The 143,401-nt window shown below is 45.9% G+C and overlaps 4 protein-coding genes and 1 pseudogene across 10 annotated transcripts; 2 read left to right on the top strand and 3 right to left on the bottom strand.

The window, feature by feature from the left end:
- Positions 1 to 17,777: 17,777 nt before the first annotated feature.
- Positions 17,778 to 32,801, bottom strand: THNSL2 (threonine synthase like 2). 6 transcript variants are annotated; one of them, XM_087863657.1, is made up of 9 exons: positions 32,649 to 32,801; positions 30,740 to 30,974; positions 29,197 to 29,511; positions 28,738 to 28,890; positions 25,592 to 25,822; positions 22,615 to 22,763; positions 22,386 to 22,511; positions 19,830 to 19,981; positions 17,778 to 19,403 (listed from the first exon to the last, which is right to left on the bottom strand). In XM_087863657.1, the coding sequence occupies exons 2-9, from the start codon at positions 30,960 to 30,962 to the stop codon at positions 19,193 to 19,195; spliced, it is 1,560 nt and encodes a 519-aa protein (XP_087719783.1). In that variant the 5' UTR covers positions 30,963 to 30,974; positions 32,649 to 32,801; the 3' UTR covers positions 17,778 to 19,192. The 6 variants fall into 6 exon arrangements, with proteins under 6 accessions (XP_087719783.1, XP_087719780.1, XP_087719779.1 ...); XM_087863654.1 differs by lacking the exon at positions 32,649 to 32,801 and adding an exon at positions 32,175 to 32,570; XM_087863653.1 differs by lacking the exon at positions 32,649 to 32,801 and adding an exon at positions 31,922 to 32,164.
- A 28,319-nt stretch (positions 32,802 to 61,120) lies between these two features.
- Positions 61,121 to 66,657, top strand: FABP1 (fatty acid binding protein 1). The gene is made up of 4 exons (XM_045808885.2): positions 61,121 to 61,329; positions 62,940 to 63,112; positions 64,549 to 64,641; positions 66,536 to 66,657. The coding sequence occupies exons 1-4, from the start codon at positions 61,263 to 61,265 to the stop codon at positions 66,584 to 66,586; spliced, it is 384 nt and encodes a 127-aa protein (XP_045664841.1). The 5' UTR covers positions 61,121 to 61,262; the 3' UTR covers positions 66,587 to 66,657.
- SMYD1 (SET and MYND domain containing 1) lies at positions 66,495 to 114,507 on the bottom strand. 2 transcript variants are annotated; one of them, XM_045808883.2, is made up of 10 exons: positions 114,246 to 114,507; positions 98,790 to 98,966; positions 94,641 to 94,854; positions 93,586 to 93,716; positions 91,513 to 91,551; positions 89,315 to 89,504; positions 82,774 to 82,866; positions 80,552 to 80,715; positions 79,347 to 79,515; positions 66,495 to 78,105 (listed from the first exon to the last, which is right to left on the bottom strand). In XM_045808883.2, exons 1-10 carry the CDS (start codon positions 114,380 to 114,382, stop codon positions 77,950 to 77,952), a joined length of 1,470 nt encoding a protein of 489 aa, XP_045664839.1. In that variant the 5' UTR covers positions 114,383 to 114,507; the 3' UTR covers positions 66,495 to 77,949. The 2 variants fall into 2 exon arrangements, with proteins under 2 accessions (XP_045664839.1, XP_045664840.1); XM_045808884.2 differs by lacking the exon at positions 91,513 to 91,551.
- A 7,560-nt stretch (positions 114,508 to 122,067) lies between these two features.
- On the top strand, positions 122,068 to 138,386 carry LOC123799713 (lysine-rich coiled-coil protein 1). The gene is made up of 3 exons (XM_045808881.2): positions 122,068 to 122,289; positions 133,556 to 133,668; positions 137,000 to 138,386. The coding sequence occupies exon 3, from the start codon at positions 137,022 to 137,024 to the stop codon at positions 137,790 to 137,792; it is 771 nt and encodes a 256-aa protein (XP_045664837.1). The 5' UTR covers positions 122,068 to 122,289; positions 133,556 to 133,668; positions 137,000 to 137,021; the 3' UTR covers positions 137,793 to 138,386.
- On the bottom strand, positions 134,215 to 134,682 carry LOC123799673 (ribosomal protein uL24-like pseudogene; annotated as a pseudogene).
- Positions 138,387 to 143,401: the final 5,015 nt, after the last annotated feature.

Here is a 143,401-nt window from a genome sequence, read left to right as displayed (position 1 = left end):
ATTTGCGGATGTTTCCCTTGCAAAACCACATCAAAGCAGGGAAGCCCACCATGGACTTGGCCGGAAACCAAAGCTCCGCTGGCCAATCTGGGGAAGCGGCAAGTTCCATCAGGCAGAAAACCATTTTATCTTCTGGGCCCAGATTCCTCACTTAGAGCTGACGGAGGCGGAGCATCCCCCGAGCAGCAAAGCTCTCCCTAAGCCCCCAGCTGTCTCGGGGAGCCCCCCCGACTTGGGGAGCCCTGCCCTGTGGGGGCCTGATCGGGGCAGGAGATGAGCCTCTGAGCAAACGCCACAGATGGCCGCTGAGTGCCTACCAGGTGCAGAGCAGACGGTGAATGTGACTTTGGGAAGCAGCCCCATCCTTTTCAGGTACTGCAAAATGAAAGTGCGTATTCGTCTTCCAGAAAGGCATCACCAAACATGTGTTGATTTTGAGGGAAGAGAACCCAGAGGAGCCATCCTGTTAGATGCTAAGAGTGTGTTCTGCAGGGCGTTGCAGGAAACACACAGTAAAAATGCCCCGGGGCCCTCCTGCCCGCCCCCCACCCCCACCGCTCTCCAGGAGATGCCAGCATGCGGAACACACAGAGAAACATAGCAAATCTCCCAGGGAGATGTCTAGATTAGATTCGAAGGAAGCACGGGATTTACAGGGTGCAGGTATGGGGGGGCGGGGGGGTGCCTACTGGGGAGCACATTTTCAGCAAGAAGCACTAAGGACACACTGCTGCATGGGCTCCCGTCTCTCCGGATGTAATTGTGTTCACACCCATCTCCACGCTACACTCTGAGCTCCCTGGGGGCTGGGCCCATGGCTTTCATCTTTCCATCTCAAGTGTCTAGCATTATAGAGGCACAGATAACACTTTGAGGAGATGAGTGGATGAATACAGAAATGAATGGCTTAGCCTCTGAGAGATGGAGATTAATCAATGATTTCTGAGCTGTGGAGGGCACACACTTTTACTTATTTTTAAGATTTTATTTACTTACTTGACAGAGAGAGAGTGCGAGCAAGCACGAGTGGAAGGGGGGAAAGCAGGATCCCCACTGAGCAAGGAACCTGATGCAATCCCAGCACCCTGTGATCCTGACCTGAGCCAAAGACAGACGCTTAACCGACTGAGCCACCCAGACACCCTGATGACACAATTTTATATGCATTTTAGGAATATCACAGTGACAACCTCGTGTAAGCTCTGGCAGTAGGATGAGTGTTTGAGGATTTTAGTTGGGTGTTTTAAATCTGAGAGGATAAGGCCAGTCACTTGAATCCTTTCTCACCCCCAATCTGACCTCTGGTCTTGTAAATAAAGAGCCCAGTGTAGGCTTGGTGCATGCAAGAACTGAAAGACCTTGAGCCCATCGGAGATCTGAGGTTTCAACTAAATGAGACAGTCACCTTCCCATTCACTGTGCCTTACGGGGACCTTGGACTTGATAAATATGCATTACATAGGAGTTGATTCATTAAAGGAAAAGAGTTGGGGACTTTCAGAACTACAGAGGTGTGGACACGTTTTAGTTCATCACCTTTGATCTCTCTTCCTATGTTGGAAGAATCCCCTACTTATAAATCTTGGTGAGAAGAGCCCACCTCACCCTAAGGACACAGAAACGCATGAAATTGCTTCCCCAGCTGTCTTAGAGCCAGAGCACTGTCATGGGACCAAAGCTAGCCAACCAGAAGCCTCCACCTGCCTTGGCTTTAGTGAGGTGCCAATGGCGCCTCAGCCACGAACTTCCCATACGGAAAATATCGCCCGGATGGACAGGAGATCACTGCAGATCTCAGGGATAATCCAGAGAACACTCAGCAGATCCGATGACTCTTCCCTGCTGCCAAAGGCCACACTTCCGCCGCAGCCCTGCCCCCTCCCCTAAGAGATGCCTCCTTAAAGGAAAAGCCTGAGCAGATCTGACTCAGGGCAGGGCCCTTGACTGACAAGTGAAGACTCCTTGATTCAGTGTTTCAGCCTCTAGACAATGCTTCAGGTCTAAGGCTGGAGGGTACTTGAAATTTCGCTCCTATACCAATTGTTCTGAATGTTCTGAGGAGGCAACCCTTTGAAGCTGTTTCAGACTAGACGGGTGGTTACAATCATAAGGTAGAGGCTAAAAATAGAGACCCTGGGATCAGACAAAACAGCATTTGGCTCTAAAACCCTCTAGCTGTGTGACTTTGGCACCTGGCGCACGGTGAGTCCAGTTAGTGGGGGCTATTATTATTATCATCACTACCCGGGGAGACTATTTGAGGACTCAGGGTTGGAGAGAAAGCGAGGAGACAGGCTGACTCCAAGAACCCCACCCAAGCACCTGGCTGAGGCACGGGCAGACAGTGGAGGGGGGTTAAACATGTTCGGCAGAGCCCTGAGGGGCGGAGGGAGACCCAATGGTAGAAGCTAGAAGATGGCGTGTTTGGCCTCGCTACCAGACTTTCTAATAATAATCTGAAGATGTGCCCAGGTCACTCGGTGTATGGTAAATAGTATGGGAAGTATTTAAGCCAGAGTTGGGAAAATATTTGGTGAGAGATTTCAAGGGGATTTAAAAAGATATTAGATTTGGTCAAACGTTTAAACAATGAAACTTCCCTTTTCTTTCCTTTTTTAAAGATTATATCTATCTATCTATATCTATATCTATCTATCTATATATAGAGAGCACAAGCAGGGGGAGGAGCAAAAGGAGAGGGAGAGAGACATACCAAGCTCAGTGCACGGGACCCTGTCTCAAGACCCCAAGATCACAACCTGAGCCGAAATCAAGAGTAGGACACTCAACTGACTGAGCCACCCAGGCGCCCCACTTTTCTTTTTAAATATTATTTTGGCTATTCTGGGTCCCTTGCAATTCTATATGAATTTTAGAATGAACTCGTTGATTTCTATAAAGAGGTCAACTGGAACTCTGATGGGATTGCATTGAATTTGTAGATAATTTGGGAAGTTTTCCCATCTTAACAATGTTAAGTCTTTTGATGCATGGACATAGAATGTTTTTCCAATTATACAGGTCTTCTTTAATTTCTTTCAGTAATGTTTTGTTGTTTTCAGAGTATAAGTTTGGCACTACTTTTGTTAAATTTATTCCTAAGTATTTTATTATTATTATTACTTAAGATTTTATTCTTTATTTATTTTAAAGATTTTTTTTAAACATTTATCTATGTGAGAGAAAGAGAGAGAGAGAGAGAGAGCATGAGCAGGGGGAGGGAGAAGCAGACTCCCTGCCGAGTAGGGAGTCCAATGGGACTCAATGCCAGGACTCCAAGATCATGACCTGAGCCAAAGGCAGATTCCAAACTGACTGAGCCACCCAAGCACCCCTGAAACTTCCTTTTTAAATGAATCTTTCTGTGAAAACCCAGTCAATGCTGAGGTTATCCAAAAGGCGTACTAAGCATGTGCTCAGAACGCCAGACAAATAGGAAGAGGGAGAGAGAAATGTTCCATTTGAATAAACGCAGCTCGAATTTTCCATCAGCAAAAATAGGGATGAGCCACTTTAACGTCAGTAAGTAGGGATGGGGCCTTCCAGGTCTTCTCAGTATTCAGGGCCTTTAAATCTTAATCTGGTCCTGTGCCCATTATAACAAACAGATCAAAGCAGAAGTGCTTTAGAGACAGCTGGAGCAAGAGCCAGGAGCCCCCTCCCCACCCAGGCCACTATAGGGACTCTGAGGACCTCTCCAGAGTCATGGACCCCATTCTGAAAAGTCCCAGACAGCCGTCCAGTCCTGGGATTAGGGCAAGCTCTTCCCGCCTTTACACCCTGACTTGAGTCAAGCCTTACTCGAGTTTCATTTACGATGGTGTTTAATTGTAATTTGCTTAGTGATTTTAACTTTTCCATTTTGCTTCATCTATTATCTTATTTAACTCTCACAACATTCCCTGAGGGGGCCTGAAGGATGTCTCTTTTATCTGCATTTTATTGGTAAGGAAACAGGCCTAGATCACACAAAGACCCGAGGTCTGAGCTGAGGAAGACATGTTGGTACCACAGTGGTGACTGATATGGTGTCTGGGCCGTCCATTTGCTCAGCTCCCTTGTCCCCCCTGAACCCACTTCAGCCCAATCCCCGATGTATCACTTTTATTTTATGAGAGATTTCTGCTGCCTCTCTCCCCAGCCTTGTGACTTGGGGCTCTAACAGTATCCAGCTCATGGCCTCATGGCCCCTTGACTCCCCTGGTCAAGGCTAAATTTCTACAAGGACCCACTAACATGTCAGGAGCTGTTTTTGCGATAATGGTACGTAGTTCTCTGCTGCGAATGCCTTGACCTTGTTGCAGAACCCTAAGTATTGTGCTGTTGCTCTCTTATCGGGGTGTGCAGAAGCCCCACCTGGCATCAGCCTCGGCCGCAGACATGTGTGACCCCATGCGATCCCCCAGGCTGTCCTAGCCAGCAGCAGGGATGCTTGTCCAATAGTCCAGACCCGCTGTAGAGCTGCTTTCGCTCTGGGCCCCACCCAGAGCTAGGAGCCTTCTCTAACACCTCATAAATGGATCACAGTGGGATTCCTAAGTATGGGATATGCAGCTTCCAAAACCCGAAGAAGTCTACCAAGTGTTACGTTTCTTTCTCAGTAGGAGTTTAAAGGTGCAATACATTGCCCTTACTTTGGAGGCTTAATCGGATCGTGGCTCAAACCACTGGACCCTTAAAAATTTTATCAATATAGTCTGTCCCTGAATCTGTTATGGTTTTTCTCTAGAATGCACGTCTATGGTACAAGTCTTTAATCATGGCATCCAGGACACTTGCTACTTTTTTGCACATTGGATCAAATTAGTGTGATTTTACCAACTTATCATGGAGACCAAGGTGCAGCCTGGGCTGTGGGATGTTAACAGGTGTTGCACCAGAAAAGCTCAAAGCTCTATTAGCCATATTTTTGCTCTAAATATATTTAAAATATCTACTTAAGAAAAACACTGGACACATTCTTACAGCTGCCGTTGATATTATTACAAGATAGTCTGCTTTTTTCAGTGATGTGCCATATTGAAAAATGGCAGGAAGCGTTACCTAATTACACACGTTTGACATTCAATATAGCTTCTATCAATGTGTGGTATTTAACAATTGACTCTTGTGTTGCGTGACGCTTCAGTGATCACGAACAGCCTCATTGCGTGTTCAGACATAGAAGACCCAATGTATTCGTGATGTGATTCAATGGTTTTTGTATCCTAAACGTCGCCTCTACCCCATATCATCTTCATGGATCCAGAAGAAGGAAGTTTCAAAGAAAAAGCAGAATCATGTGCTCCTAAGCTGGGTTTGAATCATAGAACCATACAATTAAGCCGCCTTCAAATGAAGAGAGTTTCTAAAAAAGTTGGGAGAGGAGCTGTTCAAAATGAATAAATTAATTGCCAACAATAAGGATAACTACAGTAAAACAAAACATAAACAATGTAAAATAGGAAGTTGATCTTTCTCCTTTGCTACATTGTACTAGTGACAGAAGCAGAATATGGAAATAGACCCATGTTGAACCTGATACGGAAGACCCTAACCAGCCCCCTTGCTCCGAATATGAAGTGAAAAGGTGGTTTTTAAATAATTCAGAAAGAATTCTTTCAATTGAAATAATTTTGAGGGGTTATGCCTTATAATAAAAACATATAAAATATATATTTAAAATCGTCATCTATTTAATTATTAACGAAATTAAGTTGGCTTAATGTATAGACTATGGCAATTCTGTTCTAAATTAAAAATATAATTTCCTGCTGTAATTTCTTGCTCTAATTAATCTGGAAGACCATGTTCTTTCGTCTGGTGTGATCCCAGCATGTGACTTTAATCACCTTGGTGTCCCTTCAATCCATTATACTTTTAAAAAGTATCTCATGATGGCCAAAGTTGGAGAAACATGGTCGCAAGAGCCACTAGATATGCGGAGAACCTTGGAGTCAGAGCACCTGGTTTTGAACCTCCTTTCTGCCATTTCCCACCAGTGAGCTTGGGCGAGTTTCTCAACTTCTTTTAGTCTCATTTTCTGGCTTTGGTACAAGAGCAGAACCCCAGTTTCTTGGGGGACAAGACAGTCACGCTAAATTAATGGTAGCCATTCATGTTTGCCAGATACATGCAGAGTCTGTGATAAGAAAGATGCTAACAAGAGGGGCTGTGGGGCCAGCAGCCTCGGCCTCCTCAGGAAAGGCTTGCTCTTTGTTCCCACTCTGGATTTTGCCTTCAATTCCCTGAAAGTTCCTGTTCTGTTTCCCCCAAACTGTCGGACGGTCCCATGACTTTGGTCCTATCTCGTTGAGCTGCAGGACAAACCAACTGTTGTCTCCTTCCTACATTTGTCTTCACCGACGCATCTGGAAACTGCCTGGCAAATGGCAACGTTTCTCCAGGAGCAGCTGCCTTGGGCTGGTTTTAGATTTTTGCCTTGGCAAGCTCCAGAAACCCTTTCTGTCTCTCTGTCTCTGTCTCTTTCTCTCTCTCTTGCGCGCACACACACACACACACACACACACCCTTCAGGACCTAAGGGCATACAACCCCCCCCCCCAGCTGTTGGAAGTTCTGCTGAGGGCAGCCCAGAGCCCTACTTAGGCAGAAATTGTCTCAGCTGAAGACACGTCACCCAAAGTCCCCCCTCCTGGGGTAAGCTCACATCCGGTGAGTGGTTGATATGAGAGACAAACATTGCCCACTCCTGCTTCTTTTCCTTCCCTTCCACAGGGAGGCTGCCCCAGAATTACCCTCCTGTGTCAGCACTCCGCCAGGCCACCCCTCCCCCAGCCAGGATGACCCTGCTCCCAGCCCCTTCCACGAGGCAGCTTTGCCAGCATCAGCTTTGGAAAGATTCTCGGGCCCAAATCTCCCTTTCCTGAACTTCAACAGTCAAAGCTCCTTCTTTGTTTTGTTTCTTTTGGGGGAAGGAAAGAGAGGGAGACTCCCAGAGGAGAAGAGGAAAAAGTAGAGAAGGGTGAGAATAGTAAATCCGCACACTGGTAAAGCCCAAGCCAGCCGGCAAAGGGATTTCGATCCACATTATTTTAAAGAAGAGGAGAAGGCACTCCTACCTTCAGGCACTGAAACGACAGGTGATCTTTGGTTTTTGTGGTTTTTTTTTTTTTTTGCTTTTCTATATTCTCAGGATTTGGTTTTTTTTTTTTTTCCGATGAGCAAATAATCAGGGAAAAAAAACAATAAAGCTATTTTGAAGAAGGAGGAGGAAGCCAGGACACAGGGCTGGAGGGCTTGATTCTTCTCTGTCTGCGTTCCCTCATTCCACCCGCCCCCGAAAGCAGAAAGCCGCGCAGTCCGAGGGCGGCTGTGGGCAGAGGAAGTGAGGCCGAGAAGCTCGGAGGCAGCTCAGAGCAGGGATTTCTGGTTGAGCAGATTCCCCCATTCTTTGCTTCCAGCCCCAAATCCCACGCTTACTCACTTCACAGCACCTACTTTTAACCTGCCAAATGCCACTAAATCTGCAAATTAAACCTCTGATTACAGAATTCCTTTTGATGTAAAAAAAATGTGGGGATTTTTAAAATGTAATTATTCATACACTAAGATTTTAATGGTGCTGCTTTTCTCCCTCTCTCGCCTTTTTTTTTTTTTTCCCAGGGCAGGGTGATTCCCCGGTGCGGGCCTGCCCAGGCAGCCCCGCGGGCCGCGCAGGAAGGCGCCTGCAGGAGCCGTCGGCCGCGCTCGGATGCTCTGCTCTGGGGAGGCTGCAAGGGGTCTGCGCGGCAGCTGTGCCCCTGGCCTCCACCCTGCAGCCTCCCCAGCTCGGCGACGAGATGACAAGCAGATGCAAGGCTGCAGCGTGAGTCCCGAATGGGGAGCCTGGGACCGAGGGCCTGAAGTCCTGGCTTCTGCGGCAGGCTCACCGTCCCCGAGGCTGGGGCTTGGGAAAGTGCTCGAATGGAACTCCCGCAGCCAGCCGGAGAGGCACGGAGGCCGGGGAAGTGGCCTGGCCTGCCCGCCTGGCTGCACGCTGTGCCTCACTCCCCGCCTGGCTGCAACCATCACCGCCATCCATTTCCAGAAAATGCCCATCCTCCCAAACAGAAACGCTCACCCCTGCAGCACTCCCTGCCCATTCCCCTCTCCCCTGACCTACCCCCCACCAGCCACCACTCTCTTTTCTGTCTGAATTTGCCTCTTTCAGCTACTTCACGGAAGTGGAATCGCATGATGGTTGTCCTTTGGGGTCTGGCTCTTTCACTCAGTATAATGTCCTCGGGGCTCATCCATGTGGGTCAGAATTTCCTTCCTTTTTAAGGCTGGATAATATTCCAATGTATGGCTTATCGCATTTTATTCATCCGTCCGTCTGTTGTGGGCACCTGGCGTGCTTCCGCCTTTTGGCTCGTGTGAATAATGCTCCTTGAATGCGGGTGTACAAGTATCTTTTCAATTCTCTCCTTTAAATTCTCTATTTTTAAAAAAATTTTGTTTATTTAAGAGAGAGAGATGGCAAGAGAGAGCACAAGCAAGGAGTGGGAGAGGGAGAAGCAGGCTCCCCCCTGAGCAGGGAGCCTGACATGGGGCTCCATCCCAGGACCCCGGGATCATGACCTGAGCCAAAGGCAGATGCTTAACCGACTGAGCCACCCAGACGCCCCTTTTCAATTCTTTAAAATGCATACCCAGAAGTGGAATTACTGGATCTTGTGGTACAGACTGATTATTTATTTATTTTTTAATAAAGATTTCACTTATTTATTTGTCAGAGAGTGAGAGAGAGCATGGGGAGAGAAGGGGTAGAGGAAGAGGGAGAAGCAGACTCCCCACCGAGCAAGGGGCCTGATGTGGGACTCAATCCCAGGACCCTGGAATCATGAGCCAAAAGCAGACGCTTAACCAACTGAATCACCCAGGTGTCCCCAGACTGATCTCTTAAACGTGAAAGTTAAACCATTTTGTCCCAAGCCTCCCTTAGAGTCCACAAGGATCTGCACGATGGGGTCCCTGCCAGGGCTCAGGGAGCTCATCTCATCCCACGGGATCCTTGCACCCCAGACACAGCCAGGGGATTCTCAATCACCCCAGCACACCCTACCTCCATGCCATCCCACTAGAATGTTCTTGAGTTTGGCTATCTAGTCCTCAATCCCGGGGTGGCAGCCCCTTCAGAGACCTTCCCTCCACCACCCCACCTACAGCTGGCCCTGCCCCTCCTCCCCTGCCTCCACCACATCTTCACCTTCTGCTGGCTTCCCTCCATGGCCACGTCTCAGTCTGGACTTACCTTGCTTCTTTATTTCTCCATTGCCTGCTCCTTGCCTGCCCCAACGTGAAATCTCTAGAGGAGCAGGTCATTCATCTGTCATATCCCTGCCCCTAAAGTGCCATGCCTGGCTCAGAGGGTCTGTCTTCTTGGCTTGAAGACAGCCATCTTCTCCCTGTGTCTTCACATCATCTTCCTTCTGTACATGCCTGTGTCTTCATCTCCTCTTTTAGAAAGACGCCAGCCATATTGGATTAAGGCCCACTCTAATGACCCCATTTTAATGTAATCACCTCTTTAAAGACCCTATTTCTAAACACAGTTACACTTGCTGGTACTGGGGCTTAGGACTTCAACATATGAGTATTTGGAGGAATACAATTCATTCCACCGTGGCTAATAGACCATTTGCTAAAACCTGTCACCCTTTGGCAAGATACTAGACTCACTCTTCTAGGAAGCTTTCATGAACTGTGCAACACAGAGCCAGCAACATCCCCCCTTCTCAGAACTACCACAGGAAATTACATACTGCTCCTACCATTTCACATCTGTGTGTGTGCACAGTGTGTGTTTGTGCGTGTGTGTGTGTGCGCGCACGCGTGCACAGGTCTCTGGCAAGTACTGGAGAGTGGAGCCTACCTTTTTCTTGAGGCTGCCTTCTCAATGGTACCAAGCACATAGTAGGGGCTTTCTCAGTACTCAATATTTGGCTGGCCGCTGGCCCCAACCCCAGACTGAGAATAATATATTTTATTCTGAGGAATCCCATCCCCTCCTTCTAAAGGACCAGTGCAGGTAAAAGACGCAGCCCAGTGGGGTATTGTCAGAGTCCGGGGTGTGCGGATCAGGCAGGAGCACAGAGAACATGGAGCCAACATCGCTATTCGTCCACAAGAACACTGCAGCGCCGAGAGGGGGCGAGGTATGTCTGGGGGGCCCAGCCAGATAGGGGCAGAAGCAGGAGCCAGAGTGGGGCCTCCTGACTCCCAGGCTACTGCTCTGTCCCCAGGACAGAATCGGACCCACACGCACAAACATAGCCAGCTTTGTTTTTACTTAGAAAAAGAAGGGGGGATATTCTGGTTCATTGAGAGTAACCACTGAAGTCAGAAAGATGATCAATTTTCAAAGAACAGTGTACACCAGAAGGGAAGATTCCAGAAACTATAATGCTGGTGCCCTCGCTGGTCCTGGCAAGGCTTCCATGTCACCGTCCTGAGCACCGGCCCCAGCAGCCTGTCTTCTGTGAGGTGTGTGACAATGGGGTTCCCTGCAAGTTGAGCTCTACATCAAATTTCTAATTTTAACATGCTTACTTACTCCATTTCTCTTCTTCCTCAAGCTGAGAGCAGAGTAAGGCCCCACCCCAGTTTGCTTATTTACCATGTTTGCACTATTTTACCATTTTATTTATTAACCACTTTTTCACTATCCCATCCTCGATATTGCCTCCAAAGTATTCTTTCTGGAGTGTAAATCACACCATCTCAGCCCCTTCTTCCAATCATTTAATCCTCCACCCTGCCCACCCACATCATCACCTCTAGGGATAAGCCATAGCTCCTTAGAATAGCTTGGAAGTCGTTCCTGATATGGCCCCTGCCTCCCTGTGCATACACACTCTATCACTAGGATACCTTTAGCTACAAGGCACAGAAAACTCACCTCCAATAAATTTAAATATAACCGCCCTTGTGATCTCCCCTCACTAGAAGTCCAGAGGCAGGAAGCTGCGGGCTGTTCAGTTCAGAGGTTTACAGCCTCACTGAGAGCCGAGGGCCTTGCCCTATCACTGCTATCCTCATGGGGGCAAGGTGGCTGCAGTGGCTCCGAGTGTCCCTGCCTCCCATTCCAATGTCAAGAGGCAGAACCAGTCCTGGATGAGCTTTCCCTTGCATCTCATGGGCCAAAGCTAAGTACAGGCCCTTTCTGAAACTGCCCTGGGCGATGGAGTACCGTGATTGGTTTTCACAAGCCTGGATTTCCCCAAGACCCGGGGCTCATCTCAACCTTTACTTTTCCTTTGAAGCCTCTCCTATCTCACTCAGGGCAGGGCTACTGGATGTCTCCTCCTCCGGTTATTCAACGAACATTGACTGAGCATCCAAGAGGTGCCAGGCATGGGGACACAGTCGTAGTGAGCAAAACCAGACACGGGGCTGCCCTCGTTTTGTCCCTATTTCTGTTACAGGACTTGACATATTTATTGTTTTGCAAAGTGTGTGCTATTAGGCACCTCCTGGTTTCCTCCTGTATGGAAGAGGGATAATACTGTCCATTCCAATGTGGCCAGAGTTGCAGAGAATACACACACCGAACCCCGGGACGCATCCTTTTGTAGCCGATGTAACTCTCTACGGATTTGCTTCCCCCAGATGAAGGGTACTTCTCTGGTGTGCGAACTCCTTTGACAGGCTGGAATAACACTTTCAAATGCATAAAATACAGGGCACAAGATAAGAAAGGAAACCAATTATATTGAGAGACCACTATTAAAATACTTAAAAAGACTTCTAATATAGAACCCTTGTATATGTTCCTTATTGATACTTAAGTAACATAATATAGTGTCAGATCTAATATCATTTCAAAGTGGGGATGAGTGTTAATAATATTTCTTGCTACCTACCACTGCAGGAACTTCCTGTGAGAATGTCTGACTTCCGGCTCTGGCAAGTCCCAGGGTCTGCTCCTGTGAATCTGTTGGTTGCCAATATTTACGATTTAAGGAAGCACTAACTTTTCAGTCACAGGTTAAGGAAAATACAGCTGTAGTTTTCTCCCATTCAGGTTCTCAAACCCCTCAAATTCTATCCAGGGACCCCTTGGGAGTTATTAGATCTCAAACTCAAAACCTGCCCCTGGAGCTGGGACGGGGATGGCCTATTTTCCCCAGGCCCTGAAAAGAGCATCCAGTAAGGCCTCAATACACGAGAGACTTAGGAAGCTTATATATATATACACACAGAAAATGAGAACATACGGAAAGGTGCAGCCTGGACCTTCTTTTCAGACCCCAGATTCCGGAAGGGCTTTAAACAAATTCTTTTCATTTACAGCAGGCCTGTGTATATCCGATTTCTTCCATAGTTCAGATTTCGAAGGATGGCTGCTTGCAACCTCAGGGAACCTACCCAAACAGCAATGACTAATCCCTAGGAGAACCCCCAGGACTCCTTTCCCTGCGCCAAGCCCAGAAGGGGAGGCTTGAGTGTGTTCACAGGAGGTAGAACAGTGCAAAGGGAGAGAGTCCCAGAGCTCTCAGCTGCCCAGCCTGACCAGCCCCGCAACCTTGGCTAAGCCAACTCTCCTCTCTGAGTTTTTGCGCTCATATGTAAAAAGTAAGGGTTGGGGGAGATGACATCCGTCCCATGGGGCTCTGGACATCCATTCTTGCTTTTTTTTTTTTTTTAAGGATTTTATTTATTTATTTTGAGAGAGAGAGAGAGTGCACAAGCAGGGGAGAGGGGGAGAGGGGAAGGGAGATGCAGACTCCCCGCTGAGCAGAAAGGCTGACTCTGGCTGGGCTCAATCCCTGGACCTTGGGGTCATGACCTGAGAAGAAGGCAGATGCTTAAGAGACTGAGCTACCCAGGGGCCCCCCATTCTTGCTTTCTAAAGAATTCTCAATCAATGGCGTGGTTTTGGTATCTGATTTTGTGTGCGTCCAGCCGCCTTAAAATTAAGTCTTACGCAGAATTCCGGTGTCTGCATTTGTGTTTGTATTTACAATCACAGGCAACAATACTGTCTGGATTGTCATGAGCCAGTAAGGAAGGGTTGACCATGTGACAAATACATGGCGAGCCAGGGGCCAAGCAAAGGCTATATGACATCACAACGTGCTGGGCTTGGGATGTTGTTTCCAGGTGGTTTGAAACGAAGAGGGTTGGAAGAACAAAGTTATTGCATCACAAAAAGAGGATAAATCCGCTAAACCGACAACGAAAATCCTGCGTGTGGACTTCAGGGCCCCAGTCCCTCTTGAGTGCCGCATGGGATGTACCACATACATTCAGGAGATTACTTTGAACTTGGATTTCGTTTGTAGATTTGTTCTCATTTAATTTGAATTTTTATTTCTGTTTATCTTTGTATGGGACTTATCAGTAGAAGGAGTTCACAGGTAGTTTTATGTTTGTACATGTTCGAGTAGCATTATTACAAAACAAAAACTACTTGAGACAACATTGGAAGCATCTGTGATTTTTTTTTTTTAAAGGAGGGAGGTGCCAGTATTAAATCTGAGAATGAACTAAAAAAAAAACCTCTGCCCCCACCCCGACCTTCAGGGTTTCTGATTCCTAGAGAACAAAGTCAGACCTGCAGGCCTGTAGAGGGTGGGGCTGGGGCTGGGGCTGGGCCTGGGGTCAGTCACCTTTGAAGGGAAAGGGCCTTGGGGTGTGTTCTGCTGCCCTCTGCTGGCCATGTGAATCCCTGGCGGTTCATCCTGGACTTGGAGAATTTGGAGGGATTTTTTTGCCCAGAGGTTGGGGGGGCGGGTAGGGGGGCAAAAGTGACCTTTAATTGCAGGAGCGTGCCACAGAGCTGGGCCCCGCCCCTTCGGATCCCTCAAGACCTAAACCATCTATTGTATCAGCAAACGCTGTCTGTGCTTCGAGATGAGGATTGGATAAGAGATGGTGAAATGAAGACAGTGATTCGGGCGACCCCAGGAGCTGAGGGGGAGGCGGGAGAGGGACACTCCGTGGGTCCCCCTAGCGGCCACACCAGGGGAAGGCTCTAGTGGTTTCATCCCAGCCTAAAGGACCCAGAGCCTTGCCTGGGTTCTTAGTTTTGTACCTGTTAAGGGACCTTTGTCTTGGTTACTTAGCTCCTGAGCATTAGTTCAGAGGGAAGGAAGTCCCTCCTCTTCTTACAAAAGATCTTTGCGATAACCAAACTATTGAGGAGGAGAAGGAAACAGTTCTGAACACAGGAGGACCACCTCCGCACCTAGAAGACCCCTGAACACCCAGCCCAGCCTTCTTCTCCGCCACCCCTCCCTCTCCTGCTGTCATCTTTCCTCTTCTGGGCCCTGCAGCCCTCCAGCCAGTTCTGTTCCCATCAGCCACTCCCTGAGGCCATACTCAGGAAGGCTAGGTTTGGGGGCTAGGTCTTGGTTGATGGGTATTGGACATCAGTCTTGCAGAAATGATTACGTATCCAAGGTGCAGTCCCCTAAACGAATCACTGCAACACTGGGGGGTCAGCGCTGTAACAGGAGCGGGAAGAGGGGGCCACAGGAGGGCTGCCGGGCTCCTGCATTGAGGAACCGGTCACTCACAGCCTTGGGGCCTGGGGGTGGTCACAAACTTTTATCCTTCTCTGTAGGTCAACCACAGCCCCATCTTTTCCTACTCTTTCTCTCTCCCTTGGAACCCAACACAGGGCCCAGCCGCTGGTGGGTTGAAGGGTGGATCTGGGGAGAAGTTTTCTTGAGCAGGACAGAGAAGTCATTAGCCTTCTTTCAGGAGTTGTGTTGCTCCTTGTGTTGCTCACCCTTTGTTCATTTGGTGACACAGAAAACTCAGCAAAGTCTCCCCAACTCCATCCGTCTGGGTCTTCCCAGCGGGGTCCACCAGGCAGAGCCTCCCTGCCAGCAGCTGAAAAACCCCTCAGAACTTCTGTCATCCACTCTCCTCCCAGGACAAGACCCACGCCACTCAGTAGACACTTGCTCCCAGCCTTCCCCAGTGAGGAACCCAGCTCCAAGTGGGAACCCAAGCCAGAGGCAAGCCTCCAGCAAACGTTCTGACTCCCTGCTCCCTCCCCAGAGCACCTGGCCCTCCTCTCAGATTCAGGCACCTCTCCATCTAACTTTCAGATGACTGCAGACTCTGATTTCGAGAGAACACAGAGACCATCTGGCCCAAAGTGCCTCTCCCGGGCCAGCGCGATGTTTAAGCTCACAGACCCTACACCCAGCCTCACACCTCTCCTCTACCACTCACTGGCTGGGGTGGCCTTCAGCAAGTGACTTAACCTCTCCAAACTTCATTTCCTCATCTTTAAAATGGAGATCCTAATAGTACTTTCTCATACAGTCCTCATGAGCATTAAAGGAGTCAATGTCTGGAAAGTGCTTCACAAAGGGCTCAGCCGGTCATTGGTCCTCGAGAGAGGGCATCATTCCATCACCATCGTCATGGCAAATTAGCGAGGCTCGTTAACGAGCTAACAGAGCCACTGCTGACCAATCCAGGCCCTTGGGCCCCCAAATGAGGCTCGCGGAGCCTGTTGCCAGGCACACGGGCTGGGCGAGCACAACTCCAGCCCTGCGCCCAGGGCTGTGCCAGCGCCGTGGGGCTGCAGACAAACCCGGTCCTCCGGGAAGAGGCAGTCTTGCAGGCAAGATAAGACTAATTCGCAAAGCAATTAGTAAAAAATACAAGATAGCTTAAAAGTACTAAATTGTTCCGCGCAGACTGTAATTGTGTTAATAAGAAGAACCATTTGTGTAGCATTTTAGCATTTACTTAGCACTTGAAAATACATTATCTCATGTAATCCTCAAAACAAAGCAGCCAGGTAAGGACTGGAATTAGCCGAGGAGCCAAGCAAAGGTGAAATGGCTTGTGATCACGCGGCCAGTAAGTGCTGGACTCCGGAAGGACGGCTTCAGCCCCTTCTAATTTCATCTGATGCCCGTGGGACGCGCACGTGTGTGTGTGTGTGTGTGTGTGTGTGTGTGTGGTATAGATGTATGTGTGTGTATTGGCACAGCCGGACTGTGTGAATGTTTACGGAGTGGGTGCTTCTTCAGATTTTCCCCTTAGGGTTGCCCTGCTCTTCCACTGGGCCCCCAAGATTCCCAGTGGCCGGGGTATTCTGTAGTTCATGTTTCGCATCGATTTGCGCTGTGTTCAGTGGCTTTTTTCTGGGTCCCTTCTTCCAGGTGTGGTGACCTCTCAGAGCTGGTTACGTCTCTGAACCACCTAGAGGGCGGGGATTTGGGGGACCCTCATGACCCCCAAGGCCCTCACAAATATGGCAGCAAAAGATAAGAACTAGGGGTGCCTGGGTGGCTCAGTCGTCAAGCGTCTGCCTTCAGCTCAGGGTGTGATCCCAGGGTCCTGGGATCGAGCCCCACATCAGGCTCCTCTGCGGGGGGCCTGCTTCTTCCTTTCCCACTCCCCCTGCTTGTGTTCCCTCTCTCGCTGGCTGTCTCTCTCTGTCAAATAAATAAATAAAATCTTAAAAAAAAAAAAAAAAGGAAATAGCTGCTCGGCCAGCCCGCAGTGGGTCCTGGGTGCTAGGGCCAGTGCCCATTAGATAGACCCGCAAAGCAGGTCTCCAGCAGGCCTCTCAGAGACGCAAAGCCATGCTCCCAAATCCATCCACGAAAGGGAGGGTGGAGGAGGGCCCAGGAGCCTGGCCACAGCCTGGGGAAGCCTGGAAAGCAGCGGACCGCAGACCAGCTACGGAGGACACGGTGTGCTGAAAACTGTACATTGAACTTGAAGCCACAGTACGTGGGTTCAAGTCCCAGCCTCTCTGCCCCTTTGTGGTGCCAGTTTCTTCATCTGCATTTTGCAGATGATAGCAATACATCTGTCACAGGGGCAGGATTCAATCTGTCACTTTGTAAAGCATTACCTGGCACAGAGCTGATACGATCAGGCCCACGTGATGACTTCCGTGGACCCTGGGTACTTTTGCTTTCATGGGCCTCTTCCTTCATAAAATGTGTAAACTTCTGTCGTACAGGAGTGCTGGTATAAAGACGAATAGAAGCCAAGCTGGATTATAGTCATTGTTTCTTTTGGTTTTAAAAGAAATGGAAACATTTTCATAGGCCTCTCAATGTATCGGGACTGCTAAGCATCTGACCTATAGTGCCTCGTGGAAAAACGGGCCCTGGGGCTCCATCCCCAGGATGTTCGCTAATGTAGGTATTACCGTGTCTCTGAAACTGCCCAGGGCTTTGGCCAGTAAGGGCCATCGTCATTCCGTTAGGAATGCTCTAACCATCCTGCTGTGGGCCCAGCATTCCTGCCCTTCCTTCTTTGTACTGAATGCCATGCTCCAATGTCAAATTTTCCTGTAGGAGGGCGCCCTCTGGCCTCTTCCTTCTCTCCCTGGGCATCACAGAGGTGTGGGGCTGGCAGGCCCTGCTGTGGGAATGGCGGGCAGAAATCAACCTGGGTGACCAGCTCCTTTAGACCTCAGGGCCCAGGAAGAGGGCTCTGGAGGCAGGATGCCTTCTCCACGCAGCCCTCAGAAAGGTAGCAACAGCGTCCCCTAGTGGCCCCCAAACTCCCTCCACGCTGTGCGGGCCTTACCTGCGTTCCAAAGCCCCTCCCGCCCCCCATCCAGAGCAAATGGCTTCTGTTCACCTTCACGTGTTTGTGTTGCTCTAAACCCACCCCCCTCAATTCATACGGGATTTGAACCCAGGAATATAACTAAGCCCGCAACTATCCGCGGTGTGTTCACATGTACCCGAAGCCAATGTTAAACTCTAGATTTGCTGTCTGTGGAAATGCAACGTGAGCCACAAAGGCGAGCCACGTATAGAACTTTAAAATCCCAGTAAAAGGAAAAGAAACAGATGGAATTAATTTCAATGATATATTTTATTTAACCCAATACATCCAAATATTGTCATTCCGACATGTGATCGATACACAATCATTACTGAGATATTTCAGATTTCTTTCATTTAACGTCTTTGAAATCCAGTATATATTTTTACTTACGGTGTATTTCCATTGGAACACTCAATTTTCATTGGAAATACTTATCTGTATTTAGACTTCATAAAATTTACAGATTCACATACCTGCATTTTCCCAACCATACTTAAAAGTTTTTTTAATGACTGAATCAAATAATAGTTTTGAAATTTAAATGTTAATTATTAAAATTTTTAAAAATTAAAAATTCAGTTCTTCAGTTGTACTGTTCAATTTCAAGAGCTCAGAGTCCCATGTGGCTAGCAGCTACTGAATTCGACAGTGCACAGCGAGATCATGGAAACAGTGGCAGCAATAAAGCACGCCCTTGTGGAAATAAAGTACACCTCATAACTGACAAATAAGAAGTTACTTATGAACTTAAACTCCCAGCCCCAGGGTTTCCCAAATTAGAGCGCACAGAAGACTTACTCAGGGAATTTGTAAGAACTGCAGTTGATGTCCACCCCATACCCAGAGATTCCCCTGTGAAGGTGGCCAGAAGAGTGCATTGTGAGGAGACCCAGGCCACGCTTCGAGAACCATCACACGGTTATCGGGCAGTTGGGCAATCACAGGCATGAGCACCCCCGGTTCCCGCTGGTTACGGCACGCACCAGGCACTAAGCTCAGTTAGCACTGCCGAAGATGCGTCCACAAGACAAGGCACTGGCATACGGGGAGAAAAGATCAGTGTAGGTGTTTATTCTTAGTCCTTCCTCCCTATTTTAGCATATGGTTTGCGTAGTTCATATATAATTTAGTATACACATGTTGGGAGAACAAATTTTAAAAATGTTTTGATCAATAGGGGCAAACCCAAAAGGTTTCACCCCATTGAGTTAAACAGTGGTTCTTGTCTTCAAGAGGCTTTGAGATGGGGAGGTAATATCTAATGTGGAGAACCATAAAACAGGGTAGAGGGAATACACGCCTTAGGAAAGCTACCGTTGACGTTCTGCTGGAATCATGAGCCATTATTTCCATCTGGGCTGATGTGGGACAACTCGGCAGTAAACTATTTGCAGGAACCAAGACTCATCAAAGAAGGACAGTCTCCCAGAGGCAAAGGCAGGATGGAAGGCACGGAGAGGGGAAAGGGTGAGTCAATCTCAGAGAAAAGGACAGTGTGACTTCTCTGGGGCAGTGTGGTTATGGAGACACCTACGGAAAGGCAGGCATTTGGACTTAGTGATGTTGTGATACTGGCCCTGGGTTAATAGAACAGGGGACCCCGATACAAGAGCTACAGGGCAACTTGACTCAAGTCAGATCCAGCGTGGCTATTCTGGAACATTCAGGAATGACCCCTCTGTGGCCAGCTCAGGCCCTCAATGGTGTTCCGAAGCATCAGCGTCCAGTCGTCCCCCTTCCGCATCGGGGTGCAGCGCGTCTCCTTGAACTCCAGGGCTAGGATCTCCGCAGGGGTCTCTGGGGTCAGCCCGGCAGCCAGGACAGCTTCTGGGAACTTGGCTGCAGAGGCGGGGGCCAGACAGCACCGGGGAAGGCTGTGGGGTGGGGCAGGTGGAACAGGAGGGCAGGCGAGAGACCAGAGGGCCAGACATGGAAAGGAGAAGGTGAGGAGGGAGGAGGAGAAGGAATGGGGGTGGGCAGGGATAGGGTGGTGCACAGAGAAGAAAAGACAAGAGAGAAAGAGGCAGATGCTGGGTACCTTGAACTTATCTCGACAATGGCACTGCCAGGGAAACCGCTGCTCTTTGGGGGAGACCAGCGCCACCGCCACCCCTCAGTGGCTGCCCCAGATAGCTATCTCACACCCTCCTCCGGGACCACAGTTCTCAGGGCACAGCTCCACACAGCACCCGTCCTGCTCATGAAAGCCATTTGTGCAGATTCATATCTCCCCTGCTTGGGGAGGAGGAGGGCCCCCGAAAGCCAGAGTACCCGGTGACCCAGGCGTCCAGCGCCCGTACCTGGGCTGCTGCCTGTCCGTCTGCCGGTAATGGTAACTCACGGCCACGGCCGAGTGAGGGCACAGCAGGTACCGGTTCTCTTCCCAACAGCGCCCCATGGTCCGGGTGATGGCCTCATCCGACACCGACTCAGACGTCACTGCCCCTAGAAGCTGACAGGTCCCGGGGTCAGAGGGGTGGGAATCAGGGTCAGGGGAAACCCGGGGAAAGTGACCCAAAACTCACTACATAACATAGGCAGGCAACCCCAGAACTCAGATGGAATCTTCGCACTAAGTCGCTCAGCTTCAGCTCAAGAGAAAAATCTGGTTCCCCGTGTTTCCCAGTTTTAAGTCGATTCCCTCAGCCTGGGGGGAAGGATCCTCTGAGTTTCAGGTCAGTAAACTTCGTGAGGATTAGCTCATGAATCAGCAAGTTAGTGTAGAGACTTGTTCCACAAATGGACAAAACACAGAAGGTTAAGGGCTTTCAAACATTCCTGGTGCCTTGTCGTTGGTACACCTCTTTCCTGCGGGTGCAAGAACACCTTCCAGTGAGTTCCCACCCAGCCCGGATCACACGTCTTCCAGGAAGCCTCCTCCCAACCCGCAGACAGAGGAAGACTCCCTTCTCATTGCCCCCTCAGTGTGGACGGTTGATCTGATCATTTTCTGAAAATGTATTGCATGCTATTCGTGTGTCCATCACCCTGCACACCCTTCCTGCACCAGAGACCACAGCTACCTGTCCCGTTAGGGTTCACAGAAGACGGAGAATGTGTTTTCTCTAGCTTTGTATCTCCAGCACCTAGCACGTTCCTGGCTTCCCGGAGATACGTGGCATGAAGGAATGAAGGAGTGAGTGAGTGACGGCTGTTCCAGCAGATGGAAAGTCTGGCACAGGTACAGCCAGGGAGAGAATGAAGCAGGGCGGGGTCTGCTGTCTGTTCCTGGAGCACCTCATTTACGTGAGGAGAAGGAACGGGGTATCGAAACAAACCACTAACTGGATAAGTTGATGTTTGGTTATGATCTGAATGTTTGCCCCCCCCCAAATTCATATGTGAAAAACTTAATCCCAATGTGAGGGTGTCTGAAGGTGGGACTTTGGGGAGGTAACTAGGTCCTGAGGATGGCGCTCTCGTGAATGGAATTAGTGTCTTTATAAGAGGCCAGAGAGCTAGCAACCTGTCTTTCCACCATGTGGGGCTATGATGACACACCGACCGTCTGCCATTTGTATGGAAGTTGCTCCCACCAGAACCCAATGACGCCGGCACCCTGATCTCAGACTTCTGGCGTCCAGAACTGTGAGAGATCGATCTGTTGTTTATAAGTCCCCCAGTCTCTGGTACTTAGGTCGAGCAACCCCAACTAAGACAGGTTGCATCATGGGAAACATTGAGATTCCACTCCGGTCTGCACGGGTGGCTAAGCCCAGAGAACTGTATCCAGCTCTGGGAGCAACCCTGTAGGACAGTCATTGACTGGGCGAAATGAGGTCACATAAGAGACAGCTAAAGGAACCGGGACGACAGAGAAATAGGGATTCTCTTCAAATACGGGAATCACGACTCCCCAGTGAGCAGGCTGGAAGGAGGGGATTCCGGCTCAATACACAGAATTTCTCACGATGAGAGCTGGTGTGAGGTAGTGAGGTCCTGGTCAATGGCCATACAGTCTGGATGACTTGGTGGCACGCGGTAGAGAAAATTAAAGACAACGTTGGCCATATAAAATCCTTTTCCTTAATGTAAAATGAGTGGACCATCACCAGGTTGCATTAAAATAAAAGCAAACAGGGCACCCGGCTGGCTCGGACAGTTAAACGTCCAACTCCTGATTTCGGCTCAGGTCATAATCTCAGGGGCGTGAGATTAAGCCCTACCTCCATGCTGAGTGTGGAGATTCTCTCTCTCCCCCTGCTTCTGTTTTCCCCCACCCCCGGCCACTTGCACACATGCTCTCTCTCTCTCTCTCAAAAATAAATAAATAAATAAATAAATAAATAAATAAATAAATAAATAAAAGCAATCTTTCCTAACTGGGTTCCTACCACTCTGAAGAAATAAAATTTCTCCTTTTCCTTTTAAAAAAAAAAAGAAAACTCAAGAGGATAATGGTCTCTGTTCCTACTGGACAGGCAAAATGACTGCCAATTGTTGCTACTTGCTGAAAATCAACAACAATAAATAAAAATAATAATTGATAATGTTCTGGGCCCTATACTTCCAGGCAGTATACAAAGTGCTTCATTATTTGACTTCAGTCTTCAACAGTGACAGGCATTCTCATTAGTCCGACTTTACATATGAGGAAACTGAGGCACAGAGTTTAAGAAATGGACCCAAGTTTTCACGGCCGGCTTGGAGCCAAGCCCAGTCTGACTCTAAACCAATGCCCTCTATTGTGCCTCCTCATTCAATAAATTAATCCATAGAAAGTGACTGCAAAGGTGCCCGGCCTCATTGAGGTGCTCAAGAAACAGGTGCCCTCTTCCCTTAACCAGATTTCCAAACCCAAGTTGGGTTTCATGGCTGCCCCCTTTGCTTTCTCTGGTGCGTGAGTGGTGACTGACCTTGCTGTGCAGTTCCTTGGGTAGACTCGTGCTCTGGGTCCTTTCAAACTGCTCCATGAGGGCTCTCGTCCCCTGGCTGTCAGAGCCCGACAGCAGCCAGAAGATCCTTTCCATGTTGTAGGGCACCTGGGCAGGAAGGAGGGTGCCAGGGGCCACACTGATCTCAGCCCTTGTCCATCCCCACCCAGTCAACACCTGGGCCAGGCGCACACTTCCCCACAGGTCCCACCTGAATGTCCATAGCTGATGCCAAGGTTGGTTCGACGGCCTCGGACAGAGAGAAGTCTCCCCGCTGCACAGTCCTGTGGATGATGTCATTGCGGTTCACCGCCACCACCAGGCGGATGGGCAGGCCCATCTTCTGGGCAATGCACCCCGCTGAGGACAAGAGAGGAGACTAAAGCTTTCTCAGGCATGACGCCCAAAGTACAAGAAATAAAAGGAAATTTAGATAAACTGGACTTCATCAAAATTAAGAAACTTTTGTGCTTTTTGAAGATTTTGATTTGTGCTTCAAAGGACTCGATCAAGAAAACGAAAAGGCAGCTCACTGAATGGGAAAAAACATTTGCAGATCATACATCTGATAAAGGACTTGCATACGGAGTATGTCAATAACTCTTACAACTCAACAATAAAAATACGAACGGCCCAATTTAAAAATGGCCAAAAGACTTGGACAAACATTTCTCCAGAAGATAAACACATGGCCAGTGAGAACATAAAAGATATTCAACATCAGGAAAATAGAAACCAAAGTCATAGGGACCCACCATTGCACGTCCAGTAGGACGGCTAGAATCAAGGCGCTGGCGGGGCTGTGGAGAGATTGGGACCCTCATACATTGCTGAAGGGAATATAAAATGGTGCGGCTGTTCTGCAAAAGTCTGACAGTTCCTCAAAAAGTTAAGCACAGAGTTATCATGTGACCCAGAAATCCCACTCCTAGTACACTCAGGAGAAACGAAGATACAGGTCCACACAAAAACTTATACACCAACGTTTGCAGCAACATTGTTCATAATAGTCACAAAACTGAAGCGATCCAAATGTCTAATAACTGATGAATGGATAACGAAATGTGCTATATGCACCCAATGGAATATTATTCAGCCCGAGGAAGGAATGAAGTACCGATACAGGCTACGATATCCAGGAAACTTGAAAACATATTAAGTGAAAGAAGCCAGACACAAAAGGTCACATACTGTATGATTCTATTTATGTAAAATGTCCAGAATAGGCAAATCGATAGAGACAAAATAGATCAATGGTTGCCTAGAGCTGGGGAGATGAGGGAAGCGGGGCGTCACTGCTAAAGGGAACAGGGTTTCTTTCCTACGTGATAAGAATGTTCTGAATTGGCTGTGGGGGTGGCTGTACCAACCTGCACGTACACTAAGAACGATTCGGTTGTACCCTTCAAACGGGTGAATTGTATAGGATGTGAATCGTGTAACAATAAAGCTGTCTCACACACACACACACACACACAGAGAAAGAAGAGGAGGAGAGGTTACTGTCCCCTGATACTCTCCTCCACCCCCACGTCTCTCCCTCCTTCCCTCTCTCTCTCACATACACACCACCAGGAACACATGCTCGCTACCACTTGCAGAAGAGAAAATGAAGGTTCTGGAAGGTTGAAATGACCCACCCCAAGCCTGCTGAGTGGCACATGCACATGTGCTTGCCCCCCGCCCAACTCAGCCTCCTAGAAGCAGCACCTTCGGACACCCTGCCCCTCCTGGAGAGGCCCCTCGGGAGGGAGGACAGAGCAGTGCCCTGCACCCACCCACCCAGCAGTTTCTGTTTGCAGGGAACAAACAAGGAATTGCTCACCCTGGGGGAGGGGGAGTGCGAAAACGTAGTCACTTAGGGAGGTTTTACATACTTCCCCGAATGGTTCATCTCTGGTGGGTCGTTGAGAGGAGTTAAGGATCATCACACCACCCCAACGTCGCTCTGAATTTTGCAAAGCACTTTTCGCTCGATCCGCATGCTATCCGCGTACGGAGGATGCTCAGGGAGCCCAGGGGCTCCATTCACACAGCTAGCTCCTGATGGAGCAGAGAGCGACAGGAGCACTCTGCAAAACTTCGCGTTGTGCCAGCCACTGTGGAAGGGCACAACGGGGAGCGCAGTGGGCTCTGCCCCATGGGGGTGAAGACGGCTGAGCTATCCTTGCCTAACCGCTAGCCCCGTTCTTCCCATCCCCGTGGCAGTGGAGGAAGTCAGGAAGACTCCGGGCCGCTAAGATGCTTTCACAGTCTCGGTCTCACTGAAGCCATCCCTGGCGCCCATCAGAAGCAATGCCACCGACAGAACTATCAGAAACAGGCCGTTAGGAGGCAGCCTCGCAAGCTCCCGAGGACACAGACTCTGGGGCCAGCCTGCCGGTGTGCTCATCCTGGCTCTGTCCCTGACCGCTGTGTACGCAGCGGCAAGCTGGCTCCCTTCTCTGTGCCTCCACTTCCTCATTATTAAGTGGAGACAACAGTACCGTCCTCACAGGCGCGCGTGAGCGGTCAATAAGTTGATCCGTGAGAAGCACTTAGAGGGGTGCCTGACGAGTAGGAAGTGCTGGAAACATGTTTATTGTTATTATAGAAGATGATTTTAACGCCACGCAGCGGCATAGCTCTTCACCTGTACAAAGTTCACAGACGTGTGGGAAGGATCTTACTTACACTCAACAGTAGCCCGGAGAGATAGGATAAGCTATCCAAGATTGCTTTTATAGCCAAGCAGCTGGGTCGAAGGGACTGCCCTAGGGCCATTCAGCTGGGGCAGAACCCTAAGTCCAGACCTCTTTCCACCTCACACGGTCCCCGGGTAGTGATTCCAGTGGGAACATGTTGTTCCAGTTGTCCTCATAGTAGACAGCTGGCTGAGGCTGGGAGTAAAGTCCACCTCTCTGGAGGCAGGCACGGGCAGGCCAGCACAGCGGCTGAACCTTGACCACATCTCTCCACACGATCCTGAGTGGGGTTAGCCCATCCTTCTCTCCTGCAGCAAGAGCCCGGGATGTCGTACCAGGGAGGGAGGGGGAAGTTTGCTGGGGGCTTCTTCTGTGCGCTTGCCTGTCACCTTCAGAGCAAGGGCTCGAACTTTCTCCTCACAGTTGCAAGCCGAAGGCAGCTGGAAGGATGAGGACCACAGGCATTTTTCTGGAAAGCCCATTTCTGCCCAGGGGTCTCCTTACCTGCAAGGTTACCGGCAGCCCCTGTTGGCACAACCACCTCCACTGGGGGCAGGGGGTGCGTGTCTAAGGATGACGCACACTGGAAATAAGCAAAGAAGTGGTGGGCCATTTGCACGAGGACCCGGGACCAGTTGATTGAATTCAGACTCATCAGATTGTGCTTCTTGACAAAAGCCACGTCAGCAAACACGGCCTTGATTGGCTCATCAAGCTCATCGCTGTTGCCCTCCACTGTCAGGAGAGAGAGGGGAGGGCAGCTATCAGGAGCAGGAAGAACCCCCAGGGGTCGGCACTTGCCTGCAACAAGGTCCTCCCACACTGGGCCCATCCAGCCGGGACCTTCACTTGGCCTTGGTTTCTGCTCTCCCATGTCTTGGCCTGGCTTTCTAGACTCGAAATTAAGCAACTCAAGAGAAGACACCATGTCTCATATTCTTGTGGTCATACTTCCAACATTTCTGCCATTATACGAAATTAGACATCAATTGTCAACCTTCTGGGATGTTGGGAGAAGGACTCCTCTTTGTAGTCCATGCCTACCTGCCCCACTCTCCAGGAGCAAGGAGAGATGATTTTTGAGGCTATGAGGTGGCGAGAGGCTGACCCTTTCTTTACTCCACAGTCCTCTACTAGGGCTTGGGGGAAAGGGTCACTGTTCCCACATGTTCTGCCCTTCTCTCCGTTAGATCACAGAGAGACATTCTGCTCTCTGCTCCCACGTGGTAGGCAAGCTGGCAAGGACCTTTCCTCCTTGAGCTGGGTGTGGACACAGTTCAACTTACGGATGAATTAGGGGGTAAATTTATGGGTGAGTTGGCTTCTAGTCCAAGTTGCACCCCTCAATCCAGCCCAACTAGCAATCAAGCCAATATTGATCTCTTATCTGAAACCTGGGTCTATTTCTCCACCGGACCCAAACTTGAAGGAGAGGGCTAAGATTTGCCGCAGGGAGTGCCAGAGTCGGCCCAAGGTTCTTATTCATTCCGCCCTTCGTACTGTAGAGCGGCAATGAGGCCATGGGGCTGACCCTAGATCCCCACGCCCACGCGCTGTTTGCTGGGGCTCTAGGAAAAGGTTCACTGCTCTGCAGATGGAGCCACAGGAAGGAAATACGCCATGAGGGAAATGAGCCTTAGGACTGGGAAGGCAGAGCAGAGAACGCGAAGAACCTGGGTCTCCACTGAGGGCCTGCTGAGTCACTGAATCGACTAGTCACCTCCCACCTCTAGACTTCCAGTTATAGAAGCTGGAAAATATTCTTGTTCAAGCTGGTCGGAGTTAGATTTTCTGTTACTTCCAGCCAAAAATATCCCAAATAATGTATAAATAGCACTTGCTGGTTATTCTGTACTTACAAAGCACCAAGTATAAAATATATATGAAAATTAATGACTTTAAACAACACCAGTGTCCAACACACAACAATCCAGGTGGCCCATCCCTACTCCCTGAGCTCCCTGGTCTAAGGGAGAAGACATGTCCACTTTTAGCTCCGGAACAAACACACATCCTCCTAGAAACCAAATCAGAAGATTCTAGAAAGGAAAGGAAGGACCTGAATAGTGCTATTTAGAAACAAAAATTAATTTCTTTAAAGTCCGCTGTCTTATTTTCTTGAAGCTCAGAACAGGTACAAAACAGAAAAGCCCCTTGGGCTCCAGCAAGAAGACATTTATGACCTATTGGACTCATCGCCATCCACATGTCTACTACTCTTTTACTAATGGGTACCGTTCTCCACTCCGTGATCAGGAACCGAGCTTAAACACAAGCCCTTAGGTAAAAGCCTTCTAATATCTGGTATAAGGCGAGAAGGGAGTAGGTGGCAGAACGGAGGTCGAAATGTTATTCTCGGCTTCGATTCTAGGCAAAAACAGCCTTAGATTCATAACTAGCAATTTGAGTGCTTAGGGTATAATAGCGACCCTCGGGAGCCCAGATATCATACATCAAAATTTTGCCATCGGTGCGGGAAAACAGCCAAATATGGGCAACCACCAACATTAACCTGTAAGATTTTCCAACACCTGCATTAGCGAAACCCAGAACTTTTCACTGGAATGTGTAGGTGCTTATTAAAGAAAAGAGTAGAAGGAGCTTTTTGCTTGCTTTTGAACCAACGGATGAAGGATCTTCACGCTACTCCCATGGATAGTTTGTTTGCACTTTGTTTTTTGCTGTTTGCCCCTTGACAAAACTGGTGTTCTATGAAAACGTCCTCTATGGGATTATACCAGGAGGCCAGGCGAGTTGGAGGAGGAAAGCCTTCTGCCACTACATTTGCTCTCCTGCTAATGAGTGACCGAATCAAGCCAGGCCTCCCGGACCTTCCCAAGGCCACAGTGTGCAAGACCTCACCGAGACCCCTTACTCCTCATATCCCCACCCCCACTTTGGGGCTACCTGGGGTCTAGCTAGGTGTGAAGAGTGGATATAAGAGTGTACAGCTCCACTCAAGCTCTCTCTGCCCTTCTGGAGTCTCAATTTCTACAGAATAGATGCCCTGACATTAAAGGAGATTGTCGGGTTTTTTTTGCTTTTCTGCAAGTACAAAATGCCCAAATTCATGATGTGGCTCAGGAAGAGGTGTCTCCAGCAATGGGTACGACTGAGTAATTTCCTAGACCTGCTAACCAAATGCATGACTTAGTTGTTCATATACCATAAGGGAGGGCACGAGCTATTCACATGTAAGGACACAGTCTTTTAAAATAATTATTGAACAGGCTTCATGCGCTCTAAAGTTCAGTGTCCTGGAACAAAACCCGAGTCACTTGCCTCGGGCTATGGGTCTGGTGGCTGCCTGTATACAGGGCACCGGTAGGTTGAACCTGCACAGAGCTGGCATTCTTTGGGGGTGTGGTGTTCACCCGACACTTCAGGATGTGCACGGTCAGTATGGTTTATGCGCTTGTCACCTCCAAGAGCGTATGAAACTGTGTTGCCAGGAGCTTGCCCAGAGCTGAGTCAAGGCATGTACCGACCTCATGACTGATGAAGGAAGGGAGGGACAGAGAAAAAGCTGGAGGAAGGATGGTCAACTCATCAACTGGCCAGTTGTATTCCATTGTGGTCCAGCCCATCTCCCAAAATAGACGCGCTCAAGGCGGCCATGCTTCCCCTGGAGGCTCCACCCCAGCGCTCACCTCCAAACACGTGGACGTTCTCGCTCAGCACCGTGGTCATCTGGAGCTCCTGGATCTTCGTGCAGTGACCCTGGGGCAGCAGAACGATGATGTCCACGTTCTTTGCCCCTTGAACACTCTCAATGGCAGCACTCCCTGTGTCCCCAGACGTTCCTGGATGGGAAGAAAAAAGAACGCTCCCCTTTAGAACAAGGGAGATGGAAAAGGAAAGAAATGGTCCCTAAAGCATTGCTGTCACAGGAGGCAATGGCTACTTAAAATACCTACAGAGCTGGGACCTCGTGCTTAATCCGGGGTCCGTTAACCTCCTAGAGGCCCAGGGACAGAAATCAGGACATCTGTGAACATGGTACCACATACTCTCACATATTTTGTGTACTTAAAATATTATTCTGAGAAGGTTCCATAGCCTCCACCAGACTGTCAAAGGGGTCCGCGGCACAGGAAAAGGGGACGAACCCTGCTCTAGAAGAACCAGTAACACACACTCCTTGAGACATCCATGCGGAGCTTCCTGGGGGTAGATAGCAGCACGTGAGGGACCTACGGGGCTCGGGCCGTCGTGCCCACCACGCACACCTACAACCACAGTGACGTGCTTCTCCTTCTTCTCCAGGAAGTACTGCAGGAACTGTGCTGTGCAGCACAGGGACAGGTCCTTAAACGCGTACGTGGCCCCATGCCACAGCTCCAGCACGTTCAGCCCGTCCCTCAGCCTGGACAGATGGACCACCTCTCTGCAGCGGAATCTGCGGAAGGCTCGGTCGATCAGATCTGTGCGGGGAGAGGGGCGGGACAGTGGAGGAAGGCCGTTAGCTCTGTCTCAGCTTCTCTCTCCCTCTCTTTACGCTTTTGAATGCCAAGTTTCTATCTCCTGCTACCAGGTAAGAGACTACGGACAAAGGAGACTATGTATGAATAGAATTACTTAATCCTAGGAAAAAGTCTGAACAGACACGAACCACACTGTTCATAGATTCCTCAGTGTGATGCCCCCCAGAGAAGAGAAATAGCATAAAACTTCCATTTTTTACTTTCTAAACTTCATCATTTGGATTTCTGTGTGCGTGTGTGCCAGTAGAGAGGTTCACGTCCACAACTGAGCAACGAACAAGTCAATGTCTCATGTCTTCTAATGTTCCTTCCTAAAGACCAGACGGTGTTTGTTTTTGCTATGCTAAATTTCACACCTGTGATACCAGAATCTTGGGATGATTCACATATAATCCTACCTAAGGGAGGTCACCGTAGGTAGTGCTTCTCGAACTTTCATCGACAAACCAATCACCTGGGATCTTAAAATGCAGATTCTGGCTCAGTAGGCCTGAGGAAGGCTGAGAACTCTAATGAGTGCCCAGGCAATGCCAAGAGTGCCATCAGACCACATTCTTGAGCGGTCCTCTTCTTCCCAGCCCTAAACTCTCACCATCACATGGTGGATTAGTTCACATGTTTGGCCCATGGACCAGCAGCACTAGTGTTATCTAGATACTTAACAGGAATGCAGAGTCTCAGGCCCCACCCCAGACCTACTGAATCAGAATCTGCATTTTAACAGGATCCCCAGGGAGAATCCAGGGGCACGTTCCAGTTTGAGAGGACAATCTCCAAGTCCCTTCTGAAATTACCGTTCAAGGAAATAGAACAGCAATCTGAGGATCCAGGTGCTTTATATACAGGTAGGAAATACCCCAACATTCAAACATCTCGGGATGTTGGTGAAGTCTCTAGTCTTGAAGAGGTTTTTGAAAAATAAACTAAAGGAAAAAACATTCTCTGCAGATCACCGTGGCATTCATTTCACTGGAGATGGAAAGTGGAATGGTTGAACTCTTTGGGGATATTTCTATTTCTGGGATTCTAGAATCTGGGAAAAAACTCCAATGTTTGGGAAATAGGACTAGAAACCTCCTAGGGGTTAAGCAATGGATTTGCAGCTCTGTGGGGGACTGGACTGGCTGGGGAGTGAGGTGGGAGAGCAGGGAGCCTGGGGGATGCTTACCGTTTAAGACATCTCTTGGAATGAGCTCAGGACCAATGAAGAGAGTGCACAGCTCCTTCACCAGGCTGGGGTAGGAGAGCACACTCCACTGACGCAGGGTCTGTATGTGCAGCTGTGGGAGCTCCTCGGGCATGAAGAGACCTCCGTCGGGAGCATAGCCAGAGAAGAGGGCCCCCTCAAAGTCGACCCGTGGGGCCATCCCCCGAGTGCTGACGTACCACATGATCCTGGTGGCCTGCAGAGGGAAAGTCCCAGAGGCACCTGATCTCCAAGCTCAGGACCCCACAGTCTGGAGCATACAGAGCACCCTCAGCTAGCCCCTGGACCACCACTCATGGGGGTAAGCATCCCAGCCTGAGAGACTGGAGTCCTGTCGAGTCTCATGCCAGCTTCACCGAGGACTGGCCAAATCATGACCTTTCCAGTCAAAATGAGGCAAATTCACTGACTTTAGGAGAGGGGGTACCAAGTCATGCCAAGAAAGGAAAAAGTTTGGTCCTCACTGTCAAGGAATAAGGGAACTGGGAAAAGATCAGAGCAATAAGGCAGCCGCCATTTTGATAGGCCTCTTGGTAAGGAGAGGACCACCGCAGTTGGTTATACACCTTTTGAGAGATACCGGGGTCCACTACGGCTCAAAAAGTAACCACCTTCCATGCTTATACAGCATTGTTGCCTATAACCTAGTGGTTCCTCACTCCGGTAGTTTGTTGGAACCAACTTGGGAGCTTGTAAAAAAATCCTGCTCCCTGGGACCCTCCCTGGATCAATAAGATTAGAACCTCTATATGAGAGGCTCCGTGGGTGAAGCTATTGCACAGCCAGGGTTAAGAATACAGTAACCAACTTGCCCCACTTTGCCCAGGACCTTCTCAGTTTTAAAACTGGAAGTCCCATGTCCCAAGAAACCCCTCAGTGCCAGACAAACTAGAACGGTTTGGTCATCCTAGTTGAGAACCAGCGCCCTACCTCTCAGCCTAATCCTGGAATCATTTGAAGTTCTGGCAAGTTACTCTTAAGACTGTCTAGCCAAGGCTAACCGGCCCTGTGTGGAGTCAGGACTCTGACTGGGGTCCTGGGGAGGGGGAGTGTCCAAGGCCTGACTCTGGTCACAATGCCACATGGGTTAGGTTCCCAGGAAGCAGGTGCCAGGTCAGGGAGCTGAGCTTGAGCGCTGAATACCTTTCCCTGGCTCATGCAGGTGAAGCCAGGAGCTCTGGTTTTAAAGCCCCAAGGCCAGGAAACATTTCAGGAAGGGCCAGCAGGTAAAGAAATTTTCTGACAAAAGGTGGGGCAGGGCAGGAACCCGGACCCCAGGGGCTGAGACCCTGGCCACTGATCGCATGGAGACAGCGCCCCTCGGGGTGGAGGCCCCAGCAGGCTCAGTTAGGCCCCGGCCTCTCTGAGGTCACGGGGCACCAGTCCTCCGGCTCACCAGGCCCTGGGTCAGGAAAGGAGGTTTTGATCAGGCCTGCAGGATAAGGCAGCCTCTGAAAACACGGCGGACTTCTCAGGTTCCCGCTCTCCGGGTACTGCAGAAACCCTACGCAAGGTGCAAAGCCTCGACCCTCCCAGGTTCCTCCGGGTCCGGTCCGAGCAGAGCGCCGCGGCTGGAGGTTACAGAAGCCGCCGCGAGAACGACACAGCCACGCGGAAGTCAACCGCGAGTTCAAGTGCGCAGATAAACCGCTACCGATGACCCCCCCGGGGGGGCGGCGCCGCGATCGCCGGAAGCGGACGCGGGCAGGGGCCCTGCGGCCGGCCTGTGTGCTGGGAGCTCGGCCGCGGGGGCGCCGGCTCGCGTGCGGCGGTCGCCGCGGCGAGCGAGCGGCGCCCCCCTCCCCCCACCCCGCCCGGGGATCTGCTGGCCGGGGCCGAGGGGCTGCGCGGGCCGGGCGGGGGCGGTTACCGGGTCCGCGGCGCGGGCGGCTGCGGGGCGCGGCCCGGGGAGGCGGCCGGTGCGCGGCGGGGCCGGGCCGGGCGGTGCTCGCTGGCCTCGGCGGCAGGGTCGGGCTTCCGGGAGAGCGAGAAGGGCCGCGGGGGAGGGCAGCGGCGCGGGAAGAGCTGCAGGGGGGCGCCAGAGGGATGCCAGCTTGGCGTGTTTTTTAAGACACCTTGCTAATCACATTCAGTCTCTCAATCTTCCCGGCCGCCCTGGAGCCACAGTTCTTTGTAGAAAAACACTTTTATTAAATACAGATCTATTCTAGAGTAAAATCCCCCTTTTTTATTTATTTATTTGTTTATTTATTTATTTATTTATTTATTTATTTATTTATTTATTAGAAGCAAGACACACGCCCTCCGGGCATGGCCAATGGCGCTGGATTCCATTCATCCTCCTGGGTCCCAACTCACTTAGGAGGCAAAGTTTGAGGAGCTGGGCAGATGTCAGCTAAGGTTTAGTTCGCGCCTCTGTGCTGGGCCTGGTCCCTGTAGCAGGCCCAGCAGGGACTCATGGGGACAGAGGACGTGGATGACTGCCCTCCTCCTTTCTTCCTCCTGTTTATAACATTCCCCTAAACCTGTGGTCTCTGCTTATTTGTTACCTCTCTCCAGACTTCAGCCCACATGTGCTCGTTGGACATAGCCACACAAGTCCACAGAAACAGTCTGACTGGTCACTGTTAGGCTAACGGACTGTTGTTCGCGCAGTACGCACAGAGGCCAGGGAACCACTCCCAGAGAGGGATCCAGGCCAGGCAGGACCCCCAAAGGGTACCCATCCCTTGTCAGGTACACTTTATCACTCAAAGGCCAGGGAAGCCGAGGCACCTGGCACAAATTCCCTAAGACGCAGCCGTATATGTTACCATGCTCATGACCAACCAGGATGGAGGCTCAGAGCCCCACAAGGACGAAAGTACCTTCCACAGAGTTCTCCCGTCAGGCCCTTTGCCAGACTTACAGAGGCCTCAGGACTTCTTCATTGTTCTGTAAGCAGAAGGGAAGGCCAGAAGCTTTCTGTAAATCGTATGACTCCCTCAAAAAGGAGAGGACCAAAAGGCTTGGAGAAGAAGAGGTTTAATTTGTTAGTAATCCCTGCCCAGGACATTCAGCATGAGGCAGCTCTAGAAAATAAAAACTTGTGCGCGGCCTGTGAGGAGGACAGAACTCGGAGTGCCGAGCAGGAGCAGTAGGAACGTGGAGCTCCCGGAGACTTTTACACTGGATCAACATTAAGTTTTTATAAGATTAAAAATTGCTTTTATGTATTTATTTTGCTTTTTGACCTTTCGGGTTAGAGTGCTTAGCTGTCTGTGGCTTTGAAGCCAATGATCTTCAAAGCAGTGCCCCAGGGCCCTTGCACTGCTATTTCTTCCATATGTCCCTACAAAGACCTCTAAGGGAGGCTTCTACAAGACTGTGCACAGAGGATTTCCCATGGTCTCCATGCAGTGGGATGTAGGAGCTAGGGTTCAGAGCCCTCTGTAAAGATTAGAGAGCACCGAGGGTCCAGGCAGCTGGAGGAGCACGTGACCCTCCGGAAGCCCGCCAGACATTTGTGGAGGCCACAGGCCAGCGCTCAGGCTTTTTCTGGAGTTCTGGTGGGGCAAGGGAGCAAGGCAAAAGGGAGGAAAGAGGCCATTCAGAGACAGGACACGCCTGGTCTCTCTGAGCATTTTGATTTCCTAAACTGATAATCCATTGTTTCACTTAATGTGTGTGGTGGTTGTTTGGGGGAGATGGGATGGTATTTAAGCTCCTGTACTCTGAATCACCCTCATTACTCTGCGTGCCTGACTCTGTAACTAAGGGTTTCAAATAAATAGTCTACAATTATCAAGAAAAAACTGACCAGTATCATTCAACTATCTTTTTTCTTTTTTCAGAAACAGATAAGTTGATCCTTAAATTTCTATGGAAATGCAAAGGACTCAGATTAACCAAAACAATCTTGACAAGAAATTACAAAGAGGAAGACTTACACTTCCAGAGTTTAAAATCTCGTTCAAAGCTGTCATAGTCAGGACGGTAGTTCAGTGGTACTGACATCAGAATAGACATACAGACGCAGGGAATAGAATTGATCGTCCAGAAATAAACCCATGTACGTGTGGTCAATTGATTGTTAACAAGGGTGCCAAGACTCTTCAATGGGGAAAGAATAGTCCCTAAGCAAATGATGATGGGCTAACTGGACATCTACGTGCAAATGAGTGCATTCGGACCCCTACTTCATACCGTATGCAAAATTTACCTCAAAATGGACCAAAGATGTAAACATAAGAATGGCAACTATAAAACTCTTAGGAGAAAACAGTGGAAATCTTCATGACCTTGGATTAGGCAATGGTTTCTTAGATATGGCCCCAAAATAAAATGCAGCAAAAGGAAAAAGAGAGAAATTGGGCTTCATAAAATATTAAAGCTTTTGTGCACCAGAAGAAACTATTAAGCAAGTGAAAAGGCAATCTGTAGAATAGGAGAACATGGGGCGCCTGGGTAGCTCAGTTGGTTAAGTGTCCGACTCCTGGTTTCAGCTCAGGTCTTGAGCTCAGGGTTGTGGGATCCAGCCCCACCTGGGCTCAGTGTGGAGTCTCCTTGAGATTCTTTCCCTCTTCCTCTCTCTCCCCCTCTGCTCCTCTTCCCGCTCATGTATGCATGCATACTCTCTCTCTCTCAAATAAATAAATAAATAAAATCATTAAAAAAAAAGAATAGAACAGATTTGCAAATCATTAATCTGATAAGAGTCAAGTATCCAGAATCTATAAGAAGCCCCTAAAACTCAATAATAAAAAGACAATGTAATTTAAAAACGGGCAAAGGACTTAAATAGACATCTCTCCAAATGAGCTACGAATGGCCCGCAAGCTCATAAAAAGATACTCAACGTCATTAGTCATTAGGGAAATGCACATCAAAACCAGTATGAGATACCACTTCATGCCCGCTAGGATGGCCGGCATCAGAAAGATGGTGTTGGTGAAGATGTGGAATGATTGGAACCCTCATCTACACACCAAGACCCATCGCTGGTGGGAACATAAGCTGAAATAGCCACTTTGGAAAACAACTTGGGACTCCTCAGAATGTTAAAGAGTTTCCAGATGACCCAGTAATTCTATTCTTCAGTGCATGCCCAGGAGAATCGAAAACATACCTTCCTACAAAATCTTGAACACAAATGCTCATAGCAGCCTTATTCCTAATAGCGCCAAAATGGAAACAACCTGACTGTTCACCGAGTGATGAATGGATAACAAAAGGTGGTATGTCCATACAGTGGAATATTATTCGCTCACAAAAGAAATACTATGGCATGGATGAAACTTGGAAACGTTCTGCTAAGTGAAAGAAGCCAGACCTAAAAGTCCATGTCTTGTATGGTTCTCTTTATAGGAAATGTCCAGAACAGGCAAATCCACAGACAGAAAGGAGATTAGTGGCTGCAGATTACGGGCTGGAGATTAGTGGAGCTGGGTGAGACGGAAATAAGGAATAGCTGCTAATGAGGACAGGGTTTCTTAGGGGGATGGTGTAAGTGTTCTGGAATTAGACAGTGGTGGTGGGGGCACAAATTTATAATATACTAAAAATACTGAGTTGCACACTTGAAATTGTGAGTTTAATGCTCTATGAATTATGTCATAATAAAAAAAATTGCAAAAAAACATAAAAACCAATTGGCTAGGAGTCAGGGCACATTATCCAAAATAGCTGCTTAGAGAGAAAAGCTTGGAAGGCCGGAAGAGGCAGGCTGAGTCCTGAGAAGGGACACGTTACTCCCAGTGGGAGTACAGAACAGGAGGAGAGTGGTTTTGATTCAGACATGATCTAATTCATCAGTAAACAACTTTAGAAATCGTTCATAAAAACTCAGGAAAAGACAACCAAGCCTTTTCTAATGCTGGAAGTTTCTTCTGAGTTATTCATTGTGCATTCTTTGCTACAAATATGCATTCTAAATAAAATCTATGCATGCTAAATGAATTCTTCCATTGCTGAATTTATTTGGAAGAGCAGTCAATGGTGCATAAGCAATGCAGGTCAGAGATGCCTTTTAACATCCTCATATCTGGTTTTACTCCATGCATTTTGAGAAACCTACAAAATACATTGGGGAAGGGTACAAATAGTTCCATAGCTGATGTCACTTCAGGTGCTGCTCTGTGACCATCTGAGCTGAGTGCCCATTGACCACCAATGTTTGTCGTAAGGACTGGATGCTAGTTTCTCAGTCGTGTCTTTTTCCTTCCCGTGGTCTGTGCTAAGCGTTTCATGCTCCTCCTGCATGAAAGCATCTGTGCCAAGTTCAAAGGTACTTTTATTCATGCAAATAGGAAATCATGCCTACCCAGTGATCTCCACTGAAGCAGAATTAAGTAAAAGCCTAGACTCATGTTCCATTATCTCAAGACCATTGTCCAGACTGACCCCGTGTGCTCTATTTCCTCAGAGTGGTAATAATGGTAAAGGGCCCGGACAGTCCAGCAGCCATGGGCACTGTTGGCTGTCGGGATGTGAGGTCTTGTGCCAGCTCTGTGTGGACTTGGATACAACACGTCACTGGAGCAGGCTCTTGCTTTGCTCTGGGAGGGGACTTGGCTCCAGGCTGCCTGACAAGTGTTGCACCTGCCCTTTGCTCTTCCACTCTCTCAGCCAGGACTCACGTTTCCTAAGAATATTCACATATATCAGCCCACATATACTCCCAGTCACCACTTCATTTCCAATCTTCAGGAGCTGAGACCCAGCAAGATTGTGGCCCACTGAAGGGCATGCCATTAGAAAGCAATGCAGCTGGGATTCCCCCGTAGGTCTCCCAAGTCCACATGCGATTTTCTTCTCATCCCACCACAACTGTAAGTTGCTTGGAACTTGGAAAAGAGTTTTTCCATTAATGAGAAATTATGAAAACCTGGGGAAGCGCAGGCTTGCAAACATCCCAGGACAGACCTCTGCAAGATGCTTGACCAGGATCCATGCTCACCTACTCCTCTGATGTGGCAAGATATGCAGCTAGAAACTCACACGTGTCCTCAAACTTCTCTGCCTTGAGAAGTGGCCAAGTGGCCAAGTTCTGGCCAATGAGGTATACGCTAAAAATTCTGGGAAGGGTTCCAGGACAGCTTTTGTAAGGAATAGACTCAACTGGTGAGCGCACCTGGGACTTGTGTTAAGTCGGAAACCGTGAAGGGTCTGAGACGTTACCCTACTTGGAAGCTAATGTTAGCCGGCCCCACTTCACATGTATCCACTGACACGAGACATGAGGTTTCTGGATCAGACAGTTGACCACTATGGACAAAAGCAGCCAGCAGCATCTTAGCACAAGTTCCCCAAACCCCCAACCCCAGGGGAGGACATGGTGAGAACCAGATGTCACCTGCACATGCGGTGGGGTTGGCATAGAGGAACCCTGAAATTAAGAGTTTCATAGGCCACGGGCACATCTGCCCCTTGAGATGATTCATTGATCAAACCTCTGGGAAAGAGGGAAGACATGACTAGGTTTATTACCTTGGAATGCAAGAAACGTCTCCAGGATGTAGACGGAGAGAGCTTTAACTCTCCAAATCACTCTGGAGTTTTCTACTTTAGGGAAACACTATCTCCAGTTTCCAGGCCTTTGCTGGTCAAACATACCCTTTGTACAGAAAGCCTGGACAGGGCAAAACTATGAAATATCCATGGAAAATTTTCCCCCAACACCTCGAGACTCAGCAGCCACTTTGCACCATAGAGGACAGCCACAAACTAAGGATGGAGGGGCAGAAAGATAGCAGGTGCCTGAAGCCTTGGCGGCGTCCTTGAGCAGCTGACCCAGCCCTGGACTCAACTTGTTTAAACCTTGGCTTCTCAGGGTTTCTCTTGCTAGAAGCCAAACGACATCCTAACTGCTAATGTCGTCTATCACAAACTGATAGGATGAAAGAGAAGCCCAGAAAGAGGGGGTTGGGGGGGCAAGTGAGACAAAGAATCATTACAAAACTAGAGTATGGAAAGATGGCCGTTTCAACTTTGATACAACATGCTGTACACAGAACTCTTCATCCACCAGCTACCTTCCCTCGCTCCATGGATGGCCCCTTATAGGCTCAGTTGCTGAAAACTCCCAAGGAGGAATACTTCATGTTTCCTTTTCCCTTATCCCCCAGATCCAATCCATCAGCAGCCCCCAGGTTGTGCCCACAGAATCTACCTCCTTGGTCCACGTGCCGCTGTTTCCATCTCCTCCCCACCAGCCCCCTTGTGCCTCTACCCTTCCAACCCACCATCTCTTCTCGTGGCAGAAGGACCGGTCCCAGCACACCAGTCATCAAATCCTCAGTAGTTCTTGTCACTATTAGAATTTAGTTCTGAGCCCATGTGGCCCAGAGAATTCTCCAACCTCACCTTGAAACATGCCAACCTTCACCCACTGTGATGACTGAGCAGCACTCAACTTTTTTCCCTTTAAGAACAAGCCAATCGTTTTTATATCTCTAGGTATTGCCATTCCTTCTGACAAAATGCTGTTCCCAGTCTCTTCCATGACTGGCTTTTTCTCACACCTGAGGTATTTGCACTCATGTCCTCTTCTCAGAGAACCTTCCCTGACCACTCTCCCTTTCCTGTTTCTGTCAAACTATCCTTCTTATTTGTTTTATGGCACTTATCACATTCTGAAGTCCTCTTGCTTGTTGTGGTTCAACTTCCCGTCCACCTACCCACTGAAGTGTCATTTGCTTGGGAGCAGACCTTTGCCCCACTCACCACTGTGCCTACAGATCCTGGGCCCAGCACCACCCACTGAAGCTCTTAATAAGTGTGGGCTTGGGCAGGTGTGACAGCCATATCTGTTTTCTAGGAGTGAGAGAGTAGATGGCCTTTGAGCAACTCTCAGAGCTCACCCTTCCAAGCCGCCACCATATGGCCCCATTCCATTGTCTTTTTTTTTTTATGTTCAGTTAGCCAACATATGATACATCATTAGCTTTTGATGTAGTGTTCAATGATTCATCATTGCCTATAACACCCAGTGCTCATCACCACACGTGCCCTCCTTAATACCCTTCACCGTTCCATTGTGTTCATGGCATTTACTACATTACATTCTTGGGCTCATCAGCTGTTTTCTCCCCTCTCTATTGTAACAGGAAGCTCTCTGAGGACACAGACCTTATGGGCTGTGTCCACCACTCTCTTGCCGGCACCAAACAATTACTGGCCTCACTCAATGTGTGCTTACTGAACGAAGGAGTAAAATGTATAGAAAGCAAAGTTGGCTTGCTTAAGTTGTCAGCCACTTCAATGTCGCTGGGTTACTCATTTAGCAAAGGCCAGCCTGCCAAAGGTGGTTGGAGCCTGATAAGAAATTCCATGATTGGTGGGCAAGCTAACCATCCCTGGAACACAATGGTCAGCAAGGACGTTGTCAAGCTGCAGGATGAGAACATGTGCTTTGCAGATGAGTACACTGAGAACTAGAAAATCTGCATGGACTGAAGTGGTCTCAAGCATAGAAAAGGAACCCGCGGCAAGCTGCACAGCTTTCTTCTTCTGGGCGAGCCAAGCAACCATTTCCTGTGGCCTCAATCTGAGCGTAGACCCTATTCTAAGAATACTTACTCTCACCTATTGATAGTGTTAGGTCAGTGGTCCTTACACTCCAAGGGGTATAAATACCCCTGCTTCTCAAGCTTTAACACCCAAAAGCTTCCCCTGAGGATTTTTTAAAATGTGGATTCTAATTCCATAGATCTGGGATACAGTTGAGATTCTGCATTTTAACAATTTCCCAAGTGAGACCAATGTTGCTAGAAAGCTTGTTTAAAATGCAGATTCCTTGGGGCGCCTGGGTGGCACAGCGGTTAAGCGTCTGCCTTCGGCTCAGGGCGTGATCCCGGCGTTATGGGATCGAGCCCCACATCAGGCTCCTCCGCTATGAGCCTGCTTCTTCCTCTCCCACTGCCCCTGCTTGTGTTCCCTCTCTCGCTGGCTGTCTCTATCTCTGTCAAATAAATAAATAAAATCTTTAAAAAAAATAAAATAAAAATAAAATGCAGATTCCTGGGGTGCCTGGGTGGCTTAGTCATTAAGTGTCTGCCTTTGGCTCAGGGCGTGATCCCAGAGTCCTGGGATCGAGCCCTACATCAGGCTCCTCAGCTGGGAGCCAGCTTCTTCCTCTCCCAGTCCCCCTGCCTGTGTTCCCTCTCTCGCTGGCTGTCTGTCTTTCCATCAAATAAATAAAAAATAAAATCTTAAAAAAAATTAATAAAATAAAATGCAGATTCCTGGGCTCAATCTCCAAGCTCCGAATCCAGAAGGCCAGTAGGAGGGGCCCAGGAATGTGTTTTAACCAGCGGCCCAGGTGATTCTGATTCAAATGGTCTGCTGACACATTTAGAGACATTTTGCACTTGACCATTGTCGTCAAAAAACTCAAGAAGAGTGATGAGCTAACAAGCTGCCTTGAAGAAAGGTAGCAAATGGCAGCTGGAGAAATAGCAGAAGGGTTTGGGCTGTGGTAGAGAGGGGGCTCTTTACGGATACCCTCTCGTGGGTGGTGAGGAAGAGTGACACAATTAACACTTGCAATACAGTGTTCGCAGATGGCCCCTGTTCACACACCTGAAAATGTCGCGCCCAGAAGCTCAGGCCTGGGCTACTGAAATCTTAATACAGAGCAAGGCATCATTCATGACAATGGGCCTGGGTTCACAATTAGGAAGAAACAGCAATAGTCTCTTTTCACGGGCAGTGAGAAATGGGGAGTATTCGAGTCTAACTCCATCTCCTACACGCTCCCTTTTACTCTCTCTGCTCCAGCCACAATGGCAGCTCCTCTACCCAACAAACATAGCACCACCTCGGGTCTTTCCACTTGCTTTTCCCTCTGCCCAGCATGTTCTTTCCAGAGAGGCCTTCCCTCTTGATGCAGCCACGTTTCTGCTCTGTGGTCTCCTGCTTGGAAAGGGCTTCCATAATCCCTCGGTCTAAAGCAATGTTCGTTATCCCCCTACCTTGATTTATTCTTCTGCATAAACTTATCACCACCAGACACTGTAAAGGACCATTGTTTCTCTTCACCATGATGGAATCTCCCAGAAGAGCTGGGACCTGCTCTGTTCCATTCTCCTGATTAATCCCCAGTGCTTTGAACAGTGCCTGTCATGTGATCCATGCTCAGTAAAATATTTGCTTAAGGAGAAAGGAAGCCATGACCGCAGTGATGGAGATGACTGCCCCTCTCTGCACCCTGATACCTTTCCTTCCTCCCGGTGCCTCCAGGCCCCAAGGTTCTTACCACCACCCTGCCATGGATAAGAAAAAGCACTTAACTCTCCTTAATGACTAATGCTACCCTGAGTGTGATTACATACGGTTTTCAACAAATTTGGAAGAGACCAAATAGGGTAAGGTCAGCATGGAATTTATTACTTCAGGTGAATAGAAAACTACAGGTGAGCTTCAAGTCGGCACAGGTATTGGACAGGTATTTGGACGGCATGGGTCTGGGTCACAGGGAACAAGCCCGAGATAACATAGGACGGGGATCATGGGAAGTTAAGAAAATACGAATCAGGCAGGGGCTAGCTGCCGATTAAGCCCAGGATGGGAGCAGATGCTGACTGCCTAGAACAGGGGTCAGCGAACCAGGGCCTGCAGGCCAAATCTGGTCCATTGCCTGTTTTTGGAGATGAGGTTTTCCTGGAGCCCAGCTGTGCCCATTTACCCGAGCACATCGGGTGCTTGCTTTTGCACTAAAACAGCAGAGTGGGGAGACTGCGACGTAGGCCCCAGGCTGGCAAAACCTAAACCCGGTCCCTTTACAGAAAATGTGTGCCCACCTGGGTTAGAAGATTTTCCTAAGTAGAATTACAGTCAGGGAGGCAAAGGTAGGCAGTACCTACCTGAACACTTTGGAGGAGACTCAGAACTTGTCAACTCTGCTTCTCATGACAGGATTTCACAAGAAGACTCGGAAAACCAGCTGCTCAGGGGAAGGAAGGCAGGCTCGGGGACCAGGAGACGATGCAAGTCACGCAGGGACCCGAGGCAAGGGAAACAGTTTACCGCACAGGCTCCATTTCAAAAATACACGATACTGAGCTGAGCTTGCCTGACAGGAGTAGGAAAAGGAGTGGGGACACTCGACAGCGCGAACCCCAAGCTGTGGGAGGGGAGGAGAGAGCGGCATGTTTCCCCAGGTGTAGACGGGGACAAGTCACTCAGGGCTTGAAAGAGACAGAGGCTGCTGGGGACAGACCTCAGAAACACCCCAGCCAGCATCCTCAGGAATTGGACATGATTCTATAAATGCGGGCTTTGCCCTCCCAGGTTGGTTAGTCATTGGATACAGCTGTCCCGGAAGGAGGCATGAGCTTGGGCGAGGCGGGTACCGTCGGTGTCTACAGCTGTATTTTCAGCTGATACCATCCCCAAAGAAGGCTGGGGGCTGAAGGCCTTCCCCCCGCAGTTCCCAGCAGCTGGGGAAGAAGCTCTCTTCCTGAAGGAGGATATGGGCAGCACGTCACAGCCTCCACTGCATTTAGACGATGATTTCAGAGAGTAGGTGTCTCATTCTCTTGGAGCTGACATTATGAAGGCGATAGGCATTTACTCTGCCATTCACTCATTGTTATTAGTTATATACAATTATACGTATGATGTCTGGTGTATAATTGTATTCCATATATATTGCACAACTACGGAGTGGCTGGCACAGGGCCAGGCTCTAGACATGAAACAAGACCTCTGCCCTTCAGAACCCCACAGTCTGGGGAGCAGAGGGAGAGGGACACGCACAGCCCAGCTGAGCAGTGCTGTAAGGGAAGCAAGCCCAGGCCTGGCTCAGCACAGAGAGTTGGGGCTCGGGAGTCACACCGAAGGCTTCCTGGAGGAGGTGGCTCCTGGTCCAGCCTCTGTGACTCAGGTTTGCAGCTAGAGGTAGAACAGAAGAGGTCTTCTTTTTTTATTTCTTAAGATTTTATTTATTTATTTCACAGACAGAGAGAGTGAGAGAGAACAAGCAGGGGGAGCAGCAGAGGGAGAGGGAGAAACAGGCTTTCTGGTGAGCAGGGAGCCCAATGCGCGGCTCAATCCCAGGACCCTGGGATCATGACCTGAGCCGAAGGCAGATGCTTAACCGACTGAGCCACCCAGGCGCCCCAAAGAGGTCTTCTTTTTACCCACTCACACCAGGCAGGAAGTTGGCTGATACAGAGCGTTTGGCTCCCTTCTCTCTTACCTGGAACCAACACCCCAGGGTCGCCTCTGGTTCCTGGTTCCGTCGTAAACCATGGTGCCTGCATTCACTGCCGCTAGATGGCAGTATTGGGTCAGAAGTGCTGGCACAGCTAAGCTGCTTTATTGCAGGTCAGCCCCAGATCCCGTTGTGGTTTATCCTGGGGGTGAGCTGGTGGGAGTGGTGGTGAGTTCCTGGGAGTGGCAATAGGATTTTCTTTTTTTTTTTTTTTTAACTTTAATTTATCAAATTGCATATGGCATATATATTCGTGTGCCCAAAAAGATTGAAAAATCAAGCGAATGGTAGAGTATTGCTCTCCATAGTAGACTGAAACAACTCTTCCATGGTTTCCTAGAAAATGGGAAACTGGAATTGTCACGGGAATGATCTTTTCTTACTACGTCCTCCCTCCGTCCTGGCCAGGTACCAGGTGTACACATTGGTGATGCTGTACTTAATTGCTTTGTGATCTCCAGCTGGCACCGCCTTCTATCACTTTTGCCTGTTCCTCCAGCTTCTCTAAGTAGATGATGATTGGAAAGCAGCTATTGTCTGCAATGTTCATGATATGTTAGAATCAGAAGATAGGTTGGATTTCCCTGATAATTTACAGATGCAAAACCAGAGTTGGGAGTCTCATCTCAAAGGTAACCTGGCTCATTTCCAGTAATCTCCTTTTGACGGGATTAAAATTCTCATTTCTTATTGACTAAGCCAGTATTGTCTCTGTGTTTCATAACTTTAGGAAAACTGTATTTTAGAGAATACCAGCAGATATTTTGCAAAGCAAAGTTACTCATTCAACAAACATGCATCAGGCATTTGCCAGATGCAAAGTGCTGCGTGAGGGTGGAAAGTCGCAGTTCACTGGTGGTCTCAGCCTTGCAGACATTTGCCATCAAAGTGGGGGAAGCAGAGGATATTACAGCACCAAGTGCCTTTATGGAATGACCTTTTAAAAAAAAAGAGAGAGAACACAAATGGAAGAACAACATGTTAAAAAATGATGGACAGTTGTATCAACTCTCATGAGTTAGGGAGACGATATAGAGGAAGAAGGGTGCAAGCAGAGGAATGAAGCCGACACTGGGATTGAGGAGCCGGTGGCAGAGAGACACTGCAACCCAGGAGAAGCCAGGATCCCCTCTCTTACCCACATGTGCCTGGAGAGAAGGTTGAGGAGGGATTCCCAGGTTTCTTGAGGGTTCAGAGCAGGGGTGGAAGGCAGCAGGGAGCACAACACGGACCATGGACAGCAGGCCACTCTCCAGCACCCCCCAGGGGAAGGGGGATGGACTTGCTGTGGCAGGTGAAATGGGTCTAGAACATTCACCAAACAGAAAGATGGCAGAGGTGAGCCCCGATGGGCACCTGGAAACCACCAAAGAAGTCTCTTGATCCTAATCGCCCATGATAATAACTTAGTTGAGAATACCTATGCTGAAAAGGGAAGGAGAGAAGGAGGACGAGAGAAGGAAAGATCATAAATCAGTGTTATTTAGAAATGTGGAGAAAAGTGCCAGGTAAAGAAAGCCAAAAGAGTTGTAAGTGGTTTCAGTAGTCTCATTACCTTACCATTTGGGTGTGGTTGTGTGTGTGTATGTGTGTGTGTGTGTGTGTGTTAAGTAGTTTCCACACCCAATGTGGAGCCCCTTGTGGGGCTTGAACTCACAACCTTGACATCAAGACTTGAGCTGAGATCAAGAGTCAGGTGCTTAACTGAGCTACCTAGGCACCCCTAGGAGTGGTCCTTGATTCTCAAAATTTAGTGTGCCCTCAAACCCTGAGGAAACTTGTTCTAGATTCCAAGCAGGGATAGAGAGCAAAATGGAGCCAAGCCCCAAATTCTCTCCAGGCCCACCTCCTCCTAACTGTGGGACTTTGAGCCGAGAACTTCACGTTTCTGTCTTCCCATCTTAGCAAGGGATCGAATCAGGTCAGAGCTTCTTGAACTTTTTGAGAGGTGGAGTTTGAGAATCTAAAGCATTATCAGAAAAACACAGTGTACTTTGCACACAAATTCAGCGTGTTCCTAGACCATTCAGGGTCCCTGGATTTTTTATTTCACTCTTTGGGAAAGAATGTTCTCCAAGCACACGTCCCTTTCAGCTCTGATGTTCAGGCTGATGTGGATTCTGGAGGCTGTGGGCAGACTGGCTGGGGAGAGAGGGCGGCACCACCGGCACAGCCGCTTTAGAGTCCTAGCCCCTGGGTCGTCTCCCGCATTGAATGGGCACCTCACACTGCATTTTATGGGATGGAAGAGCTGGTCACTAACTTGGCAGATATAAATCTCTCCCACCCTGACCAAGACACTGGTGGCCAAGTCTCCTGGGAGTGATGAGGGACCAAGGACATCCCGGGCTAAAAGAAAGCAGAACATCTCAGACGAGTTTTATTTAATTAAAAACTGAGGAAGATAAGTCAGCTTGGGGAAGTGGCGCCAGCTCTACCCTTCTCCTTCAGATCCTAGAAAGAATGACTTTTCCAAATAAGTAACGATTTTGATAATGGCCTTGGTGCTCATTCCTCATCCAGTTCATGGCTCAGATGTTCTGATAAGGGCTAGGACAATCTGTGAAGTTGTGAGGCCCAAAGGTCTTCAGTCATCTTTTCAAACCTAAGAAGACCTTTCATCCAGACAGAAGCCAGGGTACGGTTCTGCCTATTATCTCGGGTCATTGGAGGCCTCTAGATTGAGTGCTGAGTTCAGACCATTTCGGGCCTAATCAAAGGAGCCATTGGCTCCTGATGCTTCCCTAATCTCAATGAGATTAATTGAATCTGTGGCACATGGCCAGCTGGTCAACGGTCACAGGGCCAAGTTCTTGGATAGGAAGAGCAAACTCAAGGCCACTAAAGGTATGAGCCACCCACAGGGACATGTGTGCTGGCAAAGGACTCCTGACCACTGTCCATCATCCTTCCAGCCTGGAGGAGAAGCCATACCTAGAAGGATGCTGTGACTTGCCTGCCCAAGATATCTATGTCCTGCATCATCAGCCTACTGTCCTCCTCTTCTCATTCTCAGCCTCAATATCCCACTGTTACATAGTGACGGTTATATAACATAGCAGAAGAAGGTTGTCAACTGTCCCATCTGAGATTATGCCATCTTTGTGGGGTTTTTGTTGTTGTTGTTGTTATTTATGGTATGATTTGATTATACTAAATTAAATGTCAGACAAAAAAGCATATATACGTTATGATTGCATTTAGACAAAATTCTAGAAAATTCAAAATAACCCAGTGACAGAAAGCAGATCAGTGGTTGCTAAGGAACAGGGGCAGTTGGGTGGCAAGGAGTGAGGGGAGGAATTACAGTGGGCCATGAGGAAAACCTAGACTGTGACAAATATTTCCTTATCTTGATTGTGGTGATGGTTTTAGGAGTTCATACATATGTCAGTCTTATCCAGTTATACATTTTAAATATGTGCAGTTTGTTACATGTCAACTAGATGTCAATAGAGCTGTTAAAAAAATGAATCTTTTAGGGGCGCCTGGGTAGCGCAGTCGTTAAAGCGTCTGCCTTCGGCTCAGGGCGTGATCCCGGCGTACCGGGATCGAGTCCCACATCAGGCTCCTCTGCTATGAGCCTGCTTCTTCCTCTCCCACTCCCCTGCTGCGTTCCCTCTCTCACTGACTGTCTCTCTGTCACATAAATAAAAAAAAAAAATGAATCTTTTAGTGTGAAATAGTTCAACAAGGTTGCCAGATTTCTGTCAACAACAACAAAAGAGCATTTATCTATACCAGCAATAATCAATTAGAAAATATAGTCGCATCTACGATATCAGCAAAAATCACAAAGCATCTAGGAGTTGACTTGATAAAACATAGGATACCGCCGTGGGGAAATTTTTAGATTTTTAAACTCTATTAAAGAATTTAAGAGAACACGCATTTGATGGGATCACTCAATATTATAAGGATGACAATTCTCTGTAGGTTGATGTCAACACAGACACAGGTATAGAAAGTCCTTGATTTATCAGAAATGCACAGAGCTCCAAGTGAGAGAAAGTACAGTACCATCTGAACAAGGATGGGGTTTTATTAGCAAAGAAGATGTTAGGATGCAATCCAGTGTGTCTGCTGCATGACTAAGCATGGTGGAGGGAAACATTTCTGACCTGGAGTCAAGAGCCTCAGGTTCGAATACCAGCTCCCATATAAGAGCACTGGAACTTAGAGTCAATCTCTTAACGTGTTTGGCCTTTTACCATCATCCATCAAAGCAGAGTCTAGACCATTTGATCTCTGTAGTATGTATATTTAGCTCCGCATTTTGCCATTGAAATAACAGGCTTCAGAAAGGTTGAGTGAGTTGCTTCTTCCCCAGCTCCCTGTTCTACGCCATCAACTTCCGCATAGCGACCCAGGTAGTAAGGAAGCACCTCCAGCCCCCGGAACCTCAGCGCTTGTCCTTTACAAAGATAGCACAGGACTGATCTCCATTAATCCTCTTGGCAGGGGCGCCTGGGTGGCTCAGTCGGTTAAGCCTCTGCCTGCCTTCCGCCCTGGTCATGATCTCAGGGTCCTGGGATGGAGCCCCACATTGGGCTCCCGGTTCAGTGGGGAGTCTTCTTCTCCCTCTGCCTCCCCCCAGTGCTCTTGCTCCCTCTCTCTCTAAAATAAATAAGTGAAAACTTTTTAAAAACTCCTCTCAGCAAAGCCCAGGGACAGCCAGCGCTGACTCATGGGAGGATCAAAGCTCTGCAAACTTCTCACAGACAATGGCCGCAGCGCGTTATTATCTTGGATGAACAAAGTCCTGGCACGAGGTAAATGCTTGATAAATATTTGTTGAATGAGTGAATTTGTAGAATTCCATTCTACAAATGGGAAAATTGTGGTCAGAGAAGCTGATGGGGCCCCAGGATGGCATAGCCAGGGATCCAGGGTACCTGACCACAAATCCTACACTCTTTTCAATGGATGGCAATGCCTAGTTCTCATGTCCGTTAAAGATGGGGAGCAGAGGCGGGAGTAAGAAGCAGGGACCCTCCCCAAGGGTCCCTGAAGAAGAAGGGCAGCAATAAATTGTAAAGGCTGCAGGCTGAGTCTGTGAATGGTTCAAGATACAAATCGAGGCGGTCTTGTTATACTCACTTGAGGACCGGAGTGGTCTCCCGAGGCCAGGGTGCAATGATCTCTGCTGGAGATTGGCATGGAGAGGATAGTAGTGAACTTGCAGGGCTAGTGGAGGCTTTCCAAAGGGGGCGGAGAAGGTAGGAAAGGGAGCACCCTGGGGAGATCCCGGGACGCCCAGACAGGCCTCCAGCAACATATCAACCTTATCAGCAGAGTCAAGGGCCGTGCTTTACTAATGAGGTACAGAAGTTTCCTTGTTTGTTTGTTTGTTTGTTTCTCTTATAATGTGGATTCAAGCTTCTTTCTATGATTATGGGACACTCACCCCTTGGTCCTGACATGCACCCTGAGGATGAGAGGAGAAATGGCTCACACTCAAAACCAGGCAGGGCAGTGAGTGTAGCTTGTGTGGAAGCAAAAGCCGCAGAGGCCCCGTGCGTGGAGTGGGCAGGTGCCTGGCGCTCAGCATGGCTCTGAGAGCACCAGCCAAGGGGGTTTCAGTGGCTGAGAAGCAGTGGTGACTGGGGCAGACCGGGCCCTGGGAGCCAAGGGGTCTGCTCCTCCCTGGACAGCTCCCCCCTGGGCTCAGCTTGGGCCCGAGCTGAGCTGAGAGGAAAGGTTGGGAAGGGGGGGACATTGCTGCTGCAGCATGGGGGCTTCTGAAACAGTAGCAAAACCTCATTTGTTCATTCATTCATTCATTCACTCACTCACGCATTCAATAAATGTTTCTTTAGCACCTGCAGTGCGCCAGGCACTGATTTCCCCGGATCTTTGGTCTAGTAGCCAAACTTGCTGGTGATGAACTAAAAGAGAAATTTCCAAATGTTGAGTATGCATCCTTTTGCATTTTTTGCATGTAGAATGAAAATGCAAAGAGAGGCATCTCTGGCATAGAGGAGACAATTCTAGCATCACTCCCAGAAGGGCTGCTTCTCTGCTGTTCCCTAGCTGTGCAGCCTCAGACAAGACACTTACCCTCTCTGGATCTCAGTTTTCTCTGGGTGAAATGGGAGTAGTAGTGTGCATCATGCCTGCCCAACAGGTGGTTGGGAATGCATACGTCCGGCTGAGCTGTGCTGTGCAGATTATGGTTTGGCATTTTATTCTAACCTTTGGCGATCTGGATTCTCTTTCAATCGGTCTCCCCAACTACAATGAAAAATATCAACCAAAACCAGGATCAAGAGTTTGTCCACTTGGGCCTATTTGGAAAAGGAGTCAAGTAAACGGTTTGAGACATCAGACTGGTCGCATTCAGACCAACACATCTTTCTAATAAAGGTTTGATTCCCACTTAACATGGCCAATGCTGCCCTTTGTCTAGATACCGGGGTTTCCTCGGAAAACTTTGCCCTGACCTTGGAAAACAACTCCTATCAGAGCTATTTTCAGCAGACAGCCAAAGAAAGCTGACAGACTCCAGGGCCCTGAGTTACAAAGGGGGTAGTTTAGTCAAATAATACTTAGTTGAAATTTAACCAAATTGTCAAAAGCTTTGGTCAAAGGAGAAACTTGGGCCAGAGCTGGACATGTGATTAAAAATGTACCTAGCCCTGAAACACACACACACACACACACACACACACACACACACACACACACAAACACACACCTGTCAGCAGATGGGGCGATCCCTCCTCTCAATGGACAGTGTGCGTGGTCATGAGCTCTGCCCACATCATGGAATCCTGTAACTTCCCCATGCTATTTTCCAAGGGCGTGGGCTTTAGCATTTCTATGAAATGTTTATAAGGATATTGCTTAAACAGACCTGACGCCCTTTCTCATGGGTCTCTAATGACTTCTCCACTCCGTGCCAGGCATTTGTTGCCTGTGTAATTGAAGATCCTGCCAGAAGGCAAATAAATGCCAGGAGAGTTGTCACTTGTAGGCAAAGTTTGTGGCATTTTATTCCTTTTTTTAAAAAAAAGGTTTTATTTATTTACCTATTTATTTATCTAGAGCACGAATGGGGAGAGGGGCAGAGGGAGAGGGGGAGAGTGAATCTCAAGCCGACTCTGCACTGAGCAGGGAGCCCGATGCGGGGCTGAATCTCACGACCTGATCAGAAACCAAGAGCCGGACGCCCAACCGACTGAGCCACCCAGGCACCCCACATTTATTTTATCTGTTCACTTGGCCATCCCACAGGCAGTTCCTGAGAGCTCTCTACTCTCAGACACTGTGCTAAGCTCTAGAGATACACAACAACACACAGCCCCTGCCCTCGAGAAAGTTACAAATTATAAACAAAAACAGAACTAGAAATGCCATTACAAACCTCAACCCTTCAGTGTGTCATTGCACTCCCGAGCTAATCTTATGCTGATCATTTCCTCAAAGTTGAAATCCTCCCAGGCATAGGTCAATAGACTGAAAGTGGGCAGTCAAAATTTTTTGGTTTTTGTGGTTTTTTTATAATAATTTTTATTATATTATGTTAGTCACCATACAGTACAGCCCTAGTTTTTGATGTAAAGTTCCATGATTCATTACTTGCGTGCAACACCCAGTGTGTGTTTGTGAGAACTTTACTTCTTAATCAAATTTCCACAAAATTTAAAATTTAATAATTCCACTGGAGTTTGAGGTACAAGAGGAGAGACAATACCTCAGGGAGCCCCAAGATTTTCCCTTTAGCCTCAGACCAAATGGAGCCTTGGATGTCCCTGTGCTCGCTGACCATGCCGGGGAATACCTCAGGCTTCCATCTTGAAACCTGCCACTCTCGGAGACCTTGGCCTCAAACAATCTGCAGAGCATTTGGTGAGCTATCACTTATTGTGAGGCAGTCGCAAATGTTTGGAGAACATTCGTGGGAAGCATCCTGATGAAAAATTTAGCATGGTTCCTCCTAAGTGAACTCACTCCCAGGGCCAGTATTAACAAGGAGAAGACCAGAATGATTTTGGCATTAATAAGTCCTTCGGCCCTGATTTCCGCTCAAGTGTCCTGTGAAGTTGGTGAGTGTAGGTAGGTCCCTGTGAATCAGGATGCCCCTGGGAAGTAAGATAGAGTCTGACTACTCATCTTGCATTGATGTCACCAGTCTGGGCTGTGCAGCCAGACTCTGTGAGTTTGAATCCTGGTTCCTTCCTCTGTTTCTTACCTAGGAAGAGCTTAAGTTTCCTAACTTCCCTATGCCTTAGAGTTCTCATCTCTAAAATGGGTTTTAATGTGTTATGAAATGGGTAATTCATTTAAGTGTGCCCAGTAACAGTGAGCGTTCAGGCAATATTAGCTGGAACAGCAAGGACACGCGGGAGGGACGCTTGGGTCTGCAGCAGTGCCATCGGGAGGTGTCCACAGCTCCTCTCCCTGCCCACCCATGTGCCTACAGTGGACCCCCAAACAATCTCAGTTTCAGTGGCACAACGGTGCTCCGATTCACACCCGCCCCCCACATCTCCTCCCGAGATCAGGTGCTCCTCGTCTCTTCACACAGTTTTGGCAGGAGTTCCCATTTCTCCACCTCCAGATCTCTCCCCATCCGGCCAGTCTTTCCTGCTGCCTCCAGAGTAATGGTCCAAAACCACAATCACACCTCTCTTCTGCTCAACACTTTCGTTGACCGTCCATCACCTAGCATGGCAATATCCAAAATGCTGTCACTGGCACATCGGCCATTTCTTTTTGTCATCTCTTCAGATGTCCCTTGTGCCAGGATTTTGCCTGTGCCTCTCAGCCCCTTGCCCTCACTGAGCACTCTGCACTGTCTTTTAGGGACCTGGAGTCTACGCTCTACATTTCCTGAACTCCTTTGCCCACTGCATCTTGTTAGGACCTCGGGGATGAGGGTGAGCCAAGCAGCGGGAGTGTGGAAGGCGAAGGAGGAGCCAGTCTTGCTGGACAGCCGTCCCTGGCAGTTCGAGCAGCTGCTGGTATGGCAGCAGGAGTGCAGCGGCTCTAGGTTCCAGCAGCCTGCCTGGGGGGTGGCCCCTCTCAGGGGTTCAAGGCCAAGCCGAGGAAGCACCACTTTCCCGGATCCGGAAATGGAGGCACCAGCCACCTCCCACCCTGCAGAAGCAAGTGTAGACACCTGAAACCCAGCTCAGGGGCATTCACAGCCTTGAATCCCCTACTTTTGCTGTTCCAGCTCTTTTGCTGTTCCAGCTCTTCCAACAGCTCGGTGACCAATCCCCTGTATTAAATGTCCTCATTTGAAATGCCCAGGACAATATCTGTTTTCTGTCCTGGACTCCTGTCCTATGGGTCATGTATGACTTTTCTCTAAGTTGCTCCTAAAACAACAGCAACTCACCCTTGTCCTAAGCAATGACATCTATGAGCTCCTAAGTTGGTGTCTGTTTTTCTAATCTGTATTAGAACCAATGCATAACTATTAATATTATTATATTAATAAAAAAGTGTTCATCCATGTACCATCTAAAATCACGTCCTGGGCTGATACATACCCCATTCTGGGTATACACACACTCACCGGGGATACGATGCAGCCTCCCCTTCACCATCTGGCTGCGGCCTCTTTCTGGCTCCCATCCCTAGGTCCCCCCTATGGAGACTCCTCCCTTCTCCTCTCTCCTTTCCCTCCCTGAACCTCATGCTTTGTTCAGCAACAGCCTATTTTTCTATGCCTTTGCATGGTTGGTTCTCTATTCATGAAAGTGAATCTTTCATGAATCTTGACTCCTTCCCTGACCAGAAAATTCTTTCTTACTCTTAACTCAATCATTCCCCACATTTTGAAGTTTTATTCAAACTTCATCCTAGTCAAAAGGGAGCTTTAACTCTCATCATGTTCTCTACTATGTTTTAGATTCAAAACATAACTTCCCCCCAACACACACAAATTTCACATAGTAGGTCAGAATAGGCTTGTTGAGCAAATACTCGAGAAGTAGATGCATCGTCTGATGCTTGTGGCTTTGTTGGGATAGAAGCTGGGGAAAGGCTAGCCTGGAGGAGGGGACAGAATGATGTGTATGAGCACCATGGAGCACAAGGTGTGTGTTTCCAGAGTGACCCATATGGGATATCCCAGTAGGTCGAAGATAGGAAGAACTACAGATGCCAGCTTTAAAGAATGAGAATTTAGTGAAATACGCTTTGCACTGCGCCTTTACCGAACACAAGGGCCCAGCAGCCACCTCAGGATCTTTTATTTCTTTGAGTTCTCTCTTCATGCACGTGCACTGTCAGGTTATTTGGTCTAGAGTAAGAGGACATTTCTGAGCCAAGAGTAAGCCAACCATGAATGACTCAAGAGGTCAACAATATCTGGACTATTGTCCTGTCGACATTTTCTAGACACGTACTCCATGGAAAGTGCAATGCTAAGCTCTGGTTTAGAAGAATTTTCAGGAAAGTAACCAAGATTTACCTTTAAAAATTATAATATGGGAATAATAAAGGTCTAAAAACAAAAGCTTTGGAGTCCAACGGACTGGGTTCATGCTCCCATTTGACAAATAGGAAGCAGTTACTAACCTTTTCATACTTTAGTTTTCTCTTCTGAAAAATGGCAATAATAACACCTTATAATATTGTTTTGAGAATGTGACGAGATAGTACAGAAAAAGCACGTGCTTAGTGTTCGGTTAATAGAAGCTATTGTTTTATCACTATGAATATAGCAGAACTAATGGAACAGAATAGAAACTGGCATTGGGGACATTGGTCTAGGAGAGCAGAGAAAGCAGAGACCTCGGGAGGGTTGTGTGTGGGGGGAGTGTGGAGCTGAGCCTTGAAGGATGTCTGTGGAGCGGCCAGCCTGGCTCCGAAGGGCTGATGACTCACAGCTCTAAAGCAGAGAGAATGCAGGGTTATAAGGTGGGGGTGACAGGCTGGCCAAGGGTCGCTTGGAAGAGATTTTTCTTTGAAGTGTCAGGCTGACTTTGAGGCCAACTGGGCTAGCTTTCAACCCTCAGAGGGCAAGGGACACAAGGACACAGGGATATAGGACAAGCAAACACTATTAGCTTTACAGCCAAAATAGGAGCCTTATAAACAGCCTTACAGGTAAGTTTTGAGTTCTGTTTTGATTACATCAGCCTGCAAATCATCCCCACTGCTTGTCACGTAATCCACAGGATTTGTCTCTACTGTGTCACAGTGAAGGAGAACCCACAGGGGTCCTTCAACTAACACATAGGAAGGTCTCACGTTCCACAACAAGGTTATTCCTAAAAGTTATTTGTAAAAGGACATTTGGTCGAGTACACTATTCAGGGCAATCTGTGCAGGAGGATTTTTTTTACATTGCAAACCACCACCCACGATATTTGTTTATCATATTTGCATTTTCCCTCCATTGGGTTCTTCAAGCAGGCAGACCTCTGAAAATGCCAAGGATATTGGATGGTTGTTTTTTGGTTTTGTTTTTTTAAGATTTTATTTATTTATTTGACAGAGAGAGAGACAGCCAGTGAGAGAGGGAACACAAGCAGGGGGAGTGGGAGAGGAAGAAGCAGGCTCATAGCGGAGGAGCCTGATGCGGGGCTCGATCCCAGAACGCCGGGATCACGCCCTGGGCCGAAGGCAGACGCTTAACGACTGAGCCACCCAGGTGCCCCAATATTGGATGGTTTTAAGGCAGATTCCATTCTAGGTACTGGACAGTTGTTTACGGGGGGTTCTTTAAGGAAATTCAATGATCGAAGACGTAAAATACACATACGCAAAGCAAAGCTTAAGAATGTCTTTTAAAATTTTTTGTTGAAGGCTGTACATCCTGAAATTCCACCGAAAGGACTTAAAACGGCACATAATAAAAACACAAGGTTTCCAGGACCCCACAACATGGTCAACTGAGCTAATACAAGCTCTTCCCTCAGCACAGCTAAAATGTGCAGGTTGAACCATGACAGTTTTTCAGAAATATAGCTGAGGTCACAAGAAGGAAAAAAAGAAAAATCCCCAGGTGCCAGAATCAGAGAGAGAACTGAAAGAGCAGTCAACAGTGCGGTGAGGCTGGGGTGCCCGGGGTGATTGCCAGACCTGGAAATAGGCCCGGGTGGTCATGAGTGTGGATTTCCATACCCTCAGGAGCAGGAGATGAGGTCTCAGGGCCTGTGAAAGACCCAACATGGGCACTGAGATGCCTGGTAGGCCAGTGCACCTTAGCATACCAGGCAGGGATGGAAGACACTACCCCCCAGCCCAGGGAGATGGGAAGAAGCTTGTCCCCAAGAGAGAAACATAAAAATCAGTCCAGAGCTGGAGATAGCTCTGAGACACCCGGCAAAGGCCAATGCAAAGCCCTCTGATCCCCTCTGACAGGCGTGTCACATTCCTGAAGGACTTGACAGTTTACGCAGGGCATTCACAGGGCAGAGAGTGTCACGACCATTTCACAGATAAGGAAGTGGAGGCTCAGGAAGGCTGAGTGGTTTGTCCAGGATCACAGGTCAGGTAGAGAAATCTGGGCCCAAACCAAAGTCCTTCCTGTCCAGAGCCCTTTGTCTAGCAGAAGGACGGGCAGCTCAGGGCACCTCGGGCAACACCCAGGACAGGGCAAGCTGGCCCTGCAGACACCCTGGGATCAGACACTCTGTGGAGGGGCCGGGCCTCAAATGAACGCCAGTCATATTCTGATCACCAAGAGGCACGTCACCTCTTCTCTCCCGTCTCCGCAGTGCCCATGCGAGTAGGGAGCATGAGGAGAGGGGATGTCTAGTGGGACCTGGGGAGGCATTACACTTTTGGAATTGAAAACTGTTCCCATGAAGTGAGTCTTTTTTTTTTTTTTCCTTGAAAGCCACTTGAACTTTGTCATTGCAATTACGCTTATCTCTTCCTGTGTTTGCTTAGCTTGTGGGCAGGAGATGTCATTACCCTCTCCTAATTTTATGGAAAACTACTTACAAGTGTTAAATTTTGAAATAGCCACAAACCTCTTCTCCCTCAAGACTCACACACACAAAAATCTGGCCCAAAGGAGGCCATGGCAGATTGCCTGAGAAGGCCCCATCTGGAATCTTGGGGAGAGAGGAGGTCCTTGCCTCGTGTTTGTCAGGCTGTCCATTTGTGGTGAGAGCTGGCAGGTCTTCACCACTTGCCAGCCTCTGGACCAGCCTCTGAGTGAATCTCGCCCAGGTGCTGCCCAGACTGGGTAGGCAGGGAGTAAAGGGCCAGGGAGAAGGCTCTGGAGGGAGTCAGACGCCAGAAAAGGAGTACCCACCTCAGCCTTCCTGTGAGGGCTCTGGGATGGGTGCTAACTTGCCCTAAGAGAAAAATTCATGACCTTCCTTCCATTCTCCACCTTAAAGCCCAGAGTGCAGTACTGTGGGGTGAGGTGACGTTCGTGGTCAAGGGGAGAGTGTCTGGATGTGGACCCAGGTATCCCTTTATCGGAGGAGAGATGCTGGGCAGGCAGTGGCTGCGTGGGAGAGCATGGTGTATCCAGGGCACCGCCAGGAGATCCTCCCAAACTGAGCACTTAATGGCCTCAGGGAGAGGGGGTTAAGGGCCTCATCATCGCCATTTCCTTGGTGATTGTTTCATTGGTTTTAAAAGCTCCCATTCTCCCCATTGAAGCAAGTTTCTACTGATTTGCTCCCTGATAAGTGTTTGAAAAGTTCTTTGGATAGGTGGTGGGTGAGATGGGGTGGGTAGGGTCTCAGGTATGACTTGAATTTCGTCCAGCGCTCAGCCACTGCAGTCACTAGACAGACACACACCAGCTATCAGCCTGTGGAATTAGTCTATGCACCCAGATACCATCTGGGATCACATGGCACTCTGGGATTTGGGTAAAATTAGCTTGAGTTCTTCCAAAGCCCTCGCTAAGATTTCTGAGGGTCCTTGGGGGGATTTTGCTCCCATACACACCCTGCTTCCTGATACAGATTGTCCCTGACTTATGTTCAACTTAGGATTTTGGGCGTTTAGGGTGGTGTGAAAGTGATACTCATTCAGTAGGACCCATACTTTGTGAATTGTGATCTGTTTCCCAGGCCAGTGATAATGCGGTACAATCATCTCTTGGGATGTAGGGTGGCCACTGTGAGCCTTGGCTCCGTCAGCCACGTGATCACAGGAGTAAACAATCAATACACTTATAGCCATTCTGTACCCTGTAAACTTTGTTTTTCACTTTCAGTACAGTAGTCAATAAATTACACGAGCTATTCAATACTATGTTATATAACAGACTTTGCGTTAGATGATTTTGCCCAACTGTAGGCTAATGGAAGTGCCCTGAGTACGTGTACGGTGGGCAGGGCTAAGCTAGGATGTTCAGTGGGCCAGGTATAGTAGATGCGTGTTCCACTCACGGTATTTTCAACTTACAATGGGTTTGTTGGGACATGACACCATCATGAGTTGAAGAAGATCTATGTGATTCCAGGCGTACTGTCTCATCTCCATGGCATCAATCCCGAAATGAAACTTAGCCCTTCATCATTTTCCATTTGCACCTGTATTGATTAATGAATTACCTTTACCGAAGCACCTGAGGTCGTCGGGAGGGAATTAAAGAAAGATGGCTGCGGATTCCCTTGGCGGCAAATGAGCGGCTTCACGTGCAACAGGACCTTTCCTGGAAGAGCTTCGTGCCTCACTGCCCCTGGGGGTGTCTTTGCGCCCCATCACCCCACACCCACGCACTGGTTCCCCTTCTTCCTGCACTGCTCTCTTTCCTTTCCTGACGTCCAGGGGGAGAAGGGAGGCCTCTCCCAGCGTCCTGCGCAGCCCAGCAGCCTTCCCCGTCACCGCCTGACCCCTCGCTGATCACAGATCTTGGGTTTCACTCACTCTCTCTCCCAAGGAGCTTCTCCAGCCATTTACACACACACACACACACACACACACACACACACACACACACACACACACAGTTTCCTCTCAGAGGGGAATTCTGATGCCAGTTCTTAAGATAATGGATTTTTCACTTCCTTACATATACATATATATGTATATGACAAAATAAAAGTCATTGTCCGTGGGGCCCCTGGGTGGTTCAGTCGGTTGAGCACCCACACCCAACTCTTGATTTCGGCTCGGGTTGTGATCTTGGGGTCGTGGGATCAAGCCCTACATCGGCCTCACAGCTTGGGATTCTTTCCCTCCGCCCCCGCCCCCGGCTCTCAAATAAATAAATAAATCTTTAAAAAAATCTTTGTCCCACTTGGAGGAGAATAGGATCTAATATGGGTGCCCTCAGTACAATGAGACATATTAAAAGGTACATAATCAAGGTTCAGAACAAGACATGCTTGTCACCCTTTGAGCCACTCTCCCACTGCCAGCTGGGTGCCGGGGCATTTGTGGTGCCTAAAAATGGCTGTGAGTTCTGGACTTAAAAGCCTGCTTAGCGTTCTCCAGGGACCGTCCTGACCCGTGGCCTGGAAAGCACTGTGTCCTGGGCACTGGCAGAGGAGGACCGAGCAGAAAGGGCCGAGTGGAGCACCCCTCCATGCCGGAGGGAAAGGCTTACTGGTGCTAGGATCTGCGTGACAGCCGTCAACCAGTGCCCTCTGCCCATGCCGCTCAGAAGGCAGTGATCTCTCCATGGCAGGGCGTATGCTAACACCACCTGTCAGGGATGCCGGAGGAGGGCTTTGACATGGAGCACATGCGGGGATGAGAGGACTTCTCTGGTGCTTTGCGGGATCCACCTGTCCACGTTCTGGAAGTTTGGAAGAGTATGTGTGAGGGAGCTGGAGATAACAGGGCATGCCGCTCCTGTGGACTGACACGCTTGCGTCAGTGCTGTGCTCCCAGGCTTGTCCTCTTGTAGTGTCAGTGCCCTGGCACAAGCCCTCAAACACTCACGTGTCCCCTGACTCCTAGGCAGCCAGAGCAGATGCCCCGGCAGCCCAGACAGTTGGCAGCTGAGGGAGTGAGCGTGCAGTCATCCTGGTGATTGTGCTGCAGGTGAGGACAGACAGGGTCCCCTGGCAGCAGAGGGCACCGTCCAGGAAACAGAAAGCTCTGGCTGCAATCTCACCACCTATCCTGGTACAGGCTGGAGTGGCAGAGCAGGACTGCAGAGGAAGGAGTAAGAATGGACAGGGAAGCGAAGAGAGGAGCTGGCACTCGGGCCCACGGTCACCCACTGCCAGCCCTGTTCACATCATCTCGTGCTGGAGTCTCACCTTTGCATACTTGCCTGGTTAGACACACATACATATGCACACACACACACACACACACACACACACACACACACACACACACTGACCCTGACTGCCCAGCCCCAGTGATTCAGTGATGGGAGGGGATGTGCCAACCTAACTCTCCATATTTCTTATTTTCCTTTAACAAGAAGATCCGTGGCCTCATTATCTTTTGACGGTTTTTATTTACTGACCTATCATGGACACCTACTAGGTGCCAGGTATTGGGAATACCAAGGAAGACATGAAAAAGAATACACAGAGAAATAATCCCAGTAGGATTTGGAACATAGGTATTTGCAAAGCGCTCTATGAGGCCAGAGGATTTCTAGAGGAGGTGAACAGGTGGAGAAGGTGAAGGAAGGGAAGAGGGTGCAGCGGGAAAGCAAAGCCGGGGCATGGCCCCTCTGACGTGTGCAGTTGGCCCAGCAAGTCCTACCTGCTTTCTCTCTCCCACCCCATCTCTGCTGATAAAATGCATCTCGATTTCTGCACGCCCAGTTTCCATGGTTCCCACTGCCCGTCAGTACGCCACGCTTTGTTCGACACCTTTAAACGGAGACTGATGTGGACGGCGCAGAGCTTGGAATTATCAAGAGGAATCCCAGAATACAAAATAGCACTAGGGGCTTATGACAGCTTTCTAAAAATTAAGTTCGTGTAATGATAAAGATGGAAGAGATCGTAAGGTTATGTAAATAAGGTGAAGTTTTGAGTTTAAAAGGACTTTTTGGTATTTTTCTGTGTGTCTAGATCTAAGTACACACACGTATATATGGACACACATACGTATATATGCACACATCTCTATGCACGCAGGTGCATACGTCTGTGTGTACAGATATGTATGCACACACGCACACACACACACCTGAATGGAGGATCGGCACATTAAAGGTGGCAGGAATTTAGGGCTTTGCACTGGACTGACATCCATTAATGTTTGCTGGATTAGAGCAAACCTCTGCTGCGCCCATCCTGTTTTTTTATTGTTGACCATTGCTCTTAGCAGTTAATGTTTGAACCTGGCCATAAAGGAGTCGACAGCTGCTGACCTATGTCCAACATCCGAAGCGGAAGGAGCCCCCTATAAATCGGCCCACACTGGGCAGCCCCGCCAGCAGAGCTGCAGATCCGCTGTGGAGCGAGCCTTGACGCCACCATGAACTTCTCCGGCAAGTACCAGCTGCAGAGCCAGGAAAACTTTGAGGCCTTCATGAAGGCAGTTGGTGAGTGCTGGGCTGGACACCAAGGCTGGGGGTCATGGCCATGAGGGTCATGGCGGTCTGCTGGCGGTGGTCAATCAGAGTCTCGACGCTGGGATGGAAGGAAAGTTTCAGGCTTTGCACGGACCACAGGCCATGTTCTGCACAGGACTTTTGTAGTCATTTGCAGCTTGCGCTTTTGCTCACTGGCCAAGGCCATTCCGTAGGCAATCTCTGCAGGCACCTCACTGGGTGACCTCCCTCCCTCATTCATTCATTCATTCATTCATTCATTCATTCATTCATTCTTCTAACAAATGTTGATTCAGGGCCAACAACACACTGAGCTCTGTGCTGGATGGGTACCAGAGAGACAGGCAACTTGGAAATGAGCCCCAATTCCAAGTCAGAGTTTAGAGAGAGAAAAAGAGAAGAGATAAATACAGTAAAGTATCCCGTCACGTGTACTGAGCACTGACTCACTACCAGGCACTGCGCTAAGCCCTTAATATGCAATATCCCATTGAACCCTCACCAAAAATCTCTGAGTTGGGTACTAATATTTTTCCCATTTCACAGTCAAGACAACTGAGGCCTAGAAAGGTTAAGTAATCCCGGCCAAGGTCACATAGGTAGGAAGCATTTGCGTTGGGATTTGAAGTGGATGTTGGTTCCAGAGACTCCACTTTACTCCTCTGTGCCCCCCAGAGTCCTGTGCAGAAGGATTGGGGCTCACGGGGGGCACGGATGGAAGGTTTGCTGGTGGTGAAGGTGAGCCTTGTCTGGGCCTTGGCGGATCAGCAAGTTGTTCCTAGGGGCAGGGGGAAGGGAGCGTGCTGTGGATGGAGGGAACCCTATGGGAAAGGGGCAATGTGACAAAGAAGGGGGCCAAGGGGGAAAGTGTGGGGAAGACAGCAAAGGTGGGGAGAGGAGGACCTTCAGGGCTAGCCGAGAGCTGGGCTCTTCTCCTGTAGCACGTCACACCACCTCTGTTCCAAACCCCTGACCTGGGCCGCAGGACCCTCTACCCCCGCTGCCAACGTGGACCTCACTTTGCTTAACGGTGTAGATGTGCCCTGAAATGTGTAAAGGTCTGTCCCAGGGCAAGGGACTCCCACCGTGTCTTCCTCAAGAGCCTCGACGGCAGAGGTCGAGGCGGGGACGGGTGGCCAGAGGCTCGCCGGGCATTGTCCTGGCTGGCCCGTGTTGTCCTGGCATTCATTGCTCCCTCTCTCACTCTCAGGAGGGACCTGGCCGGAACACAAACTGTGTGGTCACTCTGGGTGTGGAATGAAACACTGACACTCGGAGCAAAGTCTGGCGTGAGATAGGAGAGCGAGCGGGAACCAGGGCGTTCACTAGAGGAAAGGTGCTTCGGGACACAGGAGTGCCTTCTTTATAACCACCCCCCTCCCCAGTGAAATAGTGGGCTGCCAGGTCAGGCCGAGTCAGGCCACAGATCTTTCCTTTCAGAGGTCAAAGCCCATGTTGCTCACAGGACTCAGTCCGTGCCTCTGGCCTCTGCGGAGACACGGCAACTTCCTGTCTGGCTCCACACCACAAAGTTTCTCTGTGACCACCGCCCTGCAGCTCCCACCTCTGCTCATCTCTGAACCTCAAATGATTTCCACCAGGTCTGCCTGAAGAACTCATCCAGAAGGGGAAGGACATCAAGGGGGTGTCGGAAATTGTGCAGAACGGGAAGCACTTCAAACTCACCATCACCACTGGGTCCAAAGTGATTCAAAATGAGTTCACCTTGGGGGAAGAGTGTGAGCTGGAGACCATGACTGGGGAGAAGGTCAAGGTAGGAGGTGCCCCCTCACACCACCCTCTGCTTCTGGAACTTTCCCTGGAACCTGGCCCCAGGGCTTCATCCTGCCAAGCTCCCACCTCACAGTTCCCACCATGGACACCTTATCTGTGACTCCCACTTCTGGGGTGGGAGCCAGAGAGACCAAGACAGCTCTAGGGAAGACACTCTAGGGAGGCCCTTCCTATTTCCCTGTGACTGTCTGTCTGGGTGCTCTGGCCCAAGAACCCAAGTTCTCTCACATGGAGGATGTGGGGGGACCAGGCACAGCTTCTCCCAGGCCCAGCAGTGGACAATCAGGAGTCCGTGAAAAACCCTAAACAGAGCTGTGACGTCATCCTTGAGCCCAAAGTAAACTGGCCTTGCTGAGCCCACAGCTGCTGGTCATGGGAAGAGACTTCTTGAAGGAGGTTCTTGAAGAACACCAGAAAACCAAGGCCTCAGGCAGGCCTTCACCCCAAGCGTCAGAGGTCACTGAGCCCCTGGCCTCAGCTACCTCATCTGTAAAATGGGTATAGCCACCCTTCCCTGACTGAAGGCAGTGGGCAGGGTGGCATCACTCCACTGGGCTATGGCTCAGGGTGTGCCCTGAGAGCTGGGTGTGCACTGTGGGAATGGCCAGGTGATGGCAGAGAGATCTAGGCAGTGGGGTGCCCCTCACTAGAGACTTTAGTTCCCCTGGGAAATTCCACACACCTAGCCTAGCCAACAAACAGAGCAGCTGTCTTCACCCCTCCCCCTCCAGGCAACTTTGTGCCTTGGCCTCAGCATGTTGGTCTTTTAACCTCTTCTGACAGCCTCTTATTTCTGCTTCTACACATATGACTTTACAGGTCAGGAAATCTGTGATACATTTTAGGAAGGAAATTCTTTTGATATGCCCGTAGTAAGGGGCAGGCCATCATGGGTTTTACCACAGGCCTCTTCCAAGTGTCCATCTTGGAGGCACATTTTTAACCCTGGCTAGGGTCTTCTGTTTCCTGTTGGGTTTCTACTGTCTCTTCCTGGATGCATAAAGCTTAAAAAAGAGACCACAATAGAAAATATAAATGTGCTGGAAGGAACATAAAGCAAAGCTAAATAGGTATTCCCCCAACCAGCCAGTATGTGGAACTTTGCTACTCCCTCCATCCATCAGCTTGGAGAACTGGGATTTTACCGATGTAATCTTGGTGCTTGCAGCTGAGGCCACTTAGGTGTCCTATGCTCATTTCTAGTTCATGTACCATAAATTAAAAGTTTGATTAAAGAAGCCCTGGCATTTTCTTTAGCTTTTAAATGCACCTCCTGCCTTTAGAGCTGGAGGACTGGGGGACCTGAGTGGCTTGGCTGTTGTCACCAGGACCCAGGCAAGGGAGCCAGTGTCACTGGCCAGGGTCCTGCTCCCTCCCCAGACTCTCCTCACAGCTCATCTCTTCTCTCCCCTGCAGGCTGTGGTCCAGATGGAAGGTGACAATAAACTGGTGACAACTTTCAAAGGCATCAAGTCTGTGACCGAACTCAATGGCGATGTGATCACCAATGTAAGTTGGCACTCTGAGCTGGTGGCTCCCAGTGCTTGAGGGGAAGGGACAGGTAAAGTGTGAGCAGCAGCTCCCCACCACCTTTCCTGTGCTCCACCTCGGCTACCACTTACTGAGGACCCAAGATGTACCAGGCAGTTTACACATATTAGCTCCATCTTCCCATCAACCCTGACTTTTCTAAGTGGGGAAACTGAGGCAACAAATAGCCAGGGAATGGCAGAACGAGGGTTCTTCTGAGCGGGGCCTGCCGCACAGGGCTGTCATCCACAGCTGCACACTGCACAATCCTACAGGGAGCCACTCCCACTATAGATGGTGTGGACTCGTGTACTTATTACCTTCTCGAAGCAGGTGCTCGTTAACCACCGACTTGTTGTTGTTTAACATTTATCCATCCATTTCCTTATTTATTTATCGGGGGTGGGTGGGGAGAGAGAGAGTGGGGAGAGTAGCAGAGGGAGAGGGAGGGACTCCCAAGCAGACTCCCCACTGAGTGCAGAGCCCAATGCACGACTTGATCCTGCAACCCCGAGATCATGACCCGAGCTGAAATGAAGAGGCAGACGCTCAACCGACGGAGCCACCCAGGTTCCCCAACCATCTTGTCCTAACAAAACTAGTAGAGTGTATTCGGATAGCGTTCCAACAGATAGAAGTACAGTATCTTGAGGAAGCGGTGTTCTTTATTTAATTCATCAAAGACCCCACAGATGTTGGCAGTGGCCCCCTGCTGGTGCTTCCCCACCTCTCTTGAGTCCTTTCAGGCTCTCCTTCCATCCCCACTTTCCAGGTCGGTGTTGACCACCCCAACTTCCCCCTCTTCCTGCTCTCCTCATCACTATCCCCCTTTCCGTACCTATATCCAAATAGGATGGGGTAAGAGAGGTGCTTGGTAGAAGGAGAAACAGGGTCCTGCAGAGCCACCAGCATGACCCACCTTTCTGTCTCCCTGGGTTGTAGCCATAAGACTCGCTCACACGTGTTTACAAGGAGAATCATATTCATAGCGATTTTACAGCAGCTTATAGGAGTGGCACACTCCACTTGTGCAATCATCCTTGCTGCCTGATTCGGCCATGTCCTGTCCCTGATTTGGGGGTGAATAGTACAGTGTTTCTCCTGCAATTCTTTGCCCCCATGATGTGCTTTGGGGAGTAACAGAAGGCAGAACACTACCCAAGGAGTCTGTCACACCCCTCCTTTTTCAAGTGGGAAAATCCCTCAACCAGGTAGGGTGTGAGGCTCACCAAGTAAACATGCGGTTTCCACCCTGCTGGGCACATTCACAGCAGAGCAAGAAGGCACCAGCAGGGTGGAGGGAGATGAGCTGGTCCTGGACTCAGTCCTGGCCAAAGTTCTTTGATAGGCTTTTTTTTCTGCTTTGATATGCTTTTAATATTTCCCCAAATCTTCCCCTCAGCTGTGAGGCAGGCAGGATGAGGGATTTAATAAATAGGTTGACCTGTCCAAGGTCATCCAGCTAATGAGCTATAGAACCAGGGTTCAAACCTAGATCTTTTCATTCCATTCCATTGCTGCTGAAGCTAAGGGGCTCCTTTGGTACATAGTAGGCACTCAATGAAACTTGGAGAAAATTGGATTGGACTGGACTTCTTTGGATGGTCTTGTTCTCACAGCCATCGATATAGAAAGAAATTCACTAAAAGGCAGGACAACCCTTCACATGAGGAAGTGAAGTGACACAGACCTGGCATGGGATTTCAGAAAAGATTGCCCACCCTTCCTCTGATCTCACAGAAAACAGAGAAATCTTTGGGTTGTTTCATATGCTAGCATATTTGGGATGTTTTTATAGCCTTACTTACCTTTTACGATTCAACATTAGAACATTTTGTGATTTTTTTTTTTTTTTTTTTTTTTTTGCTTTCAGACCATGACGTTGGGTGGCATTGTCTTCAAGAGAATCAGCAAGAGAATTTAAATAAGTCTGCACTTCATATTCTTTTACTGTGTAAAATTAGTGTAATAAAGTGAACTTTGTTTTAAAAAAAATCTTTTCTTCTCGATGGCTTGTCACTGATGGTGCTATTGGTATCAATGGGCCCTGATCACTCCCCAATTTTTGTAAATCTTGATGCCCTGCAAGTGTTCCATCCTGCTGGGTCAGGTCTGAAGGGTGATTCTCACCCTGAAAACAGACCCCAGGCTGCCCACGCAGGTGATCCTACAAGAAACAGGAGATGTGGCTGCATCTGTGAGGCAGCCCTGGAATGATCCTTCACAGGCAAGGAGCTGGAGCAAGACAGCGTGCTGGCTCCCTGTGGGGACAGAGAACGGCAATGCTGGGCAGGCAAAGGGGAGCTATGCCCACCAGTGTGGTCACAGCAGCCCCACCCACCAGGGGACATGAACAAAAAGAGCAGACCCTGACCCACCAAATGAATAATTTGCCCTCCTCGGAGAGGGCTGACCGAGGAGCTTAGCAGGAGGCACCAGAAGTGGACAGAGGAAGCTCAGGTGGAAACTCCCCCCATGCTATGGGCAGAAGCAGAATGTGGAAATAGGATTTCTCTGAACAGCACTTTGTATCAGGCTCTGGGAGCTGCTATAGATTGGGTCGCACCCCCCCCACCCCTAAAATTCACATGATATAGTCCTAACATCCAGGACCTCAGACTGTGACCTTATTTTGAAATAAAGACATTGCAAATATTATGAGGTAAGTTAAAATGAGGTCATACTGGAGTAAGGTGGGCCCCTAATCCCATATGGCTGGTGTCTTTATAAAAGGGAGACATTTGCAGATAGAGACACCCACACAGGGAGGACGCCATGTGAAGTTTGGAGTTCTGCTGCCACAAGGCAAGAATGTCCCAGAAGCTAGGAGAGAGACCTGGAACAGATCCTTCTCTACCTCTTCAGAGGGAGCATGGCCTTGGCCTCACCTTGATCTCAGACTTCTGGTCTCCAGAACTGTGAGATAATACATTCCTGTTGTTCAAGCTGCCCAGTCTGGGGTACTCTGTTATGGCAGCCCTAGCAAGCGGACAGGGTGCTTGTTCCCCATATCCAAAGAGCTGCCAAGCTCGGACATTTCTACCTTCACCATGTCTTTCAGCTCCCAGAACTATGCCAGCCCACAGAAAGTTCTCAACAAAGACACCTTAATCTGAATGAACCTGTCACTTTTCCCGCCACTGCTCTTCCCACTTCTGGAGCTGAAACCCCATTACTCATACTCGTTCCTTGGATGGTCTCACAGGCCTTATGGCATCTCCCTGCCCCTCTCTCTCACCTACCAGTCTCCACTAAAAGTCATCTTCCTTAAAAACAGCACTGATCATAACGCTTCCTACGTCATTGCCTAGCACACAAGAGTCAAACTCTCAAACCTTCACGTCTCTGTATCGGGGGTTGGGAAACTTTTTTTTTTTTTTTTAAGATTTTATTTATTTATTTGACAGAGAGAGAGACAGCCAGCGAGAGAGGGAACACAAGCAGGGGGAGTGGGAGAGGAAGAAGCAGGCTCCTAGCGGAGGAGCCTGACGTGGGGCTTGATCCCAGAACGCCGGGATCACGCCCTGAGCCGAAGGCAGACACTTAACAACTGCGCCACCCAGGCGCCCCAGGGGTTGGGAAACTTCTGTAAAAAGCCAGAGAGTAAATATTTTCAGCGTTGTGGGCCACCCAGACTCTGTCACAAATCCCCAGTTCTGCTCTTAGAGCATGAAGCAGCCATAGGCAATACACCAAAAAATGCACATGGCTGTGTTCCAACAAAACTTTATTTATGGACACTGACATTTGAATGTCATAACATTTTCCTATGTCATAAAATAGTATTCTTCTTTTGTTGTTTTTTTTTTTTTTTCAGCCATTTAAACATAGACTACCATTCTTAGCTCACACACCATATAGAAACAGGTGGCAGCCGGATCTGACCCAGGCTCTATAGGCTGCTGTCCCTTGCTTGATACAGCCTGCCCCACCCTATCTAGTTGCAACCCTTGCCTATAATATGCATTCCAATAAAACGTAACAACCTCTCATCCCCCCAGCAACTTAACTGCCACCTCCTTCAAGAAGGCTTCCTAAATTGGACCGCTGAAAGGGCTCTTTCCCTCTGGCATTTTACCAGCACGTCTATTGGATGAAATTCTCCCTGCCTTACACTGTACACAGTATTTGCCCTATGTTTTCCCTCCTTCTCCTGTGTGGAGTGGGGTCTTGGGGAAGAGGGAGGCCGTAACTTGGGGAACTAAGGCACCCTTAAGAAAAGAATTTCAGAGCTTCAGTAAGAACTCAGAGTTGGGAGATACAGGGGGGAAAATCCTATAGCACACTACTATATACCATTCACAAAAATAAATTCCAGATGAACTAAAGAGCTAAATGAATAAATGTGAAATATTAAAAATAGATATTGTAGATAAACAAGTATATATTGATGTATAGAAGACTTTTTTTTTTCCAAAATGTTATATATTTATTTGACAGAGAAAGAGACAGCAAGAGAGAGAACACAAACAGGGGGAGTGGGAGAGGGAGAAGCAGGCTTCCCACCGAGCAGGGAGCCCCAATGTGGGGCTTGATCCCAAGACCCCAGGATCACGATCTGAGCCCAAGGCAGACGCTCAAAGACTGAGCCACCCAGACACCCCTACAGAAGACCTCCTTAAACAAGGTGCAAAAACCATGAAGGAAAAGACTAATTCATATTACTACCTCAAAAATATAAAGTTTTGCATGAAAAGACACACTGTAAACAGAGCTTCAAAAAAAAAAAAAAAAAAGCAACAGGGGTGCCTGGATGGCTCAGTCGGTTAAGCATCTGCCTTCAGCTCAGGTCATGGTCCCAGGGTCCTGGGATCGAGCTCCGAGTTGGGCTCCCCGGGGAGCCTGCTTCTCCCTCTCCCTCTGCTGCTCCCGCTGCTTACGCTCTCTCTCTCTTTCTCAGATAAATACATAAAATCTTTTTTTAAAAAAAGCAACAAAGTGGAAGAAAATATTTGTGACTTACATAATAGAGGTTAATAGAATATAAAAACCAGTAAGAAGCCCAGCAAGTCAATGGGAACGTGGGGTGAGCACATTAATGGGCAACTTACAGTGTGACATAGGCTGAGTCTCAAAGTAATCAGGGAAGAGGGAGGTAAGATCAGAGAGATATCATTTTACAAATCAAACTAGTAAAAAGTAAAAGTATTGATAACATGGAGTGTTTGCAAGGCTGTGAGGAATGGCTCTCCCATCGCTGGTACAGATGTAAATTGTTACAGTCTGTGTGGAGCACCATTGAACAATACCCACTAATATTTTCAATGTGAATTCCCTAATGCCTAGCAATGCCGTTGCTGTATGTCTCCCTAGAGAAGTGTTTAAACACATATGAAAAAAAAAAAGCATATAAAGGTTACAATAACCAAAAACTGGAAGCAAATGCCGATAAGTAAGAAAAGGTTAGCTAATCTGTGGTATAGCCATACTTCAAAATAACCTGTGGTAGAGTAAATGAATGACGTAGCTCTGTAAGTACTGTCACAAAACTCTCTCTCAGACAAAGCTTTTTTTAAGAAAGCAAGTTTCTGAACAGTATCGCCTATAAAATATGTGAATTTCATTAAAATATGAAACAAAATTATTTATATAGATACACATGCATGTTTATGACCATGGATTGTTGGGATGCCGGATGGTAGCCATCCCCATCTGGTGCGGGAGGTCAAGAGAACTTTTTGCATTATTTATATTGAATTTTCTGCAAGGAACTACTTGTGTGGAACTATTTTTTTAAATGAGCCATGAATTTCTTTAGAAGTAGATGATTTAGAGTGAAAATATTGGGCTTGAGGGGCCTGAGTCGCTCTGTTGGTTGAGCGTCTGACTCTTGGTTTTGGCTCAGGTTGTGATGTCAGGGTGGAGAGATCAAGCCCCAACCTCCCTCCCCTGTCCAGGCTCCATGCTCAGCGTAGAGTCTGCTTCAGATTCTCTCTCTCCCTCTTCCTTTGCCTCTCCCCACCCACCGCTCCCGCATGTGTGTGCTCTCTCTCTCCCTCTAAAACAAAACAAAACAAAACAAAACAAAACAAAACAAAACAAAACAAAACAAAACCAAAAACACTGGGCTTGAAGACATGGTTCTAATTAGCTATCCCTGATTTTGGACCATAGTTTTCTCATCTGGAAACTGGGCAACACAATACCTCTTCTTGTGGCTTTGGTAAGGGACAGATGAATTGATGCACATGGGGGTGCCAGGGTGGCTCAGTCAGTTAAGTGTCTGCCTTAGGCTCAGGTCATGATCCCAGGGTCCTGAGATCAAGTCCCGGGTCAGGCTCCCTGCTCAGTGGGGAATCTGCTTCTCCCTCTCCCTATGTCTGACACTCCCCCTGCTTGTGCTCTCTCTCCCTCTCTGTCAAATAAATAAATGAATAAAATCTTTAAAAAAAATGATGCATGTGCCATCCAAACAAGGCATGTCATTACTGCCCCTTGGATTCCTGAGAGAACTGCAGTGGGGTCTGACCCCCAGACCATTAGCAGCAGCTCTGTTGTGCCCAGGGAAGCATCCGTGTGCAGATGAAGAGGCACAGAGAGGAAAGAGGTTTTCTAGGACCATGCAGCTGATGAGCTGCACAGGAGGAAGAATGTAGTAGAAACAAGGTCTCTTCAACCAAGCCTCTCGGGATCTGACAAAATTCCCAAAGCCGCCTCCTAACTGAGATTTTCCCCGGGAACAAGTCTTGCTTTTGAAGGGGTTATGTGTTTATGCCCAAAAAGAAATTTAATTTTATGCTGAATTTGGATTTTGTACAGTTGCCCAGGAAACTCTGGGTCTGAAGTCAACTTTAAATAAATTGAATAAACAGCTGTTGATGGTATCAGCTATTTTCGACTTGACCCCTCTCCCCTCCTGACCCTGTCCCCTCCTCTCCACTTGTCCTGTGGGCATTCCAACAACGGAGCACACTCTGTACAACCCATGAGTGCTGATTGACTTGTAAAGAGCCAGTTTGGGCATCTATATTCATGCAAACGTAGACTTTTCCAGTTATCTTCTTTTTTCAAAACTGATTCCCATTAGGGTAAAGAAAGCGATTTGGGGGGTAGGGTGTTGAACTTAATCTATATTCGATCTTCAAAGTACTTTTCCTATATATACTCGAGGCACATTGACCACCCCATGATATTCTGGGATTTCATGGAGTAAACATGGGGTAAACATGGAGATATAAAATTAAATGTATCTTCTCCACACAACCTGGCCTCTTTCAGTCAAATCGGAGCATAGTACTAAGCTCTATGATCCCCAGGAGACTTGCTATCTAGGGGAGTGGAGATCAACCCATAATCCATAATGGCGACAGCAGGATCCATGCTGTGATCCTGGGGGGTACAAGCTCCAAACATTTCAGCTGACTCTCAAAGCATTCAAGGATATTTGCCTGGCCAGGAGGCATGGTATAAATGGAGACTTGGCAAAAGATGAGGCAGAGAAAGGATACACAGTCTCTGTCTTGAGCTCACTGAGCCCTGGAGCCATCAGAGAGCCACGCAACAGGAGCTGAATCCTGGACAGGCAGAGAGGGATCAGGAAAGGAAAGAGGGGTTGCTATGGGGAATAACACTCCACCTCTCGATCCTTCTGCCTTCCCAACTGGGGCCTTCCATTGGCTGAACAAGAAAGCAGAGATCAGCCTTCTGAGAGCTGGCAGAGAGGGGTGGGGGACGAGTTCACGCCAGAGTTACCGAACACATGTGCTGGCCAGAGTTACCGAACACATGCGGTGTGCTGTGCTTCTCTGAGACTGATGAGGTGCTCCTGGTCAACCTGAGATTGGGTGATGTGTATGTAATGCAGGGCCAGGAGTAGGCAAGGGAGTTTCCAGAAGTACTGTTTATCCCGTGCAACTGTGCACACCTCGGACCAAGAGCTTGCACCTCTGACTGTCGTAATGGCCATTCTCTCTGCTGTGTGCCCCAACCTACTGATTCCCTCCTGCATCCTTTAAAGAAGCAAACCCTGAACGAGTGGCCCAAGCCGTGGCTATATCTGGCCCTAAATACATGGTCTGTCAATACACTCATTGGTGGTGCCGTGAGTGAGTGGCTTAATCTGAAGGAGAGTAACCAGAGGTCTTAGATTTGTTAGGCATGGCCCAGAGGGGTACAGGCTGCAGAATGCAGATTTCACTCCAGTCCAAGTAAAGATTTCTTTAATGCTGTTTTTAACTATTCATTCTGTTACTTTCATGTAGCAAACCCCATTTTTATAAATTGCCAACACCACAAATTAAGGTGTTCTTCTCAAGTTGAGCCGATTGCCCTGGTATAAATATTCTCACCCTGGCCAATGTCAAGCTATTAATGTGATGTTGCCGACTGCAGAGTTTGGAAGAGAAGTGCACAGTCAGCTCGCAAGAGCTGGCCACCCCCTGCTGCTCCTGTTTACCCTTCACCTTCACTTTCTCTGTAGGGGAAGGGATCCTTGACAGAAGCAAGGCTGGAGTGCCCATGGAGCGCTTAGGATGGGCCAGACACCGTTCAATGGGCTTTCACATTTTATTTATTTATTTTTAAGATTTTATTTATTTGACAGAGAGAGGGAGGGGCTGGCAGAGGGAGATGGAGAAGCAGGCTCCCCCTGCAGAGCAGGGAGCCCAGGACCCTGGGATCACAACCTGAGCTGAAGGCAGTCGTCCAACCAACTGAGCCACCCAGGCGCCTGGGCTTTCATTTTTTTTTTTTTTAAGATTTTATTTATTTATTTGACAGAGAGAGAGACAGCCAGCGAGAGAGGGAACACAAGTGGGGGGAGTGGGAGAGGAAGAAGCAGGCTCCCAGTGGAGGAGTCCAATGTGGGGCTCGATCCCAGGACTCCGGGATCACGCTCTGAGCCAAAGGCAGATGCTTAACGACTGAGCTACCCAGGTGCCCCTGGGCTTTCACATTTTAAAAGCTTAATTCTCACAGCACATCTGTGTGGTAGGTAGAAATGAAGAAACGGGCCTGGATGAATTCACCAGTCCCAGGTTATATAGCTGACCTTAGGAGAGCTGAGATAGGAACTTCACTGGTCTCAGTGTCCACAATCTTAAAGAGTATACTATTCTCTAAAACTGCATTGTCTAATACAGCAGCCAGGAGCCACATTGGTTATTTAAACTGAAATTAAATCAATTTAAAATTCAGTTCCTCACTCATACTAGACACATTTCAAGAGCTTGAATAGTTCCATGTTGCTAGTGGATACTATATTCAACAACAGAGACACAATATATTTTCATCATCACAGAAAGTTCTGTTGGCGCTACTCTAAACAGACTGTCAGAAAGAAAGAAGCCACACATACTTGCTTGGAAATACAGATGATTTAAAGGACTTTGTTGACTGCTGTATCATAAAAACTCAAAATATGCAGTTTTATGTCTCTTCTGCTCTGAAATAAGCAAATTCATTCACTTATCCATTCATTCAACACACATTAACTGAGCACCTACTGTGTTCCAAGACCTAGGCTAGGTTCTGGGGCTAAAAAGATAAATAAAGGGACACGACTCCTGCTCACAATCTGATGGAGGAGGCAGACATGTAAAAAGGCAATTATAATGCCATGAGGAGATTGTTCTGGTGTGGGGTCTGAAGGTGATATGAGAGACTCAGACAGGCAGCCAGGAGAACCTAAGGCATTCGGGAAACTTCAGAGAAAGGATGATTTCCCAACTGGATATTGAAAGATGAATAGGAGTTGACAGGTTTCAGATACTTTAGATAGAACATTTCAGAATTCAAAGAGAGGGGGCGCCTGGGTAGCACAGTCGTTAAGCGTCTGCCTTCGGCTCAGGGTGTGATCCTGGCGTTCCGGGATCGAGTCCCACATCAGGCTCCTCCGCTGAGAGCCTGCTTCTTCCTCTCCCACTCCCCTGTTGTGTTCCCTCTCTCGCTGGCTGTCACATAAATAAATAAAATCTTAAAAAAAAAAAAATTCAAAGAGAGTCCCTAGGAGAACATGAGTCACTCAGGGACCCGTGAGTGAGTGGGTTTGACTGGTGTCTAGGATGCAATGGAGGTGAGTGACTAGAGCAGAAGTCAGGTGTTCTTGGGCAGTCTGCTGAGGGACAGATGTGGGGGAGGGGACAAGGGAAAGAAAAAGAGTTTCATTTTGGATGTATTGAGTGTGGTGTGCCTGGAGAACATTCGAGAGAGCATGTGGGGCTGGAGCTCAAGAGCAAGGCTGGGAATATAGAGTTAAGAATATCAGCCTCAAGGTGGTGATTAAACCAAGAGCCTGGCTGGGCTCATGCAGGGAGTGTGTGCAGAGTGAGATGAGAATGAGCCAAGAATGACCAGAAGGAACAAACCCAACCCCAGGAAACACCGACATATCAGGGACAGGTAGAGAAACGGGGTTAGGGAAGAAGATGGAGAAATCACATCAGAGGATCATCACAAGGAAGTGATATCCAGAAATCAAGGGCTGGGAGTGTCAACTGATGCAGAGAAGCCAAATAACATATGGACTAAAAGCCACCCGCCAGAGTTGACCTTGTATGAGCCATGTTAGCGGAGCTCAGGAAGCCAGCCTGCAGTGGGTTCAGGAAGAAATGGAAAGTGAAGAAAGGCAGATAATAACTATGAGAGACAAGTCCTTTAAAAAAAAATACTCAGCTCTGAAGATTATGATCAAAGAATCCTCAGCATGTTTGTTGATGAAGAAGGCAGTGGATGGAGGAGGAAGGCAGTGGATGGAGGAATGTCAAGGATCCAGGGTGGAGAGGGCATTACAGGTGAAGCAAGGCCCGAGGATATCAGAGGGAAAGGGGTCCAGAGCACAGGTGGAGAGTTAGCTTTGTGGGAAGAGAGGGGCTCCCTTTCCACTGATGTGAGAAGGAGGGAAAGAGGGTCAAGCACAGACAAGATGTGCATGAATGTGGGAAGAGGATTGAGGGCGTCCCATCTTCTGACCTCTGTTTCTCTATGAAGCAGGAGATGAGCTTCTGCTGAAAGCAGAACACTAGAGGACAGGAGTGAAGGCTAAAATAGCTACTGGGCAAAAGGGAGAGAGAGCCAACGAGGGGCACATGAAACACTTCCGGGCTGCACCCAAAGGCCAGCTGAGGTTGGCAAGGAGTCTGTAGAAGTGCCTGTGTTCAGAGAGGTACTGTTCTCCCTGGCATCTCCAGGAGCAACAGAGGGAAAACAAAGCAGCTGAATGAATCTAGGGTTGGGACTCTGCAGGGCAGGAAGAGAGAATGGACAGAAAGGAAGGAGGGCTGATGAACTGGCTTATCTGGAAGGAAGTAAACACAGGAGGAGGGTGAAACACTACAGTATACATGATATCATCTAGTAATCTGGGGTGGAGAAAAAAAGACAGAGAGGTGAAAAGGTAGGAAGCAATGACCAGAAAGTTAGACATCAAAAATGGAGAAATTATAACCAGGAGAGAGTATTAATGGAGAAACTGGAAAGACATCTGTCATTGAGTAAATTAAGAATCTGTGAAGCAAGAGGATTAGATGACTTTTGTAAGTGGACATTGAAGGCACCAAATTTGAAGCAGAGGGGATGGAAAATAAGACCATGAATATGGGAGAATAACCAGCAGAATGGCAGAGGACAGTGACAAAGAAGGGAAGAGGCTTGGAGGAAGGTTTTACAGGAGGGCAGGAGAGTGATCATTTAAATGTGCACTGGGTTTCTAGGAGAATGCTGGTGCCATCTCTAGGCCTGTTAGTATGAAGGCATGGAAGACTGTCAGTCTCCCTATGACAGCTTCTAGAGAAGGTGGTATCCTTGAAGAGCTGAATGCCAGGTATGAGTATCTGCAAAGAGGTAGCACACTGACCAACTTTGGGCCAGTTTTTGACATGTTTGCAGAGCCACTGGAGAGGTTAAGAGGGAGGCAGCAGGTGGTTCTGAGGATGAAGGGGGGGGATGGAGGAGCTAACACTTTAGGCGGAGATGATAAATATGGGGTTTGGGGGGATCACTTGAAGATGGTAGCTAGAGCTCTGGAGTCAAGGGTGGCCCAGATGGTATGGAAGACTTGGTGACACCCCCAAATGGAGAGCTTTACTCCAGGATTCCCCTAAAATATTGGTGAGAATTTTAGAACTCCAGAAGATAACAGGACAACTAGATTGGCTGATTCCAAGAACCTCACTCTTGGGTGAAAACCTCCCAGGACATGGTGGCAAGTTGAACACGTCCCCAAGGAGATATTAACCTAGGCTTATGGAGTCCGGATTAGACATTCCTCCTGATGAGAAGAGCAGAGGTCCCAGGGCATAGGCAGTGAAAGAAATTAAGCAAGGGAAATCATAATTATTCCCTACTAAGAACAGAAATTTCCTGGAGGCCTATGATGATGTCTGAGCTGGTAAAGACCATTCAGGCACATGTAACCAAATAAAACTCCCAAAACCCAATTCTGCTAAACCCAAGACCATCAGGTGTGTGTGTTTCCAAGTTTCTCCCTCAGCTTCATCCTGCTAAGACTTCAATCTGGTTGGCCAACAGCCAGGAAAATCTTAGATATTGTGCTAAGTGGCACCCACATCTCGGGGAATCAAGGCTTGGCAGTGAGGGTGGGGGAAGCAGATTTCTAGGTGTTTTAGAAATACTTTCCGAACAATACTTAGAATCCCGACCTTAAACTGAGGCCTCAAATGGCTAGGGGAAAGCTCCACCTCTTTCTGCATATTCACCTCATTCTCATATTTACTAAGAGGTTTTGGTTCTCTGAGTAGAACCTAAATGGCCCAAACACGGCCCCTTCTTTGTAATTCCACTCTAACTGGACATCACCCATCCTCGTCATGAGTATTCAGACCAGGAGTAAGACCAGCAGCGCCAGAGACACGCACAGATAGCTGAGCAGCCCCCTGAGACTCCAGGCACCTGCCACACTCAGCTCAAATGTCATCTCCTCCATGACACCCTCCCCAATGCACACACACCCCCACACCCACATACCAGACACATGCCCTCCACTGCACCTCCCATATACTTTACCATTGCATTTATTATACTGGGCTTTAATGGTTTGCATTTTGCCTCCCCAGCTACATTTGAAGCTTCTTTACCCCTAAGGCCGTCCACCCAGTAAAGATTCGTAGGACAAGTTGGGCTAGGCTGGGCTGGGATAGAGTTCAATTGAATTGAACTGAGTTTAAATGAACCAAAATGAACTGAGGAACACAGAACAGTACATTCCCACAGCAACAAGAGTGCACATCATCCCCCCTTCCTCATCCAGGGTCTTCTGAGAAACCCACTACCTCCAGAATGTCTCCCCGCTTCCCCAGCCACGGTGCGCCCCCGCCCCCCCACAGGTCCTCATTACTTCTTATGGAACAGAGCCGGGGCTGGCTCATTGCTGGGCTCGGCCATGACCTGCATGGGCTGGTTGCTCAGGGCAGCCTCGCGCATCTTGTGGTACATGAACTCGTTCTGGCGGAACATGCGCAGCTCCATCTCCGTCTGCACCCGCATGGCCTGTGGGACACAGATACACCATAAGCAGTGATGACAGGTCGCCGGAATATATTGGCTTCTGACCTACCCTGGTCTTCTTGCAAAGGGCAGACAACAGAGTAAATGGCTCCCAGTCACTGAGATTCAGCTGTATCCACTCACAGGACACACAGACACACACACTCATACACACACACACACACTCATCCTCTAGGGGCCTAATGTCCTGGGAGTGGGCTCGGTTTGTTGGGGAGAGGGAGTCAGACCCCTGAGAGAGTAGCTCGAGGGATTGTTCTCAGCAGAGAATGTTCGTTTGCAGTAACTGACAAATGGGGACCTAGATTTGAACCCTAGATCCTGCACATAGGTCCCAACGAACATTGTGGGACGTTAGGCAAGTGACAATCCCTTCAGGGCTCAGTTTCCTCACACATGAAGTTGGTGAGATTCCTTCATACTTCACAATGGACCAGGAAGTTTATAGTATGTGACATACAGAAAAGCCCCCACGCTCCCGTATTTCTATTCAAGAAATATTTCTTAGGCTGAGGACAGAGCAGTGAATAAGAGAACAAAGGCTCTGCCTTTGTCAAGCTTAATATACTAGGCATAAAGTTAGTCTTCTCAGACATTTTATGACACCAAAGTCTGTCCCTTTCCCTGTACCATACTGCCTGAGGACAGTCCTTTGAACCCTGTCACCCTCAAATAAACCAGCCCTTCAAAGCACAAAGGAAACTAGCAATTATTAAGAACATGCCATTTGCTAGGCACTGTTCTGAGTGCTTTTCACACATTAACTCACGGAACCCTTATCACAACCCTATCCCTTTACTCCATTTTACTGATGAGGAGACTGAGGCCCACACATGCCACGTTTGCGCTCATACAGCTGGACTTCAATCCCAGCAGCGTGCTCCCTGGGCCTGTGTTCCCAGCTCCACTCTACGCAGCATGTCTTCCAACGTACGCGGCTGCACGCACACTGCTGGGTAGGCCTTCTCTGTTCACGCTTGGAGCATCTCGGGCTTCAAACCTCACCTTTGCCATCCACTCGTTATGTGACTGTGGACAGGCTAGGCCCCTTCCCGGGGCGTCAGTGTGCTCAGCTATAAAACAAGGGGAGCGGACTAAAGCATTTCTGAATCCCCTTCTGGTCCAGTGGGCAGTCTATGGACTTTCCAAAAGCAGAGTCCAGAACCCAGTTCCCATCTGTAGAGAGAGCTCAGACCAGAAGAGGTGAGCCCTGAGATGCTACTTGCCTCTAAGTCCTTGGTGATCGGGTGGGAGGGTCCGTGCGTCACCAGGAGGATGGCGTAGGCTTTGCAGATCATCCCGTGCCCCACCTCAATGTTACCAGCATGCCAGTTGGTCAGCCCTGCCCGCATCACGGCCATGCCCAGTTGGGCATTGTTGGGATGGTAGAGCTTCCTGTGTGGACACAGCACATAATTGTCACAGATAATCCCAACCTTCCTTACATCTGTACAGCATCTGACCACTTACCAAGTACCCTCATTGACGTGGTCCATCTGCTCTCCCACAAGTGCTGTGAGGCATCCGCAGCCCATGGGGCAGGACTGAGCCACAGAGAAGGGGAGGAGCTACCAAACACCCCACATGGTGAGGCTGTGGGAGCTGAGACTCTGCCCGGGGCCATGAAGCCAAGTCCTCCTGGGCAAAAGAGTCAGGACTCTGCACAAGAGTACAGGAAGCGGGGAGCTCTCGGGGACACCCCAGCCCTCTTCCTGGAAAGTAGAAGTTCAGGGAAATAAAAAGAACTTGAATATCCTTCTTGGGACAGAACTGTATTCTCACCTCCTTGGCACCCTCCTAAGAGAGCTTCCTTTTAGCATATTGTATCATTTTCCTGGCTTTTGTTTATGAGTAATATTTGCTCAAAAAAGGGAACCTGCTTGTGCCAACTTACTCATTTGGCCAAAGATACAAAGTCACATGCCAGCGTGGACATGGAAGGCAAAAGAAGACATTGGCAGAGGGAAGGCAAGGGCTTTGCATTTTATAATCTGTAAGCAAGGATGGCTAATACCTCTTTTATTCATTCATTCATTGATTCATTTATTTATTTATTTTTAAATAAAAGGTTGCCTGTGCTGACTGCTAGGGGGACAAACTTTCTGAAGCACTTAAAATCCAGAGGGACTTAGCCTGAAGAAAACCAAAAGCAGAAGATGCTGCCCAAGTGATAGATGAGATGGAGGGTTTGGGAAAGACCAGGGATGACAGATAGGTTTCATCGCAGGTGCCAGCCCTGATGATTTGTTCATTACTACTCAGAGCACCACAGTAGAAAGGCTCAGTCGTAAAGATAAGACGGACCAGCATCCACTACCGATGCCTGCTGTGGGTTACAGGAGGGAGAGGACGCAGCGTGTGTGCTGTCTGTTTGGCAGCCCTGGAACAGACACATGCAGGACACTTTCTGAGACCCAGCACGGCTACCTACATATAGCCGTCCACCATCCTCCTGGCGTAGTATGAGGCCTCCTCAAAGGCCTGGAGGTAGGAGAGGACCTCGGACACGGTGCTCAGCATCCGCAGCGTGTAGAGGTTGGTGTCGGCAAACACTGGCTCCTGCTTCTGCAGGCACTCCCGGCACAATTTCACAACCTGGAGGAGACACAGGCTCTGTCCATTACCGCCTCACTCACACAGGGGACCATCACCATGACACTGACGCTCATTCTTTTAAGGTTGAGGACATTGCTGACAGGGGTGGAAAAGCACCGGTTTGTGATCTGAATAGTTAAACGGTCCTATTTGGCTACAGTGTAGGGATGAAGAGGGTAACGGTGGGAGATGGGCTGACGTGGCAAAGTGAGGCGTTCTCATAATCAGTAAGTAGCAGAGAGTTACGAAAGGGAGAGACTTATTGATTGATTCTCACAATGCAGTGACATAGGTACTACTAACATTCCCATTTTGCCAGATAAGGAAACTGAAGCACAGAGAAGGTAAGTACTTTGCCAAAGTCACACAGGTAGTAAAACATGGAGCAAGAATTCCAACTAAGCAGTTGTGCTTTATCTTAAGCACCATTCCTGTGATTCTCCACCCTAGTTGCGCTCTAGAATTACCTGGAGACCTTTTTAAAAACAGCGGCGTCTGGGCCGTACCCCAGACCAAGTGCAAGCAAGTATGTGGGGGAGGGAGCCTGGCATCTGTACCTGGGTGGTCCTTATGCACAGTGTGGTTGGACAATCATTCCCCCATGGAAATGTTCTAGATGAGCCGGTAGAGAGGTGGGTCCCAGGAGGCTGGGAGAACCACTGGGAGGATGTCGCATTGGTTCCGGTGAGGAATAAGACGGGCCTGACCCCAGTCAGCCTGGAGTCAGACTTTCCTGACTGATTTACGTGTCCACACAAGCTTCGGTTGCCCCTACAAAGTCAGATGGTCTCTAGATTTTAGTTTCTCATGGTTCTCCTCTTCTTCCCTTGCCACTGTCATGGGAGAAATGCCACACAATTCCTTCTGTTTCAAATGAGTGGAAGCTAATTTGACTTTGAGACTCTCCCAGTCCCATGAGGCAACTGGGTAGGGGTGTGACAAAATGTGGGCTGGCAATCCATCCATCCGGAAGACAATCCTCTTAAACCCATGGGGCCAGTGTCCAGCCCTACACCTGACCCTGTTCAGTTCACACGGAAGAGGAGAAATCAGAGAAATGGAACCAGCAGAGCCCTACTGGTTGCTCCAGCTCCTGCGTCATGTGTCTGACGTGGGTTTTCCGTATTGTACAATAATACCCTATCGATGCGACCGTCTCCCTGCCTGACAGAACTCCTGGGAGGCAAGGAGCAGGTCTTGCGTCGGTCACCCCACTAAGGGCTCAAAAATGTGCAATGAACGAGTAAATGAGGAGGATGAAGATAAAGGAAAAGCAGATAGAAACGAATACAAATTAACCTCTCGCGGTGCCATTCCTTAGTGGCTCCCAAACCCAGCCACACGCCTGCGATGTTTAAAGAGCTGGGAAACAAACTACTGATTCACGGTCTGCTGCAGACTGGCCGAATCACTGAGGGGGTGAGACGCAGGACTGCGCGTTGCCAACAAGCTGCCCAGGTGAATCTGATGTGAATGCTCCGTGGGGCAGTGTTTGGCGGGGGGCGGGGGGTGTCTCAACTTTGGGTGCCTGATGCGATCACTTGAGGGTTTTAAAAATCCTGACGTCTGGGTTGCACCCCAAGAGATTTTGGTCAAGTTGTCCTGGGTTGTGTCTGAGCATCAGGAGTTTTCAATGGTCCTAGTGTACAGCCAGGTGACAACTCTTGCTGCTTCCAGAGCCGGGGCTGAGAGCTCAGTTAGTAGAGACTGAGAACTGTAGCCAGGATGTGCATTCAACTACTAAAAGCCAGCGACCCACTGCCATCTCCATTCCTCCACCTCTGATGCCACCCTGAGGTATCACAGATCCCCCAGGGACATTCGTCAGGCTGCCTGTGCTCTCCCCACACCCAGTTTCAGGAGGCTGAACAATCACGGAGAACATACCTCTAAGAGGCACAAAGGCAAGAAGAGTCACAGAGCAAACCAAGGGACATCCTCCAGAAAAACAACCTGCTTCGTAGCCTCCCCATCTCCACCCCACCCCATTCCCCCCCTCTTACCAGAGAACCTTTCTGTTCTCTTCCCCATCCCATCCCTACAAAAATGAATTCTTACCTCATGGTACAGACCCTCAGAGCGAGCCTTGTCAATTTTTTCCAGTGTATCCTTGGAGAATTGTATCATCTCCTTTACCACCTCCTGAGACGGCTGGGAAAGAGAGGCACGAGGAGTTGGAGACCCCTTCACAAAGCACCCCACTGCATCCCTGAAGTCGCCATCTTTGACATGCAGTGTCGTGCAAGATTGATGCCTTCCTCCTTCTGAATGCTTTGCTCCCATGCACACTGCTCCAGATCTCTACAGCTTTTGCAGCTCCCTCACCAAGCTTCCGACTCAGGTGCATTTTCCACTGGCCAAGCCCCAGAGTCTTGCTGCCAGCCAGTCATTCCCCACCTTGTGCTCATGTCTGGGTTTTTGGACCCCAGAGCATAATCTGACCTTGATCTCTGTGGTATTTTCTCTGGCATTTTGGATTTTTATTCTGTCACCTGAAATATTTTCCATTGTTCCTCTTTACTTCACGTCAACCACATATTCCACAGGTACGCCCTTGCATTTTAGTCTTCGCTCAACTCACCGATTTAAATACTGACCAGCCCCGGGCTGAGGACAGAAGCTTAAGGCTTGACCAAAAAAATCTTACTCAGTTTGCCATTGAAGTTTATTAAAGAGGGGATTTGTGACTGTGGGCATTCAAATCCTTCCAAAGTATCTTAGCATCAGTTCCTATTTCTTTGTCTTGACCATGTGATATCATGAGAGAGTCTGTCAGCTGTCTCTGTGAAATCTGGATTCATTAGGCTTACAGTGTTTGCCTGAGCGATCTAATGATCTTTTTTTTTTTAAGACTGACTTATTTATTTGAGGGGGGAGGGGCAGAGGGTGAGGGAGAGTGAGTCTTAAGCAGACTCTGCACTGAGCATGGAGCCCAATGCAGGGCTCAATCTCATGACCCTGAGATCCTGACCTGAGCCAAAACCAGAGTCAGACACTTAACCAACTGCACCACCCAGGTGTCCCTCTAGTGATCTTTTTTTTTTAAGATTTATTTATTTATTTACTTTTGTGTGCGAGACAGAGAGAGCACGCAAGGGCATGAGCCGGGCAAAGGGGAGAGGGAGAAGCAGACTCCCTGCTCAGCAGGGAGCCTGATACAGGACTCGATCCGAGGACCTGACCTGAGCCAAGGCAGACGCTTAACTGACTGAACCACCCAGGCACCCCTCTAGTGATCTTATTTTTAAAGAATGAGGCTTTGATATTTCAGGGAAAAGGGTACCTTAATTAAAAAGCCCATGAGGGCATCATAATTTTGAAGAAAAAAAGTGCAAACTTCTTACTGTCCAAAGAAAAAGTTTACTTGCTGTGCTCATCCATACCAGAAACTCTTTCCTGGAATTAACTTTTTTTTTGCTTAGGTAAATCTGATAAAACTTTTTTCCAAAATGAAAATAACTTTGTTATTTATTTGACCATAAAACTGATACATGGAAACTAAAAAATTAAAACATATGAAAAAAGCATGGAATAAAATAGAAAGCCCTAGAATCCACCCAAAAATGAACGCAGCATTTTAAGAAACATTTTCCAATGCATATATACAGGAATAATATTTAAAATATTTAACAACTGGCATAGGAAAGGCACTGACCAATCAGAACAGACACTGTGACCATAAACAGCAAGCACGTCAATCACAGCCTTATCAGTATGTACTGGCCGAACTGCATTCCTGTAGGCGTGCACATGCATGTGTGTATATGCCAAGAGCACCAAATATTTCTTCTAACTGGAAGAGGACCAGATTTCTGTCTATAGCCTGTTCTTTCACTCAGTGGGTATGGATATTTTCCCATACCAATATCAAAATATGTCACCACTTTTAATAATTGTAGCATTTTCCACTGTATAAAGCCAGAATAATTTATTTAACCAGTTCTCCAGTTTTCCAAATTTTTCACTATAAGGAATTGAGCTCAGTGGCTCCATTTAGATTTGCTGCTTACAGTGTTTTGTAAGGTCACCTTCACTAAACTACCAAAAAGTAACAGAAGGATAGGCATTCGTTCCCTTACAAACTCCCTTAATAGATGGAGATCGGATCTTCCCTTAGTCTCCCAGCTGTCCTGAGCCAGTTCTACAGTGTCTAGCTTGCCGTACGAGAGGCCCCTGGCCAGGGCCGCTTGCTTCTGGGTCAGAATCTCCTAAAGGAAGGGGCTTCTCCTCACCTCACCTACTTTGGCTTCTATGGAGTTCTGGTCTACCCCCACATTTTTGACTGTCCTCGTTTCCTTCTGCACCTGGCCTGCCTGGAATCCTTCTGCCTGTCTACCTAGTTGCATGGCCCAACTCCAACCATTGATGCTTCCACCACTGCTGTGACTTCTGCTCACAGACCTCACCCCTCACCTTTGTCTTGATCTTTGATATGGGCTGAGACTTCTGGCTTCTGGCTATCTTCTAGTCCAAAGAGTATTACTTAGCCTTCTGTTAACTCGACCTTGTCTTGGTTCCAGACAAGTCATTTAAGTGCATAGTCCCTTTCCTAAACTCATTTGAATCAAGCACATAAATAAGAGGGGGTCCATGTCTCACCAGTTGTACAGAGCTCTGTAACTGGCAGTCTAGCGGTGTACCACTCGTCTGCCAAATCTAGATTTTTGGTATCCTCTGTAGCTTGTTGCCCAAACAGTGGCTCATAAAATCAATCTAGTTTATGACCACTGGTCTCTAATCTACTGTAAGTTCCATCATCTTTAAAACTCAAAATTCTTAGTGAATCTTCTGGAGTAATCAATAGCTTGCAGGGTAGAGTTGGAGAATACCAAGAGGTCAGATGTTAATAAAAAGTCTTGTTGAATTTGATATTGTAAGGAAAAGTGTGACTTCAAGCACTGGAAGTGAATCAAATTTTTTCAAGGAGGCAACTGCCAAGATTCTCAAAACAACCTGGCTAGAAGGTTGTTAATTACATGTGCAACATGTGATAAAGCTATTCTGAAAAGGGAAATGGGGCTGTTCCACTTGGCTCCACTTTTCAGAGTAAAGGCAGGAGGAAAGCATGATCTGCACATAGGATTAAAGGAACCCTACAGAGAGAGACTCCCCTCCCTAGAAACACAAAGTAAATAGAAAACCAGGAGGAAAAGAGTGAGGAGCTGGAGCAGCGGGAAATGCCAGTGGAGGAGAAGCCAGAGGAAGGCTAGAGGAGGAAGGGTAAGAATCAGAAGAGGGGGAAGAGTCAGCAGAAGGGGAGGAGCCACTGGAGGGAGAGGAGCTAGAAGAGGAAGAAAGGAGCCAAAGAGGGATGCTGGTTCCCCAACCTTGAAAAACTAGTACATTCTTATTGTGAAAACCAGGGGTAAGGGCTAGGGAGAGAGAAAAAGAAAAACCTAATCAACCTAAATAAGGAGGCTCCAAAGCTACTGCTGAGGGGAATTTTCTACATTTTGGTGTTATTTTCTCATTCTTTTAATGTTTGGTTTTTATTTTTATCCAGGTTACCATATACATTTAACTTTGGAAGGGAGAAAAAAGTCTGGTCTCTTAATAAAAAATTAAGTAGTGGTGAGAGTTATGAAACAAATACTCAGGGCCCCACATCACGAGGGAAGACTGGCTGGCTTTCAGATAAAACGCACAGTATCCCACAGGTTCTAGAATGTCAGGGTGAGGGTGGACAGGAGCTTATTCTTTCCTGTAGCTCCTACAGTACTGTGCCCGGTGCCCTGCACATATATGCTCATATACATTTCCTAGAATACAGAACCTCTGAGTCTGTGAAAAGAAGGTTGTTCCTACCAAAAAAACTCATGTTAAGGGTGCCTGGGTGGCTCAGTTGGTTAAGCTTCTGCCTTCAGCTCACGTCATGATCCCAGAGTCCTGGGATCGAGCCCAGCATCACGTGCCCTGTTCAGTGGGGAGTCTGCTTCGCCCTCTTCCTCTGGCCCTCCCCCCACACATGCTTTCTGTCTCTCACTCTCGCTCTTGCTCTCTCTCTGTCTCAAATAAATAAAATCTTAAAAAAAAAAAACCTCATATTAATCCACAGGTCCCAACTGCTTTGTATCCTGCCTGGGAAGGGTGACTCTTGACTTGTCCACACTAAGCATCATTGATCTGTTGCTTATAGCCTTCTCCTCCTCCTTCTGTCTGTATCAAGCCTGACTATGCTTACACAGGCATATGTGCATGGATCTGTGTGTGTGTGCATGTGTGTGTTGTCAGTGTACGTGTCCCTTTTATTTTTTATAAATGGTAGCATACACAGTGTTATGGGTTGAATTGCATCTCCCAAAATTCATATGTTGAAGTCCTAACCCTCAGTACCTGAGAATGTAACCTTTTTTGGAAATAGGTCACTGTAGACTTAATTAGTTAAGATGAGGTCATAATGGAGTAGGGTGGGCCCTTAATCCAATATGACTGGTGTCCTTATAAAAAGAATACCAGGTGAAGAGAAAGAGACACACACAGAAGGCAGACAATGTAAAGAGATAGGGCTGAGAGCCAAGGAGAGAGGCCTGAACGGAGCCTCCACTCACAACCCCCAGAGGGAACCGACCCTCTGACACCTTGATTTCAGGATCCAGAACTGGGAGAGCGTACATTTCTGTTGCCAGCCACGCACTTTGGGGTACTGTGTTATGGCAGCCCTAGCGAACTAATGCACATGGCAATGTTTGGCCCTTAATTCTTAAGAAATAGAGCTCATTCCATATTTATACACAAATATCTACCTCATTGGTTTTAGTGGCTACAAGGTAATTTAATTTAAATACTTCCTTATTGGTGGTTATTTAGGTTTTACTCAATTGTTGTTCTCAACAATGCAGCAATGTATCTCTTTATACACATAACTTCGTGCACGTATGCAAGTAAATCTGCTAGGTAAATTCTTAGAGGAGAAGTGCTTGGGCAAAGAGTAAAAATTATTGTATCTTAAGAATAAAAATAAGTTAGTGGCAGGGCATCTGAGTGGCTCAGTAGGTTAAGCGTCTGCCTTTGGCTCAGTTCATGATCCTAGGGTCCTGGGATCAAGCCCTGCTTTGGGCTCCCTGCTCAGCATGGGAGTCGGCTTCTCCCTCTCCCTCAGCATCGCCGCCCCCACTCGTATGCACTTTCTCTCCCTCTCTCTCGCTCTCTTAAATAAATAAATAAATAAATAAAATAAATACATAAATAAATAAAATCTTTCCCAAAAAAGTTAATGGCAAAAAAAAAAAAGTCTAGAATGGCCAGAGGATGAACAAGAGAAATGAATCAAGTGGGGAAATAGTGTTATCCAAACATTAGCACTGACAGCATCGAGTAATGAATTAATCGAGAGTGGCCCCGCCATCTGTACTGAGAAGTCAGTTTTGCTTGTAGTCTTTGCTCTAATCAGAGACAAACTTCTGCCCACACATACGATGCAGAAGTTAAGTTCATTAAGAAGCATATTTGTGTATTTGTATCTTAAATGCACCGGTGGACTGTGGGTTATAGAGAAGGGCTCGAACGGCGTCTCCAGAGGAGTCCAGCTCCTGGTTAAAAACCTAGGTCTAATTTTTCAGACCTGACCGCAGACAATTAGAAAGGTTCTACCTGTGTCCTCCCAACATGTCTGAAGGGAGTCCAGTCGAGGACCCCGGCACCCTCCGCTGCTCATGCTCTTTACACAGTTGCATTCCGAGCCAGGGGCCTTCATTTCTAGGTCTCTTTATCTGAGGCCCTGATCTCCTGAGGCCTCCTTACAGGAGAGGAGGGGGTAAACTTAAAGACACTCTCACTCCAACTCAGAACCCAGCACTTTTCCACTCATAGCCCTTCCCCTGTGCCCTCTCCCTCTCTCTCCCCACCTCAGGCTCCATAAAAGTGCTGGAGCCCTTTGTTCTGAGCCCCTCAGCAGTGAGAAGACCCCCACATCTGTGCTGATCCACCTGCCCGCCACCTGTGCACCCTTCCATGGGGCAAAATGGAACAGGAGGAGTCCAGTTTTAGCCTTTGGTTTACACCATGGCTGCGCTCTCTCCCAGCTTACCTGAGCTTCCGACATCCCCCTCCATAACCCTTTAGCTGCTCAGTGGTGTCCCCACCAACCAGGAACAGGCTACTCAGGGGTTCAGCATATTAACCAATCTCCACATTGCCCGATGTCCACATTACCCACTCCAGGGGACTAGGAATATCTTTGTGATAACCAGGCAACTAATCTCTTTGCCTATCTGGTCTCAATATATGAAATTCTCAGCATTACTTAACCAGCAAAAGGGCAAAGAGAGGAACTAAAATGTACTCAGTGCCCACCCTATACGCCACTCCCTTTACATGTATCATTTTGTTCAATCCTCCTAACAACCCCTTCTACTGGGTGCTATCATTCCTATTTTACAGATGAGAAAACTGAGCAACTTCCCAGCGCAAACTCCTGGCAAGGGGTGGTCCCAGCTAGCTGGGACCTGTCGTCAGCGCTCTGTCCACTACCCCATAGCAACAGTTCCGGCTGGTTCTCCAGGAACTAGCAGCCAGGGTGCGCTGGTTAGTGGGGAACTCCAGCCTCGCCGGCGCCTGGAGAAGAGGGTCGCAAATACCCCAGTAGCAGGGCCACACGTACCTTTGGGTCATCTTTCACCCCCAGAAACAGGTCATCCTTCAGCTTTTTTTGGCAGTGCTCACAGGTGCAGTCAAAGTAGTACTGTTTCTTCAGCTGCCTCTTGCGCTCTTCACTGACGTTAAGGAAGTCGATATAGGACACTGTCAGCTCCTCTCCTTCTGAGATCTTGCCCAGGGCCCGGAGCTCAATTCTGGAGAAGGTAGAGGAAAGAGGAAGTCAGACCCAGGGCCATCAGAGTGGGGTTTCTGCTCTTCAAGGTCTCAAGGAGTTGAGTCTCAAAGACAACATCCACTAGTGCTCCAAGAAAACTCCCAATCCTCCCTCCCCCTGGCCCCGCAAAAAAGGGGAAAAGTGACCTAAAGGACAGTTTTCTGGATAATTCTGCGCTACTCATCGTAACAATCAAATCTGTTCCATTGAGTTAACTGCTCTGAAATCCAATTAAATAGATTCCGGGTAGAGGGCTGGGCCTGGTCACAAAGCCATAGCTTCCATGCCTGCAATTATCTCGGTACATTTAGCTACTGATTGTCTGCAACAAAGGGGATCGACCTCCCCATTTCACAAAGAAGGGCGCTGCCACCCTGAGACAGGAAGGAACTTCCCCCGAGGTCCCACAGCACTTTGGCAACAGTCAAGATCAGAAATCAAGTGCCATTCATGCTTCACCTCATCATGCAACTCTCCCTGGACTGTCTTCAGTCTGCCTCCTGGGTCTGCCATGCGCAGGAAAGGAGATGCCCCAAAGCCCTTGATATGTGGGCCCTGCCAATATTCTAAATAGTTCCATGTGGCCAACTCCTGGGCCAGTGTTGAGTGTGGATCTCTGGCGTCTGGTCCTGGGGTAAGTCAGCAGTTCTGCTCCCACCAACCCCTTCTTTTTTTTGGGGGGGGGTGGTCGATTTTTTTTTTTAATAACATTTTTTTATTATATTATGTTAGTCACCATACAGTACATCCCTAGTTTTTGATGTAAAGTTCCATGATTCCACCAACCCCTTCTACAGGCATGGCTCCATCATGATATTCAACAGTGATTCAGTGTCAGCTGAGTTAGGATTTCTAGCAGCTTTGCTTCCCGTCATGATTCAGCCAATTCTTGCAAGGTCTTAGAGTATCTCATATTGTTTCAATCGTGTTAAGAGAATTTTCAAAAATAAATTAATTTAATGTCACTTAAATATGAAAATATGCATGCCCCATTTTACCTTACTTGGAGTGGGGATCAGGGGATGAATAGTGACCACCACTCCATTCTCTCTTTTCTATCTCTAACGCCCTGCAATTCTAGAGTTCAGCTAATTGAGCCACACATGGACAATTTATTCAAGCTTTTCTTGGAGAGATTAGAAATGCAGCCCAGAGCCACGGAGACTTAGAACCAGGAAGGTCCCCAGAGACACTCTCATCTTGACCTTTGCTCTATAGAGCAAAATGGAATCAAATGCCCAGGGGATGATGGGAATCGTCCAAAGTCACGTGCAACGCAGGCCAACACAGACTCCAAGGCACCAACCACGCCTACTCCTGCCTTCCCAGAGCCCAAACTCTCATGCAGAGTTTTGTTCTTAATCCAAAGAACATTTCAAGTACTTTCAAACCAAACCTGAGAAAAAGACCCATCTGAGGCAATTTTTTTGTCATTAAGAAAAGTCAAAGCAAAATCTAACCTAAACCACTAAAATCACAATTTGCCAGAAGCAGTAAGCAGAATAGTGTGAATAAATATTTATCAAAAATATCACAGTTACGGGTGCTATTTTCAGAAGCCAGTCTGGGTGGGAAGTTGGGGGTTATAAACAAACACAGTCCTTTAGTAGGTCAGTAACATCAGCAGTCCTCATTTTATGATAGGCAGGACTTTGAGGGACAGTGTGGGCTTTGCTAAGGTGATGTGGACTAGAAGGGACCGTCATGCTTTGGGATTGCGAGAGTGAGAGAAGTAAGGCGTGAAAGATGGGGAAGAAAAGAAGCAAAGGAAAGCAAAGGCACAGCAGGGAGTGGGTGGGTGAGGAACAAAATGATTCCTGTATATGCATTTAAAATACAGCATTCAGCAAAGACGAGACTCTGGGGATGCAGGAGGACATCACAGACGGAGAGCAGCCAGGAAATCCCGGGAAATGGCGGCCCCAGCAAACCAAACAAGTGAGGGAGATGGGTCAGAGGAACAGGGATGTTTGCAAAGACTGACCCACCTCATCTGGGTGTGAAACATGGATTTCACTGCCTCATGACTGAAAGACAAAACAGATACCCGAATGGAAATCATTACCATTGGCTAGTCCAGTACAGCTAGCAAGGGGGCACAGCATCCCAGCTGATGCAACCGATGTTTTGGCCATCACAACCACCTTGACATCCCAGCCCCTGCCAGCAGGGCTCCCTTGACAAGACGCAGCCTGGTATAGTGGAAAGTGCACTGGATTTGGAATGAGAAGTTCTGGATTCAAAGGTCCTCAGCCTTTCCTGGGCTCAGTGTTTTCAACTGTAACCTGGTAAGGGGATTGCCATGAGACAGTGCATTTAAAAGTAGGTGGTAAAAAATGTAACGGGATGCTACTCGCCAGCATCTTGGCCGAAGAAGTGTTGCCTCTTTGGTGTCCATCTCCGGGACCGTGTGAACTGTGTATGGAGACTGGTTAGGTCACACAGGTCGTGTATAAAATTTGTTGGGGTTAGAACTGTGTTCTTTCCACTATGGCAGGCAGCTAGGCTGTGACTGCAAAGTCACCTTTTCTTGCACAACAGCCAAGAAGCCAGGTAAAATGTGGCTGCTCAAAATTAGTGGATGCAAAGAAGCCAGAGCAGACACCAGAAATGATCTGCAGAAAGGGCTCCCGGGTTCCTGTGGCTGTCACATGTAGTGACAAGGGGAGCCCTGGGTCACCACTGCTTGGGGGACTGGCATCCTGAAAGCCCAGCCCCATATGTGGCTGAATTTGATCCTTGGCCAACCAGGCTAACCTGGGACAACAGCCCCTCTGAGGAGGATTCCATGAGGTCCATGCCAGTGACCCCAAGAAACTTAGGAAGGGAAACGCAGATGCTGGGGGAAAATTATCATCTGGGTCCCAAATAAACTTCTCTGTCTTGAGTGACTTTCTTACTTGCTTAAGAGCCTGGTGTCATGCAGGCCCTTGCTTCCAGAAATAGGAAGGAAACGGGAAATCAGAGTCCCTGCTAGATTGGGGTTTAGGCTTGATTCCTGACTGAGAACCAGAAAGCATTGTCTCTGGTTTCCAGGAAGTTTTGGGGGGAAACCTGCTCATTGTTGATGGCTCAGAGTTGACTTGCATCTGTCATGAAATCTTCTCTTATCTCTAAGAGCAAAATTAGTAATATTGCTTAGGTCTTGTTCCCCCAAATTCCCCCAGCCCTGAGCCATGGACAAGGGTCTCTTCCTGTTTGCTGACTTCTCCACTTATGCCCACCCCCAAGACATATTCTTTGTCCGTCCCCCGATCTGTGCCTTTGGAGTGGGGGGTGGGGAGTTCTGGCCTCTAAAGGGCTTCATCACCCAGGGTCCTTTGCTCTCTGGCTTCTGGTTAGAGTTTGGCCAATGGTAGGAGACCAGAGAGTGGGAGGAGAGAGAGGTTGGGGTATTTAGTCTCCTGGCTCCCTCTCTGCCTCACCATGGTTCCAGCAGTGGCTGCTTTCTCTACCAGTATAGCCAAGCTATTGGGTGGGGGGTGGAGAAAGGAACCTCTCCCATGGCTGCAGCTCTCACCAGCTATAAGAACAGTATTGTACACCTACCCCTCTAGGTCTAGAGGGGGTAATGGTTTCATACTATTGCTAGACTCTGGACATCTCACTATTCCTTGTTAGTTTCTTAAACTTTACCCTTACTTCTGCAGATTGTCCTGTTATTAAATTCTCTTTGGGTAAACTCTGAGTGTGCCTTCTGATTTCTGCTGGGACCTTGACTACTGTATGCTCCTGCCAAGCACCTTCTCAGCTGATGTTGTTCTGCAGTGACCTCTAGATAGATAATCCCAGGCTTTGAGCTTTAAAACAGTAGTCAGATGTTTACTTAACACATCTAGGCAGCCTCAAGAAACATGCGAAGACTCAGAAATTACCCACGTGGAATTCTTTGCTATCCTCCTCATTACCCTTCTCCTATCCACAATGGTTCTAGAATGAAATTTCTATTTGCTGCCCATCCATGCTAGTTCAGGTTCCATGGTTTGCTTTAGGTCAAGTGGAGAAAACACCCTAAGGTCTCCCCATCCCCACACACCATCCCCAGGTAAAGACATACTCACTTGCCGTTGTTAAATATGACAGTGCAGTTGGGCCAACAGTTGTGGTTCACCAAGCCCAGGTTGGGGAAGATGCCCACACCCACGGCCTGCAGGCCTCTCTGGTCACTGAGTGTGAAGCCATTGCAGTTAATCTACGCAGAGGAAAAGATCAAAGAGTCAGATAACATACATAAATGAGGGACAGAACACCATCCTGGCTGCTGAAAGTTCAAGAAAATAGAAGACTCAGTCTCATCCTAGAGATGCTTAGAGAGTCTCCTATTCTCTAAGTCACTCCAAAGGACCCTCAAGATAAGCACCCTGGGAGAGTACCGTACTTGCTAGAAGGCAAAGCCACCTCGGAAGTTTTGAGTAGCTGTATTCTACAAAGGTCAAAGACAGAACTTTTGGTTCTGAGAAGTCTCCCCCTTTTCCTGATTCTGGGTCTCACATGAGTCTTCCCCGGTCACTGTCTTGGTTTCTCTCTGTGCCCTGCTCTGCCTGACTCTGTCTGTCTGTGTGTGTAGGGGTGCGGGTATTACGTGGCCCGAGCCTGTTTAGCCACTAGGCTTCTTCCCCCACCTCTTGGACTCTTACGGCTACAAGAGGTCTGGCTTTGCTGTGCCAAGGCAGCACTCTCCAAAAGTCCTTCCTCTCCTCTCCCTGATGTCCACAGCCCACGGCTCCAGGCTCTCCATTATCCTGCCCACCATATCTGGGAAAAGGAATGGTCTCATTTCCAAAGTGACCGGCGGGGGTGATTGGGTCTTTGCTTTCAATATGAACAGGAGAAAAAGCAGAAAGTGCAGATAAACAAGGAGGTAAATTTCTACCCAAATCTACCGTTTGGAGATAACAAATCGTTTGTGTGTGGGATGAGAGCTTCCAAGAGGGAGGGAATGACTTCCTAGTAAGCAAGGCCAGAAAGAAAGGGGATGAAAGTTCTTTACTTTAGGCCTCTGTCCCCTCTAGTCCCTCTCTCGGCCTCCCCCGCCCAGCAGCCTCTGAATAGGTCTTGGCTGACCAATCCCAGCTTCCCCCCCTCCCCACCCTGGCCACGTTACGAGGCACCCTACCACGCCAAAGACGTGCGAGATATACTGCATGCTGAACTGCTGGCTCTGGGGCGGCCAGTACTGCAAGAAGGTGTCCACGTCCATCCACAGCTCCTTTTGTTCCTCCTCCCCAAAGTGCTCCACGTGGTTCTGCAGCTCATCCACAGCGACCAGGCAGCCCTCCGTGAGCCCGGTGCCCTCTCTCTCCACCCGCCACAGGATGCGGGCTGCCAGCCTGGGGAGAGGGGCAGGGTTAGGGTTGCCCCGACACATTCATTCCTTCCGCAAACACTTACTGAGTACCTATGGCGAGCCAGGCAGTATTGAACTATACAGACGGGATTTCTTTTACCACGGAGCTTTTTACAGTAGGGGAGACCTAAGTTAAAAATTTCAACTAATGTTACGTGCTATGCAGAGAATAAAATAGGGTAACATGATGGAGAGTGGCTGGGGGAAGGGAAGCCACAGTGGTCAGGGGAGGTGACATGGAGGAGGAGCACTCGAGCTGAAAATGGAATGAACAGAAGGAGCGGGCTCTGTGCAGATGGGGAAGGAGCAGTGAGTACGAAGACCCTGAAGGAATGAGCTTGGCACAATGGAGAAACAGCAAGAAGGCCAAGGTGGCTGGAGCATAGGGAGTGAGGAGTAGAGAGCAAATACAGGTGGAGAGGTGGGCAGGAACCAGGTCATATGGGGTCTATGAGACTATGAAAGGGATCTGGGGACACTGAGGTGTGGCAGCCTGGGTCTCTCCTGATAGTACGGCTAACTGAGAAGGCCACTGGAGAAGGAGCCTAACAACCTGGGTTCAAGTCCATTTCCAGTTACTGTGTGACCCTGGGCAATTCATCTGAACCTCCCTGAACCTAGCCCCAGGAGGGATAATACACATCCCCTGATGTGGTATTTAGAAGACAAAGTAATGTAAAGGATGTCCACGTGTGTGAACTTATTTATAGTCTTAGTGACTAGAGAAAGAGGTGGGAAAGACAATCTAGGTGGGGAAATAGTAGGGGCAAAGGCTCGGAGGCAGCCAGAGCCTGGGCATATGCAGGAAGCAGGGAGGGGCTGGCCTGGCTGGGGCACAGGGCTCTGGAGGAGGAGTGGAGGCAAGGTGGGACAGGAGGGAGCCCTGGAGAGCACAAGGCATTGAGTGTGAGACAGGGGTGCACTTCACCTTGAGGACAGTGAGGGTCCTCTTGTTAACTGTTCAGCCCATGCCAGCCATATGAAGCCTATGACTGAGGGACATTTTGGAAACTCTCAGTTACTCCCTGAATGCACACTGGATAGGGACCTTCCAGAGGCGGTGGCCTAAGGCAGATCCAGTCCCTGAGGGACCCCCTTGGCAAAGAACAGGCCTGCTTCTCCTCTGGTTTGGGTCACAGAGTTATTTCTGCCAAGATGCCCTGCTGGGGATCCCAGGTGCTTGGGAACCAAGGTACCCCCACATGGAGCTCAGGACAGCACTGGAGAAAATAAGGGTCGGGTAGGGTGTCTGTTACCTCTAAATATTAGGGAATGGTCACAAAGCTCAGAGGGTAACAGATTTCAACTCAGTATCAGAAGAAACCACCAACTGGGACTATGCAGATAAAGTGAGTGAGCTCCCCATCACAGAAGGTAACATTTACTTTGTGCTTTAAAGACTAAGTAGGATAGTAAAGAGCCATCTGTACTCCCACATTTACTGCAGCATAATTCATGAGAGCCAAGATATGGAAACAACCTAAGTGTCCATCAATGGATGAAAGGATAAAGAAGATGCAGTAAACAAATATAATGAAATTTTATTCGGCCATGAGAAAGCAGAAAATCCTGCCACTTAAGACAGTGTGGATGGACCTTGAGGGTATTATGCTAAGTGAAACAAACCAGACACAGGCAAAAACTGCATGGTATCAGCTATATACGGTGTCTGAAAGAAAGAAAGAAAGAAAGAAAGAAAGAAAGAAAGAAAGAAAGAAAGAAAGAGGAAAGAAAGAAAGAAAGAAAAAAGGAAAGAAAGAAAGAAATTAATTCAAACTCATAGAAACAGAGTAAAGTGGTTGCCAGGGTCTGGGGAGTGGAGGAAACAGGGAGAGGCTAGCAAAAGCACAAACTTTCAGCTATAAAACACGTAAGGAGGATGCCTGGGTGGCTCAGTCAGTTAAGTGTCTGCGTTTGGCTCAGGTCATGATCCCGGGGTCCTGGGGAGTCCTGGGGGGTCCTGGGATCGAGCCCAGTGTCATCTCAGGCTCTGCTCAGCAGGGAGCATGCTTCTCCCTCTCCCTCTGCCTGATGCTCCCCTTGCTTGTGCTCCCTCCCTCTGTCTCTGTCAAATAAATAAATAAAATCTTTAAATAAACGAATGAATGAATGAATGAATGAATGAATAAGGCCTGAGGATCTAATGTAAACCATGGTGACTATAATTGATAACACTGTATTGTATCAGTGAAATCTGCTGGACAGTAGAACATAAAGGTTCTCACTTGAAAAAAAAAGGATGACTAGGTCAGGTGATAGACGTGCTAATTAACTAGGTGGGGGGCATCCTTTCAAAATGTACACATATATCAAGTCACCATGATGTACTGTTTAAATATCTTACAATCTTATATGTCAATTATACCTCAATAGAGCTGAATTTTTTTTTTAAATTTAAATAAAATTGCAAAAGAACATTTTTTTTTAAAGAAGCAGGAGTTCAACAAATGGAACTAAGGGGGATGTGGAGGCTGACTGAGCCGTTTCATTTTGTAGTTCCTTAAAAATTTCTAGGGTATGACGATTTCATTCTGCACTTTAACTTCACACCCTACACACCCAGTGAAAATGCTCCCAACTTCATCTTCCGCGTCTCCTCAGTTCTCCACTCTCACTTCCAAGGCACCGACCCGCAGCCCTATCTGGCAGTGTCAGCCCGGAGATTTCTGGCCACAGCCGCCCAGGGTCGCCACTAACTGTTGCAAGTGGCTTTTGCGTGTAATGAGTGCAGGGGGGGTGTGCACAAGCCCATGGACTAGTGGGCTATGGTGCTGGAAAAGCTCGGCATTTTTTCTTGGTTTGCCTCTCTCTCTTTTTTTTCCCTTTGCTCATTTGTTTTGTTTCTTAAATTCACATATGAATGAAATCACATGGTATTTGTCTTTCTCTGACTTATTTCACGTAGGATAATACTCTATAGCTCTATCCGTGTTGTTGCAAATGACAAGATTTCATTCTTTTCTATGGCTGTGTAATATGCCATTGTATATGTATATATATTTATATATATACACATCTTCCCTGTCCATTCATCAGTTGCTGGGTACCTGAACTGCTTCCATAATTCCATGATTGAAGATATGCTGCTATCTAACCATAGAGACCCACTGATGACTACCAGAGGGGAGGGAGGGGAATGGGGAAAATAGGTGATGGGGATTGAGGAGGGCATCTGTTGTAATGAGCATTGGGTGATGAATGGAAGTGCTGAATCACTATATTATACACTTGAAACTAATATTATACTCTATGCTAACTAACTGTAATTTAAGTAAAAACTTTTTTTTAAAAAGCTCTTCTTTAAAAAAAAAAAAGATTTTATTTATTTATTTGACAGACAGAGCACAAGCAGGGGGAGCAACAGGCAGAGGGAGAGGGAGAAGCAGGCTCCCCACTAAGCAGGGAGCCCCATGCCAGGCTCGATCCCAGACCCTGGGATCATGACCTAAGGCGAAGGCAGACACTTAACCGACTGAGCCACCCAGGTGCCCCTAAAAAGCTCTTCATTTTTCAAAGGTAGCTGCTGCTATTGAGCTCTGGCTCATTTTGCCAAATCTTCAGATTTTTTTTTTCAAGAGAAAGCAGAAACCCTAATTTTTTTAATGTGGAAATTCCCAGTTTTTAAAACATTGGCAGATCAATTTTTTTTTTTTAATTAAACACTAGGGAGGCATTGAGAACGGGTCTGCAGCCAGCTCCAGCCAGTGGCTGTAGACTGGAATGGTGCTGTAGACACCCAGTTCTAGATGGGCTCCCAGACACAGAAGTGCCCCTCTCCAGTCTCTTTGAGGCTCTATCCTGACTTGCGCTCAGCCTGGCTTCCTTGGGCCTGGGAATAGTTGTCACTAAGGCCTTTCCCCGCCTGACATTTAGGAATCAAATGTCACCTAAGTCCCACCCCGGGGGCCCAGCTCTGACCTGATGTTCTCATTGGGCACCTTCCCATATCTCTTCATGGCCGAACACTCGTTCTTGTGATTCAGCCAAGCATCCTTCTGGCAGGTGCGGTCACAGTAGTGGGCAAACTTGCACTGTCCACAGCGATGCAGCTTCTCCTGCCTCTTGAAGCAGGTATGGCACACAAAGTTAACCAGGCTGGAAATGGAGGGAGAAACAGGTGATTGAGGTGGCACAGCAGAAAAGGACCACACTAGACATTGGGCCCCAATGTGGGAGACACTACTGCACCCTGCATATAAGTCTTTCAATTTAACTCAGCAAGTGAAGATTTATGACCCATATGCGGTAGGCACTGGGAGTACATAAGCCACCAGAGCAGTGAGTGAACCTGCCTGAGGAGGCTATGATAGCGGACCCATGGGGTGTTCCTGGGACACACTGGAACAGACACTTGAGGAGCCCAGGAAGTCTTCCAGGCCAAGGGACTGGGTGGAAATTCCTCATGGTCCCCTCGCCAAAAGCCACAGGTCACTGGCACCATGGCGTGGGAGGGAGCGCTCTGTGTGACATGACCTTCTCATTCTTGAAATGCAATGTCTCTTTCCCTGAAGAATAAAACTCATAACTATCCATAATATCATAGAACATGAAACATGATATATTTTACGCAAAATGGGATCCGTGCATTGTGATATATGTCACAGTTCTGTGTGTTTTGTAAAAGTAACAATTACAAGGTCACTGATGTCAGTGAGGTCATCCATTGTATTCTCCTAGCCCAGAGAGCGAGTGGCAGTGACACAGAAGATCGTGCCTGCCCACTCAGTGGGAGAAGGAGAGAGGTGTAGGAAGATGAGGTTCCTTACCCCGTGCTTCCAGCCCCCAGTGTTCCCAAGAGAGCTGCGTGTCTCCCAGGTGAGAGCCGTCTTTCAGGCAGAAAAGGGCATAGGTTAGCATGAAGGAAACAGACTTTAAGACATAACCTAACACCCAGAGCCAGTGAAATCTAGTATGAAGTACAATATCTCAGTATCTCTGCAATGTGGAAAAAAGAAATCCTGGCCACTAAATCAGAGAAATGGTGAGAAGAAGTGCAGCAGTATGCACAGAAGCACTGAGCTCCCCGGGAAAAATGGGTATGGAAACTCAGGCTGCAGTTTTGAGTCTAAAGAAGGATCTCAAAAGTAGAGGAAAACAGGGGCTTTTAGAATCACAGAATCCTAGAGCCTGAAGTAAGAACCTTCAATAGAACATACAAGTACAGAAATCCCTTGTGTCTATCCCTGACCATGCCTTTTTGAAATTCCCAGAGTGAAAAAGAGTGCGCTGCTTCCAAGAACAGTTAGTCCATTGTTGGCCAGTCCTAACTACGGCAGATTTCCTCCTTGTGATAGGCTCGAATTTGCCTTCCCAAGATACATTCTCCTGTCATCTAATTTGGCTCTCTGGATCCTTGTCCTGTGGAACAGGCGTGGGCAGGTCAGTGCTTCAAGAATTTGAAGACCGCTGCTGTGACGCCCCTTCATTTCCCCTTTCTATGTTAAACACTCCCAGTCCCTTCAACAGTCCCATTCTGGTCTCCGTGTGCCCACAGCGGGTCCCTGCAGCCAAAGGAAGGTGGGCACAACAGGGCAATCAAGCAAGATCCAGCAGCCAATGCCAGGGCATCAGGCTCAAGGATCAGCCCAAAGGCCAGGCCTTGTGGTCCCAAGACAGCATCAAGAAATGGAGAGACAGATAGAGAGCCAAGCTGAGGGCAAAGCACGGGATGTTGCTCTAAGCTAGGTCCTGGGTTTCCAGTTTTCAGTCTCTGGGTGGCCAACTCAACACACTGCTGTGTCCCCATCTGCTGTAAGGAACATTGCTAATAATTGGTTATTAACCGTGAAGTACTCACAGGCATGGAAGGTTAGTGGTTATTTACAAGTTTAGAGCAGATTCAAGGTTATCCCCATAATAATGTCTTCCTCACTCCCCTGCAATCCCTTAAGCTTTCCCAATCAGAGAGGAAGGGTAGAATTACACTCACATATCTAGAATTGCAAAGAATCTGCAGCTCATCATAGCTACGCCACAGAGGGTAGTCCCTGCTTGAGAAGGTCATTTGCCATGAGCGCTCCAGCAGAACAGAACACACAGGCAGGGACCCTGACCATTTAGTGGAATCAACAAACCCCTAGAGATGGGAAGCTATGAATTTCTCGCAACTGCTTCAAGTCAAGATGGCATCTGGCAGGAATGTGAAGTTCAACAACAGAGACTGAACTGCTGAAGAACCCAAGTAATTTGGATCCCAGTGAGGTTCCAAATTCTGTCTCCTGGACACTCAAGGGTGGATGCTGGGTCACAGTGCTTTGTAATTATGGTGCCCAGAACAGAATATAGCATCCAGGTGTGGTGCTATTCACATTTCCTGGATCTGGACATTGTGATTCCATTAACTTTTTCAGCAAAAAATTCACAGTTATTTAAGATCAAATGACAAATCTAGTCACTAGAACCTCCCCAGTTTTCTTAAAGATGCTGCAGCCAAGTCAGAGCTTCCCCTGATGTGTCCATATCATGCTGCATTCTTAAAATATCTTTGAGGTATGACTGACATACATATCCAAAATCTTTAACTTGATAGACGCTGACATATGCACATACCTGTGAAACCATCACCATGACCCAGACAGTGAACCTATCCATCACTCCCCAAAATTTCTTCATGACATTGAATTTTTTTTAACCTGAAGTGGGGGCTTTCCCCTTTATCCCTAGCTCTTAGTATTCCAAATGGTCCAGATCATTTTGAACTTTCATTCGGCCATGACTTCTATCGGTATGCTGAGCCCTGAGTCATCTACAAATCTGAAAGCAAGTCTTAGGTTGGGAAGGGGAAGGAGGAGCAGATGCCCACCTCTGGGGTATCAGGACCCAGAACAGGAATACAAACCCAAGGCAGGAAAGAAAGGGAAATGGTCTGGAGAGGGGAGAGTTAGAAGCAAGCATGATCATACTGGCTGTCACTTGTGACTTGTCACTTGGAGCTCCATGCCCATCTGCTCCAGGGGCGACCATCAGGGAACAACCCCACATTGGGACTGCTCTACCATTTCACACCCAAACTGATATTTTTAGAATATTCAAGCATAATATCCTCATATTTTTATTCATACAGATATATTCACATTCATAGACATATTTCATGTGGAAATTGAAATTTGCACCTACCAAATACTATGCTTTGCAGTTCTCACACTATTTCACTGTTTCACATTTTAAACAGAACCACACACTCCAGGTGGTCACCTAGAATAGCTTCATCTTTGTGGGCTCTACTTACTTCTAATATATTTAAACTTTAGGAAGATGTAGTAGCACAGGGGCTGGAGACATGAACCAAGGCCTGCACAAGCTCCAGCAACTGAGAACATTAAGAACTTGCTCTTGCAACAAACACATGGTGGAGGGGTCGACCAGATGACCGAGAGTCCTCCATATTAACTTCCAGGCAGAATACAATGTTTATTAAGGGATACCTGATTTTAAAATGTGCTAATCTGAAGTTTATGCAACAGTGATTGTTTTGAACCAAGACCAACATTTTTTTTCCCCCCAAGGAAGAGTATTTTATCCCTGACATTGTTTAGAATTGCTGGTGCATGGTGATAATAAAAACCAAATCTTTTAGTCAGGTTTTTTAAAATCAGTTTTGTTATTGTTTTTAAATTCTATGCAGACAACACCCCCTTACTGTCTTCTCTGGGGATGGACCTCGGCCATTACCACTTATAAAGCTCAAATTTTCTTAGCCTGGCTCAAAAGGAGACAATACATCTGTCCTGGAGCCTGCCTCAGGATCCCATGAACTGACTTAATACACTTCTAATGGGGCCTGATTATAGACTAATCTATCTGCCACGAACAATAGCTATAATATGTCCACAGAAATTCTAGTGGAAAGACCCTCGTGTCTTCCAAGTCACTAACAACCACTCTGACCAGGAGAAGGCTAGAGACAGAGCCCCTGTGCTGCAGTGTAAAGACTTCACCCCAGACTGGGTGATGGAGAGACCTCTGCAATCACTATACAATCAATTATCAGTCCTTTAATCAATTCAGCCTTCAGTTCAACAACATCTCACCATCATATTGTCTCATGAGAGTCTTTTCAAACACTCTATAATTTTTAATTACTTTTCATAAAACGAAAATGTGATTAATTTGGCATGATTTTTTTTTCTTATAGTGAACTCATAGTGGGTTCCAAATGTTAGCCACCAAACTATCCAAACTATTTTCTACAGGCTCACACACTTGTTTTATAATCTATCCTACAATTTTGCTAGGGCCTAGAGTCAAGTTTTAAATCCTGGTGAAAAGCATTGTGAGTTATCTCCTAATTTAGATCTCCTTGGGATGAAGCTGACCTTTCTCTCCATCACCTCACCTGCTTAGCCATGACGCTGGAACTGGGAAGGAGAAGGGGGTTGTGTTTGAAGCAGATCCGAGCTTCTCGAACTTTAGTGTGCACACACATCACCAGAGATCTTGTTAAAATTCAGGTTCCAGCTCAAAAGGTCTAGACTGGGGCCTGAGATTCTGCATTTCTAACAAGTTCCTAGGTCATGCTGAGCTGTAACTTCGAGTAACAAGAATGTAGAGGTGACAGAAAATCTGCTCCTTCTGGTGGGGTATGCACAAAAGTGTTGGGCAGGCAGGAAGGGGAAATTTAATTAAAAAACAAAACAGAACAACAACCTGTTTCTCTGATCTCCATCTCCCTGACTGGTGTCAAAATGGGTATTATGGAAGGTCAGACCTGGAGTCAGTCAGAGCTGGGTTCAACTCCTAATTCCAGTAACTACCAGGGGTGTGACTTCAAGCAAGTACTCTTAACTCTCTGAGCCTTTGTTTCCCTATGTGAAAATGGCAATAACAACACCTTGATCTTGAAATCTTTCAGACAGATGAATATTACTTGTTAATGAAACATGTTACTATTTTAAGAAATTCAAGCAAGAAGAAAATTACAAAGAAGTTCCAAAATCCCACCACTCTCAGAGTGATTTTGAAGACTAAACGAGATGTAAAGCAGCCAGCTCAATGAGCCTTGCACAAGGGGAGTGCTCAGGAGCTGCCGGCCTGGTCCACCTGCCCGTCTGTCACGTGGGGAGGTCGGGCCAGGTGATCTCAGAGCTCCTGATCCCGTCCAGCACCCACTAGTCCTCAGGCAGCGACCAGCGAGCAAGACCTCCTAGCTAGAGGAGAACCCCTGCAGGAGGGGCAGGTAATTCTCTGACAGAAATACCTCCCCTCCTACTTACTTCCCCCAGTGAGAGAGAGAGAGAGAGAGAGAGAGAGAAAGAGATCCAGAAGACAGGCAGTCCTAAAACCACTTTTTGGATTCCAAGAGAAAGATGCTTCTTCCAGCCAGGCTTAGCCAAGCGACCTTTGGCAAGTCCCATTTCTCCTCCGAGTCTCTTTTTCCAGTGCCCACAGAGCATATTAATGCCCATTTTCACAACACCTTGCAATTTTCAAAGAGATGTTGTAAGCAACTCTCCTTTATTAAACCTTCACAACAACCCTTTAGAATAGTGATCACTGTCCTCACAGGGACATTATTCTTATAGGGGTTCCTGCTGCCTGCCACTGTGCCCCGCACAGAGGACAAAGGAAGCCGCCAAAGCCCACCTTTGGGCTCTGCCTGCAGCCCCGAGTGTGCTTTGCCCTGGCCAGTGGGTCCTCACTCACTCCTTGCTCTGCAGTCCTGCCCTGGGTTATGTCATCTGTCAGAGTCAAGAGGCTGGAAGGGCAGCTGCTGCTCAGCTCCTTGTATGGAAATAACCAGTTACTGGACAGATAAATGCAAAGAGAAGGTGCCTGCAAGGTGGACAAGCCCTCCAAAAACACAGCCAGAAAGGACTAAACCAACAACTCTGGCTTTCTGGACTGCTAAAAAACCCCTCAGCCTGCCAGGGGCTCTTTCCTCAAAAACGGAGGGGAAGGAAGCATGTCTTAAAGAACACCCCATCCCTCAAGTACCCAGAGGATTTTACAATATTTTCAATTCCTTCTTTCCTTCCTTCCTTGTTTCTTCCACTCTACCTTCCTTTTGCAAGCATTTATTGGGCATCTACTATGTGCTGTGCATTGAACTTGGTAATAGAGGGCCTTAAAGATAAACAAGACACAAACCTTGCCTTCGAGCAGTCCCCAGGCTGGGCTGAGGCATAAACACATATAGGCAAGGTAAGGCATGCCATCCAGGAGTGCAGGTAACTTGCTGCAGGACTCAAGGAAGGGAGACCTAACTGACACTGAGGTAGGGGAGGCTAGGAATCAGGGAAGTCAGTCATCTACAAGGGGAGGAGGCACTGTTCTGACCCTCTAAAGATGGGCTGAGTTTATACTCAGAGAATGTCAAGTTCTTCCATGGAGTGGCTCTGGCCTGAGTCAAGGCATCCATGTGGGGGGCGCAGGCATGTATTGGAGACAGGAGTAGCTATCTGACAAGATCATAGGATACACCACACTGGGAAATAACGCTGGAACAATGACCAGACACGGGGGCACCTGGAATGTTACTCTCAGTAGTATGTCCTTATTCTCTAGGCAAAGGGGAGCCACTGAAGACTTTTGCAGAGAGCAGACACACGCCCAGGCCTGGGAGATTCATTTTCCTTTTCCCCGTGGCATCTACTTAATGTTGTTTTTAAATGCCCCATGTCAACTCATAAGGGGATCGCTGGATTCATGTTTGCATTACACATACCTCAGCATAAGAATTTAGGTGATACTGCTTCCTTAGGTCAGATCTACGTATTGCCTATTTACAACATCTCTTCTATATTAAAGTAGCAATTCTCAAGATTTTCTCTGCCACAACTCACACGACGAAGTTCACACACCCCACTCAGACCTGTCTGCATTTCCCACACTGGGGCTGTGATCGTGCCCCATTTCCCTTGCTCAAAACACATCTTCGGATGCACGTGACTGAAGATGACATCATTGTGGGGACAACCCAGCATTTGATCTAATTTATATTGAAAAAGCAATTATTCTCAAACTTCTGCATTTAAGGATTATTTCATAAAATTTAGCAATACAGCTCATAACAGGTCATGTGACATTCCACGGTGTCTTGCCTCTGCATCCGAAGTGCCGAACTAAAGACATATTTCTAAAGGCGCCTGGCTGGCTCAGTCGGTAGAGCATATGACTCTTGATCTCAGGGTTGTGAGTTTAAGCCCCACGTTGGGTGTAGAGCTTACTTAAAAATAAAACAAAATAAAGACATATTTCTAAACCTGCTATGGTTATTCTCAACATCAAGTGTAAATGTTTAACAACTCTAAGTTGAATAACAGTGACTCAATTCATTTTCTGAATACTGAGTGTAAATGTTTAACACTACAAGTTGAATAACAAACAGTGATTCACTCATTTTCTGAACTAACTGTTCGGGAATTTCCCTAATCCCTTTATTAAATGATTTCCATTTATAGCACCAGTTGCCCTCACCACCCATCCACCAGCTGTTATCAACTTCAAGGCCACAGTGTGTTGGTGTGTATGCCACACTAATCCTGGTGTTCCCACAAGCCCACATAGAATCACAGCAGCTAACAGCCCAGCTGTCTCCAGTTATGACCTGAAGCTCATAACTTCTCCAATTTTCAAAAAAGCCTGGCTGGCATTAGTTTCTTTTAAAGTATTCTGCTTTTTCTTATGTTCTCACCTTTGGTTTTTCCTACACACATATGCATGATCTCCTGGGCACTTTGAATTCTTTCAACAGAATCAGTTAGGATCCAGTCCGGTTTTTATTTATAGAAATTTTTTGTAAAAATCCACTATCCTTGATCCTTCTTAACATCTTCTGTGATGAGTTGGATTAATATGAAATTCATCTTACTGGTTGTGATAGGCTGAATGATAGTCCCCCAAAAATGTCAATGTCCTAATCCCCAGAGCCTGTGAATATTTTATACTACATGGCAGAAGGGACTTTGCAGAGGCAATTAAGATGAAGGCTCTTGAGAAGGGGAGATAATCCCGAAGCATCCCGGTGGGTCTAATGTAATTACAAAGGTCCTTATAAGGAGGAGGCAGGAGGTCAGAGGGGGAAAAGATGCTATGCTACTGGCTTTGAAGATAGAGCCCAGGAATACAGGCAGCCTGTAGAAACTAGAAAAGTCTAGGAAACATAGCCCTACGGACCCATTTTAGATCTCTGACCTTCAAAAGTATAAGATAATAAATTTGTGTTGTTTAAGCCACTAAAATTTGTGGTAATTTGTTAGCAATGGTAGGGAATACATTGGTTTGTTATTACAAAAGCACTTTTCTTCCTGGATAATCACATGTATATTCCTGTTTTTTACCTATTAGTTTCTGGATCTAACCCTTCTCTGGTCCCAGAACCAGATTCTGATTGTTTTGAAATTGATGGATGGGTGTCGTTTCTTTGATTAAGACTAAATATTGTTAATGGGACTGATAAGAAAAGAAGAAATTAAGTAGGCAATGCTGGACCCACTTGGGGTGGGGGGCAGTGAAAAGTGATGGCTGGACAAGATCCCAGGAATCTCATCCTGCCCTATGACTCGTCTGTGTATGACCTGGGGACGGCCTGTCACTTCACTAAGCCTGTTTCCCAATCTGTAAGAGAGGACTGAATATATTCAATGGGTCTCAACCTTCTCCTGGGTTGAAAGTGATTTTGTAAGTCATGAAAACTATAGGCTTTCTCTCCAGAAGTAAAAAGCATGGATGCATATCCACATAAACTTTGATTCTCCAAATCTAGGTCTCTCCCTAGCTAAGGATCCATGAACCCAAAAGCTAGATGTGCTCTAAATTCATGATGTCTAGGATTGTTAAAAAAGGAACCATCAAATAGTATTTTTGGCTCCTAGAACTGCTCATGAGCACCATTTCCATGCCATTTCTTGTGTTTATGCTAAAGTAAAATAATAATCAGAATAAGCTCCATTTATATATTAGCCCAGCACCCCTCTGGTGCTGCACTGGAGTCCTTCACATGTACTGAAGAAATTGTACAACCCATAGAATCTCATGCCGGAAGGGATCTTCAGGGTCAAATGACTCAATTCCCCTCTATTGCCCGACTCCCCACGGACATCGTCTCTGCCAGGTTGTCATCAGGAACTACACAACCCTGGAAATAGCCTTTCCACCTCCAGACAACACTGGCAGACCTGGTCTCCCATTAGGCAACAGAGTCTCAGTGTTGGGCCTAAAGGGCCTAAAAGCTCGTGGTGACTCAGGAAAAGGTTTGGGACTCATACACCTTTGAATAGTCCCAAAATTTTCTTAAAACAAAAACAAAAAATGCAAAATGGACATCAGTAACAATCACAATAGCGAAGTTATAAAAATCCATTCAAAAGTGGTAAGCAAAAACTACATTTTATATATTGTAAGGTGGTATCTCTACAGGTCCAGGGCCTACTTAGTTCTTAGATGGCTTGAGCTCTAACTAGCACTATGCCCTCCACACTTCATTTTGATCAGAAATATGACTGTAACTTCTGCTCAAGGTGTTAGGTTCTCACCCTTCTGTCAATTAAAAAAAAATGTTCAGAATCCTCTGTCTTACAAACAACAGTTCGTTATTTGTAGATGGCTATTAGGAGAAGAAGCTCTCCGATATTATTGTAAAACATGCTTCAAATTCCTATCCTGGCCAAATCTGATGCTATGACAGATTGGCCCTGAATCTATTTGGTTGTGGGTTTTTTCGAAGATGATGATGATGGTGATGGCGGTGATACAATTTTATACATAGTGTAATAAATCATGCCCCATGGACCTTGGTCTGTAGGTCAACTGGGTTAACCAACTGATTTTACAGTTTGGAAAGGATGGGGATTCTACTTCAGAGAAGTGAAAGAGTCCTTCCAAGATGAAGCATCAAAAAAGATAAGGATCTTATCTTGCTGAAGACCTGAGTCATTCTTAAGGTTAGAACCATTTATCTTCTTTTTTTTTTTTAAGATTTTATTTATTTATTCGACAGAGAGAGAGACAGCCAGCGAGAGAGGGAACACAAGCAGGGGGAGTGGGAGAGGAAGAAGCAAGCTCATAGCGGAAGAGCCTGATGTGGGGCTCGATCCCACAACGCCGGGATCACGCCCTGAGCCGAAGGCAGACGCTTAACCGCTGTGCCACCCAGGCGTCCCAGAACCATTTACCTTCTTATTCCCCTTGACATAAAATGAACTAAATAAGCTATAAAAAGGAAAGTGAAAGAATGCAATGACAATAAGTAACTGAAATAAAAATAAACTAAAAAAAAAAAAAACACCTTACGCTTGGATATCATTTTGAAAGATACAAGTAAGATAGAAAAATGAATAGTTTTTTAAATAAAGGACATGAAAAATTAAAGAAAGTCAAAAGTGGTTGAGGACAAGGTGTGCCTGGGTGCCTCAGTCTGTTAAGCATCCAACTCTTGATCTTAGCTCAGGTCTTGATCTCAGCGTTGTGAGTTCAAGCCTCACACTGGGCTCCACACTGGGTGAGGAGCCTATGTAATAAATAAATAAATAAATTGATTAAAATAAAAGCAATTGAGAATTACAAAAGAGGTAAGATCAAAAGAGCTAATAAACCAAAATGATGCAGAAGGAGTCAAACAATTTAGAAGTTCTGAACATTAAGGAGTAATAAACAAATGAGTTACACATACAGTTTTCAAATGAGGGCATCAATAGAAAATAGACAAAAAAAATCACACAGAAAAGGAAGGTGATGACAAATAAATGTATTTTTTTAAAAACCTTTCACCTCCCTAATAATACAAAGATTGGAAACAAAATAATACTAAAATAAGTTTTTATAGATGAAGTTGGAAAATATAAGTCTAAGTTAGCTCTCTGTGTTGGCCAGTGCTGGGATAAGGAGGCAAATGCTATATTGCTCATGGAGAAAACTGGTATAATTCTCTTTGGTGGGGTGATTTGGAAATCTATATTAAGAGCCTTATAACTGCCTTTTGAATCCAAAATGTAGACTTCTACGAGTTTATCTTTAATAAATAATCAGAGATGTGTGGAAAGATCTATTAGGAAAAGTAGGAAACAACCTTGATATCCAAAATAGGGCACTTGCTAAACTGATATAGAATAGTCAACAAAAGGAATACTATATAGTCATTAAAAATGCTTTAGGAGGATAATAATGGTTTGAAAAGTTGCTCACAATTTTGTGAAAGGAAGAAATGTATACATTAATTATAATGAATCTAAGATATTGCCAATTATTAAATATATCATTTTTTACCATTAAGAAACAAACAAATGCTCCCAATTAAACCATGAGCCACAGATTGTAGGATACATCATGAATTCAGAGATGTCAAAATGAAATATATATCCTAGATTTAATAAAATCCTATATTGTGTCATATTCCTTTCATTGTAAAATAAACTGCCCCCCCCATGTTTTAATACAGCACGCTAATTTTAGGGAAGCATTTTACCATCAAGGTGTACAAGGTGTACATTTAATGTGTTTCTTCCACCACCACCCCACCTACAAATCATTGAGAATCAAGAAAATATTTTATATGCATCATATTTGCATGAAACAATTGTAAGGATCCAATTACACTTCAAGTAAAACAAAACAAAACAAAACAAAACAATCATAAGGATATATGCCAGAATGTTAACAGTAGTTTTCTGTGAATGTTAAGGGTGCAGGAATTTTTATTTTCTTACTTTGGTTTTTCTATAATTTCTACATTTTCCAAAATAAGCAAAAAAAAAAAAAAAACTGAACAAGACAACATCATGAATTTCCAGATTAGTCCGATCTCATGTAGAAATTAGCAGGATCACTCAAGCTAAGATATCATGGGCTCCTATTCTCTGTCCTCCCGAAAACTGGGCGCAAGAGAGCACAAGGGGTCAAGAGCAATTTTAACAGTTCATCTACTACCCCGGGGGGTTCATCCACTTTAAAAGACCATGTCCATGAAAGACAGCTCCTTGGTAAACTGACCTTACCCACCTACTTCACCTTCATCCCTTTCCAGCACCCAACCAAAACACCTAAAAAGGATGGCAAATAGCTTGTTCTTTTAAATGCCAGTCTTGATTGATTAGTAAGGCCTGCTTGGAGCATCCTGATAGAAAAAATCCTTAGGCTAAGTTGGAATTCAGGAAGGAGTTGCCAATTGATTAGCTATACCTGGCAGGGATCATGGTGGCCCAAGTGTTACATATTTGCCAGCCCTAAAAAGATTGTCTCTATTCTTGCTCCTTTATCTTTAAGGAGACCATCTGTTTTTCCAACCAGCAAAATTCCAGAGACCCTAACCAGACCAAGGACTATATTATAAGGGCATGGATTGTGGCAGTTAATGCTAAACTAAATCTATCCTAACAAAGACAATGCAAACTTGCAAGTCAGTCTGAGACATTACAGCATTATATCTTAAAGCTGAATATCACATACATTATGATCGGGTATTTCCACTCCTAGGATACACACCTCATGTATCTGTTTACCAAGAAATAAAAGCAAAAATGTCCCTTGCAACCACTTGCAGAAAGAATGGAAAAATAAACTGGTACAAACTGACACTTCAGTTACATATAACCATAAGGATGAATAATAAAACTAACACTGAGTGAAAGAAGCAAGTGGCATGAAGTCATATATTATACCATTGTTTCAAAGATCAAAAATAAAACACAAAAACTAAGTCATATATGGTTTAGGAATACGTACACATGTGTAAAACCATTACTCAAAAGGCAGGGGAATAAGAACATAAAATTCAAGATACTAGTTACCTTTGCAATAAGCTGGGGACTGGATAGGGAAAGATAGAGAAGATGCAATGTAATGGCATACTCTGGTTAAGCAGGATGATGGTTTCATAGGTGCTCATTTATTGTTACATTTCATGGATGTTCACTTATTGTTATGCTTCATAACACTCATATATACAATATATATCACATATTGTTGGAAAGAATTTTCATTTAATATAGCACTCCACTAAAAATAAAATCTTTCCTCATGTTTGTATTTGGAGGGTAGGGCAGAAAGCCTGGATTGCAATAACATGGATTAGAATGTGCCTCTTTCGTGAGTGACTCAGTCCTACCTCCCCACTCGGGTTTCTCATCTACAGCGGCGGAGTCTCGGCAGGAGGCTAAAATAGGAGGATACGATGGGCAAAGGTTTCCGTTGCTGCCTCTCCAGGCTATCCAGGTACACCCAAAAAGCAGCCCCCTCGTCTTTGCGGTGACAAATTTGGGAAAAATCACTTTTTAAAAGTATCTCTTTTAGATTTCTTTCAATCATTTAAAGGATCATTTACCCCAATTATCCCAATTTTTATTACTGTAATAATAATATAACATTTTGTTAGCATATTATCTAAAATGTACACTGAAGTTGTTTTGTAGTTGTTACTTCAAATGAATAATGATTTATTTATGGTAAGAAAAACACGTAAACATCCTAAATGCTCAGTCATAAAGAAGTGGTAAGAGAGCACATCGCGATTAAATACTATGTTTATGAAGAGAACTTGGTAACAAAGAAGTGGCTAAATTGTTAAATGTAAAACATCAGTTTCTATAATAAGATCCCAGCTGCATAGTACAAATGAAACCTATGTTTTAAAATAAACTGGAAGGAAATACACAAAAATGTTTAGGGTTAGCATCTTTGTGTGAAGATATATTTTTTTTCTTCCTTAATTTTACTTTTATAATGGAAGGAAAGTCCACTCAATTCCAAACACTCTTAAAAGGGATACTAATTGGCTATATTGGCTTTTGGGAAATGGAGGCACCAATGGATGTATTCTATATACGGCAATGTGGCCATTCAGTGGCAGCACCAAGATCAGGGTTCAGAGTTTCTGTTTTCTAGCTTTTTAGTCTTAATTCCGAATCCAACTGATTCCTCAACTGTGCTCACCTCCAGCCACGAAACATGCACAAGTACATTAATCAAGTTAGACAAGCTCCCGGTGAAGACATTACTGTCACCTCAGCCCCCTTATATTCCTCAGGTGACAGTCAGCCATATACTCCGTTCATTGCCTTCTCCCTGAAGGTCCTGGTAGGCAGGAAGAAACGAAAATCTGAATGCTAATCAAATGATCTCTGAAAAGCAGTGCCCATTCTCAGGATGGTGAGTACAGGGAGCCAACCACAAAGCCTAGATTATCGGAGGCCATCTTGATTCAGACCACATCAATGGCAGGCAGGTCACCCCAACTTTGGGCTCAGAGAATATTGTTATAATCACTTGGCAAGGTTTTTTTTAAATAAAGATTTAATACTAATTTAAAAGTTTGGTAGTCAAGTACAGACATGGTTGTAGGGAAATGGGGATATAAATTTAATGCAGACACTTTGGAGAGCCTATTAAAATAGAAATAGCACACTTTATGGCACAATTCCTCTTCTAGCCATATATCCTGGAGAATAATCACACAAGTGTACAAGTGGGAAAGGTCAAGGATTTTAAATGTAGAAATGTTTGTTTTCATGAAAAGCAGGAAACCACCGAATGTCTCTCAATAGGGAAGGAGATAATTAAGTTTCCATGTATTTATAGGGTAGAATATCTACAGCAGTCAAAACTGGCAATCCGCGTAGCATATGGATCAACATAGATAGGTCTACACGTGGGTAAAAGAAACAGATCTTTGAGGATTTAAAAGAATTATCTATAGACTTATAGTTCCCATAAGAATATATATCAAAAACATGTTGTTTAGTGAAAAGAGCAAGTTCTAGAATGACATTTGAAGTACGATACCACGTCTGTTAAAAAAAAAAAAGACAAACTACAGCTATACATTTCTGATAAATGCAGATATATGTATATAACAGTACAAGAACATTCTACAAGGAAACACGTTAAAACATAACAGGTATTACCTCCGAGGAAAGACAAAGAAGATTGGGATTAGGGGTGGGAGAGGTAAAAAGAGCTTTCAGCTTCATTGGTGATATTCTAATTTTTCAAATGTAAATGGATTCCAGTGTCACTTGTGTATTTACAATTGCTTTTTTAAAGTTTCAGCAGCTACTTTATGCTCTAATATATTGATTATACTCAGGAAACTAAAAATTTGGAGACTTCTATAAGAAAATGTTTCCTATAACACCACACCCACCTTTCCATTCCCCTTCCCTCTGCCCTCCCCACACACAGCACACCCATTCCACCAAGTTCAACGGTACTGTGAGAAAGTGCCCCAAAGCCTTTGCTCACCTTTACAACCCTCCTAGGGACCAGAGCAAATCACATTAGAAATGACTCTTTGCAGAAAAAGTGATGCCAGAAAACAGCTGTCAGAAGTGCCATTTTGTTAAAAATGATCACACGGATTCTACCCCTTTCCCTGATGATTTTGAGAGCAAAGGATTTTAGAACCACACCAACAGAGACAAAGCGGCAACGCCTCACATTTCATACCTGTCAAAAACCACTGCGGAATAAGCCCGCTCGGCGAAGATGACATCTGCAGCCCAGAACTCCTTAGTGGCCTTCAGACCTCTGCCCTTGCCCTCAGAAGTGAAGACTTCCACGTTCTCCATTCTCCCTATTGTCATCTCAGAGCCCTTCAGGCAGCTCGGTGGGTATTTCACACTGAGCCAGGTCCCTTGTCCTTGCTATTTCAGCACCTTCAGCATCCCAAAGAGCAAGCCTATAAATGGACAAGCACCTCCCCTTCCCTACCCCCTCTCAGCCACTGCGCCCTCACCTCCCCCTCTGCCACATTTCCTGGAGGTAGGAATAGGGCAGACGAGAAGACAGTGATCTGACAAGGGTCTCGTTCATCACCCAGCAAAGCTGACAAGGCGGAAATGACCATGGGCTAGTGTGCCTCTCAAATTGGGTCCGAAAACTTTGAAAAGTTCCTTTGCAAGAAGCAGCTCAGTCCTGCATGGCAGTTGTGCTCAGCTTTAGTTGGAATAGGGAGCACTTGGTCAGTAGGGTATTTTTAGCAGCCAGATGCCTCTGTCAATCCAAAGCAGACAGCTGAAATGGTCCAAGAGAGGAGGTGATGCTTGCTGCTCTGGGAACCTTCAGCTGTCAGGCTTCTACTTTCTCAAGTGTGATGGGCCCCTTATCCCCCTCCCACCTCCCCCATAGGCGGAGTGTTTGCAGAATACAGCAGATGCCAAACTGACCCCCTTGGCATATACAAAACAGTATTATTTAAGCTCCAAGGGGCATCCCTCTTCTTCAGTACTACCTGGGGCTCCCACAGCACCCCCACCCAGGACATGGAGGTCTGGGAGCTCCCTGATGATGCAGGTATGTTGGATGTAGGCTGTATTATGAAGAGGAGGCAGGCTTTGAAAATGAAAACCCTCATGTCTGTCTTTTTATCATATCTCCCTTAAATATATGTCTGCTGCCAGGAAAATACCAACATGCTCTGTCTTTCTTCTTTCCCAGGAATGAGGACATTGGTGGGGTAATTCTAAAACGTCCATTGACCTAAATGCCACTGTTCTTTTTTTTTTTTTTTTTAACTAAACCCTACACCCAATGTGGGGCTTAAATTCACGACCCCGAGACCAAGAGTCACATGCTCTACCTACCGAGGCAGCCAGGTGCCCCTAAATGCCACTCTTCTTGATTGCCAGACAGCTGTTATTTAGGTTGAAAAGGCAAATACCATATGATTTCACCTACACGTGGAATCTAAAAAACAAAACAACCCAACAAAGCTGAAATAGACCCGCAAATACAGAGAACACGCTGGTGGCCGCCAGAGGGGAGAGGGGTGGGGGGATGGGCAAAAGGGGAAGAGGAGATACAGGATTCCAGTTATGGAATGAATAAGTCAAAGGGATAAAAGGTACAGCACAGGGAATACAGTCAATGGTATTGTCATAGCGTTGTATGGTGACTGATGGTAACTATACTTGTGAGCATAGCATAACATACAGAGTTGTCAAATCACTACATTGTACGCCTGAAACTAATATAACATTGCATGTCAATGCTACTTCAATTTAAAAAAATACAATAAAAATAAAACAATTTTATAAATAAATAAAATAAAATAAAATAAAGTTGGGTGCCCCCAAAGAGTAAACATTGCACGCTCCCAATGGGGGAAAAAAAAGATTAAAAAGGAGCTCTTCAATCCAGGTTAGCTTCAAATGAATACCTGGACTCACAATGCTGGGCAACTCAGGGCTTTGCCGCAACCGATCTTCCCTCGGGATCCAGGGGCTCAGCCTGGGAGGGATTAGGTTGTTCTCTAGATACTATACCCCTGGAACAGGTTCAGCCCCAGCCAAGGTCAAGAAAGAAATCTAGCTGTCCCAAGTCAGAAAGAGAGGGAGCATCAAGCCTAATGCTTTAGTTACATCTGAGTCTCAACCGTACCAGAACAAGTATTCTATTAAAGTGTGATAGACAGAATAAAGCCCCCCCCCCCACCCCGAGGATGTCTAGGTCCTACTCCCCAGACCCGGGAATATGTTACCTTACACGACAAAAGGAACTTTGCAAATGTGATTAAGGATCTTGAAGGAGGAGATTATCCTGGATTATCCAGGTGGGCCCAATGGAATCACAAGAATCCTTATAAGAGGATGGCAGGGGGTCAGAGTCAGAGAAGGAGATGTAACAATGGAAGCAAGAGGGTCAGAGTCAGAGAGACATTTGAAGATACTATATTGCTGGCTTTGAAGATGGAGGGATGGGCTATGAGCCAAGAAATGCAGGTGGTCTCGAGAAACTGGAAAATGCACGGGAACAGCTTCTCCCCCTAGAACCTCTAGAAGGAGAACAGCCCTGATGATACTTTGATTTAAACCCAGTGAACCCCATTTCTGGCTTTTGACCACAACCTGTAAGATAATAAATTTATGTTATTTTAAGCCACTAAGTAATTTGTTATGACAACAATAGGAAATAAACATATAAAATGTTATCATTTCACATTCTGGTAAATATTATGTAACATCCCTTTGCTACTCTGAAATGGCATACATAATTTCCTAGCTCTTACACCTAAAAAATATAAATTATTAGTCCTGTAGTCTGAATGTTTGTGTATCTCATCCCCCTCCGCTCCCATCCCAAATTTCAAAATGTTGAAGTCCTCACCCTCTAAGATAAGGGTCTCAGTAGGTGGGGCGTTTAGGAGGTGCTTAAATCATGAACATGGAGCCCTGGTGAATAAGAAGCTCCAAAGAGGTCCTTAGGCCCTTCTGTTACATGATGACTACAAACGACCTGGAAGAATCCTCACCCGACCGTGCTGGTGCCCTAATCTCGGACTTCCAGCTTCCAGAACTGTAAGAAATAAATTTCTGTTGTTTATAAGCTACCCAGTCTGTGGTATTTTGTTATTGTAGCCCGAATGGACTAAAACATTTACCTAACCTAATAAGGGAGAAATAAAATGAAGGTTAGCTTATAATAAAATAATATATATTCATGGTAAACTAAATATGTCAATGAGCTCACTAAGTATACGCTCGGGCACGACTGCAGTAGAAAACATGATAAAGTGGTCAGACATTTGCGCCTCCACATAGAATCATTGTGATAGTGAGAGCTAAACATGTAGATTGATTTTGGGGACACAAATACTGCACAGGGCACTGTTGACTGTGACATGAGTTTTCTGAAATGGTGAATGACTCTTAGTCAAGTTCTGAATGAAAGAAAGCATAATCCTTCAGTTAACAAGAGGCTGCATTCCTGGAAGATCGAGCATATATTAAAAAGACTCTATGATTACATATAAAACACAATCCTAGACTGATAAATATTAACAAAGTTCCACCTACCTAAAATGTACATCTGTATATTTGAGGTTGTGAGGGCCAGGCAAAGAATCTTCAATGCATAAGGCTGTTTCCTGCTTCCGAGGATATCCTGCATCTCTGGCCAGGATCAATGAGCTAGGGGATGTTGGCTCTAGTTACGAGGCTGGCGACACGGAAGGGGGCACGTGGCCCTGCTGCACTGCTCATCAACCTAAATCCTATATAAAAATTTTCGCTCACCTGCTCCCCTCCAGTTTTTTTTTCCACACTGGGATCCAAACGTTTGTGACCCCAGTCCCACGCACAATATGCCAGTAGCGCTGCACAACCGAAAGTGTTCCCCCCACACACACATATTTCTAAAATGCCCCCTAAGTGGTGGTATTGCCTTCGTGAGAACTGCTGGTCTTCATCATCAGGAAACAGCCATCTAGAGTTTTGGAAGGACTTCTTCTTGCCCTACCAGAGATGTTTAGCAGAAAAGATTCAGAAAGAACATTAAGAGTTTTCTTCAACATCACATATGGAGGTATGGAAAAAACAGATTTATTCAATGTTTCCTGAGAGATCAAACCCAGGGCCAAAGTAGGCATAACCACATAACAGACTTGAGCTTCACAGACTTTGAAAGTCATGCTCCTTTTGAGCCCTTTTCTGCTCCAAGATAGAAATTTTTTCCATTGTTAATGATTTTCATAGCCATCCAGGCTCTTTCTTTTGTGTGTCTGGATAAAGAAGGGTGGTGACAAAGGGACAAAAATGGGACAGCTCAAGCCAGAGGACTCCTAGTCTGGGAGACAGATCTGAGCTGGGAGATTTCAGACAAGAGGATGACAGAAATAACCACTATGGTTCTATTTACTTCTATTTCAGCTGAACTTCCCTTGCACCTCAGGCCACACATACATGCCAAAAATACCACTGTGGCTACCAAGTACTCCCACACACTCTAAAAATTGTGAGGAAACTTGCAGAAGATGCTGGGCCAGGGTAATGTCGGGTCCTGTCATGCACCTTAAGGGTAGAAGGTGACATGAAGAGGCCAAGAATGGGGGCTGATTTGGAGTTTTGAGTGTATCAACACTTGGGCTCCAAGTATCCTCTTAATACGAGCTCCACTTCTTAATCTGTATCTTGGGTAGCAGCTGTTCCCAGATACCAAGTTGCGGCCCCCAAATCTTTAGCCATAGCCTGTATTCACATTATTTTCCTCCTGAGTCTTTGAGCAAATAATCTCAAGAGGCCTTGAGAGTGGTTGCGTTCCCTTCAGCTGGATATGCTGCAATAGAGGGAATATATACAAGTAAGTGTGAGGTGGAGACATAAATGAGACCCAGAGGAATGGTTCTGAAACTGGGACAGTTTGTATGCCTGCATTAACATGGTAGTGGCTCATCTACCATACTCTATGGAAAAACTCCAATCATCCCTTCTATTGGGAAGACTAGCTCGCTGAGCCACACACGTACAAGGGACCACCATCTAGTGGCAAATCCGGAGAACTGCAAGATTTCTTTAGTAAAAGAAAGCCCTTCATCACTGGCTTCCACCTCCTTTGTACCTGGAGCTGAGGTTCATTTCCTCCAGGGGTCAACAAGTTTTCTTTGAGAGCTTCAACTAAGAATGGTTTATACCTTCTTTAATAGTTGGGGGAAAAATTCAAAAGAAGAATATGTTGTGACACATGAAAATTATATGAAAGTTAAATTTCGGTGGCCATAAATAAAATTTTATTAAAAAACAGCCATACTAAGGGCGCCTGCCTGGCTCCGTCAGTGGAGCATGGCACTCTTGATCTTGGGGTAGTGAGTTCGAGCTCCACATTGAGCGTGGAGCCTACTTAAAAAAAAACAAAACAAAACAAAACAAAACACCCCAGCCGTACTCATCTGTTTACATATTTTCTGTGGCTGCTTTCACACTATAACAGCGGAGTTGAATACTTGCAACAAAGACCATATGGCCCACAAAGCTGAAAATATTTACTCTCTGGCCTTTTACAGACAATGTTTGCCAATGCCTGCTTTAAACTAATAATAACTTAATGCCTAGTAACCTTAAATAAGCGAGGCTTCTCATTGCTGTCAAGTGAATTCACTGGCTGATTCATTCATTTATTTCGTAATCACTATGAGTGACAGAATCAAAGAAAAAGTTCTTGTGCACATCTAGCACTCACATTCCAGAATGACAGGGGCAGGTTTCCTCCTTAATAGTCCATTATATCCTGTATAACTACACCACTGGCGAAACCTCAAACTCTCTGGGCTCTGTGTTCTTAATAAAACAGCATGTTTGCTTCCATCCCTCCTCCTTTGGCCCCAAGCAATCCTTGGCTGCAAACTGCTTTCTTCCCAAGAATTCCTAAATTTGCTCATTCCACATGCATTTATTGGCACATGTATCAGGCACTGTACTCAGTGCCCTGAAACAAGATGAACAAAATGTGGGCCCTGTCTTTAAGACACTGACCATTCAGGGACACTTATAGAAGAGCATGTACAGATGGTGAAAGAGATACAGGAAGCAAAGGGGAAAGGATATCCAGGGCAGCCTGAGGAGTTGGGGAAGGCTTCAGAGAAGTAGCCGACAAAGATAAGAAGGCAGGGAGAGAACCAGAGCTGGAGGTGACCATTTCAGCCCCAAGGACATAGCAGCATGAGCAGAGACATGGAGAGAGAAAGAGTACAACGTGCAAACAACTACAATAGGTTGGGTATTGTAGGAGCTACAGAAGCACACATATTCTGTTTACCATTTGCGCACCAGACTGTTGCCTTTATGTCCCAGTGTTTCATATACATTTGAGAGTTTTCTAACAATGAATGTTTGAATGTCTGAAATTGTGCTTTATTAACATTACCTTATGGTTTTCATAATACCCTTTGAAGTGGGTATTATTGAGGCCTCTAGTTAAAAAAGCACCATCATCTCTTAAGTATAAACCCCAGAGAACCTCTCACATGTGTGCACAAGAAGACTACATAAGAACATTGCAGCACTATCTGTATTTGCAAAAATGGGAAACAAGTTCAATGTCTATCAGTAAGAGAATGGATGGCTCATGGTGTATTCATGCAATGAGATGTTACAGAGCTGTGAAGGTGAATGAATTAGAACCTCACATCTCAGCATACGTTAATACCAAAACATAATAAGTGAAAAAAGTAAGTTGCAGGGGAATAAACAGTATGTATAATAACATTTATGTAAAGCTTTAAATCATGCAAAGCAATACTTCCTGTTATTTAGCCATACATACATATGTAACAAAAGTATTAAGAAATGAATAGGAATGAGAAATGCTGAACTCAGGATACAATTTACTTTTGGAGGGAGGAGGAGTTCATTAGGAAGTACAGAGAAGGAATTCCAGAAGAGGGAGCAGCATATATAATAAACTGAGTCACACAACAGTTTGGTACTTATAGGAATTAGTAAAGGTTTAATGTTGCTAAATCATAAAGTGAAAGCAGGGTGGGGAGGTGACAGCAATAGGAAGATGATGAGATCAAGGTGCACAGAAGCCCAGGAGTACTCCGGTTTGACTTTCTCCAAAAGACAATGGAGAGCCAGGAATGACTTCTGGATAGAACGCTTTGGCAGCAGTAATGAAGAGTAGATTGGTGCAGTCAGAAGTTAGACATCTGTTGCCATGATTCTAACAAGAGATGATAGGCACCTGAAACTAGGCAATAGCAGTGTTGACAGGAAAGGAGTGTCTACTCAAGAGAAACTTTTGCACAGCGTACCAGGAGACCTGCCCATCAACAGGCAAATGGGTGGAATATTGTACAGCAGTGAAACAAATAAGTAACACCTATATGCAACGGCTTGAATGATCCTCCAAATGTTGAGTGAAACAAGTTCCAGAATACTGCATAGAGGAAGATATAAATCTTAATTCAAAAATAAACTTTTTTTAGCCACACATGTGTGAGATAGATAGATAGATAGATAGATAGATAGATAGATAGATAGATATGAAAGGAAATGAAGACTACAGACCAGGGTAGTGATTTCTTTGGGAGATGGGCATGAGATGAGGTGAGGTTGTGTATGTGTGTGTATGTACATACGCATATACTGAAGGAGGGAAGACAAAAAGTCATTTATGGACCAATGACGACAACATATCACGACCAAGGCTTCTGCTTACTCTAACTCTGTACATTAAAGACCCTAACAAAGGAAAGACAGATAAAGGAGATGATGTATTTCTCAGATACTTTGGAGGAAGAATCCAGAGGTTTCCAGACTTTTTCTTTCTCAGTAGTTTTTAGATTCACTCACCCCAGGCGAACGGCCCCACGCGCTCTCCCGTACCTCGAACGACGAGAGGGAAACCCCCGGGAGAAAAACACCGGCAACGTGGGGCGCAAGCCCAGGAAAAGAGGAGCGAAAGGGGCGGGACACACAGGGGGCGGGGCAAAAGGGCCTCTTTGGAATCTGGGCGAGCCGCGCAAGCGCAGTAGCGCGCCTTGCCGCCATGGCGCCAGCGCCGTCCAGTCAGCCGCCGGTGGTGGCGGAGACTTCCCCTCAGGAGACCGGGTCTCCGCCTCCTCCTCTCACCCCGCCTGCTCGGCGGCGGAGGCAGCGGTGGCGGCAGCGGCTGTCCCTGCCTCTCCGCCACCTCCACCCCGGCCTATTCTCCGGCCGGCGGCGTTGGCGGGGAGGGGGAACAGTAGTTGTAGACGCCCGCCCCTGCCTCAGAGAAGGTGAGTTCCCGCCCCGGCGGCGGGGGCGGCCCCGTCTTCAGCCCCTCAACTCCGCGGCCGAGAGACGGCTGGGCGCGCCCCGAATGTGCGCCATCGCAGACCGGGTCGGGGCGGGAGCCCGTCCGCCCCCTCAACCACCCACCGCCCCTGGAAAGGGGCGCCACGGCCCCCAGGTGGAGCGTGGAGGGGAGAGGGACGCCTCGGCACGCTCAGGAAGCTGAGGATTGAGGGGGCAGAGAGGTGGTAGGGAGAAGCCGAACTGGGACCGTCAGGGAAAGGGGAGCGGGATTGATGAGGGAAGTCCGAGGTCAGGAGAGAGAGAGTCCGAGACGTGCGAGCGAGGAACTTCTACTGGGTGCAAGTCAACATCCGGGAAAGTAGGTACTTAGGCAGAAGTGGAGGACTTTGCCGAGAGTAGGAAGTAGCCCGGGAGCTGAAAACTGCGGGGGCCCTGAGGGAGGAGAAGAGGGGCAAGGGTTTTGAGACGCCCCTTTGACGAGCTTTTCTACGCTTTTTGAGGGTAACACCCTGTAAAACAGCTTCCAAGATTTATAGGCCTCTGTTGTCAGTGGTCCGAGTTCAGTCCGGATCTACCGGTGTCAAAGATCGCAAAGCGGACATTAGTGAGAGCAGTGAAAAATAAACTTTATTCAGAAACTACCGACAGTAGGGGAAAGAGCTGAGCTCCATTCGGATTTGCTCAGAGCTGACTGGGAGTTTAAAGGGAAAATGAGGGGCTGGAGGAGAGGTGGGGTTCAAGAGGAGTCAGGGAAGTTAGAAATTAGAAAGGGTTGTTCCTTGTGGATGCTGTTAGGCCAGCTGTGTCTGTTCGCTGGCAAGTAAGGAAGTTAGGATCTGTCCTCCCACGGCCACGGAGACCTAGTAGGCCTATGCTTTCTGATGATTACACTCGAAAGGAATGGCTTCCAGATCTTGGAGAAGGACGCTCCTGAGTTGTAGGAGGTACACATCCGTCTCAGAGACAGGAAGGTTTCACAATCCAAAGCTCTTTTTAGTAAAGCACTCTCAAAAAGAGAGGTGGGGGCCTGTCATCAGGTGTTGACTCTAAAAACAGTACATATATTTTGACAGCCCTGCGCTTTTTCTCGCAGGAGCTCCAAAGGGGACTGAGTCATCTCAGGGATTCAGCCTTAAGCTGCTGGAGGCCGTGTTAAAATTGGGGCAAGTCTTCGTGCAGGAGTTTGGAAGGAGTGTTTCTGCCCAAAGTTTTCACAGTTCTCACCAACACGTTTTCCCCTAACACAAAAAGCTATTTCTTGATCATCTCAGTCTAACAGATGTTTGAATTTTTACAAGTACTATATGCCTGTGAACAGCCTGCTTGTTCCAAACTAGGAGGTAAGGCTGTAAGGCAGTTTGGGAAATGATTTTTAGATGGTGGAGCTTGATCACATTGCAGATCTCAGTAAAACATTGTAACCCTCTTCAGTTTCATAATTTTTAGTATTTGCTGTGTTACCTTTTATTGCTTTTTGTCTCCAGAGTGAAAGATGGTGGAAGCCAAGATACTGTAGAATAATTTAGGCTCCTTTTTTTGGGAGAGACATCAATAAATAAAATAACCTCATGAAAATAATTTTGTTTTCACCCTCTTTCATGATATAGTCTATTTTTCTGTGCTATTCCATAATCTTTTACATATTTCACTTTGGAGGAATGGCAAAGTAGTAAAAAAAAAAAAAAAGATTTACATTTCTTAAAACATTTTTGTAAGCACCTTACATAAATTCCATACACTAAAAATGGAATTAGTCATTGCAACCAAATGATGTTCTATTAAAGGTCTCTTAGTGAAAGCAACCTTTGGAAGACTAGATTTAGTGTCTTCAATCAGCCTAAGGTTATCATTGTTACCAGATAAAAAATAAAATCTGGATTTATTTGTTTTCATACCAGACTTAACTGCCTCTCACCAACAAGTAAGCCTGAGCAGTTTATAGGTGTCGAGACTACAATTCAATTTGGCTCTCATAGCCAGATCACAGGAAGATTTGGAAACAGTTTCTCATGGAAAAACAGTTTTTTGCCAGATGACATTTTTTGTTTGTGTGTGTGCGATGACTTTGAATCTGTGCAGTTACTTAAGACTTTATCCAGTATCAGTTCACACAATGCTAGCAGTAACCTTTCTATGCAACTTCAGGGTGGTATAATGAGAATACTGGAATAGGACTTTTAACAAGTAATAGTTTGCAGTGTTAAGTTTGTCCGCTAGCTGTATGACCTGAATAAGTTCCAAACTTTTCTTTCAAACTCAAAGTCCCAAATTTCTTTTTTGAGTTTTGTCATCTCTGGGGAGGGAGAATTGGATTAACCTGATAGAGTGGTTCTCAACCAGGGGTTATTTTGTACACCCACCCCAGAGGACATTTGGCAATTTCTGGAGACATTTTTAGTTTCCACCACCGGGCAAGTAGGGGCAGGGTGAGCACGGGTGCTTCTTGGCATCTATTTGATATAGGGCAGAGATGCTGGCAAACATCTGAAAAATGGACAAGGCTACCCCACCTCACCCCAACAAAGGATTTTCCTACCCAAGATGTCAGTAGCATCAAGGTTAGGGACCTCTGCAGCAACTAAACTCTGAGGTCCTTGACAGCATTAAAATTGTGAACTGACTTTACAGTTCTATATTGATATTCTTTCCATGGGTTGGCTGTGTACGAGAACAGCAGTTACTAAAACATGGAACTTCAACCTATAACGGCTATAAGGTAACATTCAAGAGAGTGATGAAATCGCTGAGTTAAGACAGAACATTCACTAGGATTTGAAAAGATATAATTCGTTACCTAAAAAATTACCTCTTGTCCCATTATTTTGGGTAAATATCCTTCATTAACTGTTCAGTTAACTGCTACCTAACAAATAGCCAATATTTGGTATATTATACTATTTAAAACTGATAGGAGTCTATATATTTTTACTTGAGATATTTGTAAAAGCCTTAAATAATTGCTGGTCAAGATAGTACATAAACAAGAAGGGGGGGGAATGTTGCTTGTTACTTATCCAGTATTTTTTTCTCTTAAAAGATTTTGTTATCATGCATCCAGTTACTAAAATTCTAGTCACTTTCAAGATCCTGATAGGACCATTAAAACGGATTTGAAGAACATCTTCTAATCCATCTTCAGCTACAGCTGTAACACTCCTAAGAGGAGCTGTTCTGTATTGGACTTGATAATGAACAGATGTAAGGATTAAATATTGGCAAGCAGGGAATATGTACAAGGTGTAAGATTACAAATAGGAAATTGAGAAACTCAATCACAAAAAAACCAAAGAAATACCATGTGACCAGACTTATATGAAAAGAAATATACACAGAATTTATGATGAAGGTGTCATAAGATTTTCCAGGACACTGTTAATTCAGTGAGGTTTCTCAGATATTTTTCACAGTTAAAAAATTTTTCACCCAGTAATGATATTCCTGAGGGATCAGTAAAAACAAAACCACAACAAACAATTCTTGCTTATTTGCTTCTCTAAGAAAAAAAATTAAAAGGACCTAGTTTTAGAATAAAGGATTTTTTTGACTCCTTGAGTCATTAACCCATTTACATAGCAATTGCCTAAAAATGTTTTCCTTTGTTTTCTTGATATTAAGCAGGGATTTGGGTCAAATGACAAAAAAATCTAGCTAATAGCTAACATGTTAACATTTATTCAGAAAACATTGAGCTCCTGCTATGTACCAGTTACTCTGCTCAGTGTCAAGGTTGTACAAATGAATTAGGCACAGCCCTTTTAAAGAGCTTAGTATTAATGTTTGTTAGTGAAATTAGAAAGAAAAAAAAAGTGGAGAAAATGCAGGGTTTTTAAAAACACAATAAAAGTTTATTTCTCTCTCAAATTACAGTAAAGGTGAGTGCTCCAGAGCTGGCATGGCTGCTTTGCCATTCCTGACACACAGCTTCCATGTCTGAGTCTGAAATGGCTGCAGAAGAAATGTGGAATAGTAGTGTAAGGCAGTCAGATTCTCCATGGGGGGTTGGAAGGAGACAGGTCAATTGACAACCTCTAAAATTGGTAAGAAATAGCAGGATGAGCACATTAGAGAAAATGCAGTTGTAAATGTGCATTAGCTAGGACTCCTGGAATAATCAGGAGTAGTTCATTGTTTTGTGTGAATCTGTGCTCTGCTTGAGACATTGCTACATGCACACCAAAGCACATTATGTTGTAAATCTAATTGACAGCTGGATAGAATGGTTGGGGAGGAGGATGTCTGGAGAGGTATTAATGATTATTTGTGAGTTTCAGGTTTGTTGCCTTTATTAGGTGTCAATATGTGAAAATATTGACTAAGCATATTAAAACAAGATTTCCCCTGCTATATTCATCAAATATATGCTAGGACATGAGCATTGGGATTTTTTCCCCTTCTTACAGACCCATTCACATTTACTAACCCTTCAGAAGGAATGGAGTACTTTTGGTGGCATTCTGATGTAGGAATGTTTGGCCTTGGGTCCAAATAAAATTAACTTCACCAGCATGATACTCGAGCTAGCTTACTGATGTTCAAAGGCTTAGTTTAGGTAAAGACATAAATGTTATATTAAATGTGTAACTATTAAATGTGAAGTACTCCCAATTAATGATTTTGTAATTGTTTTGTATTTCATCATTGGAAATAGGCCATAGTAGTAAACCTTAGTTATTTTTGTGATTGTTGTATTAGTGTAGAATAGCTAGAGCTTAGCAAACTCCTAGATCAGATACTAATTTCATTTCCTGAAAAGGCAAGGTTAATAAACAACATAGCTAAGAGTATGATGCTAACAGCTAGAGGGCTGCATTTCTTTTTTCTTTTTTTTTTTAAGATTTTATTTATTTGAGAGGGAGAGAGAGAGAGAATGAGCAGGGGGGAAGGGGCAGAGGGAGAGGGAGAAGCAGACTCCAGGGAGCCCAACGATGATTAGGCGCTCCATCCCTGGGCTCTATCCCAGGATCCCAGTGTCATGACCTGAGCCAAAGGCAGACGCTTAACCAACTGAGCCACCCAGGCGCCCCATAGGGCTCCATTTCTATTTCAGTTAAGATCTCTAAAAAACACTTAAATAGGTAAATAATAAATAAATTAATTAATTAAATAAATAAAAACATGCAAAGATAACAAATAGTTACAAAAGATAGCAAAGATAACAGAATCAGTTACCTAGTCTAAAACTTAATGCGATGCTCTGCTTAGTCTTTCCTGAGATTATAGTAATGTTAAAAGAGTGCGGAACTCAAAGAGTAGGAACAATAGAAGGATATCCATTCTCACCACTTCTATTTAGTATTGTACTGGAGGTCCTAGCCAGTACAGTCAGACAAGAAAAACAAAAGGTGTTCAGATTGGAGAAAAAGAAGTAACACTGTTTCTATTTGCAGATGATATCCTATATGTAGGAAAGAGCAAGGAATCTAGGAAAAGGCTACTAGAATAAGTTTAGCAAGGGGGTAAAATATAAGGCCCATATACAAAATTGGTATTTCTAAATGTTAGCAACAAGCATTTAGTAAGTTTGGATTTTAAAAAATACTATTTACTACTGCATCAAAAAAAAAAACCCAAAATACTTTTAGATAGCTTTAATGAAATACAGAGAATGCTACATAACATCTCTGAGAGAAAGGTGCAAATAATGGAAGAATATAAAATATCTCCTAATACTTCGCAGTGAATCAGATTTAAAAGTATAAGACCATGCCACTTATTTGGTGTATTTTTTAAAGGAGAAGAATTGAGCTAAAACTAATCAGATTAACATCCTAATTTTGCCCTTTTTTTTCTTCAGAGATGTTTAATAAACATTTTTTTAAGACCTTCATGCTGTATGATGTTTAAATGCCATTCCACAACACAAATGATGTGCTGTGGGGCCTAAAATACCTTATTAGCTTTTTCACTTAAATTCAGTTGATTTATTCACCAAACCTGAGACTTACTGAAAACATTTTATACAATGCGAAAGTTCAAGTTTTGCATTTTCTAAATGGGTGCTTGGAATGTAAGAAATTCTCTGACAGTTCTAGAATTAGAGTGGTTCTTAGTTTTTTATTAAGCTATGAAGCTCTTTTAGGCAGTTTTTAATTACGAGTAACATATTACTCATGTGTTTCATATTTAACACAATAGTTGATATATAATTTTTTTTTTAAGATTTTATTTATTTATTTATTTGACAGAGAGAGACAGCCAGTGAGAGAGGGAACACAAGCAGGGGGAGTGGGAGAGGAAGAAGCAGGCTCCTAGCAGAGGAGCCTGATGTGGGACTCAATCCCAGAACGCTGGGATCACGCCCTGAGCCGAAGGCAGACGCTTAACCACTGCGCTACCCAGGCGCCCTGATATATAATGTTTTTAACTTTTACTGAAGTAATAAAGACCAAGCCTTCTCCGGCTATTGAATACCTACATAGTTTCATTTCTCCAAAATAAAAGATTCCATATTCTTGCTCTTTTCACTATGATGTCTTTCCTAGAAGTAAATGAACAAGTAAATAACACTGTGGGTGTTCATCTATAACTAGGCTTGTGGTATATGTGAAGTATAAATAGAAACTCAAGTTTTCAGAATTTTGCTAGATTTGGTCCGAAAATATTAGAAGGTACATCTTAAAAAAATACTCCAGATGAGTTTCAGTGAAGATAAACTATTTCTTGTTTGGCACCTAATAGAGCCTATAAATAGTAAAATTAGCTAGTATCCTAGGTGTTTCTGCATGATACTCCATACTCTTTTGGATATTATACATGGTACACATTAACACGATATAAACTGAAATCTTCAAAGAATTGGTTCAAAATCAGAGCAATCACAAAAGACAATGATCAAGTCTAACCTTCAGCTTTCATTTTATTATTTTTAAAAATTTACTTATTTTAGGGATGCCTGGGTGACGTAGTCGGTGAAGCATCTGCCTTTGGCTCAGGTCGTGAACCCAGGGTCCTAGGATCAAGCCCCGGGACAGCCTCCGGGCTCAGCAGGGTGTCTGTTTCCCTCTTGCTGTGCCCTTGCCCCTGCTGGTGCTCTCTCACGCGCTCTCTCTTTCTCTCTCTCTCTCTGTCTCTCTCTCTCTTTCTCAAATAAAGATTTATTTATTAGAGAGAGAGGGGATCCCAAGCAGCTGGGAGGCTGACTTAGAGCTCGATCTCATGACCCCAAGATCATGACCTGAGCTGAAATCAAGAGAAGTCCCTCTGAAACATGAGTTGGCTTGAAATAAAAAGAATTAGGTACTCCTGACAGGCACTCTTGTTCTGTTTACACATAATCTTTCCTTTATTTGGCTTTCTGTAGTTACTAGAATAATTGGTTGGGAGAACATTTCACTACATCGTTAAATAGATGAAATCCTGAATAACAATACAAGTCACTCATTCATTCAGCACTTACCATGTGCCATATACTCTTCTAAGCATTTTACATGTATTCATTTCCTTAAGGCTCACAACAACTCATTGAGGTGTATATTATATCCCTATTTTAGAGATGAGGAACTTAAGACACCGAGAGGTTGAGAATTTCGCCAAGCTTACACAGCTATTAAGTGCCAGAACTGTCTCCAGAGTCCTTGTGTCTGGCCCCTAGGAGCAACTATATAAGCGACATAATATGACTGACAATAGTTTTGCATAGGCTAATTGGTCTTTGTTAGGTGAATAATTTTTCTGGAAACAAAGCCAACATTTAAAAATCCAGTTTGGCAAGTTAAGGCAAAATTATACCTTTTTCCAAAACAACACATCTGTTATAGATCTTTAAACTCCTCTGGTACACTTTATTGAGATAAACTTTACTTAAAATATACATGTATTTGAAGTATACAAGGCAATGAGTTTTTGACAGTATATACTCCCATGCAACCATTGTAAACAAAATGCCAAATATTTCTGTCAACACCAAAAGTTTTCTCAGGCCTCTTTACAATCCATTCCTCCCTCTACCCCTGTCCCTAATAACCACTAATCTTTCTATCACTATAGATGAGTTTATATGTCTAGAACTTTTTACAAATACAGAATCATACAGTAGGTACTCTTGTGTCTTGCACTAAGCATGATTTTGAGATTCATCCCTGTTATATGTATATTGCTGTTTTGTTTCTTTTTGTTGCCGAATAATTATATTGTATAGATACCATGTTTTGTTTATCCATTAGCCTATTGGGAGACATTAGGGTTGTTTTAGTTTTGGGCTATTACAAATAAATCTGCTATGTACATTCGTGTACAGGTCTTTGCGTGGATGTATGTTTTCATTTCTCTTAGACTAATACATGCAAGTGAAATGGCTGGGTCACATGGTAGATGTTTAATGTTTAAAGAAATTATCAAACTGTTATGCAAATTTGTCCCATTTTAAATTCTAACTAGTAATGTATGAGAATTCCAGTTGTTCAACATCCTTACCAAATTTTGGTATTTTCAGTCCTATTAATTTCAATGATTTCCAGTGATGGTGTAGGGTTTTAAGTCGTATTTATATATATAAATTATTTTTTGAGGTGTCTGTTCAGATCTTTTGCCCATTTGAATTTGAATTTGTCTTATTGAGTCATAAGAGTTCTTTATATATTCTAGATAAAAGTCCTTTGTCTGATATGTGAGATGGGAATAGTTTCTCCTATTTTATGGCTTGCTTTTCATTTTAACTTTAAAGTCATATGTAATTAAATTGTATACCTTAAAACAACTCAGAAATAATTTAGAGAGATACTATATATAATAAACATTTTTAAATATTCATCATCCTTTCTAAAATGTTTCTGATTTATAGTTCTTAAACTCATAATGTTTTGTTTTGTTTTGTTTTTTAGCTTTTATTTATTTATTTGTGAGGGAGCACACGAGGAGTGGGGAGGGGCAGAGGGAGAGGGAGAAGCAGGCTCCCTGCTGATCAGGGAGCCTGACACAGGGCTCCATCCCAGGAACCTGGGATCATGACCTGAGCCAAACGCAGACGCTCAACTGACTGAGCCACCCAGGCATCCCAAACTCATAATATTTTTAAGCAAACCTTTTTAATCTATATACTGGTACTGAAAGTTAAGCTTAATTTGAAGATACCCTGTAGAACCTTTAAATCAAATTTTTAAGGAGTTTTTAATTACAAACAATGCTTTTTGCAGAAATTAAAACAATATAGACATATGCAGAGAGCAAAAAGTTCAATATTGTCTATTACTCCTTTCCAAGCCTGTTTCCCAAGCCCCATTAAGTTTATATCTTTTCTGATTTTTTCTATGGATATTGCAATATACAAGATCAGACTGTCAAATCAGACTAACACAAATCAGTAATATTACCTAGTATCAAGGTTTATTAAGTATTTCAAGGATACAAGCAATCAGGCAACTCTAAAGAAGCAGAGATATCTAGGACATGAAAGATGTCTCCTCAAACCATGTTTTCCTGCATTGGTCATGCATCTCTGATCCAAAATAATAGATGAGGTTTCTAAGTGAGGGTCACCTCACACAGTGGAAGTATTCAAATTATGAATCATCTCCATTTTATACCTCCTAGCTTATGGGACATTCTTCAGAGAGCTATGCCTCATAGACCCTGAGTTTATTTACTATAAATAATCCTTAGCCAGGGACATCTTGCTAAGGGCATATCAAAGATAAATTCCCTTTCTCCTAGCCAATATCAGTGGTCCCTTTAGTCAGAGGTCCAGAAGTCACCTCCTACCTTCTCTCCCCCACCCCCGCCCCGCCACCCAGGAGACAAAGTAATTTGTCTGAATTTCAGGCCAGCTCCTTTAACTCCTCCTTACAATAAAACATACGTGACTATAGTTTTTTTGTTCTGTATGTTGAGTGTTTTTACACTAAAATTGGATTTTAGATTGATCAATAGGTAGGTAAATAGGTAGATAATAGATTTTTACATCACTTTTCCCCCTTAAGATACCATGGACATTTCTCCACGACAGTACATGTAGTTCCAACTCATTCATTTAAATGGCTGCATAGGAAGTACAATTTTGATGCTCCACGATTGGTATCATATTTATAAACTGGTAAATTTCTATAAAATAAATTTCAACTGTTAGGAACTTTTAGATAGTAGTATAGACCTCAAGCGTAAATGTGGTCATTTTGGTATAGATTGTTTATTCCGGTGAGGAATACTTTGAACAAAAGTTCTGGAAATTAATATGTGAATATGACTATAGTTTTGAGTGGCTTACGTGAGCCTTGTAAGTGAGCCTTGCTTATGATGATGTTTGCACCAACTGTGGAGGTTGCCCATTATAGGTAAAGATGGTTTGTGGTTCTTCTGTGTGATTCCCAGATGACATTAGGGGTATGGTTAGAATCAGAGGCTATCTTAAACTGCATGTCTTGAAATTGTTTGCTGTAAAACACAAAAATGCCAAGGCCAGATTTCTTAGTCCAAGCTTTCAATACAGATTATTTTCCATAAAGTCCAGACTCCTGCTGGTCACCCAGTAACTTCTCTTTCTGAATAGTATTTTCTGGACTAAATAAAAATATATTACCATATTAAAGGCTAGAGGCTTACTAAATGTTTTCATACTGAAATTTCATTCTAATTAGGAAAAAGCTAGTATATAGCCTTGCAAGCACTCAGGAAATTAAAATTTGAGATGGTATATGAAATGATATCTATTTAAAGATTGAAAATATTACCTTAAATGTTTAATGATCTTCTGTCTTACCTCCCTTTATTTTATTCATAGATACCAGGTTGAACGAACAAATATAGAACTTTTACAGATGCCCTTTGTAAAAGGAGTGTGGGGAGTAGGGATATAGTTTGAATTGCAAAGTATTTCCTTTATGAGGTAGGTTGAAAATAGAGATCTTCTAGATCATAGGATTATTTCTACAAAGCTGATACTTTTATTTGAAAGCTAACAAAACCCTATTCTTAAACTCTTAGTTCAGACTAAATATATTAAAAATCATGAATGCTCTCTGCAAATTTAGAAGTGGAAATTTAGGGTCACTTTGTTCTAAAACAAAATATTATTTATTTTTCTGGGGTAAAATACACACTCAAAGAGTTAGCCTAAACTTCAGACTTACAGGAAGTAAAATGATAAGAAATTAGAGATAGATTTGTGAATTTTCAGGTGATGGATCTATGTTGATGGTATAGTTCTAAACTTTGAACTATTTAATCTTTATAACCAGATTGCACTTGATTTCAGATGACTGGGAGTAGCGTATTAGACAAAAATCGATTTGGGGATCTCTGCGTCATGTTTTTTAGCTTGCTGGTTGTTACACAGTCTCACCATGTGGGGCAAGTTCATGCTACAAAACTGAAGCAATTATCGGATGACTATGATCAGATTTCTTCACCAAGTTCCCAGCCTGAGAAGGGTAAGTTTCCATTCACCTCTTTACTGAGCTCTGCATGATCTGTGGACTGTGGGGGCTGGCTTTTTCATTTAGCGCGCCTTCAGGGTTTACCCATGTTGTACCATGTATCAGCACTTCATTCCTTTTTATAGCTGAATAATAGTCCATTGTATGAGTACACTGCACCTTATTTATCCATTCAGCAGTTAATGGACACTGAGTTGTTTCTACTTTTTAGCTGTTATGAATATTGTTGCTGTGAACATTTGTGTACGAGTTTTTGTGTGAACATAGGTGTTCAGTTCTCTCGGGTGTGTACCTAGGAGTGAAATTGCTGGGTCATACAGCAACACTGTGTTCAACATTTTGAGGAATTGCCATTATTTTTCTTTTTTTTTTTCTTTTAAATTAGGAAATATTTCCAGTGGTTATTCACAAAATTATTAATCAAAACAGCAAAAGTAGGTTTGCAGAGCCACATATCAATAACAAAACAGGAAGGAAATGAAATATTCGAGAGATATCTTGAGAAGTTTCAAAGGATTACATACCAGGCTAAAAATCTAGTTACGCTATGGCTGCACAACAGGTTATATTCATTCTGGCATTTTTCTCAATAAGTTCTTCCTTATATTTGCCTTTCTTTTTTCCAACTTGTCAAGATTTGGCTTTTCATTCAAGATTTTTTTTCTGATCTTTGTCCAGTTTTAGCCTGGTGATAACCACCTTGCTTGGGTGAATGTCCACATGGACAGTTGTGCCATTAGCCTTCTCACATTGTACCCGCTTGATGTAGATGACCTATTTCTTTCTGCATACCTGGACTACCTTGCTGATTTGTTGACCTTTTTAGTGTCCTCAGACCACCTGGACCTCACCATCCCTGCAGATGGGCATGGAGCAGATGTTGTACTTTTCCCAAAGCTCCTTGGAGGGTGGGGAAGATACGACCTTCCTGCACACGTGCACGGGGGCGCTGAAGTGGCATTTGGGGATTTTGCTGCCATCTGAGGTCACAAAGGGGTTGAACTTCATGGTGACCATCTACCTGGCTCCGGGTAGGCTCAGACCTGTGTGCACTGGGCTGGAAGTCCAGACTGTTTTTCAAAATAGCTGCATGTTTTACATCCCCACAAGCAATGAATGAAGTTACCAATTTTTTCACATCCTTGCCAGCACTTAATATCATCTGGCTTTTTTTATTATAGCCATCTTTGTGGATATGAAGTATCAAACATTTTTAAACATAAAAGTGGAGAGAAGAGTATAGTGAACCTTCATATGCTCATCATCCAGTTTCAACAATTATCAACATCTTTTTAATCTCGTTAGTGACTTCGTAAAAACGGCCTTACGGAAGTATAGTTAACATAGAGTAAACTGTACATATTTAAAGTACACAATTTGTTGGGTTTTGACAGATATGTATACCATCAAATGGTCAGTATAGTAAACATATATCCAGACCCCAAAAGTACCTTTTATAATCATCCCACCCACCCTTCCTGCCTCATCCCCAAGCAAACACTGTTCCTGTAGATTAGTTTGCATTTTCTGGAGTTTATTTAATGGAATCATATATTATGTACTCTCTTGTCAGGTTTCTTTCACTCAGCATAATCATGTTGAGATTCATCCATATCGTTGACTGTATCAATGGTTCATTCCTTTTTATCACTGATAGTATTTCAGTGTATGGACAGACCACTATTTGATTGTTCCATTTACCTGTTGATCATCATTTTGGTCTTTTCCTTTCTGGGGCTATTACAAATAAAATTGCCATGAGCATTCATGGATCGGTCTTTGTATGGACATATATTGCCTTTTCTTTTGGGAGAAATATCTGGGAATGGAATAACGAGATCATATGGTAGGCGTAGGTTTAACTTCCTCAGAAACTACCAAACTGTGTGCTAGTGGTTGTACCATTTTACATCGCTAACCAGCAGTGTATGAGAATTCTAGTTGTTCTGTATCCTCACCAACAACACTGGCACAGTCATTCTAGTGAGTGCTCTTACTGGTGTCTCATTGTGGTTTTAATGGACATTGACTTGATGACTAATGGTATCTTTTCATGTGTTCATTGGCCATTGTATATATTCTTTTCTGAAGTGTCTGTTCAAATCTTTTGACTATATTTAACCAAATATTTGTTATGTTATTTGATTCTCATTAGAATTTTTATACTATTTAAGTTGACGAGGAGCTAAATTTTCCGACTCGCCAAATGAGGCTTCATTTAGACATTATTTTTAATCTCAAATTTCCAGAAATGATAGCTGATCATTAGTGACTGTAGAGTGCTATGGTCAGGCTTATTTCTTTCTGTTAAAGGGAAGAAATGTTCTGTTCTACGTGGGTTATGCAGCCTCCTAATTTTTGGAGACAGAGTATGTCACCAAAAATATCTAGGGCATTATCATCTTGTAGTAAGTGTGTTTTCTGCTATATTTGCACTTATGCAGGATTTGAGGGAGGGGAAAGAAATAAATGAGGAATAGTTCTGCCCCCACCAAAAGAATCAAACAAGCCAACAAAAAACTAGTACATCTAGTTTATATTTCTTCTGAAACTTTTCTCTGCATCAGTCTGACCCCCTCTCAGCTTTCACCTCCATTTCCTCCCTTAACCCTCCCACCAGTACTTTAACAGAGCACAAACCAGAAGACATTCTAGAATGCTTTTTTCACCAATCAGAAGTAACAGAATGAAATCCAAGCCCTATGCAGAAGGTATGGAACTCTGTTCCCTCATCTTCTCTCATGCCCTATACTAAAGAGTAGTTTCATCTCATAGGTGAATTTCTAATTTCCAGCATTCCCAAACCATTTTGTAAATACCCTTTTATTAAGTCTTACAGTACTCTAGGCAGGTAAGTATATTTGTTTATTTTATTTTGAGTAAACTGAAGAGTGTAAAGATTAAATTAATTCTCTATGGTTCTATTACTTCTCTTAGAAAACAATATACAAGAAACCGATTAAGTCAGAACTTTAGAAACTATATGAGCATTTGATCAGGCCACTTCTCAGGGATGTGAGTCCTTATCCACATATCCCTGTATGTCTTACATTTTTAGTCATACAACAGAACCCTATATTCCATCTCCTTTCTGCACTCTTCATCCCACTTCTGAGAAAAATAAAGCTGCTTGTGAGTAGGCCTGGGAGATACTTGGCTATCCTAATGTACCTTTTTGACATATAATGTCATGGTATTTAACTTTTATGCTGAATTAGGTTTTAATTTGTTTGGGCTTTGTTTTTTGAAGCTCTCTTCAAGAGCAAAGGAAATATTCAGAATAAAATAATCTAGTAAGAAGAATTTTCTCCCATCTTCTCTATAGAGAATCCCTTGTTGTCAACCTAATGAAGCATTCAAAGAAGACATATGACTCTTTTCAAGATGAACTTGAAGATTATATCAAAGTGCAGAAAGCCAGAGGCTTAGAGCCAAAGACTTGTTTCAGAAAGATGAGAGACAACTGTTTGGAAACCTGTGGATACAGAGAAGAGGTTTATTACCAACCAAGGTATAGAATGTTTGATCAAAGACTCTCATTTGAAACCAGGCAGACCTACCCAAGATCATGCCCTAGTTCACAAAAAGTGGAAAACCGGTTACCTCATTGGCTACCAGCTCATGACAGCAGGCTAAGACTAGACTCCCTGAGCTACTGTCAGTTCACCAGGGACTGTTTCTCAGAAAAACCAGGACCCCTGAACCTTAGTCAGCAAGAGTATAACTGTGGCTCATACAGTCTAGAAGCTGGAGTTCACAAGCGCCTCTCCTCAGAAAACGGTGCCAGTGGCCATCAAGCCAGTCATCAACAGCTACATCAGAAGGGGAAGAGACACCCGGGGGAAGGCAGAGAAAAACCAGAGGAGGAACAGCCCAAGCATAAGAGAAAAAAAAGTTGTGAAGAAACAGATTTAGGTAAACACAACTTCCAAAGAAATAAAACACAGATGGAAACAGTCAGGGTCAGTACAGAAAAGCTTAAGAATCGAAAGGAAAAGAAAAGCCGAGATGGAGCCTCTAAAAAAGAGGAACGTAAGCGTAGAAAAGAGAAAAAGGAACAAGGTAAAGAGAGAACAGAGGAGGAAATGCTTTGGGACCAGTCTATCCTTGGATTTTGAAGCTTGTGAGTTGGTTCTCCTGAGGTTAAATTGAAAAAATAGTTGAGGGGCTTGGTTTTCTGAGGTTCATGTTCAGATCGATTTTTTGGATGAAAACAGGTAATTAAACTTCTAACAACAGGCCAAGTGAACAGAAAGTATTTAATATGCTTACTCTCCAACATGGAAATTGCATTTCCTCGTTTTCTAAAAGCATCCTTAACATTTTTCTTATATAATGTAATTTCCCTTAATGAGAGTGGCTCTGCTTTTACTCATCAAATTGCTATGATAGAAGTATTTTTCCCTTGGGGGGTCATTTGTTTTAAATTGGAGTATTAATAGGCTTTGCAGAATCTTTTTCTTGATTGGGTTTGTTTTAGTGTTGGGTGGGGTATTTGTATATTCATTAGTTTATGACACAGTTTAGACTGATTTTTTTTCCTTTTTAGATCTAACTTGCAGCATATTTTCTATATTGGAAAGTGGGAAATGAAATACATTATAATAATAATAAGCTAAGGTTACATAAAGTTTTAAAAGTTTCAAAGAGTCTTGATACAAAATCAGTTTATATTCTGGAAATATTTATAATAAAGTGTTCTAATTTCTGCATTTTGTTGTTCTGTGTCAATGATCTGTTCCCATTCAACAATGATTTTGTTTTGGAAGAGAAATAACTGAGCAGTTTGTACTTAAGAGGCAAGATCTTTTGGGGAGGTCACACTTTACAGTTGTAAAAATACTTTATTATACCTTGCTTTTCATTTTTAAACCCACTTTTGAGGATAGAAATCTATTAATCACCACAATTTTTCCAAATAGCTGAAATTGAAGAGAGAGGAATTTATAAGAAATAAAACGCTAGTAGATTATTCTTTCCTAACCAATGTTTTCATTCTGATAATCCCCCTTTTTTATGATAAGCATATGAAGTATTTGAACATCCATATCTTGTAGAAAGAACTATGGCCTGGGAATCTGAATCCCAGAATTCTAGTCTAAGCTATGCCATCAAGTTGTTACGTGACCTGGGGGGAGTCACTTAACTTCGTTTTCCTCATTATCAAATATGACCAGAATCGGCCTCTAAAATGCCTTGGATAACAAGATTCTGTGATATGGAAATTCTCTGCATCCACAATGCTGTACTTACGTATCTATTTTAATATAAATGTCAGAATTATTTTGCTAAAAGTGTTTTTAGCTTATACACTAAAAGATAATATAAATATAATAAAATATATAAATATGTCTATCCCCCAACCCCTACCCACCCATCCTCTTGTATGTAACCAGTCTCCCTACCCTTGCTGAGCAGCTGCCTTACTCAGCCCTGACCCTTCCCTGGGTCACACCACCTTGCCTAGCCTCCTACCACCCTGGGCCCCAAATAGCAAAGAAGGAAAGATGGGGAGGAGGGAGGGAGAGAGGGTAGATGACCCATTTTATTTTATTTTAAACTAACGACCACAAAACTCCAATCCATTGAGTTTCCATAGTAAGTTTCCCGCTCAGATACCACTTCTATATTCTCTCTCCTCAAACCTTTCCCTTCCTCGCGCCTCCCATATAGGCCTCTATTCTCAGCTCGTGACTTCACCTCACACTCCAGTGAGGAAATAGAAGCCTTCAGAAGGGGCCTTAATTCATTGCCGTACCACCAGATTCATAAACTTCCCTCAACTCTGTTCTCTGTCTTCCCTCCTGTTACAATGAAGGCGAAGACGAGTCTCCCCTCATGCACTGTATCCTACCCTTTCACCTTCTCAAGGTCTTCATCTTTCCTGCACCATGAATCTCTCCTACTGGATTATTCCCGTAGTATGCAAACATGCTTCTGTTTACCCTCTACACAAAACCAAAATAACTCCCTCGACCCCCATACCCTCTTTCAGCTACCTCCTTTCTCTTTGACGTCAAAACTTGTCTACACCAACCGTCTACACTTTCTCACCTCTCATTCTCTCCTTTACCATCTAATTTTCTGTCCCTACTGCTTCTTGAAGCTGTTCTTGTCAGTTAAGATCTCCAATGGCCTCCATATTGTCAAATCCAATGGATAGTTTTTATTCATATTGAGTACAGCCTCTCAGCAGCTCCCATCTGGTTGGTCAGTCCCTCTCCCTTGAAATGCTACATCATAGCATTCATACATCAGCCTTCATCACACCACATTCTCCTGATTTTCCTTACCTCCATAACTCCTCCTCCTCATGGGCTCCTTTCCTGGTTCCTCCTCCTCCCTCCCACCTCCCTCTAAATGCATCATCATGTATGGTGCATCAGGGACCAGTCCTAGACCACCACTCTGTAATCTCACACCCTAAGTGATCTTATCCAGGCCCATGGCTTTAAATTTACCTGTATGTTGTACATTACATGTTCCCCACCCTCCAAATGCATATGTTGGAATCTAATCCCCAATGTTATGGTATATGGATGTGGTGTCTTTAGAAGGTAATTAGGTCATGAGGATAGAGCCTTCATGAATGGGATTAATGCCTTTGTAAGAAGAGGCCAGACAGCTAGCTCAGCCACCTAGCCTATGGTAATTTGTTACAGCAGCTCAAAGTGTCTAAGACAGTTGATGACCTCTAAATTTCTATTTCTAGACTAGATCTTCTCCCCAAGTTCTAGACTCATATGCAACTGCACTAGTTGATATTTCCACTTAGAAACTCAAAAGAGTACTTCTTCCCTTATCACCAGTCATTCCTACCCACCTCCTCCACGCCCAGTTTCCCCATCTCTATGAATAACAACACCAACTCAGTTGTTCAACCCTTCCTCTCCTACATCAGACGCATCAGTAATTCCTCCTGGTTAAATCATCAAATTCTCTCTCCTATTGTCCAGTTCTCTGCATCTTCATTGACACCATCCTGTCCCAAACCATCACTTATCCTTGTACCAAACAGGACAAACACGTCTAAAAAGAACTGCAAAACTGGAAGAACTCATCACAGGTTCTGAGTTGGTGAGTGCAAAACTGCAACAGAGGCACCCAACGATCAACTGCTGTCATGGTCATCTACGTCCTGAGGATTTCAGAGATACCCAGCAACTATTTCCTTCAGAAGGACAAAACTTTGCCTCAAAACAAAACAAAAAACCTGCTAGGTTGAAAAACCACATCAAGCAGGAAGTAACACTAGAAATAAGGAGAAGAAAAGGTTGAAGTAGGGAGCAGGGAAAGGTCCCAGAGGAAGCAAAACCTAGAAACGATTGTAACAGCAAAATATAACATCAAAGGTTCTTACCTTGGTGGGCAAGGCCTGTAGGCCAGTAGGAAATAGAGCAGACTTTTCTGAAGCAGGCTTAGCCCTGAGAGGCAGAGAAGTAACCATGTTTGGCACCCTTCAGAGTAACAAAGAGGAAGCCCTAAGCTGTGAAGCTGGGAAAGGTACCCTATGCCATTCCCTTGTCCTCAGAAATGCCCTTCCAGTAGTCAAGGTTAACACATTTCATTTAAATTTTGGAAAACAGGAGGAGAATGTGATCTCACCACACAAAGTATTACAAGAGAAAAATGAACTGTAAACTATTTTGACAAGAAGACACCAGAAAAATGCAGACACAAAACAGATGAAAACTCTGACCTAACACTTCAGAAAGGGCTGAAGTAAGACAGTAATGAAAGCTTTGAGAAAAGCACATCAACCAGAAAAATAGCTCTGGAATAAAATGGCCAGACAACTATGCAACTGAAAAAGAAAAATAGGGGCACCTGGGTGGCACAGCGGTTAGCGTCTGCCTTCGGCGCAGGGCGTGATCCTGGCGTTCTGGGATCGAGCCCCACATCAGACTCCTCCGCTGGGAGCCTGCTTCTTCCTCTCCCACTCCCCCTGCTTGTGTTCCCTCTCTCGCTGGCTGTCTCTATCTCTGTCAAATAAATAAATAAAATCTTAAAAAAAAAAAGAAAAAGAAAATAATTATTAATTGCAGGGAAAATAAAATGTGATGCAGTAAAAAAAAAAAAGTAATTCTATTTTTCAGTCAGAAATATTCATGGAGCATCGACTTTCAGCTAGACATGGTTACAAAACAATGACCCTGACAGACACAGGAAAAAATTAGCAAAAGAAAAAAAAAGCATTTTGGACATAAAAGGAATACAAGAGAGGATAGACAACATAGAAAAAAAAGTAAAGGGTAAAAAGGATAATGAAGATAATGCAAAAATGTAAGGCAAATAATACAAAAGACTTGCAAGAAAGTGATAAAGATAAAAAGTAAGCCGAGGAAACTCAAATATACTTGGAGAATCTAAAGAAAACAAGCAATGAAGCAGAACAAACACTTCAAACCGTGTTCAGTGAGGTGTAATTCGTGTTTATTAATGGCCCTGTGTAGATACATTTGCAGAACAGTTGCAGGTGTGCATGCAAAATGTTGTTGACTCGTTTAGGCAATGCATGGAGGGCTCTGGATTCTCAGACCCTGGGCAATAAGTCCCAAGAGAGTTTTGAACTTTCAGATCTAACAAACTTGGTTTTGAACTCCAGTCGGACACTTACCAGCTACGTATGGTACATTCTTTGTGGGGGCAAATGGCAGCAAAAATTCTCCCTCCCCGTACCACGCGCGTGGTAGTCCTTCCCGCACTGCTGGGCTTGGCCATGGGACTTGGTTTGGCCAATGGGAGACGAGCAATTATGATGCAAGCTAGATTTGGAAAGTGCCCTGCTTGCCCTCATGCTACTTTTGGAACTCGGCCACCTTGCCCAAGCCCTGCTGAATCATGAGAGACTTGTGGCCACATCTCCATCACCCAGCTGACCTTGAACTAACTCCTCCTCTTCCCCACATACCAGGCACCTTGGCCTTCCAACCCCCACTGAGCCAGGCCAGCCAGCTCACAAAATTGTGAGAAATAAATGCTTGCTGTTTTAAATCCTAAGCTGTTGGGTGGTCTGTGATGCAGCAGACGCTAATTTATACACTACATGATTTAGGTGAGCTTCTTAATCTGGAGATAAGACAAGTACCCTTACAGGGCTATTCTGAGGATTAAATAAGAGGATATATGCAAAGGGTTTGGCACAACATAAATACTCAACATAATGAAAACAACCTCCACAGGCTGGAATGGGGGCAGCCCGCAGGCTGGGGCACACTGCTTTAGTACTTTGTAAGCAGTCCTCATACCTAGAATGCCAGAGGAAAACATGCGAAAGAACAAGAAGGATGGCTGGGGTGCCTGGGTGGCTCAGTCGTTAAGTGTCTGCCTTTGGCTCAGGTCATGATCCCAGCGTTCTGGGATCGAGACCCACATCAGGCTCCTCCACTAGGAGCCTGCTTCTTTCTCTCCCACTCCCCCTGCTTGTGTTCCCTCTCTCGCTGCCTCTCTCTCTGTCAAATACATAAATAAAATCTTAAAAAAAAAGAAGAAGAAGAAGAAGAAGAAGGATGGGGCAGCAGAGGCCACGATATGAGGGTACATGCCCCAGGTCACGGCGCTAATCGTGGAGAAGGGCTGCACTCTAGGCTTTTCCCTGCCACCCACCCCCATGCTATCAGCCCTGGAAGCGATGGATACAAGGTCACTCAGCATCTCAGCTGGCTCCTCCAGGAGCATAAAGTATGGACCTCCCTGGACAGGAAACAAACCAAAGAACACAACAACC

Source organism: Ursus americanus, chromosome 7, assembly GCF_024610735.1.
Source record: "Ursus americanus isolate L20-20 chromosome 7, mUrsAme1.1.p, whole genome shotgun sequence".
Taxonomy (NCBI): Eukaryota; Metazoa; Chordata; class Mammalia; order Carnivora; family Ursidae; genus Ursus; species Ursus americanus.
The sequence above is the reverse complement of the archived record's forward strand: the minus strand, read 5'-3'. Positions and strand labels throughout refer to the sequence as shown.

Bases quoted from the DNA above. Each gene is read 5' to 3' on its own strand.
- FABP1 (XM_045808885.2), top strand. From the start codon at position 61,263: ATGAACTTCTCCGGCAAGTACCAGCTGCAGAGCCAGGAAAACTTTGAG. The intron at 61,330-62,939 runs GTGAGTGCTGGG...GATTTCCACCAG, and splicing joins GGCCTTCATGAAGGCAGTTG to GTCTGCCTGAAGAACTCATC. The intron at 63,113-64,548 runs GTAGGAGGTGCC...TCTCCCCTGCAG, and splicing joins TGACTGGGGAGAAGGTCAAG to GCTGTGGTCCAGATGGAAGG.
- LOC123799713 (XM_045808881.2), top strand. From the start codon at position 137,022: ATGAAGCATTCAAAGAAGACATATGACTCTTTTCAAGATGAACTTGAA.
- SMYD1 (XM_045808883.2), bottom strand. From the start codon at position 114,382: ATGACAATAGGGAGAATGGAGAACGTGGAAGTCTTCACTTCTGAGGGC. The intron at 82,867-89,314 runs GTACGTGTGGCC...TCTCTTTCCCAG, and splicing joins GGGTGAAAGATGACCCAAAG to CCGTCTCAGGAGGTGGTAAA. The intron at 80,716-82,773 runs GTAAGAATTCAT...TGTCTCCTCCAG, and splicing joins CTGAGGGTCTGTACCATGAG to GTTGTGAAATTGTGCCGGGA.
- THNSL2 (XM_087863653.1), bottom strand. The intron at 29,512-30,739 runs GTAAGCATCCCC...CTCCCCGCACAG, and splicing joins TCCAAGAGATGTCTTAAACG to ATCTGATCGACCGAGCCTTC. The intron at 25,823-28,737 runs GTGAGCGCTGGG...CTCTCCTGACAG, and splicing joins GAACGTCCACGTGTTTGGAG to TGGAGGGCAACAGCGATGAG.